This window comes from Anoplophora glabripennis, unplaced genomic scaffold, assembly GCF_000390285.2.
Source record: "Anoplophora glabripennis isolate ALB-LARVAE unplaced genomic scaffold, Agla_2.0 scaffold282, whole genome shotgun sequence".
Classification (NCBI taxonomy): domain Eukaryota; kingdom Metazoa; phylum Arthropoda; class Insecta; order Coleoptera; family Cerambycidae; genus Anoplophora; species Anoplophora glabripennis.
The window spans coordinates 39,393-143,450 of record NW_019417443.1 but is presented as its reverse complement, the minus strand read 5'-3'; the positions used below and the strand labels follow the sequence as shown (position 1 = coordinate 143,450).

General features: G+C 32.8%; 2 protein-coding genes across 10 annotated transcripts; one reads left to right on the top strand and one right to left on the bottom strand.

Moving 5' to 3' along the window:
* The first annotated feature begins 39,177 nt into the window (after window positions 1–39,177).
* On the top strand, window positions 39,178–86,915 carry LOC108907127 (broad-complex core protein). 6 transcript variants are annotated; one of them, XM_018710665.1, is made up of 8 exons: window positions 39,178–39,457; window positions 40,267–40,468; window positions 57,873–58,061; window positions 58,145–58,565; window positions 63,030–63,383; window positions 66,980–67,030; window positions 84,388–84,654; window positions 84,814–84,882. In XM_018710665.1, exons 2-7 carry the CDS (start codon window positions 40,283–40,285, stop codon window positions 84,606–84,608), a joined length of 1,422 nt encoding a protein of 473 aa, XP_018566181.1. In that variant the 5' UTR covers window positions 39,178–39,457; window positions 40,267–40,282; the 3' UTR covers window positions 84,609–84,654; window positions 84,814–84,882. The 6 variants fall into 6 exon arrangements, with proteins under 6 accessions (XP_018566181.1, XP_018566175.1, XP_018566180.1 ...); XM_018710659.1 differs by lacking the exon at window positions 84,388–84,654 and having other exon boundaries at window positions 84,814–86,915; XM_018710664.2 differs by lacking the exon at window positions 84,814–84,882 and having other exon boundaries at window positions 84,388–84,711.
* A 6,400-nt stretch (window positions 86,916–93,315) lies between these two features.
* LOC108907130 (serine/threonine-protein kinase pakA-like) lies at window positions 93,316–103,161 on the bottom strand. Of its 4 annotated transcripts, none has more exons than XM_018710669.1 (15): window positions 102,930–103,161; window positions 102,742–102,875; window positions 102,535–102,691; window positions 102,222–102,481; window positions 102,087–102,171; window positions 101,961–102,030; window positions 101,475–101,589; window positions 101,076–101,420; window positions 100,921–101,021; window positions 100,775–100,810; window positions 98,156–98,287; window positions 97,804–98,076; window positions 97,637–97,675; window positions 97,520–97,582; window positions 93,316–93,689 (listed from the first exon to the last, which is right to left on the bottom strand). In XM_018710669.1, exons 1-15 carry the CDS (start codon window positions 102,991–102,993, stop codon window positions 93,668–93,670), a joined length of 1,896 nt encoding a protein of 631 aa, XP_018566185.1. In that variant the 5' UTR covers window positions 102,994–103,161; the 3' UTR covers window positions 93,316–93,667. The 4 variants fall into 4 exon arrangements, with proteins under 4 accessions (XP_018566185.1, XP_018566186.1, XP_018566187.1 ...); XM_018710670.1 differs by having other exon boundaries at window positions 101,475–101,586; XM_018710671.1 differs by having other exon boundaries at window positions 101,475–101,580.
* Between the last annotated feature and the right edge of the window lie 897 nt (window positions 103,162–104,058).

Genomic DNA, 104,058 nt, shown 5'->3' with positions numbered 1-104,058 from the left:
TTGTATTATATTTTGAACTAAAAAATATTTTTAACTATAATTGTTCGATTTTTTTTGCAAGGGGTGGTTTTTATAAGGGTTGAAACTTATAAATAAATAATAAAAAAATAAAACAGTAAAGAAATCTTAATTTAATATTAGTATATGATTAAATTATTCCAAGTTGCTGAATAATATTTTTCAACATTATTTTTTAATGATTACTGTCATAGGGTTTTTTTTCAGAGATTGAAAATTTTCAATTACACGCTTCAATCTACAATTCTATAATTATTTTCGAATAGGGGTAGTTTTCACCCCTAAAAAATAAAAAACAACCCCCGGCACAGGGTCAACTTTGAAGTAGAGGGCAAGTAGAACCTAAATCCAAATTTTGGTGCAAATCGGTGCTGTTTGGGAAAATTATACAGTACCTAACGCCGTATTTTACCTTCAATGACTGGACTACAGTACAAATTTCCGTTTACTCCATATAATTTTATCAAATTCTGAATGTAAAATTGTACACGATGATTCTCCTCATGTTCTTAAGGACTCACATCATCAATGTCCAAAGATCGATTTCTTACAATCCACAAAAATGTTGGTCTTTTATTCTTTCAAATAAATGAAAAGCAAAAAAAATATTTTAAAAACAAGTTTTTATTAAAATGCACTAAAAAGAAATAAATAAACTAAAGAGTTCATAAAACTCACAATGTTGTGTAAACCCCAAACCCACAAAAAGGTTGAATATGACTGCTCAATAGAGCAGCAAAAGTATGATAAATAGACACGTACTATCTATAACCAGTGTGTTTATATTCTTATACAATATAAAAGCTTGTCACTGGGTTTATTCCTAATGGGAATTTTTATTTTAAGGGGTAAGTTAAGGAAATTACGAAAAATCAGCTCAATTTGGTTAAGGGGAGTAAATTTGAAGTCCCTAGGATGTTGCTATTTTCGCTACTTTTTGGAAAGTGGGAATAAAAATTTTGACGATCCTTGCACTCGTCGGAGACATCGGGCAAATAGTGGCATACGTGGTCGTCGTCAACCGAGATAATGGAAATCTCTTGGCAGCAATCGTCTCAGCTGGGTGGCTTAGCGAGTAAAATTTTAGAAACATCGGTGAAATTTTTCAAAACATCGGTGAATTTTAACGCAGCGCCCGGTCGCGCAGTTGTCCGCTTCTTCGTGGATGTCCCTGAAATTATTCTGGCGGCAATCGCTAGGTTTGCGGAGCCTCGCGAGAAATATTAGAAAGATCGGTAAAAAAAAATAATTAGTAAAAAAATTATGGACAAACAGAAAAATTATACAAATATTGTTGTAGAATGAGTGGTTAAAATTTTGGCGATGATTTCTGGGTTACCCTTCAACAAATAAAGACTGATGCATAAGTAGATCCTAATCGGTACGATCTCCAAATACTACTAATAGTATCACATATACGGATCGTGCTCATCTTAGATTGCAAGATATTCTAATATTAGTAAAAACCATCCTCCTTATCTAGTTACCTCTGGAAAACAAAAACCTTATCTCGTCTAGATCGGCCTTATCAGATGCACTTTCGTTAATTTTAACTTTAATTGATATAACAATAGTAATTATAAAATTCGAGTTCCTTGTTTTGCCAAAACAATAACAAAATTCCTGGAAAAATCGAGCACCAAAATCTCAGATAAGGACGAGAAATACGCACACTTTCGAATCTCGGACAGTTAGGAATTTGTTTAAATCATAACGCGATTAAGACTTGGTTCAAGCAACAGAGATTTTGACAGGTCTGTCATTACTCTAAGTAGGCTTTGATTTCGAATCAGCAGCTGTTTTATTTCAGGGCTACAGCTGATCTTAAGGCACAAAAACGAAATATCAAGTTCAAACTTGAAATATATATTTTTTTCACTAAGAAACCGATACAATACAGGATGTTCTTAATGTACAATCACAAATGTGGATGCATAATAAAGAAATGACAGTTTAAATTCAAAACTTCAAATGATTTCGTGCTATGCAAATTGAGATTTGAAATTTTTTGTTTTTATTATCAACATAAAATGATGAATACAAAACACATCATGGCCTGCCTACGCATTCGTTTGTTCGTCTGACATTTTAAACGATTTCGTGTATTTTCGAGTACAGGAGGAGCCCCTGGGTGAAGTGCTACATCCAGGCAATACTAGCAATAATTCAAATACTTGCGATTTTCTAGTGTATTCTCTTATTCCTGTTTCCAAGCGACAACTCTGTGCTAGAGAGCATATTAATTAAGGTTCCCGAATTAAAATGGGGCAAATAAATTAGTAATAAACGATTCTATAGAGAAAAAATTATAATGGATACGAAAATTGTATTCTTTCGCCAATAAAATTGAATACGGATCAAAAGTGTAGCGTTAAAAATTATGCTAAATTATTGTCTACCAAATGCATCTGTAAATAAGGTAGAACTTGAGATTTTCGAAATTATATACAGGGTGATTTTGCTACTATAAAAGATATACTTAATTTTTATTTTAAAACCTTTTCTGTCTAAAATAAACTATATTGTAAGTTCCTAGAAATGATTCACAAGATAATAAAACAAAACCTACTTTCACACAATTTGATGTACAGAGGAGTCTTTATTTGATTTAAAATTCCATATTGGTGAATTATTCTCAATTTCATAAATATTTTTTCATAGGTCCTATTTTTTCTCATCAACTTTTATTAAAAAAGTGTTTCAAAATCTCTTTCTGCTCAAAATGATAAGTATAGAGAAAAATATTGGTTTGATCAAGTCTGTTACTGATTTTGTCAGCGTTGAGGAAAACAAAATATATTCATATTCATCACTGACCTGTTCTAATTGTTTATGTGCAAATTTACTATATTTATTTAAAAAAAAATTGTTCCAAGAAAAAATAGACATAATTCTGATTTTTGGGAAGTTCCGAAAGATTCGCAATTGGCAGTAGGCTTTGCGGAAACAAATGAACATGTATATTATCTCGTTTTCCACGGTAACGCTGATAAAATCAGTAACAGACTTGATCAAACCAGTATATACATATATATCACCATATATTTGTTGAATGGAGAGAGATATTGTAAAACTTTGTTAATAAAAGTTATTGAGAAAAATGAGGACATGACAAAAAATAAAAATAATAATTTCGATGACGTCACCACCTGTAAGGCAAGAAACTTGTCAAGATCTAATTTTAATTGAAATATACTATAGGTATATCATTACGCTATCGGCTTGCAGTTTCCTGTTTGCTCTTTCCGTTTGCCTATAACAGCGATCAACCACTTGTTCTGGGTCACCCTGTACGTAGAATTAAAAAATTATTCTCTTTCAATAAACGTCGATCAACGACTTTTATATCTGACACTTACTAAGGCATGTAGTTATACGAAACAGACCTAGATTTAATTGGGAACTATACCGACTAGAAGGTGCAAACATTTGGTCCTTAATGACCCGTACATCCCGGCCTACTACTGCATTACTATTACATATAAACAGCTGAATTCATTTCGTTGTTTTGTTTATAATTTTGGTGTAAAAATTCACGCTTCGCTTGTTCCAACCTCCAGAATATCCAAGTATTAACCAGACAGACAAACAACAACAAGCGAGGTGAAAATATCCGCAATTGGACTTTTTTTGTCTCGTTTCGGTAGTTTAGGACCGCCGCATTCACCAAAAACAAAATAATAGTTCGCTAGACAGATCTTGCGATCTAGTTGGACTGGGTGATCGCTTGTTTTTGCAGTCAAGCTTACTGAAGTGGCTATGAATTACTAACAAAAATTAACAAAATAACAAAAGAAGTTTCTATTGGCATATGTCCGGAGACGCTGCGTTTTCAATATACGGGGTGTTCAATTTTTGTTTCTAGTTTCATATTTTTAACGAATGTTTTGAATCTGTTTTTTAGGTTTTTGACTTTTTGATACGTTTGATGACAAATTTGAAAAATTTTGTGTTTTTTTTTTAAATTAATGTGCTCCTGTGTATTATCGCTATGACGCACCCTTTTTGGACTAAAAATCCAAACTTTTCGTGCGCTTTTTGCACATTACTAAATTCATTTCGAAAATTAAAAATTGGCTTTGTATAAGTATAAATTCCAATTAAACAGACACAAGGTCAGTTTATATCTACAAATTCCGTCATAAATTTTTTTATATTTTTCAAAGAGATCTTTACAAAATTTCTTAAAATTTCAGTCCTCTTCAATTTATTGCAATTTAAAAAAATATAATATATCTTTTTTCGTTCAGTTGTGACTTAGAATCCATCATTAAAGTTTGAACAAGTATTTTCTTTACACCCTGTATAAAAGTATTAAAAATGTGACAAAATAAAAACAAAAAATAGACATTTTCTTAAGTATTCTGTTACTCTTTTATTAAAATCTAGCAATTTTTTTATTTTTGCACCAGTGGCGTATTACTCAACAAACAGGTTGTATAATAACAACATATTAAGCTAATATAAGTGCATTATACAGGGTGTTCCAATATTCCTGCTATCAAAATAAGCAGACTAAACTTATTTCTATCCTAAGTTGTTTTATTTATCAAGTTGCCAAAGAAATTGTTTTTTTAATAAAATTTGGTCCAGTGATACATCCATATAAATGTTACTTTATGACAAAGTAAACGAAATAATTGATTTAACAGAACTTGTTCATAATTCTGTGGATTCTATGCTGCAGCTTCAATTTTTTTGTTTTAAAGATGAATGATTTGTTAAAAATTTTTTCCTCTTATAAAATATTTGTATTTATAATTCTTTTGGGGCATCTATTATTATTATTTTTGTTCTACAGCGTTTCAAAAGTAATGTATTTGATAACAAAAACAAAATAACTTAAATTGAACAGTTCCTATAAGAGAATCGCCTATTGCCAATTTCTATATATTTCTATAAGTAAAATGCATTAATAATAATCTAATAAAAAAACATAATTGACCCCAAACTACTACAAATACAAAAATGTTTACAACAGAGGAACTTTTCTAACGCACTTTTCATTTTTAAGACAAAAAAAATAGAAGCAAACTCATGAAAAAATTACTAGTAAGTTAGTTCAATGGAGGGGATATTTTTCGATTACTATGTCATAAACTAACATCAATATGAAAGTATTAGTCCACGAATTTCAATAAAATCTTTTATTTACAGTTTTTCAAAGTTATTAAAAAAAAAACAGTTTTTTTGTCACCAACTTCGATTCCCTCTAGTAGCTAAATGAATGGACTTAAGGTAGAAGGTAAGTTTAGTTAAATCTGCTGATTTTGGTAGTAGGAAGTTGTGGTAGGCCAATGGCCACGGAATACTAGGACACCATGTATATGTAATAAAAGCTAATTTCTCTTGCCGCCTCTGTCACCACAGAGACACCTATGACGGAAAGAGGGCAACTATTCCATGAATTGTATCCGTACAAGGTTTTGATTTAAATTCGTCATTTCGATAATAGTTTATTAGTTTTAGTAAATTAACATAGAAACGTTCAAGTTTTGACGATTGAGATGAAACAAACTAGAACTAGGATAAAAGATGACGTTTTATGAACACTACATTTCAGTCCAGTTCTACCTTGCTCGAAAGATTTTTTGGTGCTGTTTTAACGAACGGTTTCAACTGAGTGGTTGGTGAAAAAAAAATGTAAGGTGAGGCTTTCAGGGGGTTCCATGACATAAATTCCGATCGTCAGTATCGGCCGATTTCTTATACACTGAAAAATTCGTGTACGCACGCAAAATAGAAGAAGGCCTGTCCCCCTTTTTCAAGTAAACCTGTTGCTCGACAAAGACAGCCGCTCCGCACACCGTATCGGCCGACGTGGGGTGACTCGAGCCGTGGTCCACACACTGAAATTTGGGATGTGCACTAACCTCAAGTTGCAAATCTCGATTTTCGCATAACTGTACAGTGTGCTTTCGGAGGCTATGAAGGGGGGTATGACCGCCTCGCGCCCCTCCTTCCCCTCCCCCCCGAGGTGTTCATGCAGGTACCTATGAATTTGCAACCAAATAAAAAGTGGTCCTGCAACTTTAGGGGTTTTGGGAGTATTGCCATCATTGTGCGGTGTTAGAGTATTACTAGACCCGGCAGCGACTTAGACGCTAGTGCGGAGTGCTCCTCTTGTGACGGACCCGGTGCACCCTTGGCGACGATGTCCGACGGATGCCAGTTTGCGATCTGATTTTCTCGTTTTGCGCTTTCACCAGTTTTACGTGAGTTTTGTTTTTTTTTTATTTTTCTCCGATCCCATTTCAACCCCGCCGACGACGCTCGCCTCCACGTCACTGGTCGGTTTTTCCGCCGCGCCCGACTCGGCTTTTTCGGAAAAATCCGCGCTCGCGCGGATTTTCGCCCGAAAACCGCGCAAATCGTTAGTTTAAATAGTTTTTGGATGTGCGAAAAAACAATTTCGCGATTTATTCCTTTTTAATTTAAAAAGTATCGTAAATATAGTCATTTACACCAGCTGTTTTTTTTTTCAAGTCAAGCAAAGTTTAGCTTTGTCTGTTTAGCGATCAATGCTTATCACAATTTTCAAAAAATTATCTGAAATTCAGTACATAATTCATAAAAATAACGGATAACCTTTAAACTAAAGCAAAACTGTTTATCATTTTTCTAAAATAGTGATGTTTAATACCAAAAATCTATGTAAGCAAAAGATGGCTCATTGGCAAGTTCGATGATATTGCGGGAAACAACTACTTTGCTGACTACAAGCACCGACTAGCATTAAATTAGGTCAGTTAACAGGTACTATTTATTAATTATCTAATAAACATGATACATCTAAATATTATTAATTAAAAAATTTATACCTGACGTATCGAAATCATTAAATAATATAATTTTCAAAGGAATCTTGTTCTTTGTCCAACATCCAAAAAACAGCCACGATAGACAACATTTAAACAATTTCTGCATTTCGAGGAAAGCTTTTTCAAGTGCTCAGAACAAAATTATATGTAAAAACGATGCTGACAATAAATCTGTGTCTACAAAAATGCCTTTCTCTGTGCGATTTCACAACAAACCATATTGTTGCAATAAATTTCGTGTACTTTTTTGTTAAATACTTCACCCAAAAAACGGTCACGATAGACGAGATTTTAACCATTTTTAGCTGGTTTCCTTGTAAATAGAATAAAATAGAACAAAGTTATATGTTAACAATATGACTAAGTTAACGTTTATCCGGTCAAAATTTGTCCTTTTTTGCTAAATTTCTCTTTTCCCGCATCATCATTTAAGAATCTTGTCTATAAGGTTAGGTATTTTTTGTACAGCTAGATTTTTGGTATCGAAAAACATTGTTTGACTTGCTTTGATAGATTTTTTTGTAAAATATGTTGAATTTATTTGAATTAGTATCAACAAACCATACTGTTGCATCAAATTTCGTGTACTTTTCCGCCAAACGCTTCAAATTTCCGTGAGGCGCTCTCGAGTTTGATTTAGTGAAAAAAAGGCCGAAAGTGAGTTATAGACCGACTCCCCTTGAGAGACTGCAAAAAAAATATATGTAAAACTAACAGTGACCTTGCCTGAGCACGGTGTGTAAATTTCCAACAACTTAATAGGTAGACATGTTTTCATTTCTCGATCGGTTCCAAGGCCTTTAATGGCATACCACGACCGTAATTCTTGAGACTTCTGGAAAAGGTGCAATTATTACACTTTAGAGTCGAGGTGGTGATTCTGCGAGAATCACGCCATCGTGAACATCTGGATGATAATCCTGGTTGGGACGGTTACGTCACTGTAGGACCGTTGACTCTGACAGTGCGGTTTTTGAGACGATCCCGCGGTTTTTGATTTTTTTTTTGTTCTGTTACCGCACGGGAAAAGCTCCGTCGTTGTAGCACGAAGAGAAAACGGTAATCATTTTTTTTATAATAATTTCTTTGTCTAAAGACAAAAGGACTACTCGCAAAGAAGTCCATAATTCAGTTTTATTTGACAGAAATGTACTATGACATGTAAAAAAATTAACCGAAGTTATTTACAAAAGCATATAAAGGGCAAATGAAAATAATAAAAAAAGTCTGAGACTGAACATAAAAGAGAATTTTACAATGAAATTATTTTTTATCTAAAAGTATCATATTTTATTGTATCATAGTATCTTTTTAATATCTAGTGAGAATTTAATCTTAATCTTAATGATCTTTTTATAAGACGACCCATTAGTGACGTTAACTCAAAAATATTAAATGAACATTTCCCTATTTCTCTATATTTCCCTATTTTTTTTTATTGTGAGTCGATCTTCTCAAAATAACTGTTTTTAATACTAAATAAGACCCTAAATATTTATCGTTACTTCTTGTTGTAACCATTGTAAAAGTATTGACTGCTAAAAGGGAGAGGTAACCGGAGAAAACTATCACCCAGTAATCGATTTGACTAAAGGTTTAAGAAATAATACGCGTAAAAAAGAAGTTATTAATTAAATTAGATTTGTTTTTGACATGTTGTAACTCAAAAACCAAAAACTTCTTATATAACTTTTTTTTCATAGATCGGATTTATTTATCGTCGTGAATATTCAAACGTTGTCTGTGAAATTTGCGAACACCCTGTATATTTTATCATGTGATTCAGTATATTTTGACACCCCATTAACTTTTTTATTTTAAGAGTTATAAAAAAATGTAACATTAAAAAGTTGCACGTTTTTTTATGAAGTTTTCGAAAAAACAAATGAAGTGCCAACAAAATGACCACGGATGTTAATGCCCACAAAAATGTATCTGAGGGTGTTAAATCGTGACTGTTTGGTGGCCATGGAATTGGTCCATTTTTAACGATCCTTCTTCCAGCTTTTACATTTTTATTATTTTTTATCTCGGTTATTGTTAGAGACGGACCCAACAAACCCTTTATGGCTATACTCGACAGGTAACGTTCTGTCCAAATATGTAAAAATATACAGGGTGTTCCATTTAAACTAACAAAGTTAACATCCGCGGCCATTTGGTTTGCACTTCATTTGTTTTTCTACTATTAATTTCGAAAACCATAAAAAATCGTGCAACTTTTGTATGTCACATTTTTTATAACTGTAAAAATAAAAGTTAATAGGGGTCAAAATATAGTTAATCACCCTGTACTTAACTCTGAAATATTAAATGAAAATTTCTCTGTACTTATTTGCATCTACATTCCCAAAGGGTACATTTGAATAACATTTTGAAGTTTATCGCAGTGAAAAACAAAATATTTGTCTTTTTCTCATATAACTCTTGATTCCAAAAAAGTTGTTGTTTTTAACGCACTTCAGATTAAAATCACAAAAAAAAATATTTCCTGTGTACCATGAATGGAAAACATATTTTTCGTTACATAATTTCATATCATAATATTAATTGAAAGTAGATCGTAATAAATGGGTATAAACGAAAAAATGTACAATTTATCTTGAAAGTATGTAGACATTATATTAATATTTCTACGAAAACTTAATCTTTAAAGTATATTTTTTAACGTAATCAAAAGTTTAATCACCTAAATCATGCCAACAATAAACAGCTATTTGGTTCCTCGTTCTAAAACAATCAGTCATTGTTTGCTTTGCATTTTTTTTGTAGGTTTTTTTACAAATAAACTATCTGTTATTGTCAGCACGACTAAATACGTTTTCATTATTATTTTTACGATAGAGATACCCAGATATAACCTTTGTCCACTGCTGTCTGCGTTCTCACTTGCAGTTTATTTTTTCCTACTACCAAAACGGGTAGTTCATAGCTGTTTGTTGTTTAGAAGTATTTTTAGAAACGACACACGACACACGTATTTTAAACATAATATTTTAATCCCGGTGAGAAAATTTAATGGTAATTTAATGATTTAATGAATTTAATTCTTATGGTATTTTGAACTGTTCAGAAGCAATTGCTTTGACGTTTAATCAAACAACGCGTCAGTTAACTATTCATGCTGTTACTGAAACTGTATGAACTGACAAAGAATGCGTAAGGCTAATTCTAGACGAGAATTTGGACATGCAAAAAATGTATGTGAAAATTCTCACAGTCGAACAAAAAGAAGCTCCTCCGGAAAATATTTGTAATGACACTTTTAAATGCCACTGAAAATGACTCAAACTTCTTGGAAAGTGTGATAACATGTAATGGATCTTGGTTTTTCACTTATTATCCAGAAAATAAGCGTCAATTGGAAAAGACCAAATTCACCAAGAGCTCACATGATCAAATCAAAATTCAAAGATGACTATTTTTTTAATATCCATGGGATTGTGTACCGTCATTGGGTTCCTGAAGGCCAAACTGTTGATCAACATTACTACCTCGAGGTTCTTGCTACATCCCGTGAAAAAAATCAGAAAAAAGACACCGAAATTGTGGAAAAAAGTCATGGGTTCTTCATCAAGACAACGCAGCAACTCATACTGCATTGTCTGTCAATACGTTTCTAGCCCAGTAACATCCCAGTGTTAGACCATCCACCTTATTCGCCTGATCTGGCACCATGTGACTTTTATCTGTTCCCCAAGGTCTAATCTGCATTAACAGGAACAAGATTTCAGACCGCTGGAGCTGTGTAAATTTAAAATAAAAAGTTTCACAGCACCAGTAGATTTGGGGTATCGAAGAACATTGGTTGACTTCTACATTGTACCTAGTTTTGTTGGACACATCCTGTAGAGACACAATTTTAACTTGTCACCGGTTATCAGCGAATGTAAGCAAATACTATGTGTATTTATATAGAAAAAAAATTGGATAAATCAATATAGTTCGGTAAACGTTAGTTGAGCACTTTTTTATCAGCTCTTGTCAACGATAGATACCTAAAATATTATGCTTAATTTTTTTCGATTGCAAGATAGTGTCAATTCTAGTCCCTAGAAGATTGCTATCCAAATAGATATCGGTTTATTTAATTTTTTTCAAGTTGTCTTGTTATTCTTACATATTTTCGGCCATTGGATCAGAATCTGATCCTTATTTCGACCTCAGTAGTGCATTTCAAGATCCCACATCCATTCAACGTCAAACCACTTGACTACAACTAGTAGAACTAAGAATCTCATTGGTCTTTCCTACAAATTCTACAACCTTGAATCCCATAACAGCATAAGCTACAACTACATAATACCAAAGACCTGAGGAGGCTCGTACCAAATGACAATCTTAATGGGTTCCAAAAACCTCGCAATATGGAACTCAGTAACTCTTTATCAAAAACTACCATAAACTCTGTGAAATGGGGATTTGGTGAACAGATCATGATATTTATGGTTGACTGACCTTGAAACCAAGACATAAATCACCATAACCTCATAAACCCAAGAACCAAAAAGCCTGAAAATCCTATGAGATTGGGAACAGGACAAAGGAACAAAAGTTATTGTAATATACAGGGTATTTTACGCGTTAGGAAACTTTTTGAGGATGCCCTATCTTTGATTTCCAATGAAAAACATTTACAAACTGTTGAACAGTCATTTCAAGCTAAAACTGGCACATTTTCCAGTTTCGCTACAAGCTTTCTTGCGTTGTCATTAACGTAAACGCACCCAACGACAAATAATGCTAAACTCCAAGCGATAAAAACGTAATCCGTATGATGACGGAGGCACCTTGCGTGACTAGGATCCTGTAATAGTCGATAGTTAGGCTAAACAGGAGCCTAAACGTCATTTAAGCGTGTTCTCCTGTAATTACCGCTATTATATTCTAACCTGTGGATTAATAGACGCGTATGCATACGTAGATTAATGCAGCGGACGGGCCACGGGAGCTTAATTGAGTTGTTACGGGTAGGTGTCGATAGCAGGCCGCTTTAATAGAAGGGTTAATTTATACGGGTCTCGGTTTGTTTTGCGAACGTATCGCGTGGACTGCGGAATAATAATACGCCGACCCCTCCCCGCACAAGTCTTCGGTCTCCGTACAATTTATTTTAATATTTGCTTCTACGTTTTTACTTTATTTTAAAGGTGTTAGGATAATTCATATTAATTCAAAACATTTTCGGTAGTTTCCATGTAGATTCAATGAACAAAAAAAATTGACCTCTTTTTTTGAAACTTTGGGAAGTCAATCTACTTTGAATTTTATGAGACCCGTGTGATTTATTTTTCCGAAAAAAATTTTTGGAGCTTTGTGACCCCATGTTTTTTTTTTCAAGTGGCCGTTATTTTGACCAAATCATCCCATCGAAACGGTTTTTTTTTCAAAATGTGCAGAATTTCATCAGCTTTTAACTGTTTTTTTTTCAGAATTCAAATTGCTTTAAAACTTTCCGAGATAAATGAGAAAAATGGAAAATTATTTTTTTTTCAAAATTGATTTTTTCAAAAACCCCAAATTTTATTTTCACCAAATTTGGATACGTTTTTCAAGGTCAAATAAGCTATCTTATAGCCGAGTGGAGTCGAAAATGCTTTTTTTTTAAAGGGCCGTGATTTTGACCCAAATCATCCTATAGAAACGTTTTTTTTTCTGTCAAAATGTGAACAATGTTATCAGCTTCTACCTGTTTTTTTTGTAGAATGTAATTTAAGTTTTTAGAAAAACGTTCCAATTTATCTCAAATAAACTAATACTTTTACAATAAAAAAGAAGTACAAGAGCTAGAACTAAACTATATTTTTAGAAAAGAAATTTAGTAAAAAATGCACAAATATTGGTTGGTTAAAAAAACAATTCATGCTATTCCAGTCATATTGCCATAACTTTGACATTTTTTTTGAGGTTTTCTCACATTTTTACCACAAATAACGTTTAAATTGATGAAAAAAATATATTTGATATTTTTCGAAGATTTTTTTTGTTTTTTGAAAAACCTTCCGGACATTGTAGAAAACAAAATCCAATTGTTTCCAGCACGATTCGGCTTTTTCGTCCTATGCTTCTGACCCAACCTGAAGTTGATGACCTAAACCAGATTTCGACGCCGATTCATACCGTTTTTTAAGATTAAGTTTTAAGTTTTTTTTTTCAAAACTGAAAAAAATTTCAATTTTTTTTTCCTTAATTTAAACGTTATTTGCGGTAAAAATGTGAGGAAACCTCAAACACTTTTTTTCCATTTTAATCTTGATTATGAAGTGTTTAAGCTCAAAAAACATGACACTTTAATTTTCTTCAAAAGTTTGACTGTTTGAAACAAAGAAACGGTTCGCTAGATCGAGATGAAACTTCATAGGGTTTTTCTGGGTATATCAAACTGTAAAAGTCATGCTTAACATTAGTCATTTCTTGAATATTTCGAATTTAGCCGTCAATTTTCTAAAAAATCATAAATTATCCTTTTTTCCTGGTTTTTTAAATTCATGTCAAAGATGAAAAAAAACTTTTTTCCGAAAAGTTGAGGCAGCATGTTATAGGAAATTTATTCCAGTTTTCAAAACTGCCCTCCAATTGTCTTTACATCCATTTGTCGCCCAGATATCGATGATTGAAGACAAAAGGACCCTTTTCCATTAAAAATCCGATATTTCGATGAAAAATGGTCGTATCGAAATTAAAAAAAAAGGAAATTGAAGCTGAATAAACAAGCTATCTAGTCCATGCAATGGCTTAGTTGAAAAAAATTTTTCCAAGTCCGTGGACTCAGAAAAAAAAAAGAAAATTTGCAAAATTTTTTTGTCGCACTATTTCTTAGAATTGCGTGATAATCGTAACTTCTAAAAAAAATTTGACCGAAAGATCTAAAAACTAGAATCATAGAGCTTTAAAATAAAATTTTTAATTCCAAATACGACCATTTTTCACCTAAATACAGTCTGTCAAAAATCACGGAAAAATTTCGGAAAGCAAATTCTGCGGAAAAAAATTGTTTTAGTTTTTATTCTCTCTACTTTAATCGGTAATTGCTCTTATCTAATAAGAACTTATTGTCCTTATTATTAGACCTCTTCTAGCCAAGTATCATTAGTTTGAGTTTGTGTAAGTCTCTGCGTAATTTTGACTACTACTGTCGAGCGGTGCGCAAAAAAAATGCAGGTGAAACTATAAGCACTTATGTTTGCTGATCGTTTTTATTTTCTGATAAAAATGATAATTTACGATGAAAGATAACTAGATAATAGGCATAGTTTGATGCACGTACGAAAAAAATGGGGGTTTTTTGTATACGGGGTGATCACGGTGTTGGTTAAATTGGATTAGGTTAAATCAAGTCATTTTAATTAATGATACTGTGGAAGCAACTACTCTGTGGACTACAGCAATGAATTACATAAAAAGATAATTCAAAATAACAGAAAACTCTATTACTTGTATATTTCAGAAAAAAAAGTAAAGTAATTTTGTAATTATAACTCTTGAGGTGCTACAAAACCATTAACTGATGTTATTGGAACGTGCAGTCTAATATCCTGAACTATATCCAAGTAATTAGTATTTTTACTGTTATGTATTTTACTATTCCTTGTGTAGATAGTTCTCACTTAGTACAACTGACTAACAGAGAGGAACTATCTTCAATAAGCCTTGAAATTTAAAAATCAAGTGGGTTTGACTCTGGTACACGAAGAGGCCAACTATTGGTCATTCTCATATATTCTAGAATTATTTGACACCCTGTATCACTTTGTAAAGTACCAGTTTCTTGCCCGTTCAGTCGCATTAATCCATCACCTTGGCTATTACTTAAATTCCAATAATAACTTGTTATCTATTCAAATTTAACTGTACGAAATTCTATCTTATCCACTTAGTATCGTTACTACTAGCCTTATCTAAAAATAAATATTTGGTTATATATATTTTTTTTATCTACAATGTTATAATAAATAAAAATGCATGTAGGAAAAATTGCGAAATTTATCAAGTCTATATACAAAGTGAACCCTATAAGCGTGCTTTATCTAGGACGATTTTTACCGGTTATTTTTTTTTTCTCTCGGAATTCAAATACAAGAAATATAGTTGCGGTTTTGATTGTACTGATGTTCAAACATTGTAAGATGTAGGTACGTGACTGTGCCCTAAAAAAACTTGTTATCGTAATTGATGTTCAAATTGAAATTAAAAAAATATAGAATTGGTATATGAATACCAAACACTTCTGTAGCTTCCTGTAAGTGAAATAAATCAACAAAAATGACGACGAAGTCCTAATTTCTCATAGTATTTTGGAGTTGTATCTAATATTTTGCTATACCTACCTACTGTTCTTGTTGGTTTTTTTGCTCACTCTGTACTAGCATTAAATATAAATGAAGGAATTAATGCGCGTGCCTAATTTTTTAGTGGTAAATACTAGATCAAAAGCAAATGAAAAAATTGTTATAAATATTATTCGTTTTACGGGTTGCAGGATATCACAATTAATGTGGTTTAGCTCAAGTTGGGATAATAGTCCAGTCAATTACCGTTTTCCCGTATAATTTTGCCAAACAGCACCGATTTTCATAAACATTTGGATTTAGCTTCTACTTAACCTCTACTTCAAAGCTGACCTTGTACCGGGGGTTGGTTTTACCCTGGGGGTTTATGCCACCCCTTCTCGGGGGTGAAAAATGTTTAATTGAAAATAGATATATTGACTAATTCTAAGTAACTTTTGTTCAATAAAGTTTTTTCTGAAAGTCAATAATTCTCGACTTATTCGCGAGTTAAAGTGTACATTTTTTAACCAAAAAAAAACTACTTTTTCAGGCGGTTTTTCGCGAATAACTCAAAAAGTAAGTATTTTACCAAAAAAATTATTCTTATAAAAAATGTAGCTTATAAAAAAACAAAATGAATGGTTTACCTATGGTGTCTGTAGACCCAATACAAGCGGAATAATAGCTTGTTGAAAGTTGGATCTTATTCGTCAAAGGCCAAAATTGAAAGTTTGACGTGAAATAACCAAAAACCAATGCATTTTTCACTCAAAGAACCTTTTTCAAAGTACTTGAAAAAACATTTATTTTTATTATTTATAAAAATCCCTAGCATCAAACCTAAGCGAGTTATGACGAAAAGAAAGTTGTTCCGTATTCTTTTCGGCTACAAAAAACGTGAAAATCACCCCCTAATTACTACCCCAATTGAAAATAATCGTTACCACTTTACAATTTACTTTATTTATGTACTTGTAATATGCTATAGAAGTTTAGGTTTAAAGTGCTTAGTTTTGAAAAAAGTTGAGCTTGAAGTGAAAAGAGAATTTTTGTATTTTTGGAAAAATTGTCTTTTCTTCGAAATAACTCAAACACTATTTATGATACGCAAAATTTTGTAGAGTACAAAATTCTAGGTTTTGCTTTTTTCAAAATTTTGTTTTTTTTTTTCTGTAGGATAAAAATTAAGTAATATGGCCATTTAAAGTTTGCATATGTTCGTAAATAGCAACTTGTTCAAGCCTTTTCAGCTCAAACCCTTACAAAAATAAGGGCTGAAAGAAAATTTAACTTATTTGATTTTATAGCCTTTGCAAAAACCTACAAAATGGTTTTCTGAAGGGCTTGATAGCATAAAAACTAAGCGAGTTATGGGTAAAAAAACAATCACATATTTTTGCAGATATCAGAACACGTATATTGAAGCATTATAGCTATATTTTTGGAATAGAAATAGGAATTTTAGGAATATAATAGAATGACGAGAGTGAAGAGGATTTTTGATTATTTATGTTATTTGCAATAAAAAAAAATTGTTATAAAAATTAAAAAATTAAAATCCATATAAAAATAAAATTCCCTGTTTTTGATTGCAAATTTAATCAGTAGGTTTTTTTTAAGGTTTGATAAAATAAATACATTACATTTTAAATAATAAAAAGATTGTATTATATTTTCAACTAAAAATTTTTTGTAACTATAATTGTTCGATTTTTTTTGCAAGGGGTTGTTTTTATAAGGGTTGAAACTTATAAATAAATAATAAAAAATTAAAGCAGTAAAGAAATCTTAATTTAATATCAATAAGTATATGATTAAATTATTCCAAGTTGCTGAATAATATTTTTCTACTTTATTTTTTAATGATTACTGTCATAGGGGGTGGGGTTATTATTTATTAGCTTAATATTTTTAAAATAGTGTAAGAAATACAATATATCATTTATATCTGACGTATTCACCCAAACAATAACTATTTTAATTAAAAAATAATAATGTTTCCATAGATTATATAGACATAGTCTAACATTTTATCTATTAACTCGAAAATATCCATTATAGCAACAGAGCAGCAAGAATACATTTTTGTAGAGCCTTTTATACTCTATCGTAGCAGTGAATCGAAAATAACTTGGAAGAAAAGAAATTCATGCCCATATGCAATCACTTTTTGCAATTTTTTTCAAACTGTACCCTATATCTCGAAAACAAAGCGTTTTTGGAGAAACGTTTATAACATTTTCGTTTATTTATGACGTGCAATTTGCCATTAAAGTCTCTAAAGCGCTTTAATCACACCGTTTATAACATGTTGTACGGGAATAGTGAAAAATTCAAATATTTGACCACTCTGTCATCTCTGTTGCTTTTGTAATCCCCATACATGCCTGTTGACCCAATAAACACTGAAGTTCACTATTCATAAATGCCTGGATTTCCATATTGTCTTTATTGTTATTTAAATAAAACACAAGGTCAGTGATAATAGTCTACTATGTGCATAGCAGCTCATGAATCTCATGATTTGCTCCAGTTTATGTGTTAGATTCACCGGCAGAGATTCACCAGTGGTTCGTTCTTATTATTTTTAAATCACTGAGATCGTGACCGGAACTTTTTTATTTCTTATCTTTTTCTTCTTCTCTCTTATTTTTTTTATTTTTTCTGAATTTTTTCAAATTTTTATTTCAACCCCTCAGGAAGTTATGAACATTTGAATATTTTGGACAAAAATATGTAACTGTAACTTCGGAAAAACTAAATATATTATAATTTTTTTTCGTTTTGTTCGTTTCGAGATGTAATTTTATAAAAATATACAAAAATAATACATTTTTAGTTTTTTGAGGTGTTTTTTTGATTTTTAAACCAAAACAGTGCTTTCTGAAAAGGTGTGGCGTTTTTTTTCTTCAGAAATTCTCACATAATCGTCTTTCCATATACGCAAATTTATAAGACTAAACTTGACTTTTTGTTCTATTTTTTTCGAATTTTTTTTTTTTGTATTTTCATTTTTTACAGATAATTAAACCAAATTTTATTAAAGAATAAATAGCGATGAATAATTACTAAAAATACCATATTTTTGAAACTACTTCTACTAATAATGTCACTATTAAATATCTAAATTTCTATTAACTATATATTTTTTTAATGTTAAAAAGTTTGTTTTAAATTTTGTTTTTAAATTTATTTATTATAATTTTTGTAATAATGCCCATAATATATTTTTAATCATTTCTATTTAGTAAAAACATTTATATACAGAATGTTCTGAACGTCCGTCAGGAATCTCCAAGAGCTGATTCTACGTATTAAAATAATAGCAGCATATAATGAAAAAAAATTTTGAATTGTTAACCATTTTCAATTTACAGCTTGCCAAAGTTCAATAATTTTTATTTTTCTCTTTAGTCCGGTCAAATTAGCCATAAAAATAGTGGTCAAATAACGAAAATTCCGACAGAGCTAAATTTTGGTGGAGACCTTGGTATGGGTACACCATTAGAAATAAAGTGTCAAAAGTCCATCGATCCCATGTGTGCTAAAAAAGTTATTCGGGGTCAAAGGTCAAAATTTGAGGTTTTTTGGATTTTTTTCGAAAACTTATACTTTTTTTCTAAAAGAATCACTACTCCTGAGATATCGTGATTCTAAAACAACTATCTTGTCTTCCTCCAACATCGGCTTCTGCTAATCAACACTTGTATCGAGTATACTATCAAGTTCAGACATGGCTAGGCAATCAACTGAACCCAGAAGACTGGGGTTGGAAATTAACAGATAATACTTTGGAACCGATTCAAACTTTACTCCCACCTGCTCCGGAAAGACTCCTAAACACTATTTTTTGCAATTGCAAAAAAGGTGGTAGTGCTGTAGAAGAGTAGGGTATTCTCCTGCGTGTACTAATTGCCAAAGCCAGTCTTGCTCAAATGTCCAATTGAATACAACAGACGAAGATTCATGTGATTTCGATAAAGAGACAGCTGATTCATCTTCATTTGAACAATTTATGAACATCCAGCAAGAAGAAGAGAAAGAAGAAGAAAAAATCGAAGAAGACATGACTGTTGAAGTCGAATTTGAAGAGTATGAATCAGATTAAAATATCAAAAGAAATCAGAACTACAGTTAAAGTCAATAACTAATATCAATATCAATAATCATCATTCAGTTAAAAGAGTATTGTCCCTGGAAATTCCGTCATAACAGTTCGTGGAGTAGGCCTACCGGGTAAACCACGTTAAAAAAACGCGCCAAAGTACACTACCTCACAGATGGTATGGAAATGTGTGCATATCATGTAGAACGTAACTATTAGAATCGCGATATCTCAGGAATGGTGATTCTTAGAAAAAAAAGGATAAGGATCATTTTTGTAGATAATTTTAAGATCTATTTTTGTCTGAACTACTTTTTTGATAAAACTTACCGTTTTCGAAAAAAATCCAAAAAACTTCAAATTTTGACATTTGACCCCGAATAACTTTTTTAACACACATGGTATCGATGGGGACTTTTGACACTTTATTTCTAATGGTATACCCAAGGTCTCCACCAAAATTTAGCTCTGTCGGAATTTTCGTCGGAAATTTTTGATAATTGTTTCTGGAATTAATCAAGTTGCCATGCTTCAAATAAATGTCATTTTGGTGTTACGAATTGTAACGAAAATTGTTTGGTATTAAAGAACATTATATGACATTATTGGACAGGATTTTAGATGTTTTGAATTTTTTTGAGTTAATAAATGCCTTGAATATAGAGCATCCTGCATCACGATTTCTGTTGTCCTTAAAAATCTCCCTCTTCCCCACTCGTCAAAAATTAACAGACCCCGAGAAGTACTTAATATTTACCAGCACATCCTCAGATTTCGCATATCCCCGTCTGAATCAATAGGTGAATTATTAATTTTATTTGACTACGTCGAAGACTTGTTTGTCAAGCATTGGCATTAAATTAAAATATTTTTAATTAGCGGAACTTCTTTGAGAAAATACGGAGCAGGGAGAGAGTGAGTAATTATTAATTTCGCTTTGATTTCCGTAAATAAACATGGGCGCCACCAGGTGGGCGTCGCGGCCTTAATCCCCCTAAGAAAACGTGAAATATACTAGCGCCGTTTTCGGGATAATGAGCGGGGAAGGTTTTAATTATGAGAATTATTTTGTATGGAGGAAGTCGAAGCCATATACCTGGTGAGCTAGTTGGCTTTTGACCGGTAACATGCGTTAGCACCGACAGTTCTTACCTTTGCTGGATGCCAAGATAGGCGAGCGGTTCACCCCTAAAAAAAAGGCATAAACCGACTAAATTTTTAAAACAAAAACCTACAGCATGAAACTTTTTTATTTTATAGTGTATTTTTCTGATAATTTACATATTTTTTTCATATTTTTCGACGTGGTCAGTCAACTGTTATAAATACAAAACGTGTAAAAAAATTACTCACCGAATGGCTTTGAAAAAATTGTCAAATGGACCAAAATAAACACTATTTATTCTGTCACAAAAATTTGAAAAATGCTTTGTTTCCGAGATATTTACAATTTAATATGAAAAAAGTGACGACAAACTTTCGGAATTTTTTTCTCAAAAACTACTGAACAGATTTTAATTCTAAAAAAAGCATAATAATCGGCAGATTTTCTACTTTAAGATATATTTTTTTGGTATAGGTCAATCATTTTATTGAAGGTCTAAAGCGAGTAAAAAAACAGTCTACAAATAGTGAAATTGTAACTCTAGATCCATTGACACATGGATGAAAAATCTAAAATGGTTGTTTGGATTTTAATTATTTTGAAGGAGAAACAAAATGTATCTTAAAGTAGAAGATCTGCCGATTATTACGCTTTTTTTAAATTAAACTCTATTCAGTAGTTTTTGAGAAAAAAATTCCGAAAGTTTGTCGATTTCGTCACATTTCTTCACTTATTTAAAATCAAAATAAACATAGACTTTTAAATGTTGTAGCGAATTATATGATGATGACGATTAAGAATTAAGATACACAATATACTGTTAAAAAATCGTAACACTTCCTCTATGTTTGTTACAAATTTGTTATACATGTAGAATGTATCAGTCTGTTGTTAAATGAATTTATTTGTCAATTAAATCTACGTCGATTACGCATTTATATTTATAATTTCTATGAGATAGATACAGGTTTAGCTGGCAAATAATTTATTGAGATGGAAAAGCCGTCTTTATTATTATTTATCTCAATTTTAAAAAGCAATCGAGTTTGTTACCAAGGATCCAATAATTTTCATTGTAAATGATCCAGCATCGTAGAAGTTCGTTTTCTTACAATGTTTTTCAATCTATTAAACGATATATTTTTCTGACAATATTTTGTATTTAATGTAATTCCTATTCATAAGAAAGAATATAGGAATAATATTAAAAACCTCAGGCCAATTACAATTATTAATAATGTTATAAAAGTAATTGAATTTTCGCTATACGAACCCATATTTCCCTCCATAGCAAATCATTTTTATACAGTCAAACAATCATATTTGATACTGGTACAGTTGTTGCTATTTTATTTAAACAACCGATATAAAAATAGCACTAAGGAATTTATATTATCATCGGGTGTACCCCTAAGTTCTGTACTGGGTCCGCTGTTTCTTAATCATTGTATTAACGATATTTCGGCTGAAATTGATGATAATTGTCTTTTATATACTGATGAAGATTTTTGGCATAATTATAGTATTAGTTTAAACTGCGTATGGGCGTTTTAAAAATCTATTTAAAAGCAAATACATATTTGAGTTGAGCAGTCAAGTTACTAGCATTAGAATTAATATATTGCACTCCATATTCCCGAGTTCTACGATTACTGTTCTTCGGGCGGGAGGGGTTAAATACAAAACCAGTGTTGCCAGATTTGTGAATTTTTCCCTAGTTCTAGGGAATAATAAACTTTTCATAGGTATATACAGCTATGATAAATTAATGCAATAAATTGTTTTTTTGCAAATTGTTTTGATAGTCGGTTTTTATTATTTTTTAGAAAACAGGTCACTCTACTAAATTCCACAATTTCTTCCCTTCCCTACGAATTTACATCGTAAAATAGGTGTAATAGGGAGTTCTGAGGAATTTTTTTTAATATCTAGGTAATTTTCAAATCTATCTATATGGTATCATTACACCCAACATTTACAGTTCGACGTATTTGTCTAAATTTGTTATTTTCACGAACGGTGGTTTCCTTTGAAGTGCCTTTTAGTTTATCTAATATTTTCAGTGAACTATGATATATTCAAAAGATTATAGTTGAGTTATATGAGGTTTGACAGGTATATCTCTAATAATAAAAGAGATATGGCCAAAAAAGTTGTAAAGAAATTATTGTTGGCATGCTTTTTTCGCCATATCTTCCTTATTATTAGAGATATATTCATCAAACCTGATATCTTTGTAGTGTTAAAGCTTTATACAAATATGTAAAAATATACAGCATGCTCTATCACAAAAATAGATAATAAACATAAATTGTTTTTCATGAATTTCTTTGGGTTCGCTAGAAAATCCTACAACTTTGACACTTTTTTTTCTAATTTTTTTTGGGAGGATAGAATGTTAAGTATACATAGAAATAGTTTATTTATGAAAATAGGAAAGGAATGGCACGGGGAAATATTTTTGTATAGATATTATTAGAATTATTTCACATAAAAAAGTTTAAAAGTCCTACGTAACAGCGGCAACACTGCATATTGCTAACCACTGTTGCCAGATTTTATGGTTTTTTGCCAGATCTGATATTTTTTATATAATTCTATCAATAAATACAAAATTTTAAAAGATCTAGTTTTATCTTTTTACAGTTGACACTGTTGATGTAAGCGTCTACTTTTCACTAACTTTTGTATATTTTTGTTTGTTTTAGAAACATTTTTATTAATTTTTATATCTACCACTCAGTTTAATTTTATTAGCCAGCAACTGTCAGCTCTACTTAATATTATTTTTCCACTGTTTCACACTAGAAAAAAAATAGTAACAGTGCTTTTTTATCTGTCTGTTAATTCAAACGAAAATATTTATAAATTTTTCAACGTTTCTGGTGCTAAATTCGCTTAAATTTGTTTTTTTTTAAATTTTTTAATGCATCTGGCAACGCTGATGGTAGTCGTAAGTGTCACAGTAAAGTCAGCGGTCCCCAACAAGTTTTCTATTAAAGAATCTGGCATATTTAAGGCAAATTTGACTTTGTCATTCCAAATTCTTTCGTAAGAAACTATTAATTAAATTTTCTACTCAATAAATTGTACTGTTGCTTAAACTATATACAGGGTGTTTCAGAAAGGCCTCTCGTAAATTCAGGGGGTGATAAGATAAAAATAAGAATTTTTTGTCTAATGAACTATATGTCTATCTCCTCTTGTTTTCGAGATACAGATCGACAAAATAACATTTTTTAAATAGAATTTTTACGAAAATGTTCGAACGGTGCGAAATATTTTTATGAAATTTGGTATTCCGGGGTTTTTAAGGGCGCCAAATACTCTGGTCTAATTATTTTTTGTATATTTTATAGAGGGCGCTAGTTATACTACATTCGTGTTACATTTTAAGTGCTAATTTTTTTGAGGTTAGGTTTTTTGGTATTCGGGCTCCAATTTCTAATGTGCAATTTTATTTCCTAAAAATAATGGACTCTTGTTAGAACTTCCTAATGTGGACGGTTTTCGAGAAAATAGACTTTGAATTGAACTCTTACAATATTATGGTGAAGAAAATAAGCGACTTTTCTCAAAGTAGGCTTATGTCAAAACTTATTGATGGATGTCTCATAAACAACGAATACATTCTCAATAATATTTTAAACTCTAATTAACTTTATATCAAAATTTTAGTGACTAATTAGTCATTACTAACTACAGTCACTAACAATAACTAAAATTTTTATATAAAGTTAATTAGAGTTTAAAATAATCCATCAATAAGTTTTGACATAAGCCTACTTTGAGAAAAGTCACTTATTTTCTACACCGTAATATTCTAAGAGTTCAATTAAAAGCCTTTTTCTCGAAAACCGTCCACATTAGGAAGTTCTAACAAGTGTACATTATTTTTAGAAAATAAAATTGTACATTAGAAATTGGAGCCCGAATGGTAAAATACCTAACCTTAAAAAAATTAGAACCTAAAATGTAATAGGAATGAAGCGTAACTAGCGTCCGCTATGAAATATCCAAAAAATAATTAGACCAGCGTATTCGGAATCTTTAAAAATCTGTGAATACCAAATTTCATAAAAATATTTCGCACCGTTTGGAAATTTTCGTAAAAATTCTATTTAAAAAATTTTATTTTGTCGCTCTGTATCTCGAAAACAAGAGGAGATAGACATATAGTTCATAAGACAAAAAATTCTTATTTTTTGTTGCACTATTACCTCCTGAATTTACGGGTGGTCTTTCTGAAACACGCAGTATACGCATATTAGTATCGCCCTGTATATTTAATTTTATAAAGCCTTTCTTTGTGTTCTATCCCATAGTTCGATTATTATGAGGGATAGCGCATTTCTAGTAAATAAAAAGGAGCGAAAATGTTCTTTCCGCGCGGATTTTTTACAAAAGCCGTCCTACGACTCGTAGCAGGAGTCGCCCGTGAATAGTGTGCGGAATTTCTGCGAGAATAATCCAGCATCGAGCCCCGCATTAGCAGCGAGCGTCTAAAATTACTATAAAAGTACGGGAACCCCTCCGAGGCGACTTTTTCCTAGCAACCACCGTAGAAAAGTCGGCCGAAACCAGGTAGAACGGCCCCCGAACAGAAACAGACAGAAGTAGCGGGTAATGCCGGGAGGAGATACGCGGATACGAGAGATGCTGGGAATAAAGATGAAAACATTGCAGGTTTTATTGCGGTATTGATTATATAATCAATAAAATATGGCCAGGCAAACGAAACGGGAAAAATATAGCTGATTCACACAACTGTATATTTATTCTATGAGAATTAAAATGTTCATGCGCAGCTGTATGGGGCCGTATCTCTGCCCGCGAAGAATGTAATGATTTTTTGGGGGCAAATTGGCGAGGAAGGGCGGCGAGGGGGAGCCCTCATTAGCATAGGCGGCGGCAATTAAAAATAGCCAGCCCTCCGCTAGGAAGAGGCGCGGGGCTGCCGTGGAGCTCGCGAAAAAATATTCAAATTGCCCTGATCGATAGCCGGACCGCGGGCATTAAAAATTTAAATTTTCATCCCCGTTCGATGCGTTCCGTCAAATAAACTAACCGGCGCGCTAATCCCGCGGAAACGTACGCGATTTTTACCGGCCGCCATTTCGTACGCGTCCTATTTTATTCGTTTGTTTCATTTTATAGTGCCGATTCGTACAAGCAGTGACCTCGAACTATCGTCCACGTTTGCAGAAAAAGTATCTCATGAATACTGTACATACTTGAAAAGAATATCCATACAATATTCAAAAGGTACTTGATTCCAGAATACTTGTATTCAAGTATTCAGAATATACTATTGTAGCGTTCAATTCAAAAAGTATCCACGATTTCTTACATCCTGAATACACCATTCAAAGGGTACTAGAATCCAGAATACTATTTGTATTCATATATTCAGACTATACGAATACAATGTTCAATTCAAAAATCCTGACTATCTATAACTTCAAAGAGTACACGAATCCTTAATATTTATATTCAGGTTTTCAGATTATACTAATACAATGTTCAATTCAAAAATCCTGAATACTTATAGTATTCAATGAGCACACGAATCCTTAATCCTTGTATTCAGGTTTTCAGATTATACGAATACAATGTTCAATGCAAAAATGCTGAATACCTACAACATTCAAAGAGTACTCTAAATCTGAATACTTGTATTCAGGTTTTCAGATTTTACTAATACAATGTTCATTTAAAAAAATATCAATTATTATTTAATCCTTGAAAGAGTACTCGAACCCAGAATACCCGTATTTAAGTATTCAAATTATACGAATACAATGTTCAATTCTGAAAGTATCTACGATTTCTAAAATCCCAAATACAACATTCAAAGATTACTCAAATCCTGACTACCTCTATTCAAGTTTTCAGATTATACGAATACAATGTTCAATGCAAAAATCCTGAATACCTACAACATTCAAAGAGTACTCTAATCCTGAATACTTGTATTCGGGTTTTCAGATTATACTAATACAATGTTCAATTCAAAAAATATCAACTACTATTTAATCCTTGAAAGGGTACTCGAACCCAGAATACCCGTATTTAAGTATTCAGATTATACGAATACAATGTTCAATTCAAAAAGTATCTACGATTTCTTGAATCCCAAATACAACATTCAAAGAATACTCGAATCCTGAATACTTGTATTCAGGTTTCCAGATTATACGAATACAATGTTCAATTAATAAAATATCCATAATTACTTGAATACTGAATACAACATTCAAATGTTACTCGAACCTAGAATAATGTATTCAAGTATTCAGAACATACTATCACAATATTCAATTCAAAAAGTATCATCCATGAATCTTGAACACAACATTCAAAGAGTACATACTCGAAACCAGAACACCCGTATTTGAGTATTCAGATTATACGAATACAATGTTCAATTCAAAAAGTATCCACGAATTATGTAAACCTGATTACAACATTTAAAGAGTACTCGAATCCAGAATACTTATATATTCAGGTAGTTACATTATACAATCTTCAATTCAAAATGTATCCATAATTTCTTGACCTCTGAATACATTCAAAGAGTATTCAAATCCAGAATACTTGTATTCAAGTATCCGTATTATAAGAATACAATGGCCATTTCAAATAGTATCCATGATTTCTTGGATCTTAAATAAAACATTCTAAGAGTACTTGATTCCAGAATACCCGTATTCAAGTATTCAGATTAGACAAATACAAAGTTCAATTCAAAAAGTGTCCATAATTTCTGTAAACCTGAATACAATATTTAAGGAGTACTCGAATCCAGAATACTTGTATTCAGGTAGCTCCATTATACGAATACAATGTTCAGTTCAAAAAGTATCCATAATTTCTTGAACACTGAATATAGGTATTCAAAGAGTACTCAAATCCAGAATACTTGTATTCATGCATCCATATTATACGAATACAATGTTTAATTCAAGAAGTATCCACGATTTCTTGAATCCTATATACAACAATCAATGAATACTTGAATCCAGAATACCCGTATTCAAAGTATTCAGATTAGACAAATTAGTTCAATTCAAAAAGTATCCGCAATTACTACTAGTGTTGATAATTTGGAACAGTAACTTTTTTAGGCATCGAGAGTATTTCGTTTTCCTTGACACTTTTTTTATTGGTAAAATGCAGGTATTTTGTGTAACTATTTTATGTACCTTAAAAAAGGCATATTTGTTGCAAGCCACTAAATTAAATTTTGGCCTAATTTTTTATATAATTCATATTTAAATTTTCTTCACAAAATACCAAAACAAGGAGAAAAAACATAGAAAATGCTTTATACAGTGTGTTTTTTATGACACACCCCTTATAACAGTCATATGGATTTTCTGATCGTTGTCAACTTCAAGAGTTAAAGGAACTGATCTTATAAGAGCAAATGCATTGTTGCCGGATCTGCACCTTTTCAGACATAACAGGAAATTTAATTCTTTTAACGAAACACCCTGTATATTTTAAGTTGTTCTATATGTGATGGTTATCGCATTTTCTCCTTGCTTATTATCGTTGATCAGAAGAATATCCTTCAAATTTTACAAATTTGAGAAGTGCGTACTTCGGATACAAGCGCTCATACAATTTTTTCGACTAATTTTGGTCATGCAACACATGCAAGCGGTGAATTTTTTCCGTCGCGTGCTCAGCGGTCGCTCCGACAATTTGTCCTTTTGCGGCACTCGATAATGATTTCCTCATTAAGATAGCAGGGGTTATCGTGGTCTCCCAAAAGTCCAAAATGGTTCCTCTCCCCTCCGACGGCGTCCGCATTCTGCATTTCGTGTCTTTTATTACGTCACCGGGCCCGTAAAAAATTACGGTGAGTAACGCGCGGACACCACACGGGTGCATAGGTCGCGGAAAATGCGACAGAATTTAAATTTTTAATTGTCGCGACCTCCGTATCGATCTGAGAATTTGAATAATTTTTTGAGGGGCACCAGAGTTCGGCGTGAGGAAGTGCAGGGGGTGGTATCGCGGTGGTAGGGTGTTTTTTTGGGGTAGGTGTTTTATGAGGGCTAGGGTGGCTGATAATCTTTTTGTCGCATTTTTTTTAGTAAAGACATCGTAAAAAAATTTTGCATATGCAATTTTCTACAATTTCTTAAAATCTAGTGGTTATACAGGGTCGGAAAGTCCCTATGGTTCATCGGCCGTTACTGAGAGCGATAAAGTAAGTCACAGAAATCCGTGCGATAGAGAAGGATGGCTATAATGAAGGCGTCTCATAGTCACCGCCCGTTTCACCCTTCCACAAATAAGATCCACTTCCACTTGTAATTCAGCGACTGGTGGTCATCTTTGTTTTCGTCGTTTGGCTTTTCTTTAATAGATGTCACTACTTATACAATTTCGACTTCGGTATTCCGATATGTTAGTACCATCCGTTAACAGAGGGCAGTACAACGCGTAACAAAGAAAACTTTTTACAGTAGCTAGTAGATACCTCTGTTTGTAAATCTAGTGACCTTGTTTCCCCTACTGAGAAATTATCCAAATGGAGTATAGTGCTCAGCTGCATTTAAAGTTCATTTAGTTGTTATATAAGTATACTTTTTAAAATGACTTAAAAATCCCAAGAAATAAAGCAAAATTCCCTATTTCCCCAATTCCAAAAAAAATCTGTAGATCTGGCATCACTCTTTCTAGAGCTGCTTCCTGCAGTCATTAGCAACATTCGTGTCACACATTTTAAATAACAAATTGTATTAAATTTCTTTTTTTAATTAATTTGGAAAACATTTAAATCCTTTTTATATCTTCACGTAAGTGCCAAGGAATTGAAAATCATAACACCCTGTTGACATCTTTCAGTTTTTCAAGCAAATTCATTTATTGTAGTTTGTTTTAAAGAATTATTCACAGCCAAATATCAAAAACAGCACTTACCACGTCTGGATATGTGACAAAGCTAAAGCTTACTAGAGCAGATAGACCTGATAGACCATCATAGACACAGGAAGTGAAATTCTATAAGATATTCGATTAGAAAAATAAAATTCCCTATTCCCCTGAAAATCGTTCAATCTAGCAACAACGCAATGGCGCTGATAAAATAAGATGTGTCCTTTAACTCCTAAAATTCACAATAATCAAACAATCTGTGTGAAATTTATAGATGTCACATTTAAAAAAAAATACTCTGTATACAGGCTGTTACAAATTCGTTTCTCGAATATAGAGATTTCGGAAACGGTAAGAGATACGAAGCAGCTTAAATAGGGGCAAAGTTGCATAATCAAGGGACCAACATTATGCCTCTGAAAAATCAAGGCTAAGATGATTAGTTTTGGAAATATTTGAAAAAAAAACAAAATTTTGGAAATCCGTTTGGGGAGATATTGATAAAAAAAAGAACACTTTCTAATGGCAATTTTTTGCCCTCTATTGAATGGCACAATCAATTTTTATATGTAACGTTTCGTCTCTCCAGGACTATCAACCTCATTTTTTTAAATACGACCCTGGAAATTTTATTATATTTTTTACAAGCCTTCATGACTCCCAATATTGTTCTGCCTTAGCCCGAACAAGATTCAGACGTTTTGTCTCGAAAAATTCATCTTTTTATTATTATCATTATTATTAAAATGTGTTATTATTACCCATTTTTTACCAGCATATACAGGATGCCCAGAAGCGAATAGGCCATCCTTGCTTGAATTAAAATAAATCTATTTAGATAAGTTAAATGTTTTAACTTAAAACATGGGCATAGTAATACCTTAAATAGTGTTTTATGTTTTGCCAAGTTTTATTTTATTTTATTTTTTGGTACTATACTTTGATGAATTTGTATATTAAATGCAATGTAAAACATTGAGGGATATAATCTCAATATGCCTTGACTTATGAATAGAAAAAAAAATAATTTAAGAAAAATAGTAAGAATTTTTCTCTATCAAAAAAAAACCTCCAGCGATACTGATTCGGAAATAATTAACAATATTAAATTATATTCATTTCAATCAAGTATTTCTTTTGTACTTGTGGATACTTTTCCTATTTCGCTACTTCTTTAAATATTTTCCATGAAAAACTTTTAATAAATTTTCATGCATTATCTCAGTACCATGTTAGTCAAAGACGATAAAATTTATTCACCTGATGACATACGAGATCTGTTCAAAAAATAATGGAATGGAAAAATCAGGATACTGCTCTCCCTCGCCCTCCTGACTCGCCAGACCTGGCCCCTCGCGATTTTTTTCTTATTTCCGAAATTAAAATCAGTGCAGAAAGGACACCGTTTTCAAACTATTGATAACATCAAAGCAAATTACTCACAGACTTTAAAGGCCATTTCAAATTGAGATATCCAGGACTACTTCGTGAAATGTAAAGACCTCTGGTAAAGGTATGGGAGGGGAGTACTTTAAAGGATCAATAATGTATATGTATAATTAATAAAGTTTAAAAAATAAAGTTCGGTTATTTTCTGTACATACCTCGTACGACAATATTGGAAGTAATACGTTTTTATTTTTTTCTAACAATTTAAATATCGAATATCTCTACAATCGATGAGTTTGAATTACCTACCATACAAGTTAATGTCTAAATATTTATCTTCTTATATAATAAAATGCAAAAATATTCCAGCATAAACAAATTTTATAAATAATTTTTATCAACAACATTTGCGACAAAACCCATGTTTCTACATTTTTGGTATCTAATTGACTATTACAAAAACTGTATACAATTTATTAATTAAAATTAATTTTATATTTCATTTAGCACATTTATACGAGTGATGATTTTAGACCAAGAAATAAAAAAATGTGAAATATCTTGTGCATTACATTATCTCAGACATTGAAATTGTACAAATAATCTACTTTAGTTTTTATTACTATAGTAATTACAACACAATTTAACACAAAGTTCATGAACAATAAAGCAAATAAAAAATATTTTTTATTTGTCCTATTATCATTGTTTCCCTTATTTTTCTAATGTCGTTGCAAAACATATTTGCAAAGGAAATGCAACAGATATCTCCAACGATATAAGAATACGTTTCACCACGAGAAACCGTAGTAAATATCGAAATAATAATTTCTTCTGGTTATGTGTACTTTACCGAATATAACTTGGTAATTTTTGGGAAAAATAGATGTTTGATGATGCAAGACTGGACACTTCCATACTAAGGTTAATATTTCTGAATTAATAGCACACAAAAAAAAGTTGTGTGTAGTTTTTATTTGGCGAAAAATCGCAAGAAATAGCGAAAAATCGCCAAAAATCGAGTTAAAAAAATTCGAAAAAAATTTTTCAGGCCTTGATCAAGTGTGTTTCTTATTCAAGATTTTTTGGGATTCACGATTTCAATTTTTTGCGATATTTTGCGATTTTTGCAAAATTTTTGGGTAGTGAGGCTTAACAGACTAGATTCAAATTCGACTCGACCAAATTTATGAGAAAAACACTTGATGCAATCTACAAAACCTTTTTTTTAAATTTTCTCACTCTCATTAATATGATTTTTTGTATTTTCAGCTATTTTTTCGCGTTTTTTGTAACATCTGTGGGGGATGCCAGCTAATAGACTTCAGACTCAAATACAATGTATCAAAATATATAATAAACACACTTGATCAACGACAGGAATTTTTTTTTAATTTTTTGCGGTCAATAACGTGATTTTTGGCGATTTTTTGCTATTTGCGATTTTTGCAAAATTTGGGGGGACGCAGCTTAAAAGACGTCAGATTTGGATTCATCACATCAAAATACACAAGAAACCCACTTGATCAAGTTCAGAACAAATTTTTTCGTTTTTTTTTTTGGCTCACTAACATGATTTTTGGCGATTTTTGACTATTTTTTTGCCAATAACTCAAAATTTTGAGGGTGTTCGAGCTAAACGGAATTCAGATTCAGATCTAGCATGTCAAAATACATAACGCCTATCGGGTCAAATCAAAAGTTTTTTTATTTTGTGTGCTGTTGCAATTAGTACGCTGTGTTTGTGTGTCTTCATTGTTAAATTTCTGTATAATGGAAAAACGCGTACACGATTCAATAGAGTTAAAATTTGACAACAGTGTATGCCGTAGCTTCCAATTGAACACAAGCCCGTCCAAAGGCGGGGTATGAAAATTACGAAAAAAGGTTAAAAAAATCGGTTTTCAAAACGGTATTTTTTTTTCGATAAACATAAGAGAGTAGTAATTTGTAGAAAATTGAAGGACGAATTCGAAAATATCATGATTGTTACCGTAAAGCATGAAACTTAATTTACCTACATATTTTTTTATATTTTTCGGCGTGGTCAGTCAATCAACATAAAATGGACCAAAATAAACACTTTTTGTCCTTTGACAAACATTCGAAAAATGCTTTTTTTCCGAGATATTTACAATTCAATGTGAAAAAAGTGACGAAATCGACAAACTTTCGGAACTTTTTTCTCAAAAACTACTGATCAGATTTTAATTCAATAATTAAATTAATTCAATAATCAAATTAATATTTTTTTGGTATGGGTCAATCATTTTATTGAAGGTCTAAAGCGAGTAAAAAAGTTTTTTAAAGAAAATTATGATAACACTTCAAATTTAAATTTTCTTTTTACAATATCTTGGATTAGATTATATTTACAATAAACATTGTTATGATTTTTAATATTAAGAGCAATAAAAGTATATTAATTTTTTTTATTTAATTTAATAACATTCTGACATTCATCTGAGCGCGCACAGACTGCACAACATTCCAGTTTTTTACTCGCTTTAGACCTTCAATAAAATAATTGACCTATACCAAAAAAATATATCTTAAAGTAGAAGATCTGCCGATTATTATGTTTTTTTTAGAATTAAACTCTGTTCAGTAGTTTTTGTGAAAAAAAAAACCGAAAGTTTGTCGATTTCGTCACTTTTTTCACATTAAATTGTAAATATCTCGGAAACGAAGCATTTTTAGAATTTTTGTAAAAGTACTAAAAGTGTTTACTTTGGTCCATTTTACAATAAAAAAGTACTCGGTGAGTATTTTTTTTACAACTTTTTTGTTTGACCACGCCGAAAAATATAAAAAAATATATGTAAATTATCAGAAAAATACACTATAAAATGAAAAAGTTTCATGCTGTAGGATTTTATTTTAAAAATTTAGTCGGTTACTTTCATTTAGAAGCATCTTTTTAGGGGTGAACCGCTCGCCTATTCTAAATTATAACGAAACTAGGATTACTATTAAAAAAAATATGATTGACTGAAATTTCTGCTTTAACAAATTTGAATTTGTCTCGAATATAGTTTGGTAAATGCACGCAATCTATATGTTTTATTTTTTTATCTCTAATTCTCCTGAACCCGATTACAACACATTTTAACCTACGACAATGCAAGGACTCCAAGTCTTCACCTAGTTAAGGATTATTCTAAGCAAATACATACGTGTTCACACACATACTGTCATTAATTAAGCAACATATTATATCACGAAGTAGACCACTTGATCTCGAATACATTCTCTAAAGGTTCCCTCCTCTTTTTTGAGGAATAGATGATTTAGTGGCGATCACTTCGGTGATAATATCCTAAGGACGTCATCGTCACTACTAATCATGCAGATAAGTATTAAAGATTACGATCTGGCTGGGTGTCGAGGTACATTTTTTTTTAGTAGAGTAGTGGTGGTGCTGTGTTTTTTGTCAGATAGTGTTGCTGCCCGGATAGCATCGGGAAATCGCAGAGCTTTCCACACACCTCCAAGGTCGAAACGGACACGAGACACACGCTTGCTTATATGGGCCACGGATTGGTATGTCTTTAGAGTAGCCTTTGGGCTTTTCTAAGTCCGTCAACGACTTGTAGCGGTTGACAACAGAGCGTACTTAGAAAACGTCAAATTGAAAATAAATATATTTAATAGTTCCTCAAAAATCCAAACGGCATAATGTGTTCAGTAAACTGTTTTTTTAAGCTGGTGCATCATAAATACTGTTCATAACTTTATAAGTTATTCTAGTCTACTTTGTTTATTACAAGAGATAACTTGCACTAATCAGCCAATTAAGAGAATTAATTTTGGCAATTTTTTTATCTAAAGCGTGTTTAAGAGAAGTGATAATAATGTGAATTGTACATTTTCCACAGCCCACTATTGAAACAATTGGTACTCGACGTTAAAGAGATTCTGTATTGTTTCCAAAGCAACTATGATTTGTACAAAGTTCAAAATTAACCGTCAATTTGTTCTAACAACCGTTTACATTGGTATTAGATTTCTGTGGAAGCAAATTAAAAATACAAATACTGATGTAGGAATTTTCACTTTTATCTTTGGCAAGAACTGAGTATGTGGCACATTTTTCGTATTTGTAGCAATCTGTTTACTTGGATAGTGGTCAGTATCGTTTTTAAATAAAACTGCATAATAGTGAGAAATGTTTATGCTTAGAGCAATTCAAGCTAGTTTATGATACGAGACTTGGATCCACTCCAATATTTATGCAAACACATGTATCTATTTAAAAAAAATCTAGCTGGGTATCACAGAAAAAATGCAGACAATGTTGGAGCGGACGCGAAAATCATATCTATAATTGAACGTGGCCACTTTCCTACGCCTGATCTCAATCTAATCGATTCCATAACAGACTACTTTAAACTTTAATACGATAACAGTATTCTTAGTAACATTTTTGTTATTTATGTAAAATTTGCGACGAAATTAAGTCCTCATTTTTATAATCATAGCTACTGTTGTTAATTGTGCATTGTAGATATTATTTTACATGCTAGTACTTGTGTGGAGGCGGGGATAGTATACTATTATTAATTAAAACTTTTTTTATTTCTGAAGCAGATATTTAGAAGTGTAGTCTCCAGTTCCCACCCGCCAATCTAAATACGTCTTTGACTGCCCTTGTACATAATTATTCCGCATAAAAACATACAGAGCCCATTCGGAGTGGGTAAAGCAGGCTATGACTCACGATCTGATGATCGTAGACCCCAGGTCCTAACGACTTTTGCTGTGTTATATCCCGGATGAAATCTCAGAAGAGTAGAACCTCGGAAAAACCCCTATACAGGGTGTAGACTTTTTCAAAACGTGTAATTGTTCAAATCGCGCGCGGGTTTTTGTTAAATGTACAATCAAAATTATAGGTATTACATTTTTTTATTATGGTATCAGTGTTGCTTAACCAAATTTCTATTTCTTCAATCGAAAAACCGCATTAGAGTTTAATAAACTGTGTTTCCAGTGTGTAATAAATACATTTATTATCAACGTGGACATTCTCCAAAGAAGAGCAAGTATATGCGGTGTAGAAATGTTGCCAATCAAGAAAATAACGGCTTTCGTCTAAATTTCATTGTTTTTATTCAAGAAAAGAACCGCAACTAGTGAACGGTAGTCGATATCAAGTAAATTTAGGTGACACATGTGCTTTTTATAAATTTTATCTAAAATACTGTGGCTAAAAACGATAGAAATAGCAGGAATTAAAAAAATAAACGTAGGTAGCTATTTTGTTGTATGGTGCAACAGTGGTATCTACTTCCTTTCCCAAAATCTAACAAACTGATAGCATCTATCTAATCTAAAAAAACCGCGCAATTTTTTGCGGTCAAGATTTTATCCGACGAATTTTTTTAGAACTTTTAAAAGTACCACCAAGTACCAGGAGCGTCTGCAAAATTTTTCTGAAAGGGTACTTCGAAAAAGATATCTAAGTAGAAGCATCTGTCTTTGGATATTAGCATTTTTTTTGCAGAAACTAAATCAGAATGGATAAGAACGTATTCAGTATAACTTTTTGCCCGTTTTCAGGGTAGAATTAAAAAAATATAAAACAGAACGACAGATGCAGATCTGGTGGCTTTACTTTAAAGCTTCGCAATTTTTTTGTGTGGTTCTTGTATCTCTGAAAATCGATTTTTTGAAGACACTTTTTAGGCAGGACTTTTTTGAAGGCATTTTTTTAGAAAGAGACGGAAAGAATGCAAATTTAACCCGTATATTTTTCTGTACGGATGTGATAAAAATCATATTAAACAAAAATAGTTTTTTCTCGAAAACAGCTCACTTTATCGATACCAACCAAGAGTGCCTTTTTTAGTTTAAGGTTCAAGCTATCTAAAAATATAATTTTTGTATCTTTATCGTAGAGGGTGTAAAAAAAATTGACATTATTGTGCTACAGCTGGTCCGTCCCTGGCAAACCAAACAAGTCAAATTGTTTTCATGGGTCAATTTTTTAGTCTTATCTGTTGTCCATCGTATTAAAAAATAATTAAATTACACAAATTATTTTAAATGTTATTTAAAAAAATCGATTCTTCAGGGGCGTCCTTTAGGGGTCTGTAGGGGGGCCATCTAGGGAAAAAATTTATAGGAACTTGTCATGTATTTTAAGGTCCTCTATATAAATCCGAAAGATAGCCCACATATTCTGGGACACCCTGTATATGAAATGATAATTAGTAACCTATCTGAATGAAATCTCTTAAGTCATCATAAGATAACTGCCTCCTCATTCTAACTTTTGTTCTATTAATTTCATTAACTAAAGTAATTAAACTTATGACAGAAAAACTGTTATTAATGCTATAAAATTATTCTTTTTACTTCCATGAAGAATAAATTGCTATGCAAATTTTTAGATCACAAGACATCGTTAAAATTTCAAACTGATTTTTAAAATTCCTGAGATTCATTCTTATCTCATATATTACTTGACATATAAAATAATAATAGAATGAACATAATATATCTCTGTTATAGCAGATAGTAAAACAAAATTTAAACTAAACTAAAAAATTAAGGTGTATTTTGAAAATGAAAGTAAACTAAATACAGATTTTTTATTTGCTAGTTTCTTCTTCTCAATATTTTTGATTAGGTAAAAATAGTTTCATAAAAACAACACTTCACTAATATTTTTAGCACATTGACTGTTCTGATTAATTTTTAAATTATTTACGCAGATGGGAAAATACCCAAATAGGGTTATCAGCAACATTTTGATAGGAAGACTTCGTCATTTGACATTATTCCATAGTTTCCCTGTCTCAAATAAAATTATTTGGATTTGCCAAAAACTATACTCATTCCCTTTGAACTATATTGTAATACACAAGGACAAAAAAGCCAAAGTGATGGACATGGATAATTTACCCACTATTTAAAAACCCCAGAACAAAAATCTTTAATAAGTAGATACAGCAAAATAGGAAACAGGAAAAATTATAATATTCAAATACAATAGAATTTATTGGTTGATTTTTTTGTATAAAAAAAGTATGTTATGTTGTGTACAAATACGCTTTAACAATTTTTTTAAGTATATTTCTAAATTTTATTTTCCTTCAACACTCTATTCTTTAATTTTTTCATACAAGTACATACAAGCATCTTTTTTTTACTACAGTTTTTTGGCGTTTTTATCCGTCTAATGTCGTTAGTGAAAAATACTAATATTGGACTATAATTGGTTATTTTTCCGTGCTGGTCTTTATCAAGGGTGATATTAGGGTAATAATAATACAATATATCTTTTTGAAAGACTACGTTATTAATAATTTTAATGCCCTAGGTATGTGTTTTTGTACTAGTAACATTAAGACATATTACTTTTAACTTTCATTTACATAATTATTATTACTAGTTAGACACTGCTGGTACGATTCAATGCTAGCATGTACCCTATAAAGTAGTTGTTTTCTGTAATATCACAAATTCTTGTTCATGAAGTTAGATGTATTGTGTAGGATCTAGATATTTGGTACCATAGAATATTGTTTGAAAAATGTTTAAATTTATCTGAATTAGTTTGGAAATAAAGTAAAAATATTAGAGCTAATAATCAAATAAATATTAAAAAAAACATTACATGTAGTTTTGAAAATATTAACAGATTGACGTATGAATCGTTACGCAGAATTTTTATTTTTTTGCTTGTCAGATTTTTGGTTAAATAAAAAAATTACTTTGATCACTTTTTGAAATAGTAATGGTAACAAATAAACAGAGGAAAAAGCTAAACCTATGCTACAGATGAATACTATAATTTGAATTTAAAAAAACCGCAATGAAACGCCGATTTTTTGCATGTCTTCATTTCAAATTGTTGGTTAAATAAAACTAGTAACTTCGACTAATTATTAAAATACTAATACTAATTTAAAATACCCAAATAAACTAAAATTATGCCACAAACGAATACTATATCTCGAATTTTATAACAAAGTGGCAATGAAATAACATGTACCATTAAAAAAACTTCACGTGTAGTTTTGAAAATGTTAACAGATCGACGTCCGAAACGTTACATTATTTGCTTGTCAAATTTTTAGTCAAATGAAAATGGTTACTTTGATCAATTTTTAAAATAAATAATAACAAATAAACAGAGGAAAAACCTAAACATATGCCACAAATGCATGCTACAACTTGAATTTTCCGGAAAGCGTTTTCCCGGCTCCGGAAACCCCGAGCCGCGGGTTGCGACGAGTCGCCCCTGTGCGCGTTTTTTTCGCAGGCCGCCCAAAACGTGCACCCACCGACCTACCACCGGTAAAAAATCGGAAACGGCTTCCAAAGGTGAGGCGACCGTCGACGACGGCAAAAAAAAAGTAAAAGCGCTTTCCCCAGAAGCCAGCAGCCCGGCGAGTACTCGCACACAACACACAGATTTAGTGTTCGATTTTTTTATTTTGATATTTTTAATTGCGGGCCTGTACCGACACTCGTTATTCTGCGCATTTTCATTCGATGATGCGGGAGGGGTAGGCGGCACGCACTATTTTTTAGTGCTAGCTTATTACAGCAGATGTCTCATAGCCATGTCCCAATAAAGAATAAGCGGGCCTTCGTCATTTTTTGCGCGCTTGAATTTTTAATATTCGCCCGAATGTCGTGATGTACTGACGGTCGGTGTGCCATAGTTTGCGGAGTGACTCTCAACTGTTCAAACAGTTCGTATTTGGCGGGTTTTTTTTCTAAGTGTGCCTTCCCGGAAAGCTGACATCTGTGCATCGCGACGACAAAAATGTTCCTCTAACAAAAAAAATGGATCCATCGAAAAAAACAAAAACATTTCAATGACTGCTACCGATTCTCTCAGGTAATTCTACCCGCTCTCTACCGCTTTCAGCAACACCCCCCTTTAGATACTTTACCACTAACTAAATTAAAATAAAACAAATTAAGAAGCAAGCTTAGACTTATTTATATTATGTGTGTGGAATCTTACTGAAATCTTAAAGCAACCCCTGAGTGTCCTCGCCGGTCTCGGCTGGCTGTGCGAAATCATGCATAGAGATGCGATAGTAACTTGTTTTAAACAAAACAAATTCGTCCCTGACCGGTTGCGGCGTCTCGAGCGCCGTGCCGAGTCCTTTCGCTTTCGTTCCGTCGTTCCGCTTTTTTTTGCCGTTAGCCATGTTCCTGCTCGCCCCACTCCGCTGCCAGTCGTCCAATCAAATTTTTTATGTAATTTGCTTTTTAATGATCGAGCCCGGACGCGAACCTTCCGCGAGGGAACTGTGCCGCGTCCATCTATGATTTTTTCGCGGAGTTTTTTTCCCAGCTCGCGAGATTTGTAAATAAGCTTATCTCCTGACGGCTTATTATTACTACAAACTACATATTTCGCACTTCTGCCGATTCCAGTGCTAACTAGCATGGGTCACGTAAGTTGTTTTTCTTCCGAACGATAAATTATTGCCTTAATTCGCTTAAATAAGCGTTAATTTCGCGAAAATACGCCTGACATAACCTCACTTTCCTTCGATATTTTATTTCTGAATGGGTTTTCACGCAGTACGCCGTGGAATCACGAGAGTAACCGCAAAAAAATTCCCATTTTGAGACTTTTAATTATGCTTCTATCCATATACACTTCTGATCAACCGTTCCTCTATTTCCTTGCAGGTGAATATTTTTTACGATGGTAGATACACAACATTTCTGTCTGCGTTGGAACAATTATCAAAGCAGTATCACATCGGCTTTCGAGAACCTCCGTGATGATGAGGACTTTGTTGATGTGACGTTAGCATGTGACGGGAAGAGTTTGAAGGCACACCGAGTGGTCCTGTCTGCTTGCAGCCCTTACTTTCGAGAGTTACTTAAGGTAAGAGGTTTTTTGTATCTCACATTGCGTAGCCAGCTCCAAAAAACAGTTGAAGTCGCTAAGACAACTGAAGCGACAAAGTAAACTAAAAGACACCCATGAAATTCCTCATTTTTTAGTAAAACAATTGCAAATTTAACGTAGTTTAGGTAACTAGATGACGGAACTATAAATTAAATCTGTTGAAAAATATTACAACTAATCTGCTACATAAAAATACCACAGTACACTTATCTTTGTATTTTTTATTGATATGTTTAAAATTAAAACCCAACAGTTCATTTTTCTATGTAAACTATTGTGTGACATATAATGCCAATTCCAATTACTGATATGATTTTATGTTAGCAATAATTATAGTTTGTGTGTGGTTTTATTTTCTGATTTCATAACTGTTTCCTCGAGAACCGTTAAAAATAGAAAGATATATTTTTTTATCTATGTTCTCTTTACAGTCCAGTGCAGATAAGATACTTTATTCTGCACATTAAATTTAAAACAACATTTTTCTATATAATTTAGGTACTCAATTAATTTCTTTGGAAATAGATAGTAAAATATGTTTTAAAATATTTAATCTAGTTGATCGTGTACTATTTTTTTTTTATAAATAAAAGGTTTTGATTTATAAAAAAATATTATAATGTTGAATATTTATTTAGTTAAGAACTTGAGAAATTGTTTTAATTTTGAGATAGTAAATGAATAAACATTTTATAATATTTTAGGTTTTTTTATCTAAAAATGTGAACTTAAGACTTAACGATAGTGTAGGTACAAACCCATTGTCTTTGAAATTTATTTTTTTAGATATATATTTCAACTCAAACATGAGTCTACATAATCTTTATAGTTGCTAGTTGGATATTTATTGTTAGACACCATTCGTCCTTTTTAAGCTTTCTATTGTTAGATAGGATATTTATTATTTTTTTTATCGCTAGATTTACAACAAAGGTATAAAAATGCACTTAAAATTCGGCAAAACCTAGGCGCGAGCTATAAATCAAGATCAACTAGGCTCACCTTGACATATCTAATTTTTAATAAATTTACGATGCGCTAAGTTTTGCCACATATTTTGAATCGCGATCTCGCTGGCCATTCCCGACACCGTCGCGCCATCTAAGCGCGAGTAGAGCAACTATGTTTTGGGCGCCGTCTGCCCTTGTGGCCATTTTGGATCATTTCCTGTATCGGAATGGGATTTCCACGAAGCTTCCGCTGAAGAGAAGGGGAGAATCCAGGAAACTACTGAAATACGTACTCTGAAATAGTGTTTATTTGAATTTTCATTTTTGATTTGCGGAAAATATGGCGGAGCTTAAATATGCGCTAAGATTTTAAAATTTATTTTGGAAATTAACGCTCTTTATGTAGTCCAAGGTCAAAGGTGTCAAATTATACAGAGTGTTTAACGAATCATGTTTAGATCTAACGTAGCAGGAAATTTAATTTTTTTCTTAACTTTAAAGTATTAGTTTTAATTTCATTTCGATTAAAACAATAATTCAAATTCGTTACACGAAATTTAGAAATTTTAATAAGTGATTTTGACACCAAATATACACATGATTACTTACTATCGCAAAAATTTATGTTTTTTCTAAATAAATTAGTTTTTCGCCACATCATTTATTGAAATTACCGCTCAATTCTTTCTATAATTGTATATTCTAATTCTGCAGTACTTTTTATATACAGGGTATCCCAAAAATAACAGCTGATATTTTAAGTATCGAAGACGGTGACTTTTGACTAATACTTTTTTCAAAAATTCACACTTTTGTTCGGCATTTTGTACCTACTTGTATTAACTATCAACAGTTACAAAACATAACAGATAAAAATATGATTTTTCTCTTGTTCTGAAAGGTGAAGACTTGTAGAACTGATACAATGAAAAGACATTTCCTGAGTGTATCAAGTTGTTCATTTATGCACCCTAATAAATTAGCAGGAATTCTAGTGTTGTTTTTTTTTTGCTTTAAATATGTGACCAACATTGTTTCGAGTCGCTTACTATTTTTCACTTAATGCCAGCAGATTTTATGGAAGTTCTTATTGTTTTGAGATATAGACATATTATAGAGGGTGTTCTGAATAACACTAGCATAAATTCAGGGGCTGATAGAATTTCTAAAAATATTACAATTTGTCCCTATGAACCATGTGCGATGTACGTATCTTTTTCCGTCTTCAAGATACAGGGCGTTGAACATATTTTTTTAGAATCTAGTTTCGGTCCTATCTTCCACAAAATTCGACCGAATGAACTGAAATTTTGTTATGTGGGCTTTCTAGGATGCTAAATGCTCTGGAGTTATTAATTTTTGGCTATGTCATACAGGGCGTTCAGTGCAGTACTCCGCGGGAACATTTTAGGTCCTAACTTTTTTGAGGTTAATCTTTTTGCCCTTTTTGTTGCTTGTTGTTATGGCAAATTTTATTCTACATAAAAAAGGTGCTCTTGAAAAAAGTGCTAAAATTTGCACGTTTTCGAGAAAAACCAGGCATAGTGCTCCAAAGTCAAGCAGCTGGTATTATAAGATTTTCCAAGAATTTTTCACAATTTTCTTTTCCCTAATTCACTTTTGTTATTTAAAAAGCAATTAGCAATTATTTGGCCTCAAAACATGAATTTTCACATAATCTGTCTTCATTTAAAAAAAATACGAGAAAACTATTGGTAAAATCAAAATTTTTCGTAGGAGCAATTTTGTAGGAAATTTAATTTTGAACAACTTTCATATGAAACTTTTTTCGAAAAAATTCATCTTCATTGAGATATTACCAGTTTTTGGTTAAAAAACGCCAAAAATCATATACAGGGTGGTCCAGATTTTAATAGACAAACTTCGGGAATGTACTAAACAACAAAAATTAACATCACCTTGCTCTATGAACATAGGCGCAAAAAGCCACCGTTTATGAGTCAAAATTAACAAAAATAAAACAATGCTAGAGTTTCCTGAAATTTGCACATACCGAAAATTGCGTACTGTACTATAAACATAATCACACCCCGTAGGTTGTTTTTCGGAAACTATTAACACATGCATTAATCACAATTACTGAGTATCTTTACAAATTTGCTGGACAAAACAGGAAAGATACATTTTCTGATGTTCACATGTTCTCCGTGATCTTTCAGTGCGAAATATTAAAGGAAGTTGCTCTAGTTTAGTGTTAGGCTTCGTCACTTCCCGGGTGGATATACTTGTTCTATCATTGTCTTACTAAAACTGCGATTTCTTGTCTATAAAACAACAGTCGTAAGTTTTTTTGACGTTCAAAAATCAGTGTTTCTTATATTTTTGAGAATAGCTGATGTTTTTATGTAATATAGTTAATAATATGTAGGGTATACCATTGAAATTATATGATATTAAACTTTGCTTTATTATTTTAATTAATTTTGTATTTTTAAACCATATAAATAAAATAAAATTGATGTTCACGTGAATATGTTTAATCTAAAAATTGCGTTTTGCTTTTTCTACGCCCAAAAATTGTTATTTGAACAAGTTTTTGAATTCTATTAGTAAGTAAATCTTTAGTAATAAATTTTGTCTTGACTGCAACTATTGCAGGTGTCACTATTTCGTTTAAAAATTGACACATCGTTGCCATATAACCATTTTACTCGAACAATTGCGTAGAAGACGGATTTTCGCAGAAAAACATACGAAACATCAGAGGTTAATAGGTGAATCATTGCCGGGGTCAACAATTTCTAAACGCACGCACTTCCGGTTGTATCACCCCCGTATTTTACAATGTTAGAAATGCCTCTGCGGTGCGTTGGCAACATTGCGGCGATCTGGAAAGGAACTTCGGGGAAGCGGTACCTCTATTTTCCAAGTAGCTCGACTGATAGTATTCGCACATAAATACATATACGTGATAATTTTTTTGCGGTTAATGTAAATTTGACTCGGACTATGTCAGTCTGTAAGAATTTAGAAAAAGAGCTGTCGGCCGTCGTGTGATGTATAAGGGAGTGGCCAAACCACCGTTTCTACATATCAGAATGTTTGCGACATTCGATCATGAATTAATGTTGGTTAAAATAATCGGGAAATATGGAAAGGTAATAAATAAAAATATATTTCAAGGTGACTGGCCTGCGCAACTGTTGAATATACAGTGTGTTTGTAAATAAGAGCGAAATATTTAAGTTCCTTACATCGAAATATGCTTCGTTTCCGAGATAGCCAGTGTTTAAATTTAATTTTTTTTTTATTTTTATTAATTATTTCAGAGTTTTAAAGATATTGACTCGAAATTTGAAAAACGCTTTGGAAGGACAAATTTGCATTTTTTGGGGTGATCCGAATATTTCTACTTCCACCAGTGGCGTTCGTGCGGCAATGCCACAACCTTTTTTAATAAAAAAATGGTACGCCACTGACTTTTTCCCGTTTTGATATTTTTTTAGAAATTTGCCATCAATTCTGAATGAAATTGGTGTCTTCAATTTTTTTCGTAGGATGCACCGTTTTTTAGGGAAAAAATAAAACATATTTTATTACAAGTTGTGTATTTTTAATTTCTATTGACACATTATCTAGTAGGCTGCTGTCAATATTTCTAAATAAAATACAACCGTAAAATTTCGAGTCAATTTCTTTAAAACTCTGAAATAATTAATATAAATAAATAAATAATTAAAATTTAAACACTCTGTATCTCGGAAACGAAGCATATTTCGACCTACATTTGTATAAACTTTTTTTCACAAAATAACTTCGGCAACCACCCAACTTGTGTGCAAAAAGTAGGCGCTGTCGGACCATTAGTTTTGCTCAATTGCAATTTCAAATTTTTATGCATTTTTTGCCGGGAGTTTGCTTGCGTTAAAAATGGTCCGATTTTAATTCTAATACCGGTTTTCAAAACTAGAAATAAAATACTATAAAACGTATACTTCAAGTTGATATAATTATCTACTTCTGTGCCATATTTCAGCTCTAATCTTCATAAATGACAAAGTTATGAATTTTTGAAAAAAATGCCGAATTTTTCACTTTTTCCGGATTTTCTCCGGTTCTAATCAACCGATCGAATCGCTCGACGTCTCATTTTCTTCGAAATTTATTTTCCTACAACTTTTCCATTTACGGAATTGAGATTGCTCTAGTAATTTTGGTTTAATAAGCAAAAAACTAAAAAAAAATGCGTTTTTCTGCACTAAAATGTTAATAACAAATTAATTAATGAGAGTATATCTACGGACTGTCTTTTAAATGACGGCACAGGTGGTATGCTGTTAGTATTTTTGTCAAGATATGATTTTTTTTTCTCTATTGACACCTATTAGTTTCATGCTAAAATTTTAGTCTTTAGTCTAACAAATCATGTTTTTGACCACAGCTCCCTTACTACTACAGATAGACCCACCAAACATTATGTCACCGTAATCGCAAAAAGTTTCTATAGAATTATATTAAATATACAAGGTGTTACATGAAAAAAACCCATGTTAAATTATATCTCGGCAATATGACTTTAATTTGTTTCTAAGACATGATATTTAAAAAGTTTTTTACAACTTTTATCCTGCAATTTGTTTCTTCTACAATCGAAACATAATAGAAAAAATAATATAGTACCCTGTATACTTTCACCAATGCATCACTACAAAAACTAAATCATTTTGTAATAAAACTCAAGCTTTCAATACATTTATTAAAAATGTGTCCAGCAGGAAAAACAAATTTCGGTACAAACGCGTTATCTATCAGGAGAAACGTTTGATCTCGCATCGAAATAACCTAAAATAGTGTTGTTGCTATAAAATGTTTTTGAACTTTCAGCTTCGATAATAATAAACGACAATAATAATAATGACGTAGACGGTCATAATTTTTAAATATGTAAATAATAATCGAAATGTACTAGATTTCGTTGATGTTTTTGTGGCTATTCTGAATAATTTAAAATTATTTTATGGGGTTATTGCTAATATGAGTTCTTTGTATGTTGTTGAATGTCTTGTCACACAAAATGGCCAATACATGTTTTTATGACCAACTTGTTCGTTTTTGCATACTGCTTACATATTTCAATCTATATTGAATTAAAATTTACATCTTTTTGAATAAAACTAAAATAGGAGATTTGTAAACTTAAATTAATCTTCAAATTAAACAAAAATCAACATTGTTTGGTAATAATAAAAACATTTGTGTGTGTAGAAAATCAAACATTTTTTATCGGATTAACACAGATTTTTAACGTAACTTTTGAGAAAAGCAAAATGGATTGAGCATCGATTTAGGCGACAATAATATTTAAAAAGTAGGGGGAACATTTAATCTAACATTTAATTTAAAATAATCGCGACAGTTCTTTTTAAAAACCGACCGTTTGTCGTCTAATTCAACGCGATATTTCCTGCTAGCGATAGCCCAATAATGCATGGCCTACTTCTCGACGTTGGTCGGTCATAGAAATAATTCTTGCTATGACCTATATCTTCGCTGTAAGCTTAAGGCTTTTATCGATTGCCTCTATAAAAGAAGGTTGTTCTTTTGTACCACGATCTCCATCTACCGGGCGATGAAAGTCGACTGAACGACAGTAATTAAATTATTTTCTTTCTGATCATCACACACGTGAAGTTGAAACTGTATCGTCACAGGAATAGGTGGAAAATGTGATAATATCAATGAAATCTCGAAGATATATTGTAATTGTTTCATTACTGTCACGAATTCATGCTGTAGGGCTAAAGCTTGCTTTTTCCAAGAGGCAGAATGTTCCACTTTTTTATCTAGATAATTATCAATTTTTATTTTCGTAAACCTACTTTTTGTGGCTATAAATGTGAGTCATCAATAGCCAAAAAACAATTTTTAATAATATAATTTCTGCGAAGAAGTCAAAAAGGGCTCCTTTAGCATATATTTTTTAAATATATATTCAGAAAGTACACATCGTAATTATTTGATGTAGAAAAAATGAGGATTTTTTCAACAATTTCTCTCACAATAATTAATGAAAGCTGAGCGCGGTAAAACGCACGGAAAACACGGTGTGACGTCATACCACTCGTTAGCAGCTAGCTCTTATAGTCAAGTTTCTATTAACTCCTTTATATTTGCACCTGAAGGGTGCATTTTTTTAAGCCATATCTGCAGAAATATCATTTTTCGAAAAAATTTTTTAATAAATATACCTAACCTTTAATTAATCTTTTTGCCGCAAATATTTCTTTGAATATTTTTTTATTTCACAGCTGGAAAAGAATCAATCAAGACAGCAAAAACTGAACTATAACACAAAAATGTCAAAAAACAAATAAATAACTTTAGCTAATAGCCAATAGAGCTGTCGGGTCGAGTGGTGTGACGTCATAAAAGCTCTACGAACTATTTGAACCGTTTCAAATTCATTTGTAACGAAGACTGACATTTTTTAGTGTTTTTTTATGTACTTCAACATCACAAATATCAAATACTGTTTTTTATTTTTTTTACGGTAAAAGTCCTAAAATTATTTAGTAACGAAACACTTTCTTTGCGCACCACGTACGTACCAGCAAATTTAGAGCACATTAGGCGATTTCGATACGGAGATAAGGAAAATATTTCGCAACATTCCCAAGACACAAATAGTATCCGAATTATCGGGAGATGTTTGCCCAAATCACGTCTGTCCTTAGTTTTATTTGTAAATAATTAATATTAGCATGCCTTAGGTTAGTGCTATAGTTTGTTATTCCAGCAATTTTGCAAAGTTGTAAATAATAAAGCATTTAAAAATACCAGATAACGTCCGAGACGTGAACCATATTGAATAAGAATTATCAGACTTGTGTTATCGGGATAGGCTTAATTAAATTATATTTATAGGCGATTATCCGTGGTCTAATATGTTGCACTGATACCGGACCTACATATGCCAGCTTCTGATGTGTTATTTGGGCGGTGGAAATTGTGAAAGATAATCTGACAGAGAAATTAACGATTATGATATGTGAAAGATGTATTTAGTGACACACAACTGATTTTGGCCATCATTATTAGAAAACGGAAAGAGAAACCGCAAGAGGGGATCTCTATGACGTATTGATCTAAGTATTTGACTTGAAATTCAGCAAAAAAATATCTTTCCATGTAACATAACCACAAAGATGTAAAAAAAATCGCGGTTTTGATAAATTCAGTTTGCCGAAACAAAAAGTCGCATTCAACTCTATATTTCCTACGGTAATGAATATAAATATTGAAAATATCATCTTTTCTACGACAATGCAAATAAATTAGCAGCAGACTTGATCAAACCAGTGCTTTTCTCGTTACATATCATTTTATATCTTTTCAACTGGAACAGATACCGAAAAACTTTTTTAATAAAAGTTGTGAAAAATTAGAATTTGCATATGATGTAAAAAAAATATGTGTGAAATTGGGAGAAACAATTTCTATGACGCCACACTTTTTAGGAGGTAAACCTGTCCCAGATAGAATTTTAAGTCAAATATTTATATCATCATGCCATATATCAATACTGAGTCACTCTGTATACTACTGTTAAAATTACATGTACAATTGGAAACAAAAACATTGTGTTAAAAAAAAGGGTGAAATGAATAACAAATACAACAATAGTGACAAGCTAGGATAATAATATATTAGAAATAAACATTTTTCGATATCTACAAGCATTGTTGATAAGTTGCCCATGCACTAGTAAATTTATGTAAAATTTGACTATTATATCTTTTTTGGTTTTCAAATTACATATTATTTTGGAAAGTTTGAGCGGCAAAACGTGTTCTCTTTAGCTGTAGATTCACCGCTACCATTTGTGCTACTACTTTTGAAATCATCCTGTATATACATTATAGTAAACTTTTGAAAATTATTTTTTTGTGCTTTGACACTTCTTATGGCTCAAAATCACCTCATCGCCCAGTATGTTAGACGTTAGTAACATGTAAATACTTAGAAACGTCCACATTCCTTTTTATCGAAGGTTATTATTAGTAAGGTTTATCATAATATAAAAAATGTCAGGATTAGACTGTAAAACCTAGTTGATGCAGAATAATACAACTAAAATTTGCGCTTGGAGCCCAACAGCTTATAATAAGAATTATCACGCGTTCTGTTACTGGGTCTGTAACAAATCGTGAGATAAGTTTTATTTTAACAATGTATAAATAGAAAATGATAGTTTTGCGGCAACATACAAATACATGTAAATATTGCAAGCGTTTTTAAATTAGAAAAATACTAGCGGAAGATAAACTTGTCTGTTGCTAAGCTGTCTGGATAGAATGTGTTTGAATACAAGTCCTTTAGATCTAAAAATACGATACAAATTTTTGGTGTATTTGAAACTGCAAATTTTCTATGAAAAATATAATGGTTATGCTTTTTAGAGATTAAAGATTATTAAATCTGGATCTAAAGAAGTCGAGACAGATGGCATACGTTATATTAACAGACATTATATGGTTTCTTAGTGCTATAAATTGGAAATACATGGACTATTAATAAATTAACAATCTCTCATACTGAACAATGTACCTAAAATATGTACAACATCTTCTAGAAATGAGTGTCAAATTTTTTGCTGTTTTAGCAATTTTCGGACATCCGGTCAGTTGCTATAAAAAATTCCCACCAAATATTACAATACATGCATGTATCTACAAATGACATACTTTGTACCAGCCTCAACAGCATACTAACCTTTGCGTACTTTTGTTAATCCAATTCCTTGCACAACATACTATTAAAGAAATAAAATGTCGAAATTTTTCTCCTGAAGACCCAGTAAAATTGTTGTATTAAATATAAAAGTGCGTTATTATTTTCAAACTGTATTTTAGTTGACATTCATATTTACTTTATTTCAAAGGTAAATTCAATTAAATTTAAAAAACTTCTTAAAATTCTACATATATTTTGTTACAAAAAATCTAAAGTAAAAATAAGGGCTGCTTCAATATTACGAGTACCTGATATTAAAAGACCGTACATATCTCTAATATTTTAGTAAAAAAAGGGGTAAACATTGGTCAGGTATAAAAACAATTCGCATTAATGTAGACTTATTGTCAACACTTCTTTTCAAATTTTCATTTTTTCTAAGAGATTTTCTTAAGGTGTAGAAGTATTTGAAATCTATCTAAAGTGGTTATAATTGCGTGATAGTCTTTGTAAATGGTAATGTTAGAACAAAAATAACAGATTTTTCTTTAAAATATTACATTATTTAGTGGTTTCAATATGTTAGGTATGTGTTTTCCCATTAATCATATTTAGATATATCATTTTTAATTTTTATGTTAATTACGAATTACTAACTTGTTTATGACGTTAGATAACATTTGCACACCTAGATGGGTGATTCAAATAACACTGTTCTTTTTTTCTATAGTAGGATCATATTCGATGCAAAGTAATAAATCATTGTTTGTCAAGGGAACCAATGAAGTACGCTTTTAAGGGTTTTACAAATGGAATAATTTCTTTATACATTATGAAGGGACGAGGGGATCAGTTCAGGTCTGGCACCCTTGTTGCTACAAAAATTCCTTTATTCTCATAAACAATTTATTTTAAATGTAATTTATTATAAATCCAATTTGTTTCCTAAATTCCACATATGTACTACATTTTACCTCTGTACGCGGCACTGTTGTTTACTTGTTTTTTGGAAGCGCTCTCTAATTCACAACAAAGCTCACCAGGTTAGTATTTGACGTATAACCGACAGTGCGTATGCAGCGGTATTTCAGATTTTACATTGAATTTCAATTTAAATTTGAAATGATTTATCTTACGCCTCCTAAAAATAATGACACGATTTTCCTTTGATAAAAGGCCGACAATTTTTTGCTCTACGAGTACTTTGCATCGAATACGATCCTACTATAGATATTTAGGGAAATTTTTAGAATTCATTTAAGTTAGCTTAATAGGTATGTACTTTAAAATAAAGTAAAACACTCTCTCCAATATTATTGTGCTGCAAAGAGGGTTGCGACAACTATCACGTTGGTACTATGTCTATTACTATTTAAGGTTTTCTAGTACGCTAGTACGTCGCTTGCAAAATTAATTAGGTTTTGCATTCCTAGCATGTTTCCTTTATTATTTAATTGTTTCAGAAAAAATCTTGTTTACTAAGCAATAAAATAGCTAGAAAGGTATGTTAGTAATCACTTAAGTTCTCTAAATTGGTCTTGAGTACAACGTAACACAAATCAGTAGTCATAGAACGGTGGTTGTCGAAAAAAAAATTGCGCACGCCCCCAATTTACTTCTTTGAAAAATGGCGATGTCTGTTTAAATCTGTATAATCTGTGTTTTCTATTTCTATTTCTATTTCTAGATTGAATTTTATATTTTACGTCCAGGTCTAGATAGCTTCCAGTAATCCAAAGAGCTTCCATCTATATCCAAAACTTTTTATAGTTATTGGTTACCAATTACCAAAATTACGTACATAATAACTGAAATTTAATTGTTTTGTAGCAATAAATCGTTACGAAATTTTGAAATCTGTTACGGAAGTTGTAAGATCTAGTATGTAATCAAAAGGTATGTTCACAAAACTGGTTGGACGGTACATGGTGTCCCAATATTCCATGTACATGGAGTTACCACAGCTTCCTGCGATGAAAATAAGCAGATTTATCTAAACTTATCTCTATTCTAACTTGCTCCGTTTTGTTTTTTTTTAACTTTGAAATTTTTAACAAACCCTTCATCTTTAAAGCAAAAAGAGAAGCTACAGCTTGACCCCCCTCATAAAATTATGAGCAGATTAGTTCAATGGAGAAGATAATTTTAACAGTTACTTCTGTTAATTCAATAATTTCGTTTACAATATGATAAACTGACATCTTTATGGAAGTATTAGTGTAACAAATTTTAGCAAAATTTTACGTGTTTCAAAATTTATTTGAAAAAAAAACAATTATTTTCTCATCCAATTTCATGCCTTGTGGTGGTTAAACGAAGCAACTTATAGTCTAGGAAAGTTAGACATAAGACGGAATAAGCGAACTTTTTTGCTCTGAGATTTTTTTATACTTAGAAAAGTGTAGGTTTTGAGAAAACATATGTCACACGTAGGTCTTAGAACGCTTCGTTTGTGAGATATAGGGTGTTGAAAACAAACTTTTTTTAAGCATTTTTCTTAATATCTCTAAAATACCAACATATATTGAAATTTAGTATTAATGACACATTAGTTATGGTGAATAAAACAAATATATCTGTTATCCATTTCACACACCAGTGACGTGCCTGAGGTGGGTTACTGCCCTCTTTAAAAAAATAATTCGTACGCCCGTGGATTTTTCTGGAAAATAACATCATTTCTAAATTTTTTAATTAATTCTAAACAAAACAGCTCTCTTTCAATTTTTTATAAAATGAACGGTTTTTGGTTAAATTCATTTGGCATGAAACTGTTCCAACGATATTGGTAATACATTTGTAATAAGAAAAATATGATGTACCCTGAAAATCAACAAAAACGATTAAATGTCATAACGTTGACATAAGAACGCAAACATTGTGTAACGTGTGTGTCAATTAGTTCTTTTTTTAAGTTCTGTGTTTGTTTTTTCATGCCAAATTTCAGTTTAATATCTGTTGGTCTTTTAGAGATATTAAGAAAAATTCTTAAAAATGTTTGTTTTCTACACCCTATATCTCACAAACGAAGCGTTTTAAGACCTATGTTTATAGGAACTTTTCTTATTAAAAAATGATTCTCTATCAACTGTTATTATTCATTCAATCGTTTTTGTTGATTTTCAGTGCACATCATATTTTTCTTATTAATTCACAAATGTATTAGGTACCAATATCGTTGGAACAGTTTCATGCCAAATGAATTTAACCAAAAACCGTTAATTTTATAAAAAATTGAAAGAGATCTGTTTTGTTCAGAATTGATTAAAAAATTTAGAAATGATGTTATTTTCCAGAAAAATTCACGGGCGTACGAATTATTTTTTTAAAGGGGGCAGTAACCCACCTCAGGCACGTCACTGGTGGGTGAAATGGATAACAGATATCTTTATTTTATTCACCATAACTAATGTGTTATTAATACCAAATTTCAGTTCAATATATGTTGGTCTTTTAGAGATATTAAGAAAAATTCTTTAAAAAAGTTTGTTTTCAACACCCTATATCTCACAAACGAAGCGTTCTAAGACCTACGTTTATAGGAACTTTTCTTATTAAAAAATGATTCTCTATCTACTATTACACCCTACTACAAAAAACTGACTCACCCTGTACAGCGTTTTAGAGCAGATTCTACATTCAAAAATGCGAAAAAAATTCCTATCAACGTAGCAAACGAAGCACATTTCGAAAACGAAGCATTTGCTTCGAGGGTGTCAAAAAAAATAAAAATATATGTTTTTTATTGATAATTTCTAAATTTTTCATTAGAAATCGTTTAAATTTGGGCCATTTCTTTCAGTGACAGTCACCAACTATGTTTTTTAGTAGGTTATGGTTTCATAGATAGATAGATTAGCATGATTTTTAAAAATCTTCAATAGCTCGAAAGCCACTCGCTAAATGAACAATGTGCAAGGGGGCCTTTTTGCTCTAAAATAAATGAGGTTCCTAAAAATAAAGTAAAAACCAGTAGAAAACCCAGTGGCGTAGATTTTCTGGTCAAAAATCAATAGGTACTACGCCCCTGATGGGTCTGAAATGCAATCGATTATACCAAATTATAACCTATGTATCATAAATATATTGTTTCAAATTTAAACGATTTCCAATGAAAAATTTAAAAATTATCAATAAAAAAATATTTTTTTTTCACACCGTCTATTTCGAAAACGAAGCATTTGCGGACCTACATTTATAGAATTTTTTTCGTATTTTTGGATGTAGAATTTGCTCTAGAATTCTCTGAACAACATTTTGTAACACCCTGTATACAGGGTGTTTCAGAAAAACCTTCCGTAAATACAGGGGGTAATAGTACGACAAAAAATAAGAATTTTTTTGTCATATGAACTATATGTCTATCTCCTCTTGTTTTCGAGATACAAAGCAATAAAATAAAATATTTTAAANTGAAAATTTAAATTTGATGAAAATAGGAAAGGAATTTTCTGGAGCTGCACAGGTATAATAAAAATATTATATCAATATATTTTTTTTTAATTTATTTATAATTAAAAAAAACTTTTTTTCTGGAAAATATTCAAAAGCGCATAATTAATTCGTAATGTACACCCTAGAGAAGATAATATAAAACGATACGTTTGATGCTCATAAATATTTAAACCTCGGAAAACTGTATAAGAAATTCCAAGAATTGTCCCCAATTTTGTTTTTTCTAATTCACTTTTGTTATTTAACAAATAAATTGACCATAATTTGGCTCTATAACGTTAATTTTAACATAATCTTCATTTAAAAAATAAACGGGAAAACTACTGGGAAAATCGAAATTTTTCATAGGAGCAATTTTGTAGAAAATTTAATTTTGAACAACTTTTATTTGAAACTTTTTTTCGAAAAAATTCATCTTCATTGAGATACTGGCAATTTTTGGTCAAAACACGCGAAAAATCATATATGTATTTATGTTTGAGTAAATACAGTGTGTCCAATATAAGGATCTAGGAAACGGTAAAAGATACGGGGTGGCACAAATGATAAAAAAGTTGTTTTTTATACCTAACAATATGCCCTTTAAAATGTTTTAAAATTCCAGGTAGTCCCAGAGATACCTATCCGGAAAACCCGAAATTTTGCAAAATCGTTTTATTTTTTTCTGACTATTTGAAAACGAATTTTAAAATAAATTGCATATTTACACTGCCACTTTTTACGCTCTATCCAATGGTGTCAACATTTTTGGTTAATTTTGTTAATTTTAATGACAAAATCTAATGTCATTTTTAATTTTGAATTGGATGATATTACTATCGTAATATATAATAATAATATATACTATTGTAATATACAGAGTGCCTCGAAATTCATGTAGCAAAATTCGGTCACAGATTCTTAAAATAAATTTAGGGGACCCGTATTTTTTATTTTTGCCAAGTAGCCCCCTCTTTAGGAGTTACAAACCCCCTGAAGTCCGCCCCTAAGAATAATCTTTTGTTTTATATCTCAGAACCCCGTTGTACGAGAATTACTAAATTTGGTACACAGGGGTTTTATGACATGTGGAATCTGATGTAGCACCATCATCGTTTTTTGGCGGGGAACCCCCTTAAGACAATTTTTCGTGGTCCCCCTTGTCTTTGGAGCCAAAAAAATTTTTCTTTATACTTTCTTCATAAAACGCAATGTTTTCGATAAAAATATCAAAATGTGATCGAGTGCATAATCGTGATTCGCCAATTTTCTCAAAAACATTGCGTTTTACGAAACAAAAATGTCAAGAGACAAAAAAGTTTAAAGTAATTTAAAGTTTAAATTTTTTAAATTTATAAATTATTATTCAATGGCTTTCTAACTAATAATTTTAAAAAAAATCAAATTTGCGACCAAATTTTTCTGGTTCCAAAGACAAGAGGGTCCACAAAAAAGTGATTTAAGGGGGTTTCTCGCCAAAAAGCATAGCACTGTGACATTCCACATGTCATAAAACCCCTGTGTAGCAAATTTAGTGATTCTGGTTCAACAGGGTTCTGAGATATAAAAAAAGATTATTCTTAGGGGCGGACTTCGGGGGGCTGTAACTCCGAAAGAGGGGGCCAGATGGCAAAAAGAAAAAATACGGGTCCCCTTTAAGAATCTATAATCAATAATTTAAAAAAGTTGTACTTAATANATTTGTTAAGGTTAGGTTTTTTACCATTCGAGCTCCAATTTCTAATGTACAATTTTATTTTCTAAAAATAATGTACTCTTGTTAGAACTTCCTAATGTGGACGGTTTTCGAGAAAAAAAGCTTTTAATTGAACTCTTACAATATTACGGTGAAGAAAATAAGTGACTTTTCTCAAAATAGGCTTATGTCAAAACTTATTGATGGATGTCTCATAAACAACGCATGCATTCTTAGCAATTTTAAACTCTAATTAAAATTATATCAACATTTTAGTGACTGTAATTAGTCATTACTAACTACAGTCACTAAAAATCACCGTAATATTGTAGGAGTTCAATTAAAAGCCTTTTTTCTCGAAAACCGTCCACATTAGGAAGTTCTAAAAAGAGGACATTATTTTTAGAAAACAAAATGGTACATTAGAAATTGGAGCCCGAATGGTATTTCATAAAAATATTTCGCACCGTTTGGATATTTTCGTAAAAATTCTATTAAAAAATTTTGTTTTATCGTTCGAAAACGAGAGGAGACAGACATATAGCTCATATGTAAAAAAATCTTAGTTCTTTGCCTTTCTGAAACACCCTGTGTATGATTTTTCGCGTTTTTTGACTTAAAACTACCTTTAAATTTTCAATTTCATCAGAAGTATTACAAATTTCAAAGAAACAGATTTTTATAGAAGTTTGATGCTATAAATATTCAAACTGGAAAATTTTCCAAGAATTTTCGGCAATTTTCTTTTCTGTTTTTCACTTTTGTTATTTAACAAATAAATTGACCATTATTTGGCTCCAAAACGTTAATTTTTCATTTTTTAATCTTCATTTAAAAAAATAAATGGGAAAACTTAAATTTTGTAGAAAATTTAATTTTGAAAATCTTTTATTTGAAACTTTTTTTCATTGAGATATTGGCAGTTTTTGGTCAAAACACGCGAAGTCATACATATGTATGTACGAGTAGTTATACAGGGTGTTTCTAAATAAGTGTCGCAACGGAAAACTGCAAATTCCTCTTGAAAAGAGAAAAATTATTTTCCTCTTCCATTTTTCTCTCCGGGCTTTCGTTTTCGAGATACACGGTGTCAAAACTTTTTTTCATATTTTTGCCAATAACTTAGGAACCGTTTGAACTACAGGACTGAGCTTTTGTACACACATTACCACTATTAATAGCTACTTGTTGCAAATGTTAAATTTAGTTAAAATTGTTAATTATTACTATCTATCTTTTGAATAACAAAAGATTATTGAAACATTAGCAAAATGTTTACAATTTACAGTGTCCTGTTGCGACACTTATTTAGGAACACCCTGTATACCACATGTCTATATCTCACAACGCTGTATGTTGCTGATGGTTGTGTGTGTGACATATATTTTCTGACGTCAAAACCTACACTTTTTCTCAGTAAAAAAGTTCGCTAATTTTTTCCTTATTTTGCAGGATTATTAGGATACAGGTAAAATACGTTTATTTTCATCTCAGCAAACTGTGGTAGCTCCATGTAAGCGAGATATTGGGACACTATATATTTACTTTTGTATACTAGGCAATATATTCACTTATATGTCCTATGCATCCGAATGTTCTGTTCCAGTCTACGCCCTGCAAACACCCTGTGATAGTGCTACAAGATGTCGCGTGGACGGACCTCCACGCCCTGGTGGAGTTCATCTACCACGGCGAAGTTAACGTACACCAGCGCTCCCTATCCTCGTTCCTCAAGACGGCGGAAGTTCTCAGAGTCAGCGGACTCACACAACAGCACGGCGACGGCCGTGATCAGGTACGAAACTTTTTTCCTACTCTAAAAAAAATATATATGTCCACAAATCCAAACTAATTCCGTTTGGCGATGTTCCCTTACAGTTGGCCCAAGTACAAAGTATGGTTAGATCTCAGCAGCAGCAGCAGCAGCAGCAGCAGCAGCAGCAGCAGCAACAACAGCAATCAACGCCTTTGTCGAACCACCACCCCAGCTTCACCGAAAAGTTAGTAGAGGACGCCCTGTTCACGTCGCCGTCGTCGCCGCCGCACGGCGCGACGGTCAACCAGCTGCTGAGGCGGGCGGCCATGCAGTACAGGCGGGAGCGGAGGATATCCTCGGACCCGGACAGCGAACACAAGAGGGCCAGATCGGAACACATCATAGGAAACAACAACAATAACGAATTGAACTTGTCGCACACGCAGCCCCCGCAGACGCAGCCGGCGGACTTCTCTCCCAGCGCCATGAAGAATAGTGCACTTAATCTTAATCTGAATTCCACGATGAAGAGTGACCCAGAAGGTGAGTACCCGCTGGTGCTTTAACCAACTTTAGCGCAGAGCGAAAACTCTGTTCCGTCGTCGAAATGTTAGGCGGTTGGAAAATTGCAAATCAGAAGTGGGATATTTCCTGAAGTTACTTATTTGTGGCATAGTTTTTTTCTCTTATTTATTGGGTGTTTTACAACCTGTGAAAATTGATTAAATAAACCCTTGGACTAAAAAGATCGAGCAAGGGTTATTTTTGTGAAAATGGCTTTGCCTAATCAAAAAATCTCGCACCGAAAGAAACTAACTTTCGCGGTCTTTAATAACTTGTAACCAATAAAGGTCCAAGGTCACGGAATAATTTGAAAGACACGCCCATTTAAACTGTCAAAATAATTTAAAATACGTTTATAAGACGAAAACAGATTGATTTTTTAAACGTTAGTAACTTTTTGTAGCGCATAATATACAGGTGCTACTGATAATTTTTTGCCAGTCTTTACTGGCGTATTCTACAGATGAAAATAATCAACTTTTGCCCTATAAAAATTTTTGATAGGACGTGTCCCTACCGAGATACAGCATTTCAAATATTTATATGATTTTTCCTGTAACTTAACTGGCAAAAAATATGTAGTGATAAAATTTGGAGGATGAAATTTTTTTGGAAGGGACTATTTTTTCATGGATAACTTATTCCAAAATACACTCCAGTGGCGTAGTTATTGGGGGAGTAGGGGGCCTTTTTTGAAAAAAAAAAAAACGTACGCCACTGGTTTTTTAAATAATTTTAAATGTTTTTAGAATGTACAATCAATTTGTGGCAATAAAGTATTCTTGTAAAGTATTCGTAAAATCTATCAAATCGTTGCTATTTACCATTTTCTGTTGATTGCTAAATGTGTAATAATAAATTCTATACCTACCTAATATTTTTGACAGGTTTCAAATCACTGTACAACGCCACTGTTTTGTGTGTTGCAAAAAGTTTTGTTATTTTTCATACAACCAAAAACAGATTTTAATTAAAAAAAAATGGTATTCAATTCATTTCAACTATAAAATACCAGTACCGTAGGTGGCAAGTTGTTGCTAGGAAACAGTCATAATTGTGAAACTGCCAAACATTTTTGTCACCTTTCTCTGGTCCATTATACAGTTATTAAATTAGCAGATATACAGGGTGTCCCTGAAAAGGATGGACAACGCTTGACCACAGGTTCCTTGGATGAAAACTAGATTATTTAGCCTAACTTACCTATATACAAAAGTGCACGCCTACCGAGAGCCTTCTAAGCATAGAACAGATAACCTAGTTTTTTTCAAATAATTTGAAAACTGTTTTTCTTAGAAACTCCAAATTTGGTACACATATTTTTTTATATAAGGGCAATGTAAATATAGAATTTGGTGAGAATACATATACAGGATGTTCCCTTTCTAGTGCCTGTGCGCCACTGGCTATCCCGTAACTTTTTTGTATGTACGCCAATGACGACAGAATTTATATTTTTAAAAATAAGCACTATTTTAGAAGATTTTTTGCCTCTTACAAAATTTTGATATCGTTTATGGATTTCGAGTAAAATTGGCATTTTTTACACATTAAATAATATAAAATCAGTTTAAGATAAATAGAACATTCTAGTACGAGGTGCCATATAACAGAGAAACAAATTCATAACAATAATTAAAAGGTTCTGTGTCAAGCTAGCTGTGATTTAATTTTAGCTTACTTTGTTTTTTATTGCAATTTATACTTTTGCTGAACAAACTGATATGTTAGTAGTTTTGGGTTATTGTGAAGGAAATTGTTGTGCTACTGTTCGAACATATGCTGAAAGATTTCCTAATCGAAGAACTCCAAATCACAAAACATTTGCTAATGCGGAGAGACGCCTTCGGGAAACAGGACGTTTTTTACCTGTAACATTAAATCGTGGATAATGTACGGCCGGAATTATTCAGCTGGAGGAACAAATTTTGGAAAGGGTCGAAGAAATTCCTCAAGTAAATAAAAGGCGTTTAGCGGCAGAGGTTGGCTTTCAAAAAGTTCCTTTAATAGAGTATTAAAAGACCAGTTATTACAGGTTACAGGTATTACAGGGTACAGGTAGGTATTACAGGTTATTAAAGGTCTAACAGGTGGATAGGTAGAGGAAATAATGCCCCTTTAAAATGGCCACCTCGATCCCCGGACCTAAACCCATGTAATTATTTCATTTGGGGAGCGTTGAGGACCACAGTTTAAAATAACTTTTCAGTAAATACAGAAAACGAATATGGGAAAGAATACAACATGAAATTAATGTTATGAGAGGTAATGCACAATTATTGGATAATTTCTAATTTTCGAAGAACTAATGTTTGCGTTTAAGAACAAGAAAGTAACTTTGAGCATTTACTGTAATATTATTTTAATGTGATTACAAATATCAGTTTATTTAAAATGTTAATGTTGACTTTCTTACATTATTAGTTGATATTGTTTATTTAAAATATTAGTGTTGATTTTTATTTTATTGATTGATAATACTAATACCAAAAATGTGTAGTTATTTTTTTTAATGTGACATTTTTTCATTATTATTCCCTGTTTTGAGGCTGCAGTTATAAATTATTTTTTATAAATCGGAATTTTTGCCTATATTTAATGTATAAAAAATGCGAATTTTACTCGAAATCCATAAACGATATCGAAATTTTGTAAGGGCAAAAAATCTTCTAAAATAGTGCTTATCTTTAAAAATATAAATTCTGTCGTCATTGGCGTACATAAAAAAAAGTTACGGGATAGCCAGTGGCGCACAGGCACTAGAAATAGGACATCCTGTATATGTATTCTCTCCAAATTCTATATTTACCTTGCCCTTGTGTAAAAAAATAAGTGTACCAAATTTGAAGTTTCTAAGAAAAATAGTTTTCAAATTATTTGAAAAAATAGGTTATCTTTTCTATATTTAGAAGGCTATATCTCAGTAGGCGTGCACTTTTGCATATAGGTAAGTTAGGCTAAATAGTCTTATATTCATCCAAGGAACCTGTGGTCAAGAGTTGTCCATCCTTTTCAGGGACACCCTGTATACAGGGTGTTTTCACTTTAAATTTGGAAAATGCAGGAATGTATTCCCTATCAAAAATTAAGTGTAGTTTGCTCTATAAAAATGTTTTATGAAAGCCTTTGTTTTGGAGATACAGGGTGTTGAAGCTTAAAAAAAATAAACACTTTTTGACATCTCGGCTATCCACGAGTAGATTTGATTTAAACTTGGTACACATTATGCGTATTGGGGGTTCTCATAATTGACAGAATATTTGTCCTATCGCATTAGCCAGTGGCGTGCAAAGGGGGGATGCGTGGCCCCTTTTTCAAAAAAAAGGTACGCCATTGAGTTTTTCGAAGAATGTAAAGTAAATTTAAATACTACCATACAAAAGCAATCGAAAAGGTCTCTTGGTATTTTTTCGATAATACGCAGCGTTCATGAGATTCTTGGACTATTAAGATTTCAATGCATGAAAAAAAAATTACGACATTGAGTAGAAGAAAGTAGTGAAAATATTTACAAGTTATTGGCTTGCTGCGAAACAAAAAAGTTGCTATAAATTTTAATGCAACATTTGAATTCAAAGAAAAATATATCTTTTTCTCATTCAGCACTACCGTGCCATGTTATCATACACTGGAATCTTAATAGTCCAAGAATCTCATGAACGCTGCGTATTATCGAAAAATACCAAGAGACCTTTTAGATTGCTTTTGTATGGTAGTATTTAAATTTACTTTACATACTTCGAAAAACTCAATGTCGTATTTTTTTCCATGCATTGAAATCTTAATAGTCCAAGAATCTCATGAACGCTGCGTATTATCGAAAAATACCAAGTGACCTTTTAGATTGCTTTTGTATGGTAGTATTTAAATTTACTTTACATTCTTCGAAAAACTCAATGGCGTACTTTTTTTTTGAAAAAGGGGCCACGCATCCCCCCTTTGCACGCCACTGGCTAATGCGATAGGACAAATATTCTGTCAATTATGAGAACCCCCAATACGCATAATGTGTACCAAGTTTAAATCAAATCTACTCGTGGATAACCGAGATGTCAAAAAGTGTTTATTTTATTTTAAGCTTCAACGCCCTGTATCTCCAAATCAAAGGCTTTTATAAAAAATTTTTATAGAGCAAACTACACTTAATTTTTGATAGGTAATACATTCCTGCATCCTGTATAGTGATGTGTTTTTTGTATATTGTATCACAAATTAGACTATTTTTCTTTTGCAAAACGAACTTCTAACGGTATCTGCCAAAATAACTTTTTTAATTCATAAACCAGTACCAACATCTGTAATTTCCAGTCATAATTTTATGCGTTATTATAAAATAATAAGTATGGGTCCCCTATTGTTTAACCCATTTCCATTTCGTGACGTACTTAAAACGTTGGAAAACACCCCATTATCGATGGTAACACATCGGCGTTCCTTTTCCAGGTAACGGCATCAGCAGTACAGAAAGGGAGAACTCGCCCTGCTCGCCATCCCCCACGCTGCACTCTCGGTGTAACGAAAACAACGAGAGCAACGTTAAAAACGAACCAATGGAGCTTATATGTAGTACAAATCCAGAAGAGAACAGTAACGAGTCCACGGACGCAACAAATGATAACGGGCCTAACAACCTACCTCAGGGACCGCACTCGGGCAGTTCGGGGGGAGACCACGAGGACCACGACAGCACCATAGGGCCGTACCTGACACCCTCGGAGAGCAAACTGTTCGCGACGGCCGCCGGCAGCTTCAATTTCAGTATGGCGGCCCTCGCCGCCGATCCGACTGGTCTTGGAGGTTAGTACCGTCACTTTGAAACTACATTTGTATTGTTTAAGTCTTTGAGTGGATATTTTAGAGCCACTCGCTGTAATCTCCTGATTTTCCTCAATTAAAGTCGCAATGACCAAAACGCTTTGTGATTTGTATGGTAACAATATGGCACCATGACAGTTTTGGCCCAAAAACCATCTCCTGCACTGGTAAAAGGTTGTTAGGGCTCTGTACACCTCATAGACGTATTAACTTCAATCAATATGTAGATAATGTACTTGGTTTAACTTTCAATCTCATCGTTTTTTATTCGTATACATGTTTTTTCATATCACCCAGAAATTTAACAATGAAGACACGCAAACACACCGCACTTTCGTTAAAAATTGAAATGCTTAACTTTATAAGTTTATACACTAAACACTATTTTAAATTTTACTATAAAATTACGCCGTTAGTAGAGCATTTATGTCGTCACACCGTTCGATTGGATCGACCCGACTGCGACTGCCCAATACGCTATTAGCTATTGTCTTGTGTTTAGGTTTGTTGTATTATTTGTTGTATAGTTTAATTTTTTCCTGTTTAATGATACTTAATGAAATAAAAATTAGTCGAAGAAATCTTTGTGCCAAAAGCATCACTTAAAGGTGGTTATTTTTATTATAGTCTGTTTAGAAATGAAAGAGAGTAATAAAAGCTTATAATGTATGCAAATCGTAAATAAATGTAGTACTGGTGCTTATATTCAATATTTTTATATTATGTATTATCGGTATAGGATGAGGTGTACTTTTAAAAAAACTTTGTGCGATCGGACTGTACTAAATTGTAGCAGGTAGCTAAAATTTAATCCCCGACAATCCGTCTTTGTCTATGCCGCTTCAATTTCTCGGTCCATTTCTCTTATAAGTAAACAATATAAAAACAGCATTTCAAAACATGAGGCTACTTTAAGCATCATAACCGGGTTAAGAGGGTTTTTAGTAATTCAAATAAAATTATTCAATATTATTATCAAAATATTTATTTAAATTTAATGAATAGACTTTTATTCCACACAAAAATATATGTATTTTGAAAATTCAAATTATGGTGAGTAAATGTAGTGTTGTATAAATGTACAATAAAGAAAATAAAAAAGTAGGTATATTAAAATTCATCCTCTGAATATTCTGATGAATTATCTTCGTCTCCTAGATTGATAACGATAGGTTCCACAGTAACGTCAATTAAATTATCGAGTTCCCACATTTTCTCCTCTTCTTTTTGTACATGATGTATACATCTTTGCCAGTTATCTGCAGTTACTCGTTCCAAGGAATTTTTTAACAAAATTTTCACGTCACTTAATTTAAACGTCGTATTATTTCGCGCTACATCTCCTTTTACCTGCGCCCAGACTAATTCGATTGGGTTAAGTTCACAGTGATAAGGTGGTAACCGTAGTACCGTTATTTGGCGATTTGTTGCCATTTCATCGATAACATATTTTTTCTGATCTTTATTAAGATTGACAAGTGTCAAAAGTTCCTTTTTCACCATATTTGTTTCAAAAGAAATGTTTTTTCCGGATAACCATTGAATTATATCGGCTTTCCTCCAAGCAGTCGTAGGCGTCCGCTCGGTCTGCCGTGAATGGTAACTGGCATTATCCATGACAATTACAGACCCCGGAGGAATAAGATCCAACATCTGTGTAAAATACTCTTCGAAAACATCTGCGTTCATGTCTTCGTGATAGTCACCTGTATTTTTAGATTCAAATAAAAGTAAACCGCCATCTACAAAACCACTGGCACTACCTATATGTGTCACTATTAATCTTCGCCCTTTACCTGAAGGTGCCTTGAACCCTGTTGAAAGTCCATCCAAAAATGCTTGTCGAAAACTTTTTACATTTTTATCTTGCCATACTTTTGTTACAGTATATCCCTCGTTGACCCAAGTTTCGTCTAGATAATAAATATTCCTCCCTTCGTCACGGAATTTTCTAATTGATCTTAAGTAGGATCTTCGCCAACAAATAATTTCATCTTTATCGATAAGAACTGACTTCCTGTTCTGCTTTTCCCAGCAAAAATTCAACTCTCGTAAGACGGCCCATAATTTGCTTCTACTGATTTTTGGCAAATCGTTGTCCTCTGAAAGTTCACTTAAAATTTTGTTTAGCGTTGGTATTTCTTTTTTAAAATAAAATAAGTGTACTTTTCTGCGAATGACATTTTTGAAGAAATCATCTATAACGACTTTTGACCTCCCTGTAGATGATTTTGGGGGATTTACATTATCTTGTTAATTTTTTGTTTCCCTTAAAAAAAGTCTGTAGATGGTCGATTTTCCAATCCCTGTCATTTTTGTTAGCATTAGTGTTACCCGATAATTACCTGAAACGAAATATTACCAAGCCCATGGCCGGTCCTTATCTCGGGGTTTTATTACTCTTTTTCATTTCCAAACAGACTATAAAATATTTTTGCTAACCAAAAATCACACGCTAAAAATAGCAGATAAGTAAAAAATGCGCGGCACTATATCACGTTGAAGACTTTGATGCAAGAAGGATATAAGTCCATTTTTTTTTAATTATAGGTATTTCTGCAGATATAGGTTTAAAAATGTACTCTTCTGCTGCAAACAGAATTTATGTTGTTAATAGGAACTGAAATATAACAAGAGTATTGATCCCGTGCTATACACTAGCTTCTGTGGGTTTTACTCGCTCTGTTTGGATTAATTGTTTTTAGAGAGAATTTGTTGAAAAAAAATTCAGATCTTTACTACGATATGTACTTTTTGAATATAAATTTAAAAAAATACGCTAAATGAGCCCATAACATGGGCTGACTGTGCTCTGTTGTCGTATCACATTAGGTGGATTGATATTATGTATTAGTTCACTTAAACTAGATCAGCATCAGAGGTCAATGACACTAAGATTCATAAACTAAACACAGTGCTTATAAAAACAGTGACAAATATCTTTTATTAAAAATTTGAAATGATTTTAAAAATTATTTAAAACTATCGTATTACTAAGTATTTAATTTACTTCTTATGTACACTAATGCAAAAAATTAAAGGGTCAAAATAATTTCAGAAATTTTTCGGTGATTTTTGACAGACTGTATTTAGGTGAAAAACGGTCGTATCGGGAATTAAAAAAAAGCATTTTGAAGCTCTAAGATTCTAGTTTTTAGATCTTTAGGCAGAAATTTTTTGGAAGCTACGGTTATCATGCAATTCTAAGAAATTTAATTCCCGATACGACCATTTTTTACTTAAATACAGTCTATCAAAAATCACGGAAAAATTTCGGAAATTCTTTTGACCCTTTCATTGTTTGCATTAGTTTATATTTTGTAAAACAAAAATATTTTTTAAAACAATCATGTTACTTATAATCAACAGCGCAATTCTGTCTATATACCAACAATTCAACAAAAAACATTCATTTTTTAAAAACACTCGACTGTTTTAATATTCAACGCTTTGTCCGAATTGGCATTAAAATATGGTGATCTTAAAATTGCCGGTGTGATGGTATGTGAGCCAATTTTGTCACGGCGCCATTTTGTTGGCGATCAAAGTGCACCTAAACATAACCTCATTTGTTCCAGGTCTGAATCAATCTCTGCAGGGAAGTGACAGCTTGGCAGGCACGTCGCAAGGTAAGAGAACTCCTTACTTGAACGTTCCCCTAATATCCCCTGGTTGTCTTAACTGGTTGTCTTTAATGTTGTGTGGCAGTTAAGGTGACTTTCAGTGTGGTTAAATACTGTCGGATTTTAGCGATAGCCTTGGTAGGATCCGACAGTATTTATTTGTCTTACTAAATCCGGACTTGTTCGAAAAAAGCCAGGCATCTTTTTCGAAGCAAGTCCCACTTTAAAGAAATCTTCCGAAGATGTTTAATGACTTGAGAAATTGCTTTTGGTAGTGCTCGCAGAAGATTTCTTTAAGTTTGTCCAATAAGTGTTTTCGGAATGTGTTTTAACATGTGTGTTTCGTTTATTTTGTCCCTTGTGTTCTTTTATTTTTTTATACATATAATTTTTACATTAATTTGGGGAAGCCATCTAAACAATGAGGAAACATAGCTTTTGTACACCATCTTTTAACTATTATCATTTGTCATTTAAATCTGAACTATTTTAACAAACCTTTATGTATTGTTTTATAAGCTGGTGGTTTGAAACTTTGTAAACGGAATTTTAAATGTAAGGTAGACATTTCCCGGCCTTTCATCATTTTTGTCTGTTACCTGCCACGTTTTGGTTGTGTGAATTGGCTGCCTTATGTTCTAAATTTCCCCAAACCTGCCTTATACAACGCCTAACCTTACTGTAAGTGTTGCGCCGTGTAATAAGCCCGATCTGAGTCCCCTCTAACGGTTAGTTGCAGAATCGTCAGAGGGGATCAGGCCAGGCAAAGCCCATTGTATCATTTGCAATAAGTCCTTCTCTCGGTTTTGGTCGTTGCAACGCCACCTTGCTGACACGCACTATTACACGCCCAAGGACCACGAATGCGACGTTTGCGGACGTTCGTACCGATCACGGAATAGCTTGATCAGTCACCGGAGTCAGTATCACGGAACTAGTAGAGCTTACAGGCCCCATGAAACGCCCACGAGGGCCGAAACTCGATGAAAACGACAAAGTTTGTTGTAAATTTAAAATCAGAAGTGGGACTATGAAATCAGGAGTGGGATAACAAAAATCAGGAGTGGGATTATAGTTAGTAGCTTTGTTTTATTTTTTTATATATATATATTATTAAACAGTTGGTTTGAGTTTGACGATAGAAATTTTGCTGGTTTTCTCCCTAATGGCTTATAGAGAAAATAAATCATTTTAGTTGACTGTATTTCCAAAGAGCTTCTTTTATTGATTTGTTATGATTTCTGTGAGGATAAGTGGGTGTCGTACACAGTCAACTAACAATTTATTTTCTCTATATCCAGGTGGCGAGGCGTCGGGGGAGGAGTATCGCAGTGTCGGCGAGGAGTGTAAAATTTGCGGGAAAATTCTGAGGAACAGAATAACGCTTAGAAGGCACGTGAAAGACCTGCATTACGCACAGACTCAGGAGTTCTGGTGCAAAATATGCAACCGCTCGTACAGGACCAAAAACAGTCTGGTAGTGCACACTTGCAACTATCACCAGAAAAAAGCGAGGAACAAAAAGAATTTGGTTCTAGAATGATCCGAGATTGTTAGTGGCGTTAATAGTAAGTTTAGCCTTTTAGCAGGGTTGTTCTTGTCTGATTAACTGGAATTTTTGGACAAAATAAACCAAAATTTTTCGTTTTTTAAATGAAACATCTTCAGAGCATTAGAATCAATTTTCTGCTCTATAAAAAAATGTAATTCGTCGAAGTAATAAATAAAAGCATTTAATATTGCTTTTCAAAACTTTTTCAATATGAAATTGAATGTATTTCACTGAAATTCGTGAAGAAAATGGAAATGTTCCTAAAAATAAATGTTTTATAAATACTCTTGATCATAGAATTAGTTAATTTAAATCAATAGTTTTTTTCTTATTTTAATTTGCAATTTGTACCTGTATGACGTCACTAAGCGGAAAATTAGGAAAATCAGCAAATGTCTGTTAGTGCACTGACAGGATGGCATAACTGTTAAAGATTTCTGTACTAGTTTTTTATGTAGGATCCTATAAATCTAGTGATTTCTGCGTCCTCTGCTAGAGACCGCTACAGTTTCTCCGATAATGGAAGGAAATTATTGAAATTCATCATTGCCAGATTGGACGATTTGTCAGAAATTCGTTTGCAAAACGTACTTATAAAAGAAATTCATATGCCAGGAAAAAGAGCTGGGAAATTATCATTTCGCGACTTTTTCTTTCGGCAAATTGAGTTTATTACTATGATGCCAAATATTATGTACAATAACATATTAACAGTCATAAAAATGACGGAAGATTATTTACAGGGTGGTTAATTGTATAATTTTTACGGAAATTCACGTTTTTCGCTTATAACTTTTCTGTTCATTTCCACGAGAAAACAGTAAAGTACTTTTTTTTCGTCTTCAAAAGACCTACAAAACTAGTCTGTAACTCCGTTGTTTTTCAACGAATCCTGACGATTTTTTTTTTTAACTTAATGCTCTTTTCATAAGCTTTCCGAATATGTTATAATATATAACTATATCACGCGCGTGCGTCGTATATTTCATTTTGCAACTAAGGCTAAAAAATAAAATAAAATTCCAATCTAAAAATCAAATCAATTCAAATCTACCATGAAAAAAATCAGTGCGATTGTGGAAGATGCTCGGGATCGTCCAGATTAGTTAATTTGTTTATAAGGCCATAACTTGTAAACTTATCGATTCCAGATTTCGTGTGAGTTATTAGACAGTGATAAGGAATGAGAGGATGCGATGCCAAAACGTTCTGGTAATAATAACGCAGTTTATAAATGTTTAATTCAAGTCATAAATAAACTTCTTATATTTATAACTTTTGATCTAATCAATATTTTTTGACGCTCGAGGGCTAGTATTGTAGGTCTTTTGAAGACGAAAAAAAATATATTTTCCTGTTTTCTCGTGGAAATTAACGGAAAAAAGTTATAAGCGAAAAACGTGAATTTACGTAAAAATTATACAATTAACCACCCTGTAAACAATCTTCCCCCATTTTTATGACTGTTGAAACTAATATGGTATTGTACATAATATTTAGCATCTATAGTGATAAATTCAGCTTGCCGAAACAAAAAGTCGCGTCCAACTCTATATCTCCTGGCCTATTATACCCTAAAATACTATTTACGACTATATTATTTGAAAATTTAATTAACATTTTATGAGCCTGAAGACATTTGCCAAAATTATTTTAAAACATAAATTAGTAAATACAAATATCTCGAATTTCTAATAATAATTTTTGGGATATATTTAATTTAGCAGCATTCGAAATTTTCGCTTAATGAAGTCACAACACATTATTTTTTAAACTTAAATAAAGTCAAAACAAGTGAAGAAAACGTACGTATGTGATATTTTTTATTCATTTTCATTTTTTATTGAAGTTGCAAAGTTGAGGACACCCTATTTATGTATTTATTAGAATATGAATAATTCTGAAGATGTTTCGATTTAATTTAATAAATGGGTTATTATAAAAGCTTTAAAATTATATAAAAAATGTGATATAAAGTTCCAAAATAGAAATTTTTCACGCTACAATAACGCCATCCGGAGATCTTTCTTTTTTTTGAATTTATAAAAAATATCTCACTAGATCGAAGCAAAATTAAAAATGTTTTCGAAATTTCGACGGTTTGTTCAGATACCTACTGAAATTTGAATTTCAAGCTGTAAAAAAATGATATATGTAAAATCAAAACCTTCTTGGATCATTTGGCCCATTTTTTTACAAATTATTTATATCCTTAAAAAAAAATTTCTGAATAAGTTAACTCAATTTAAAAAGAAATAGGAATAGTAACTACTTAAACAAGGTTTATATTATAAACAAATTTGTTAGTTAATTGGACATTTTTCAAAAAAAAAAAACTATGCATTTGCCATTAAACAATTTTATATCATTTATTTATTTACTAAAGATGATTTTTTCTTTTTTATTTCATTTATAATAAAAACATTAGAAATTCATAAAAATAAGAATTTAACAATAACAAAATTTGTCGGTTATCGGCATACATCTTCACTAGTTTTAATTAAATAACGGTGTCGAATGGAAAAGTTAAAATAAAACATAAAAAGAGAAGTTTATTTGGTTTGATCCGATGGTGATTTATAATAAAAGAAAAATCTGGTAGTCCCTGCAGTGTTTTAAATCAATTGCGACAGATACTATTGATGTTATAGTACATTCATCCCGATTCTATTTAATTAATTATATTTTAACGACACAAAAAAAATCGCGGACGGAAATAACTTTAATACGGGTTTTATCTTTTTGTTCGGTGTTGATTTATTTGGTTTTAAGCAAATGCTTTAAAATAGTTTTCCTATAAAACCGCTTGATTAAGAATTATCAGCATATAACAGTGTGTCCCGGTTATTTTTTTACATTATTTTAAAGGTGCTCAGCTAATTCAAAAAATATTCTATAAATAAATAATAATTATGTAAAATGTAAATTAAAAATGGTAGATCTAATATTATTAATTGAAAAATATATACCTTACATATTGGAATTATAAAATAATGTAATTTTTGAAATTATTATTTTTTTATTCTATCACCTTTGAGGAAGATCAACAAATAAATACAGCCATGATGAATTGGTATTAACTATTTCTGTATTACTTTTGGAACTGATAAATAGAACAAACTTATAAAGCACAAAGCATAAAAAAAATTAGAGAGTTACAAAAAGGAATAATAAAAAAAGTTGTTTCTGGCAATATTATCAGTTTAGTTTGTGAGGTTAGATAGATTTTGCAAAGTCGAACAACGTTGTTCAATACTAGGAGTCTAGGTATGCGAAATATGATGCTAATATTGCGGAAAACAACTACTTTATGGGCTATATGCATGTGAGTAAATAAATAAGAGGATTTGAATGGATAGGACGGACGGAGCATGCATTCACTGAGGCCATCTCGTGTTGGTGCGGCAAAACATTGTCCATTATAGAAATTATTAAGAAATGTGCCACCACAGACCGAATCTGTATTTCCATTTCCAATCTTTAAATCAATAGAAACAGAAAGTTTGAGGTTATAGTTTTTAGTTTATGTTCAGGTGGGTTGCTGAGCTTTGTGCATCAATAAATTTGTTTGGTTTTAGATTAATGTAATCAAGAGATTTATTGAATCAATCATCTGAACTGCCTTTCTGTTTTTTTATTCGTTTTTTATCCAAAATGAGTACCTGGTAGAACTGAACGCCAGTGTTATGCTCCAAATTCCAAAAGCACTTACTAAGCGAACGTCTGTAATGCGTCCTATAGAAACAACAGTTTTTTCAGAATTACAATATACAGACAATTACTGCGGATAGAATCAGTTCGAAAATGATATAAATCAGACTTTACTTATCATTATTTTTGTGAAGACCATTTTGAGTTAAAATGTTTTAAAAATAATAATAGGAATACTCTCAACAGAAGTGCTGTGCCGACATAATTTTTAAAATCGACTATATGCTCGCCTATTAGTTGTAATATCACCTCCGATAGTATCCAGTATTCAGCAAAACAGTTTGTTAACGTAACATTACAGAATTTTCAGAGTATGAACTGTCAAAATTCAATTTCCGATGATTTTTTACCTCCACCAATTAAAAAACCGAAATACAGGTATTCAAAATTGTCATTTGATATAAGTGTACTATGTACGAGTACTTCAATTCCCACATTTAAAAGAAATCAGCGGTACGTCATACTGATGAAAACCAATTAGTTCGAAACAAATGTACCTAACCATAATTTTTGGCAAGTAACTGTACAATGCACTTTACATAAAGGCAGGTAAATAATTCTTTAAAATTTGCAGTTTTTAATGGTTTATTTAAAATAATAATAACAAAAGTATCCCTGTACGTTTTTTTGATTCTTAAATATTTTCGAATTCATAACAAAATGAATCTACATATTTGTCACACATTTAAAAATCACTGCTTTACCTTTTAAAGTGTCATGGAACAGCTGATAATGGTTCACCTTAATTTTAATTATCAACTTGAACCATTAGCAGTTGTTTTGTGCTCTATTACTTACTTACTTAAATACTTTTACTCTTCTTAGTGTACTTTATTACATTTAAATTTACCGCCATTATGGTACAGCGACATCTATTAGACAGTAGAATTAGAGGTTACTCTAATTGTGTTTCATGCAGTTTCCTTAATTATTTTATGGTATGTGGTTTTCGTGTGTCGTTTGCCGCACCAGCTATAGATGGCGCACTCTGCCGCTGCTACTGACAGAAGGTACAGAATAAAATCCTCTTATTTATTTACTCATATGCCCCTACAAGTATTGAACAACAATACCTGCCAAATTGTTATCCAAAATAAAAACTAAAAAGGAGACATCTAAATATAATTAACACATATATATGATATATTGACTAAATTGTTAATCAGGATTGTTTCACCAGGTAGCTTCCATTCTCATATGAAATTAATAAATATTAACGGTAAAAAATTATATAACATCAAACTTTTAAAGAAAATTACATTGAAACAATAGCTTTGAACATGACACGTTAGTTCTTATTTTGGAGAATTATTTCCTGCTAGCTATTTATTAGGTATTGCTGTGGTAGTAGTAGTTATATACCTGTAGGGTCAAAATAATAAATTTGTTTGAATTACCTTAACACCTTTAAAATAGAGTTTAAAAAATATTAATTTCTCTTTTCTACACCCCTCAGAATGCCTCTGTCTGTACAGGAATACAGACAGGAGCAGTCTATAAAGGTCTATTCATTTGTAAATCTTATAAAGCGTACATATACATTTACAAAACGCAAGTGTGTATATAATTTTATTAAATTCAATTACTTAATTTATGTTTTAAATTTTTTCTGACGTCCGAAAAATTGACGATTTGCACTTTTGCGAGAACTGTTTACATTTTTCCTTGAATTTTAATCTTCAATAATGTAATAATTTTAACAAAAAAGTTGCGGTAGTCGTAGGGGTGTAGAGTAGCGTCGTGTTATTAGATTTCAGATCATAGAATTGATAATTCAAAAATTGACACCTAAAAAATCGTAACAGACTTATAATTTGTAATTTTAATGAGGTTATAGTTTCCGAAAACATTGTTATGAAAATAATAACACGAAAATTATTTGATTCGACTGAGGGAGTGAATTAATAAAATTCCGTTCTTAAAAATGGCTTGGCGCCCGACGTGGGGCGTGCCGAAAGAGTCGCTTTGCCGCGGACAAAGGGATGATTATATAGCATGAGTAGTGTCGCGTCGCTTGAGACCGTCTCGAAAGAAATGGCAAGGCGTGCCAGACACCTAGAACATTGACAGGCGCGCGTGTACATAGCTTTTGCCGAGCACCACACACACGGCTGAGGGAGGCTAATGTGGCTTCTTCTGCCGTCAGGTCTGGACGACTTTCGATGCCAACCCTGCAACAAAAGCCTGAGTTCCCTAACTAGGCTCAAGAGGCACATACAGAACGTACATATGAGACCCTCCCGTGAACCCGTGTGCAACATCTGCAAGAGGGTCTACAGCAGCCTAAATTCCTTAAGGAACCACAAGAGCATTTACCACCGGAACGTTAAGAACCTCAAAGCGGAGGACATGATTTCGCCCCACTCGTTCTATCTCTGAGGGTCCGGACCAGAGCGATAGTTACTCGATAAGTTTAGGGGGGTGATGGATATTGACTACATATACATATAAAATTTTTAAAAAAACCGCCAAACTACTAATAATGTCCTTAATATATGTGTTTAAAGAAGAGCGTACAAAATATTATATATCCTTCAACTTTTAATTTATTTATATGATAAGTTGTTATTGTTTGAAATGTGTTTATTTCTTGAGACGGAAGACGGGCAGGACCTCACACCAAACATTTTTTTTCTCTTATTAAATCATATTTCGGTACGTATACAGTCCAAAGTTATTATCATTTGTTTCAATTCTGGAAGAATATAAATTTGAAACGACGTCATGTTACTTTACTTACAAATTTACCGTTTTTCTGCCTGTTTTCCAAAATCGAACTAAAGGCCACATATTGTGGAGCTTAGAAAAACAGATGCTTTATTGTATAAATGCTTAAATTTCCATATAACAATAGTAGAACGTTACATAGCATAAGGTATGAGGTGTTGGACAAAATGGAAGGGAACCACATTATAAAATACTGAGGTTGCACAAAAAACAAACTAATAAAAAATTAAAATCAGCAAAGAACTAAAAAATATTTGAAGAATCTTAAGTTTTAAGTGTTAACGACATTTAGAATAGTAGGAATATTATAGATTAAAGTTTTTACAAAAACCAAAAACCTAAAAAATTGGATCAGGACACAGTTAAAAAGATTGAAAAGAAATTTCACTTTTAATTCTATATATATTTGTTGTTCCTTAAAAAGTCAACAAGTGAAGCTTTGTCATTTTTAATCAGTTTTATTGACAATTATTGATTGTGTCATTAATTTTCATTAATTTCACTGCAACTGCAAGAAAAAATATCGCATGTGCCATATTAATTAAAACCGATAGTTATTCTATTTAGTGAGGTTATTTTTTTTGACATTTGATTACAAATTGAGGTTAGATATTTGACAGTTTGAACCATGACATTTTAAGACACGGGTTCGTAAACAAAATTTAAAAAGTTCAATCGTTTAGTTTTATACATCAAAATTTAGACCTTCCAACTTTTTTTTTAATAAGAGTCAAAAAAAAATACATCAATTGTAGGAAATATATACCACTTCCTGGCTATTTAGCAGTATTTAAAGATCAGTTTAGAAGATCCAATACTGAATCAGCTTAAAGTAAACGAAAAATCCGTACGTATAACAGATAGGTAGTTCTAATTTTTTTGGATTTGAAATGTTTTTCGACTTCTCAGGTAACAATGACTAAATTTTTTCTAGGTTTGTGATAGAAACGATTTTTATTTCAAGATATATGTAACTTCATTCTTACACATTGAAGAGTGCCTTGTTGACTAAATTATTCACTTGTTTTGTTTAGTGAGGTTATATTTTTGAAAGCGATATTTAATTATAAATAAATCGAGATTATATGAGAAACATTAAACGGTTACAAATTTGATTTTACGTTCTTTTAAGATGGATTAGTTAATGAAATTTAAAGTCTTATAACTCAAAGTTAAAGTTAAAAGGAAACACGCAAACCTTTAAAAATATAGACACTTGCTGCTTGCTTACTGATAGCCTTTGAGACAAAGTTACATTTATCATATTTTTAATTTCACAATATGAAAGCTAATTTTGATGTCAAATTATTTTGATCAAACAAATTTGACGGAAATTTGAAAGTCTGACAAGAACCTAATTATGGCGACCTAAAACCCATGCCCAATTAAACGGCTTTAGCAGCAGTCAGTCTAGGTTTTTCTAGGTTTTTGATTTCAAAATAAACGTAACGTTATTCTTAAATATTCATGTGTGCCATATTGATTAAAATGGATATTCACTTGTTTAACGAAGTTACCTTTTTGACAGTGACATTTAGTTTCAAATTGAGGTTATGTGTAAAATACTACATTTAAAAGCATGCTTTTACGTTATTTTAGAACGGGTTGATTCGCAAAATTTACAAGTACCTCACCAATAGTTGTTGTAGTGTTATATCTCAAAATTTCGCCCTTTCACATTTTTTTTTTTTCAGAAAAGGAATAAGTTCCCTTAAAGTAAACACACAGACCTATAAAAATATAGACTGCTTGTGCTGCTGTTTAAGTCTGTATAAAATCATGACCAAGGCTTTTATAGCAGCAGGCAGTCTAGATTTTTCTACGTTTGTTGAAATAACCGCTTTTAATTTCAAAATATACAAGGCGTTATCGCGGAATACCTAACAGTTAGAAGTTATTTTGAAATTTTCGTGCGCCATTATCGATTTAAATCGATATTAATTTGTTTAATGAGGTTTTCTTTTTGACAGCATTTAAAAACAAATTGAGGTTAGGCGCGATGTATTTATAAAAGCATGCTTTGACGACATGTACGACGGGTTCATTAACGAAATTTGAGATTTGTTTCGACTTTTAGGTTTACATCTGTCAGTATCAGAATTTAGACCTTCCAGAAATTGTATTTTTTGTAACTAACCAACTAACCAAGAATATATGAGCACAAAGCATAAACTATATGTGGTGAAATTACTAGTTTGTATGAAAGTTTCAGCTCATCTGGTGGATGAACTACTTTTTTACTTAGCTTTTGCATTTTTAGAATGTTCATTACGTTCAAGATGTTCAATTCAACCGCATACATATGTGCAAGTGCTTGAATGGAATATTATGACAGCATCACCTCATTTTTCGCCCAAATTCTTAATTCCAAATTATGTATTTTCTAACCACATTGAATGTAATGATAGTTTAAAATTGAATAGACTTAAGAAACGACAACAATCGCAGTTCAATTCATAATCAAATCGTTGCTTAGTTATAGTTAAGTTCAACCTCATTGAGTATCATACAGTGGCTCCGCCGTAGTCAATACTATAATTACAAAAAAAAACTAGCAACGCCATGCAGTGGACTTAACCCTAAACAATTTCCATACCCCCATACTTTATACTAATATGGTTAAATATAGTTTATGCTTTGTGGACACGAGTCGACTAACCTGAGAGGGAAACATAACCTCATTGTCCTTTGACATTTGACAGACGCCAAGTTAACTTTGTTTTACCGATTGACATTTACGAATGGCGGGCCCCTTCCGCTTGTCCACACCCCGATGCCAGAGGCTATGCGTTGGGTATGACCGCGCCATCCCTTTTTATAACAGTAATATCTCTCAATTCCAAACAACCAAGACCCACACCCTAGTTTAAGACTTGCTTGACTGATAATGAGCGGGGGCCTAATAGGGGATGTTTGTTCTCGGTGTGTCGGACAGCGCGCCGCCTCAGTATCCCCCTGCCGCTGAGTGCCAGCCACCGGTGCGACGTGTGTGGGAAGCTGCTTAGCACCAAGCTAACTCTGAAGCGCCACAAGGAACAGCAGCACCTCCAGCCGCTCAACAACGCTGTCTGTAGCCTGTGCCAGAAAGTGTTCCGGACTCTAAATTCACTTAACAATCACCGGAGTATTTACCACAGGAGGCAGAAATGAGACGGGAGACGTTGCCTTAAGCACCGCTCTTGCGTAGTAGTTCGGTGAACCACCACCACCCTGTTACGCCCCCGCTAACGATGTGTCCGAGTTTCGTCAAGCAGTCGAATCATAATGTTTATATTTAGACAGATATATTGTAATGTTTATGGTACGTTGCAAAAATAATGGAGGCACGGCCGTCGGGGACTTTTACCTGGTTTTGGTGCTGACGCGAGTCGCGGGAGATGTTGTGATCGGGGAGGGGAAGCACAGCTTTTTATCGATGTCGTCAAATAATCGTGAATGACACAGTTATACTGTTGGTTGAATTAGCCTTAAATTTCAGGCGTACCAACAGCTCAAAGTGAGGTTACAACTAATGCCTAGAGACATTGAGTCCACTTTCCTTCGAGACAAGTTAATCAAATCTGATCTATCTCTATGTCGACAGACAGGCGTTTACATTGCGTTAGGTTAGGTTTCTTATAAACACACGAGAAAATCGTAAAATTGATTCCATTCAAGTTACGTCTGGCCTGAGTCACATAAGAAAGGCGCATGCGGGAGCCTCGAAGCAAAGTGGATCCAGTACCTCTAGACACTAGTGAGGTTATGTTATTTGTTTGTATTCGATCAGGTTCAGGGTGTAGTTTTGTGGAAGATACATGCACACTTACCTTCTCAACAGCAAAATATTATGAAACAGATGACAAAAGCTCCCTTTTCTTTTTGTTGCTGAACACTACACACTACACAATGGGGTGGTTTCGTTCAACTGCAAAGGAAAGAGATTAGTTATTTTAAATCGGTAACTTATTTTAATTTGAAATTTTATTTGAAGAATATGACGTCATTTTGCGAAAAATTTGGAAAATCACTAAATATCTGTTGGGGTGGCATAACTTAGCGATAAGATTCTATATAGTCAGTGGTTCCGCGTCCATCGCTAGAGATCGAGATGCTATCTCTCTCTCGCCGAACATGATTGACTCACAACTGGTTCCCTCTACATATACGTGACAGAGACAGCCAATCACATTCAGCAAGAGAGGGATAGCAACCTATATAGCAGCTATATCTGCCTTGTAGCGTCCCAACCGTTGGTAGACTACCTCCAGTAGTATATGCTCGAAGCCTCCACTGGTACAGAAGCTTATGATAAATTGAACCTTTTTGGCTAATATCCTTTATTTTAAGAAAATTCAATTAAAATCAAAACATCAAAGAATCGTCAAATGTCAAATTAATATGCTAAATCGCCATTTAACGACAAAAGGGTGGGAGTTACGCCTCTGTTGACGTCACTTTACTTTATATAGCCAGTTAAATCCATATTATTTTAACTAGTTGAATTAACATTTGATAGGTGTGGCGATATTTGCCCAAATAACAAATTAACTAGCTGTTAGCTTTGTTAATCTTTTAGTTTTCGCTCGATAACGTCACGATGCATATTTTAATTTTTTCATGTCTTAAAGGAGGTTAAAATAATAAACAAACTACGGTTCTCATCTCTTTTAACCTGTTTTCATTTTGTGATATACATAATGTAGTTAAAAAATTTTAAATACCCCATTTTTATTTGATTATTTAAAGTAAATTATAACTAGTCTCTTGTGCCAAATGGATCTAGTTAGGTTTTTCAGAAATTAAATAAAAAATGTAAAGTAAAAAGCTTTTCAAAATTTGAATATTCATTATATTTAGTCGAACATTTTGTCAAATTAATTGCGAACAATTGGATTTATCTCAGATAACAGATTGGTCGCTTCTTTGCTATGTTATGCCTGAAATTGGTGTAAACATTAGATATACCAGACTAAAGATTTCGTGTAGGGGGCAGCACAATCTACGCCGCCAGATCGAGTGCCACAAAAAGAGGCAAACTGTAACGTAAACTATTATAATGGGGTAATAAAAATAACAAAGTAACAAAAATCAGATTTGTATACGTCGATTTTAACCGAAGTTCAATATTTGAATATAAAATTATTAGGTTCTGCTTGTTTTGAAGACTAGGAGAAAGAAATCCATTTTGCAAACGAGAAAAGTTGTGGTTTCCCCGAGAAAATTTTTAAAATTTAAACAGTATTTGTAAGTATTAACGTAACTTTTAGCACGAACGAATAACTGAGGATTGAAAGATGAGAGAATTAACAAACGAAAAAAATATCGCTGAAGTTATTTTATCGAATTGGCTGTGATTGGACTGGAACAAAATTAAAAAAAAACGTACTGAAATATTTTTGTAACGCTGACTTTTTGTGGATAGTTGTTGTACGGACACGATATAGGATAAGCAAAGCGCGAACGTCGTTGAAATAACCAGCCTCTCCATTATTTTTGTAGTTAGTTCATATTTTAACCTTTCAGGCATGTCCCGATACTAAAACTTGTCGCTGGCTCCCGGCCGTTACATTCTTTCTGTAATTTTTGGCTCTGTGATATGTTTCTGTTGACGTACTTCTAAAGATTTTATGAGTTCCCGCAATGTAACGCCGTCGCAGTGACGAGCGGACGTAAAACGGCCTGCACTTATAGGATTCGAAGCCTTTTTATATTATAATCGGTGAAAGGGATTTTTATATTATACATATACATATTTGAACATAGAATAATATATCTTTATTTATCTTTTATTATTTAAATGCTTAAGCCATAGATAAAACGACGTTCCGTAGCACGTAAAGCGGGGTGGGGGTCGCGGCGGTGTGTCGAAAAAAAAATGTGCAATAAATTCGCTCTTGGGGGGAGGCTAGCCTCAGTTCGGCCAAATCTAGTCGAGCGGTTGCAATATTTAAAACTTGGAGAGAATACCGTTTATTCGAAACGCGGCGGGTTTGAATTTTAACTTTATTCCATTGCACTTGACATTTGACAGACGTTTGTCGCGCGAGTTTTAGGTTATGATGTTTCGAACTGGAGATGGACGTTTGATTGGTTCTAAAGGCTCTTATTAAAATACTTTTAAAAAAACAGTAATAACGAGCGTTCAAATAAAAACGTGGTCAAGTTGGTTCTGAAAATTTGGACGTAGGGCGTAGCGTATAGCAAATGAACTTAAACGTCATCTGTCAAAGCGCTATATCGCCGCTTTGTTATTGAAACTGACAGCTGCCTTACAGCTCGTTGAGAAATGAGGTTAAGTTGGTCGCTATAAGCTACGCCCTGCGTCCAATGTGTCAGAGCCAACTTCGACCACGTTTTTATTTGAACGCTCGTTATAAAACTACCAAGCTTTTGTATTTAATTTCTAAGCTGTTGCCGAAAATATCTTCGGATTCATTTCTTTTGTGGAAAATTCAGAACAAATAAGTATAAATAATTCATATTATCTGGCAACGCATCACAGTGCTGATAGTGCATATTGTACTGCAATTATACATTATTAACGACTTCTTTTAGCTGTCATTTCCTGATCACGATTTAGAACTAGAACTGCAGTGCAATTTTAAAAATTTGATCAGGCGATTAGCCATTATTTGATCGTGATTCGGAATCATAGTGCCAAAGGAATTATTAATATACAAATATCGTTCGCTTTACATATTCCAACGAAGTAAACAATGATAAAGCATGATACAAGCGTGATAGGCCGCAAAACTATTGGTTGGAACGGATGATCTTCGATTCCTTTCGACCAATAGTTTTACAGCCACGTGCTTACCGCCTTGATCGTTGTTAACTTTGTTGGAATATGTATTATTAACATCATAACAAAAGTACGTATTTGAACTTATCGGCACATCTCTAGTTCGAACTAAAAGATTAAAAAACAGAACGTAAATAAGAAAAACTTGCGATTGAGCAGCCCTAGTATGAGATTCTTAAGACGTTGTGTCGTTGAAATTTCACTGAGGTCGCCCCCCCTAGGTGCTATATAATTTTGTTGATGATAGTCGATATTTTATTGGTTGTTATGTGAATTTGTTTTAGATTATCACTCTGCTTTACGTGCTACATGTTTTGTACTGATACATTTTGGAGGCTTTATAATATATGTTGTTTTTTCTTTTTTGATAAGTACCTAGTTTTTATCTGTGCTGAGCATCTTATTTTTCGTATTTTATAAATTATTAAATTGTTGTACGAGAGACAGGACTTAGTTTTTTGAAGACTGAAATTAGAATACTTATTTCGCGGTATTTTTTTAAGACTGATGATATTTTTGACTGATTTTGTTATTTTTGTGTTTTTCGGTAAGGGAGAAAAAGATTGGCAACCCCGATTTTATTTTAATGAATATTTAAATTTTTTGGTCCTGTGTAGTAACTTATTAGTTTTTTGCATTATAAGCATGTTTTATGTTGTTTGATGCAATATTTATCATATTTTATATACTGTTGTATAACCTTTATTTATGTTTAAATATATTTTTACATTTGCAAAAGCAGCTTGGGTTTTATTTTGCTTGAATAGTAATGCCTACATCCCCATTATATGTATGTCTGTTTTACCAATACCCTCTCAACACTGCAGTGTTGCCACCAGGAGAGAACAGAAACTTTTTCTTGACACTGAAACTGATACCGACGCCACCTATGCCGTGCCGCACACTCAGAGTCTTTTCTAAAGGTGAAGCATCTTCGGAAGCCCCCGCTTCATGGTTACTACTCTCTAGGTTACGCATAGTACCCACACGTGGAACACCTTCTTTGGCAGCTCACTAGCGCTCCTAATTCAAACACTCTCGCCTGTAACTCTTACCACCGCCTGTTTTCTTCCCGATTATTACATTTTTGAAATCATCAATGGATTTCGAATGATTGGAAACTAGTTATAATTAGAGTTCAAGGACGCTCGGCTCGTAACGGAACCAGAATCGGTGACTAATGTACAGTGGGTATTTACATAACATTCCACCCCATCATACTGTCTAGAAAAGAACCGGTGAAGATATATAAACAAAGTTTTGGTTTTCTTTCATGGAATATTCCATATTTATCGTTTTTAGATTCCTCTTCTTTTCCAAATTACAGTGATTTATACATGTCAAATATTTACTATGGTACCAAATATCTTAGTATAAAATCATTAAAGACAAAGGCCATATATTCCAAGTAATTATTAAAGAAGAGGGGAATGCAATAAACGACAAGCGTACAAAGTTTTCCATTAAAAAAAAACTTCCTAAAAATTTGGTCTTTACCATTTTCTTCTAGAGGGAAGGTCAAGAAAGATAATGGGAGTAGAATGTTTTGTTGAATATCCATGTACATGTAAACACGTTAAATTTAAGAGAAAAAACACTTTCTCGGCAAAGTTTATAATTAAAGCATACTTTGGATTTCATAGAGTTTATAATTTGTACACAAACATAATAAAACATTACATCTCCTGGAATACCTATGTCCTTACAACTTTTGCCTCCGGTGTTAGATCAAGCCACATTTGAAATAATTTCTGTTTGCTTCATTTCAATTAATTTGTGTCCTCGACAAATAGTTAACATTATTTGAATATAGATGGCGACTTGGCATATAACAGTCTCGACCGCTATGAACTGGGAAAGTGAACCGAGTGCGTCTCTGTTACGAGCCGAGCATCCCGAGCTCTAAATTATGTTCCGGAAGCTAGCGACAGATTTGGTTGACCCATTTCATTGAATTAGTGAACACTCTTTTTCATTAGCGATATTAGGCATCATAAAATGCCTAAAAAAGTTTGTCCGTCACTCTACAAACAGGTCAAAGTATATCTGCCACCTTAGCAGGTACGCCGAGAAAATTCAGCGTTTTAAGTAAAATCGAATGTTTCAGACAAACCTTTTTGGGAGTGATATCCATGTTTCATAAAAAATAAAATCAGCTTCCATTATTTTAGTCGCTTTTTTACTTAATTGATCCCATCCTGTCAAATGTTGGTTCGCGCGTACCTTGCCAGAAAGCGGTTTTAAAGTCAATTTGGCATTAAAAAATTTTCTGTCGCTAGTTCCTGGACATATATCGCAGATCATTTCGGTGGCGGCCTAGAAAAGACGCTCTGAGAGGCAGCGGCGGCGGCAGTGGGGCGCGCCGTCGGTTTCTAGGTTCGGTGTGCGATGTCTGTGTGCTGTACCTAACTGCGAGCAGTAATACTGAGTTCGCGTGGGCAGATCGCGAGTGTGCGGTCAGTAAGATGGCGCGGGTAAATGATTCAAAAAAAAAAAAGTAGTAGATGATTGAAAAAAGAGAGAAAGACGTGTCTGCTGGTGGCAACACGCGCGGACTAGACCAGAGCGAGCTTGGTTTTGCTGTTGCAGGGGCGTCGCCCAAGAAGGTGTTCACGTGCCAGCTGTGCGGTAAGGTGCTGTGCTCAAAAGCGTCCCTGAAGCGACACATCGCCGACAAGCACGCAGAGCGGCAGGAGGAGTACCGGTGCGTCATCTGTGAGCGCGTGTACTGCTCCCGGAACTCGCTCATGACGCACATCTACACGTACCACAAGTCGCGCCCCGGGGACATCGACATAAAGTTCTTTTAGCCAGAGCACCTGCCCCAGCCTACGCCGCCTACGACCACGCTCCCAGGTACCATCCATTGCCCCCGTCTTACCCCGCTTGCCGCTACCGCCGCTGTCTGTGTAGTTATGAGTTGTGCCGCTTGCTGCCATCAGCCTGCATGCTCGCCCCAGTTGTTGTCCCCACCGACTACGCCACCTCCACCACAGCCCTGTGCTGCTGTTGCAGGACCGGTGCGAATGCCGCCACCCACCTCCGGGGGCATCAACGAGCCGCAGGAGTGCCCCTACTGCCGCCGCACCTTCAGCTGCTACTACTCGCTCAAGAGGCACTTCCAGGACAAGCACGAGCAGTCCGACACGCTGTACGTGTGCGAGTTCTGCCACCGGCGCTACCGCACCAAGAACTCGCTCACCACGCATAAGAGCCTCCAGCACCGGGGCTCCAGCGGTATGCTCAAGCGTCTGCTCAAGACCACGGCCATCAAGAGCGTGCTCAGCGCCTCCCCCACCCAGCAGCAGCAGCCGCCGCCGCGCCTCCAGTGAGCCACCGCCCCGCTGATGGCCTAAAGCTACTCGAACCGAAAGTACAAATCCCCACAGAGCCCATACGTAGTTTTTATACGCCTATATTTACTACTTGTCTTGGCAGGCATGTACCTACCCTCTCCGATGACATATCTTCATCGTCATATCACCCACCATCACTTATTCTTCGGTCTCTTCAGTCACCACTCAGTTCTACTGCTACTACTATGATCGTGATCTGCCCGAATGCGAGACATTTCCAGTGTTACTGTGATTCAGTTAGATTTTATCCCTCTTCTCTGACGGACATACGGCCCGTCCCTAACACCTCGGATATTTATCACATTCTACAATTGTTGTACTAGTATCTAATACTTTGTTGTCTCGTTGGGGCCCGCGCTTTCCTTACGCCCCCCGAGCGCGACGACCCTAGAACTGTCTCCTCGAAGCCTTACATATCCCAAACCACCACTCGGAAACACATCACTAAAGTCAATCTACGAATTTTGCGAAAAACTGAAGGTCCCGTACTGTTCACAAATTTTGTCAAGAGTAGTCGCATCATCAAACTGCAAAAATTGAGCCATATTTAAGGACCTTAGAGTATGTGATAGTACTACCTTTGAAAATAAGGGCAAATTCAAACTAAATCTAGTACATATCATACGCCTGTAACAATGATTAGCATTTTTTCAAAAACTTTAATTTTGTCCAAGAAACTATTTTTTGATGTCACAATTTGATGTTAAATTCGGTTTTTTACGTCGCATTAAAACATGAAGTACAAATCGAGACAAATAAGTTTGCGTCTGCCAAAATCCTGTGTTATTACGTAAAAAAACGTTAAAAATATGAATAAATTAAATTGCGTAAAAATATTGAATATTCAAATTTACATTTCAATGTGACAGTAGCGATTTTGCTCCAGAACCGCCATAAATTGCTATATTTATCAATCTCTAGGAATTTTAGGGATTTTTTGGACCAATCAATATTCTTGTTTGCCCCAAAATGGCGGTTTGACATATATCAATTTGTGCTATTTATGTCAAAAAAAGTATATCTATCAAAACTTAATTGTTATGATATTAAAGAGAAATATTGAAAAACACTGTTTGATTCCATAAAAATGTATTGAAAATTCAGGCTTATATTTCACATTTGGAAATAGGGACTTTGCCCAAAGTGGCAGTTGATTACGATACTTTATCGATATATAGAGACCTCAGGGATTAAGTTTGCTAATTAGTTGCTAATTGTCTAAGTATAATGTATAAGGAAAATATAAAAAATAGTACATACGTATATTTTTTTATAAATTAGTATCACGTACTATCACTTACTACCTCAAATATGTGACTCACCCTGTATTACATTAATATTTATCGCATAATAACATTGATTCCTCTTATCAAAAATTTTGAATAACATTACAATCATTTTGTGCCACAAACTAGTTTTAAATGGTTTTAATTTTGATAAAACACAGATAATAAGCGCAGTACTAACAACACTACTTGCTCAGTATGTCCATGATCTGTCAAAAGATTGTTTTATTTCTTTAAATATAAAAAAATATGCTATTACATACCTACCTCACACTTTATTAACTTTCCTAATCTGTACAAAGTTTTCTTGCTTCCACGTTTTCCAAGATCATAGAACCCAACATCAACATCAGAAATATCATTTTAAACAATATTTGCACGATTAAGTCAAGAGCGTTAGATACTGTATATTAATAATTTTATAGGTATCGTGATAAAAAAAATTCTTTTTGTAAGGACGGTAAAATTTATAAAAAAAATCATTTTATAAATTACAATATTTATAAAACAATCAGTGGAATTCTGTTTATTTGAAAAATATTACTTTTCTAGTTTTCGGAATTTGTACTTTCGATCGCCCTGTACATTTATTAAATATGTTTGATCTGGAATTTTTAAATAGTACATATACAGGGTGGTCCAGATTTTAATAGACAAACTTCGGGATACTACTAAACAACAAAAATTAACATCACTTTGCTCTATCAACATAGGCGTAGAAAGCCACCGTTTATGAGATACAGGGCGTTGAAATTAACAAAAATAAAACAATTTTTTTAAATGTCTGGAAAACGGCTTTATCAAATTTATCCAAATTTGGTACACATTTTTTTTTTCAAATATTTCCCCTAGTTTTGTATGCACATAGTCCAAATTCAAAGACCAGTGGCAGAGAAACAAGGATGTCGTTTTCTTATTTAAAGTAAAACTTCTACGCCACTGAATTAATTGGTAATATGAATACATTTTATAATGGTCTGAAACATTCCGGATGAAAAAACATTCTTTTATTTTTATCGAAAAGTGAATGGTTTACGACCACCCAAATTCGTTTTATTTTTCCCCATTTCAACGCTTTATTTACTTGGATAATATGTCTCATAACTCGTAAATCATTCACTTTTCGACAAAAATAAAAGAATGTTTTTTCATCCGGAATGTTTCAGACCATTATAAAATGTATTCATATTACCAATTAATTCAGTAGCGTAGAAGTTTTACTCTAAATAAGGAAACAATTTCATTGTTTCTCCGCCACTGGTTTTTGAATTTGGACTGTGTGCGTACAGAACTAGGAGTAATATTCGAAAAAAAAATATGTACCAAATTTGGATAAATTTGATGAAGCAGTTTTCCAGATATTTAAAATAAAATGTTTTATTCTTGATAATTTCAACGCCCTGTATCTCATAAACTGTGGCTTTCTGCGCCTATGTTTATAGAACAAAGTGATGTTAAATTTTGTTGATTAGTACTTTCCCGAAGTTTGTCTATTAAAATCTGGACCAGCCTGCATATGTTATTTAATCGCTTTGACTTTGTTGTTATGAACTGCAAATGAAATTTGGTTCTACAAACTTTCGCCCATAAGTACAATTTTTAACGAACCCGATTAATATTTTTTGAAAATGGCCCTATTTAAAGAAAATTAGCATAAATTAAATAGTAGTAATGGAATACGGCTACGATGTGAACATTAAATCGCTTGGAAGCAGTAAGAGTTTCAGTTTTTAACCAAACCTAACGGCCCCAGTAAGGATCCTCGAGGTGCCACCGACATATCAACCGAGGGACAGTTTTGCGGGGCGGCTCGGTGGGAGCAAGGACCAGAGCCTTGCTAATCTTAATGTCTCGTATTAAATGTGATAAATATATCGAGAGAATTTGCTCATGTGATTTTTTTATTGAAAAGAATTATTTGTAGGTGTAGAGAGCCTACGGAAAAAATGAACTTTAGATGTTATGTATGTATTTATGTTGCGATGATTTAAACTTGGCTAGGTTACAAAAACAGCTAGGCGGGTTTCGCTGTGAAGTTTTGAAAATTCACATTTACATATCTCTCCAGGGTTCAATTTTGTAAATAATCATGTGCCAATCTTTATGCATTTGTTTTATTATGTAATTGTAATTGTAAAATTAGATTGGTTAGTTTGTATGCTAGATCCGGGCCGGTTGGGTTTCTCACGGACGCCTGTGTGTCGGGCGTCTGAGGATATTTTTTAAAAAGAGGGCGCCCGGTGTTTTGTGATTTATTTTTCTTGTTAAAATTTTATTTTTTGGTAGTTGTAAGATTTATTTATTGTTATTCGTTGACAAAATTTGTGTTTTCTGTGATGTTTAGGTTTAATTTTGGCGCCCGTGGGAAACCGAGTCGGTCCGGAGTTCTTAAGTAATTTCTTTTGATCTGAGGGCACGGTTTTGACCTTTTGGCAACCGTTAGCATACATTTTGACTGTATATTTAGTGCTGTGACTACTAAAAAAATTGTCTGATTAGGTTAAAATTATTTATTTGTTTAGTTTTTGTGATACGGTCCAACCAAAGACGTTTCAGTAAAAAATTAGTTTCTAAAAGATTCAAAAATATTTTTTTAAACGTGCCATTGAAAATTTTAATAATCATCGACATCAAAGTGTCTGGTTGTTGATGGTGGTAAGCGCAAGCTCAGTAATCTCCCTCCGTTCCCACCTCTTGTAGAAACTTTAACCCTTCACTTTTCAATATAAATGGCGGTAGAAATGTGTGTTTTTCTCTCTCCTAATCTAGCATCGGAACGATCGAGATTACTGGGCCGGTCGCTGCCGCCATTGTACATAATTTTTTGTTATATACATGTAGTGACTAGGTGTAAGTTTTAATCAATATTATTTGTTAGAAAAAAAGAATTGCATATCTATATTCATGCCAACAAATTATTTGTAATAGTGCGATGATGAAAATTATATATATGAGAAATTTAACAGTATTAAAATTTGTACCTAAAGGTAGCAATTTAGATATTTTATAAAAAAAATTATATACATATTTAAAGTTTATCTTTCTAAAAAAAAAAGGATATTTGGTCTGTACAAGAGAAAAAATTAACAGTAGATTTTGTTACTGATCGAAATTGGCGTGAACTAGAATATAGTGTATGTGGTGTTATAATGTACAATTAAATCTTGGAAAAACCAGCCCGCCCCCACCCCGACCCGCCACCTGAGCACGGAAACCTTACTGCTCGTACCCAAGTCACTTATAGCAATTTCGAAGATGGACTGGGCCTAGAACCAAACCTCAGGGAACTCCTCTATAGCAGTATCAATCAAACACTTCTGGGCTTGGATTGGAACGGCGCTGGCTCACATTTGCAAGGGTCGGACGGTCTGAGGGCGGGCTGGTTTTACTTAAAAGTGGTTAGAAATAAATCTGCACTGCCCCCGGTTGAATTTGTTTGATGTTCCGTTCCCTCAATAAAAATGGCGAAAGCACGCCGGCAACCGATTCGCAACCCGCGGTACCTCCCCGGTTCTTTCCGGAAATAAATCTAGGGTGGTGCCGGTAGGACCGGGAGGGTCATCAGGGGATGTGGGAGTTGTTCAGGTTGCGAAATCGTCTCGAGCAACAAGATGCCTTGAACCAGTACAACACATACTGTTTATTACATAAATTATACTGTATTACCTCAATACTCAGACAAAAATTCCACAGATGTACTTATATTGTATCGTATTTAGGCTATAAGAAACATTTGAGACGTTAGCTTTAGATCATATGCTTAATATCATATTTTTCCCGCATTCTATTACGCGTAAGGATCGAGAGATGTTGACAAATTGTTCCGGCTCAAAAATGGGGCGATTGTAGAAATTTCCCGTTGCTTTCGAACGGAGGTCTTTTGCAATTTTTTGTACGATTCCATTATTTTGAAAGGAAATATATTTTTTATAGTTTACATTCGCGGTAAAAAAATTGTAAGAGATTGCTGGGCATATCCAAGGGCCGAAAGGGCCAGATAATAGAATGCGGAGCACAGAGACAGTGTATATTTTTCATTTTCTTTTTTTATACGCAATTGGTTATATGGGTACTTTTTTAATCTTCCTGTAAATAAAATATTTTCATATTATGCTTGTGGGATTTTTTTTATTTTAGCCGCTACAATCCATAAAAATGCTTCCATGTTATTTTAGGATTCTATTATTTTTTATTTAAATTTTATGAATAAGAGTAAGTTTTGTTATTTAAAACTTATGAATATATGATATGATTGTTGGTGTAATAAAATCATTAAACAGAAACTTTGTCTTCCTCTTAAGTCCCCCCTCCCCTTTTCCTGCATATGATAGTCACAGTTAAACAAATTTGAATTAAAAAAATGTAGAGAAAAATTGTTGAAATATTGAAAAAATTAAAAAAATCAAACATACATTTTTTAAATCATATACAATTTCTCATAAAGTTCTGTAATTTCTTGGAGGCGCATTAATATACGAACAAGGACATTTCTATAAAAACCACCCCAAAGAGGTACTTTTGGTAGGTATAATATATATCTTTATCAATAGTAGCATCAAAAACCAACAGAGATTATCTAAAATCTGTAAAAAAATTGGACTATACCATAAATGTACATTCAAAACTGAAATATTTGTGAGCATTACACATCATTTTTACAGAATCCTTTAGTTTTCAAGATGAGAAAACTGTCTGACAAGTTTTATAATACAGAACGTTAATTTAGATTGAGAATTATACGGAAGTGAATCGGTCATACTTCTAGCATCAAACTAATATGTATCAAGTTATCATGGTACAATTTTACATTCTTAAAGCCTTATTAAAGAAATATTTCATTTCTAAAATAAATGTATCACTTTCGAAAATTATTTCAATGAAATTTAACATCAAGAGCTATCTGTAGTAACCGAATATGAGCATGAACTTATTTTTTATCCAAAACTTTGTTTTTTTGTCATATTCTTGTTGTTGATAGAGATTTTGACAAATTGCAGATGTTTTTTAAGATGCTTACTGCATGATATAAAATGCACCGTTCTTAAGGCCAATAGATATCAATTTTTTTACTACAATCATCAGTAAAGAACAGCCGAGTATTTGGAATTCACTTTTCTCTAGAACGTTGCAATTTAACGACATGCAACAACAAGTAGGTGTAGATTTTTTTAAATAAAAGGCTTGCACATAAAATTCGTCGTATTAGTAGTTAGATATATTATTTCAGTTTCAATATAGATTATTAATAAAAATATACCTCCATGTTTTTTTTTTAATTGACATTGTTTCGTTTATTATACCTTAATGAATTAATAGATTCTATGTGTAATAATTTTTCCTGCCAAAACAAGATATTCTCTGACAAAAGACTGGTGTTTATATGTATTTGGCTACCACAAAAACCAAATTCTTATTTACTGCAATAACATTACTTTTAAGCATACATGGTAAGTATTATTTGGTGTTGTAAAGAAATTCGAAAAATAAAAAACAAACTTTCCATCACACTTGGAGTTGGAGTCACAAATTACAAGCCTAAATTAAAAAATATACTAAAGTTTATAAGCATACAAAACAAACGACAAACTTAGTTTGATTCAAAATGTACGTCAGTGTAGCCAACAACTTTTGATATTACCATGGGGGAAAACTAACAAGAGAAATGTCAATATGAATTTTAAGAAAATATTACAGCGCCATCTAGCGGCCTTCTACAGTTTTTTAGCATTGTGTACAGAAACGACATCTATATTGAAATAAGATCTGTTCTTAACAAAACAGTGTACACCTTCTAGTATAATATACATGCATATATTTATAAATAAATTTGCTTCTTTATCCTCTGTCAAATCTAGTTTTATGGTTTTCAATTATTATATTTTCGTTTTTATCATTTAGTGGAATTATTTAATTTTAAATTAGAGGAATAAAATTAGCGAAATATGACAAACTGCAATAGATCCGTCTTAAAAATAATTATATTCGAAATTACTTATTTTACCTGGTTTGATACCTTCTGACATCTAAACAGTAGTAGTAAATTTGACCCTGATTGACAGTTTTTAAATAGAATAACTATTTAAATACACAATTACTGCATAATACACCCTGATTTAACTCTCGTAAATACAGATAACGCATCAATTAATTGGAAACAGAAGATAGCGAATTTTGTAGCCATTCATTTGTCAGGTTAGTCTAATACAACTATGTAAGTATTTATCATAAATTTAAGAAAGTAATGCATAATATATGTCATATAGACAAATATATAAATATAACCGTTTATATTTTTATTTAAAAAGTGTCAATTTGCACAATCAATATTTGATGTAAAAAGTTTGTGGCTCATTTGCTGTCCTAATTCTCAATCTGTGGTCAGCGACCGCAATGTCCCCCTAGACGTCAAAATTTGTGGGCAAATGTCAGCCCTTATTTTGACTTATCTGATAAAGTAGCTTATCAAATTTAATTGAGATTTGTTGAGGTCTAAGGTTAATGAAACTACTAAGTAAATTCGTTATTAGTAATTTTAAATTTATTCCATAAATACATTACAAACAGAACGCCATCTATTAAGAGTTTCCTGAGCTTAAATAAATAGTTCTACTCCAGAACAGTAGATGGCGCTGCCAGTTGCATTTAGGTGCTGACGGTAACTTACAAAACCTCTTGGTTTTACGCTTTTACCTATTTTTAAATACCTGTGCATCTTTATAGTGTTTAAAAAACTATAAAAACTTACATTTCTATTTAAATTTTCCAAAATAAGAATTAAAGAATACTTACGTTTACGTAACTTTCGAATGTGTTCCATTCATATCGACAATTTTAGTTTTTGTTTTCAACTCAAGTTTAATTAAATAATACACAAGTTCCAATTTTTAAAAACTTATTTATTTGTCAAACAGATTCCATATTAAATTTACAGTTGAGTTCAAACGGTACAAAATATATGCCTACAACCTTATGGAAAATACCGAATCGCAATAAAACCCAAGCAAATAACTGTTTTTAAAACATATCTTAACTCCTGCGACAGCTTCCTAGTCAAAAATTCAAGCTGCAATGTGTGAAAAGAAACCAAATATTTTAAACTATGCTTGATAAATACTCTAAAAATGCAGCTCCGTAACAAAGTGGAATTCACATTCCATTTCGATTTACAACTTAAGTAACTAAACTTATTTCGTAAAAGCCTCCGAAGCAGTCCTTAACATCTTTGGATCATTTACTTCTTCTCAGTTTCCTGTAAAAACGAAAAACAATGTTGCAAATCCTAGTCGATTATTAAATGTTATCTCTAGTTTATGGTAGCAAAAGGAGATAAGTCATTCTGAATCTAAGCTATTGACTATGTCAAAAAAAAGAGGATACAAAGGAACTACAACGTAACAGAAATTTTATTGTTTGATATGTTCGATTGACCCTAAAAAATGATAAAACCGCGGAGTGCTACCTTTTAAAGGGGTGTGTTTTTGAGAATGAAGTAAAAAGGTGGTATTTTCAGTTTTTTGAGTTTTACTCGAAAACTATGAATTTTTTCTAAATAATTGTCATCAGAAAAGTTGTAGCAAATTGAATTTCCAATCGAAATGAGACCTTTTAAGGTCAAAAAAATTATTTTTAACTAAAATATGCCCAAAAAACGAGTAAAAAAAAACGAAAAAATACGTTTTCTTTTCCTTTTTGGTTTTTGGCCCACAACTTTTTTCTGAGAGGAGTTAGGTATAGGCATTGCTTCACAGAAAAAAAAGTTAATGTTTTTTCCTTTAAAATAAGCCTTTATAGAAGTACCTACGACTAATAGAAACCGAGATATATTGGATCAAAGTTGGCTACTTTTGGATTTTTTGACAATTTTTGCCCTTTTTTAACGATTTTCGTCTTATAACTTATTTCTGAGTTAATTTAGGTATATGAAATGCCATATTCAAATGAAAGCTGGTTCAAGACCTTTAAAATGGTGCCTGCTAGAAGTTTGTACAATTAAAATCATCCGAGATATGTCAATTTAACCAACTTTTTTCTTTTTATAAAATTTTTATTACTTTCGGTATTATTTTGTCTAATAAATTTATTTTTGTGAATGTGAAAGTTAAAATAAGTTTCTAGGTGATTGAATATTATTATTTATTTATTTAAACAACAATTAATCATATTTATCTTGTAAAATTTTGAATTCTTTTAATTATTTTTGTACTTTTAATTAAAAAATTATAATTACAAAAAAATGTTTCAATTGTGTAAATAAGAATTTTTCAAAATTAAAAAATTACCTCGATGTATTTTTACTTGAAAATGCTAGTGTTGAGGATAGCACTGCTGCATCCGAATGCATTGTAACTATAATGTATAGTTAAAAAATTGACAGCCTAAAAACTTATCGATATAGATTATTTCAAAAGTATTCATCAAGTGCAAAATTTACTTTATCTCGATTGCCTTCAACAACTGATGCTCTCAAACATCATGAGTTCAGAGTATATTTTCAGATGCAACAGTGGAATGGTTGTACTTTAAATCCTCTTGATTGGGGTTGGAAAAATTCCATAAATGGGCTAGTTCCCATTTTTAATAATAAATCTCCTGCACCTGAAAATTTACTTGAAAAAATAGCCTGTAAATGTATTGATAAATTGTGAGAATGCTTACGAGCCTGATTTTTCTGAAGAGGACATTGATGAAAATGATGACGACGAAACTGATATTAATATTGAAAAATATACTAAATGAAACTGAAAATTTATAAGATATATATGATTAACTGTTGTTTAAATAAATAAATAATAATATCCAATCACCTAGAAACTTATAACTTTCACATTCACAAAAATAAATTTATTAGGCAAAATAATAAAAATTTTATAAAAAGAAAAAAGTATCGTTGGTTAAATTGACATACCTCGGTTAATTTTAATTGTACAAACTTCTAGCAGGCACCATTTTAAAGGTCTTGAAACCAGCTTTCATTCGAATATGGCATTACATATACCTAAGTTAACTCAGAAAAAAGTTATAAGACGAAAATCGTCAAAAAAGGGCAAAAATTGGCCAAAAATCCAAAAAGTAGCCAACTTGGATCCAATGTATCTCGGATTCTATTAGTATATAAGGGCTTATTTTAAAAGAAAACACATTAACTTTTTTTTCTGTCAAGCAATACCTAACTCCTCTCAGAAAAAAGTTGTGGGCCAAAAACCAAAAAGAAAAATAAAACGCATTTTTTCAGGTTTTTTTACTCGTTTTTTGGACATATTTTTGTTGTAATAAAAATTTTTTTTTGACTTCAAAAGGTCTCATTTCGATTGGAAATTCAATTTGCTACAACTTTTCTGATGACAATTATTTAGAAAAAATTCATAGTTTTCGAGTAAAACTCAAAAAACTGAAAATACCACCTTTTTACTTCATTCTCAAAAACACACCTCTTCAAAAGGTAGCACTCCGCGGTTATATCATTTTTTAGGGTCGATTGAACATATCAAACATTAAAATTTATGTTGTAGTTCCTATCTAAAGTACATGGTCAATAGCCTAATCCCCCCGTTTGAACTTTCGACTGGATCTAGGTTAGTAGGTTCGTTAAAAAGACGTGGACCGTCAACTAAACCAATGTTGTTGATGATAACAGAGCTTTGAAAGCGAAAAACAGTACCTTGACTCAAGCTGTTACGAAGCTCCAAAAGGACAATGCCGAGTTGGTCAAACAGTTAACCCTCCTTCAAAGGGAGAGCTTTGAAACCAATTCGAAATATAATGTAAGTTTTATTAGTAGAAAACGATTCGTATTAGTTTATATCATATCTGTTTTAGAATTTAAAAAATGTTATCTCTATCATCGATTTTACGACGAAAACGTGCCTTCCCAAAATTAACAAAGTTGTAGTGACTTTTACAGGAATAATACAGCTGTGTTCTGAGCCGCTAATATGAGCAATTTTACTGCGATTACTAGTACTGTGAATAAAGGTAAGCATTTACCGTTTGATGGTACCTGTGTCTTATTGTTTTATCTACTACATATGCGAGAACTCGAGCCGTCAAGCCGCAGATTGTAAACGGTCATATCTTGCACAATCCTACTATAACATTATCTAGGTTATCAAACGACAACCCCTCGGAAACACCTCCAGGATCCAGCCGATCTTCTAATGACACGACCGGACCGAGTACCAGTAATAGTTCTTCAGGAAGCGACGAAAATATAAATAGATTCTCACAAAGGAACCAGGACTCTGGTAGCGATAGCGATAGCGATGAAGACGTTCCGAATAGCAACAAGGCTCTAGTTCTCTTCTATAGATCTTTCGGGAATTCGATGGACTTTGAAGGGAACGAGTAGTACTTTCAAGGTTCAAATTAACTTGTGATGCAACATAACCTCAAACGTGTTTTTTACAGTTTTAGGTTAGGATATCCCTGAAACTTAACCCACACAGGAATTCTGGGATCGGATTTGGATTAAAAAAAATATTGGATAAAAAACCTTTGGAAAATTTAGTCTGGTTTAAAATTTTTGTTTCCGAAATTGAAATTGGTAGACTCATGTTAGAAATCCGTTTTATTTCTCAACTTTTGGTGGTAATGCACTGGTATTTAATTAAAAAAAAACACACAAACAAGCATCACGTTCCAAGTTTTGGCTAAGCAGTAAAACTTTAAGAGTAATTTGTTATTTGTGCTACTTACGGCAGCAATAAGGTGTATGTAGCAGCACTAGCGCCATCTAAACGATACTAGAGCTAGTTCTTTAGTAAAACATCATAAAACATTTAATTAATTTTAAATTTTTTTGCAATTATTTAAACAAATTTTGAATGGATTTTAATTTAGCAGGTTCTTTGTTTATTTTAATGTATTTTATGGTCTGTTAAAATTGAGGAAGTAAAACTTCCAACACCCTGTATATTCATAGCAAAATTAAAACGACCAGAAAAATAAAGAAGTTAGTTCAAAAAACATCCTTTTTTAAACACAGCACCGAGTCAAATAAATTATAGTGGTCTACCGAAATTTAGCGGCAAAATTGATTTATTCACTAGGGCGGAAACGTTAACCGAAAAATAAAACACCTACTTGGTTAAATTGGGTTCCTTCAAGGTTTTAGGCCGAGCCGCCCTTTTCGGCCTAGTAGAAGCCCTAAGGAATATAAACGGTAAACATCAAGGAAAAAAAATCACAGGTCAGACTTACTTTGGAGGAGAACTTTTCGTCTTTGGCTTGGCTTGGTCGCTGAAAGATAAAATTCGAGTAAAAAAAAATGAGATTCAATTTAATGAAGCATTTTTGAACTTTTTAATTAAGCTGCGAGTAAAAATTAAAAAAAAAAACGAACATTTCTATTTTGTTTCGAGACTCACCCAGCTTTCGGAATAGGGGAATCCCTCTTCTTCCGCTTGCCCTTCCCCTTGGTAGTGGTTTGCTTTTTGACGTTCTCCTCTTCCGAATGCGTACCGCTAACATTTTTACCATTGGAATCGGCGTCATTTTTGAGAGACTTCCTCATTTCAGAGGACTTCCGAATCAACGGTACATCAACCATACCCTCGATCACCTTCGCGGGACTGTTTGAGAGCCTCTTCTCCAGACTGAGGCGGTTCAGGAGGACCTGAGCCACTTTGCGCTTCTCTTTACTGTAAAGAAAAAGTTGCAACGCTTGAAAATCTCCAAGAACTAAGGAGATTTCATATAAAATCTTGAAAGTTTACTAACTTCGCAACCTTCCTTTTCGTAATGTTCGATCTGAAGAACAGGCTGTCGCTCTTCGATCGATTGGGGCTGTCGTACGCCCTAGAGCTGTTAGCCATGATGCTGTCGCTCATTCTGGGCGTTATGGGCGTAGACCTGCAGAAATATTGTACAGAGTGGACCAATTTCGACACTTTCAAGGAGTTTTTCCTATTTTCCGGAGAGACGTACAAAAAGTAGTAAAGATGTGACAGGTCCGATTTTTGAGAAAAATTAACGTCTGTGCGCTGCATTTTTTTATGTTTTTTGTAAAGCCGAATAATATTTTTGTGATTATTTTCCCTATCTACAAGGTACGAAGTTTTGTTACACACTAAATTTGCTGGTCATATTTCTTAGTAAAAAATTTTGAAAACATCGAAAGTTTTTATTTATTACAGTTGAAAATTTTATATTTTATTTATAGTAGAGTAGTTTTTTTATAGAGGGTTTATTTCTCTTTTTCTTTCAGTTTTTAGGTATACCCATTTGAAACCGGAACACCTTCATAAAATTTTTATTTACAGGACGATTTTAACCAACTTTTTTTTTATTGTAAAGGGGCAAAAAGCGTACTTAAGAACCAAGTGTCATCCTTTTTATACAAAAACCAAGGACTACCAGATCATTTTTGGAGGGTCAAAATGGAAGAAACCATATTAGCGATTGTTTTAGAAAAAACCTAACTATGCCAATGAATTAATCGCCCCTTAAAATGGGCCTGTACAAAATTTCATAAAAAACTTAATGCATATTAATAATTCTGTGGCAAAATTAAAAATCACATTATGAATTTTTTTGTCTGACGAAGCAAGCCATGAAATAAAACGTCTTCTTATTGAATGGCCGCCAAAATCACCTGACTTGATGCCACTCGACTTTTTCCTTTGGGGCATCCTTAAGCAAAAAGTGTGTAAGTCAAGACCACAGTAGAAGAATTACGTGCTAGAATAACTGAAGCATGTGCAAATGTTACCCTAAAATGACTGAGAAAAGTAATCATGAACATAGGAACAAGGTATAAGTGCCTTGAAATAAACGGCGCATTGGTGGAGGTAACAAGAATTTAATTAATATTTCTTCTTTTCTTCAATAATTTCAATAATTTTGTTGAATATTGTTATGAATAAAAACAGTTATTGTCATTTATTTTTGACGATTTATTCCATGGTTTGCTTCGTCAGATGAAAAAAATTCATAATAATGTGATTTTTAATTTTGCCACAGTATTATTATGTAATATTTTTTCATGAAATTTGGTATAGGCCCATTTTAAGGGGCGCTTAATCCAGTGGCATACTCCAATTTTTTCTAAAAAAAAATCGCTAATATGGTTTCTTCAATTTTTACCATCCAAAAATGATCTGGTATGGCTTGGTTTTTGTATAAGGAGGATGACACATGGCCCTAAAGTACGCTTTTCTCCCCTCTACCTTAAGTGGGGTCACTTTTTTTAGGGTACATTTGCCGTAGAATACTCACCTCAAATTAATTTTTAAAACAATTAAGCCCTCGAATGAACTTTTGTCTACGCCGTTACTGGGCATCTCTCGAACTCGGTTGTATGTGCACATTTACCAGTGTTGCCTGTCATAACTCTTTTAAACTAATTATTTGAAACTGACAGTGGCAGAAAGTGAAATAATTTCATGAATACAAATTGCTTTTGTATGACTTTATGTTGTTTTTTTTTTCAGTGTGGATGAATGTAGAAAATTAAACAAATTTTAAGATTTTAAAAAAAAATGTATACAGGGTGTTACTCTCGAAAAACAGCACAGCAATCACTACAACAATATATTACAAACTGACTTTCGAATACAATCCGGCTCCATAAGAAACTCATAAAAAGTGTTACAGAATTTTTTGTAAGCACTCGCCGCGATAAAATACATGTATTTCAGTAGTTCCAAAACAGGATTCAATACATTTTTAATTAGCTTAAGCTTCCGATATAAGATTGCAACATCATTAACTCAATTTTTGCTCCTCTTTCACCCCCTTTAAATTTTTGACATAAGTTCATTAACACCCTGTATTTTTCTTTATTACAAATTAACTAATATTGGTGTCGCTAGGCATTTTATAATAAATATTTCTGTAGTTTTTTAAAAGTATATAAAAATAAATAAAAATATTCATGAATCGATGTTTTTGAAACAATTTTTAAAATCATGTCAAGTTTTTAATAAATAGTATACATTCCAAATTTTCTGAAGCACCGTGTTTAGTTCGTGAATCTGTGCGAACCACATCAATTCGCCTGATGTGATATGACAACACGTTTTCGTGACGGATAGTTCTATTAAAAAAATACATGAGAATCAAAAATCTCTATAAAAATAAAGAAGGTTTGCATATAAAATAAAATTTCGCCGTCACAAACCCATTCAAACCGGGAAAACGCTCTGGATCTCTTACATGAATAATTATATCAAGAAATGGAATTTCCAGCCCGATTTTTCTCAAAAATCAGTCCCATGATGCTTTAACTAATTTTTATTCATCTAATTCAGAGATTTATGAAAAACCCGAGAAAAGTATCGAAAATAATGTAAAAACGAGTTCGAAGAATGTAATTAATATGAAAACGAGATTAGTTACGTTTTATGCTGCAGTTGAATGTGGAGCGTGTCCAATCTGCAATAAAAGAGATAAACGGTTCATTTCTGTGGAAGCTAAAAAATTGTGCAAGCTTTCAACTAAAAAAAATTTCACAAACTGAAAATCGTAAAGGAAAAGTGCCTTACTCTTGTAAAGTCTGCGTCTGCATAGAGTTGGTATCGCTATGAATAACCGCCGACGTCGACGGCGTTTCCAGACCATGAATCGTCGATATATTACCAGAGAACTAAAAATTTACAGCCGTAAAGCAAAATTTCGCATATAAAATAACAAACATCACCTGCTCCGACAAACTACTACACAAATTCGTATTTCTGTTGTAGTAATCGGGGGACTTCATTCCCAAAGAGTTGTTCAACGTCACGTTCAGCTTGGCCTTGCCCTGATTCTGCCTCGAGCTGTCGTTAAAACTCGTCTCGCCCTGCGACATCCTCGAACAGTTCACTTCATCCAGATACAGTCGTCCGTTATCCCTGACCGACTCATCCACCTCGTTCACGAGCGAGGACGGCCTGTGTTTGAAGGATGACCGGCGTTCGGGCGGTGAAACGGAAATGCTGATGTTGCCCGAACCTCGGAACTGCTCGATGTACGTGTTGGGCAGCTGGTTCAGATAGATCCTCACCTAGAATATTGTGAATGCTGTCGAAATGTTTTTTTATACGACAAACGGATGTACCTCTTGAAGTCTGCCTTGGACGAACCTTCGTTGCCTGGATCTCGGCGACACAGAGTTGAGCATCTGTTGTTCCTCCTCTTCTTCCATTTCGTGTATGGTCGTCAGCCTGTGGCCGCTTAAAGTCTATAGTTAATCCACAGTGGTGGTTCCTCTTTTTTTTATAATATATTACCGTAAAAATAAGCTGTATTTAATGCAAAAAGAGCAAATTCCCGAGCGGCTTTTGCCTGACAGGGTGACAATAATTCAAATGTTTGTCCAATTAACGACTATTAGTCAGTTTGAAATATAAAAAAACGCTTTCTAGAGAATTGTCTTGATGTTAGGATCAAAACATAATTCAGTCCAAACACATTTTTTTATTTGTCAGTGTGATGTTTCTTTTTTTTTTTCATGAGCACATTTTATACAGTTTACCACAAATTTAAACGAGTTTAAGCGTGTAGGGAATAAATAAATAAGAAATTTATGAAAAACATGTCCTACCTTTCGCATCCATCGCTCTCCTCTTCCTCCTCGACGGGTTCTTCATTTTCCTCGTCACTGTTACTGAAATCTGTAAAACGCCGTCCAATTACGAGGACAAAAAACACCGAAACGACAAAATCATACCTTCTTGATGCGCCAGCATGTCTATGTCAGACGTTTTCCTACACGAAAGCCTTGTTGCGTTGCATACAAACGAAGAATTCTGATCCTACAAAGTTACATTCCTTAAAAAACATACAACATTCTTACCATACCTACCTTGTTACCATGCGGAACGTCTTCATCGCTATCACTATCGCTACCAGGGTCCTGGTTCCTATGTGAGAATCTATTTATATTTTCGTCGCTTCCTAAAGAACTATTACTGGTACTTGGTCCGGCCATGTTGTTAGAAGATCGGCTGGATCCTGGAGGTGTTTCCGAGTGGTTGTTGTTTGATAACCTAGATAATGTTATAGTAGGATTGTGCAAGATATGACCGTTTACAATCTGTGGCTTGACGGCTTGAGTTCTCGCATCTGTATAAGTTAAAATAATAAGGCACAGGTACTATCAAACGGTAAATGCTTACCTCTATTCACAGTACTAGTAATCGCAGTGAAATTACTTATATTAGCGGCAACAGAACACAGCTGTATTATTCCTGTAAAAGTCTCTACAACTTCATTAATTTTGGGAAGGCACGTTTTCGTCGTAGAATCAATGATGGAGATAACATTTTTTAAATTCTAAAACACATGATATAAACATATGAATCGCTTTCTACAACTAAACTTACATTATATTTCGAATTGGTTTCAAAGCTCTCCTTTTGAAGGAGGGTTAACTGTTTGACCAACTCGGCATTGTCCTTTTGAAGCTTCGTAATAGCTTGAGTCAAGGTACTGTTTTTCGCTTTCAAAGCTCTGTTATCTGCAACAACATTGTTTAGTTGACACTCCATGTCTTTTTAAGGAACCTACTAACCTAGTTCCAGTCGAAAGTTCAAACGGGGGGATGCAGAACGACTTTTATCTCCTTTTGCTACCATAATAAAATATATTTATAACGTATGTATAACATAAATAGTTGTACAAAATGAATAATATTGACACAGGCACTTCCTGTCAATCACAATTTTCACTCTACGTGCATGTTTTCTACTTTGTATTGGGATAGCAATCCAGCATATACCAAATGACGATAACCGAAACCGACATTACTGTCACAACAAATGAAAAGAAAATTAAAGAAATCTATCATTTATCTCTTTGTTTTTTCTACCCTTGACCATATAGAACATAGATATGCAAGACAAATTTCTGTCGTTTTTGATATCGTCCACAGTTGAAGAAGTTAGACCATCCCCCGCCAGGAGGCAGTATGGTCAACGTCTTCAGATCAAAGAAAACATGCCTCACAAAGGGACAATTTGTTTCTTAAACTATTATAGTACGGTAATAAAAGTAATGTGTATAATAAATACCACTGATAAATGCTTAATTTGTCACATCTGAAGAAGTCGATCGCAATGCCCTCTGGAACCTAACGATACAAACGACACATTTTCTAGGCAGGAGTCAGTTCTCACTTCGATATATCTGACAGCAAAGCTTATAAAACCAATAATATAGAACAAAGATTGTACAGGCATTAAGTGCAGATGTAAGACGGTTTATGATATTTGATATAGATGTCGCCACAATGCTGTTACATATTGATCTGTGCATTTCATCATTCTCGAGTGAGCGGCCGAACTGAGCGGACGTGTTATTGTGAAGTGAAGTGCATTGCAACGAGCTAGATCTACCTGCCTTTATTAAGGCTACCTGGAAAGAATCCCTTTCTTTCCTCTTAACCACCGACCTAATCCCCGGCTTAAGCATAGAGGCCGTCGGCATCTTTGTTACAGGTACCTGTGCCGGGGTTATGCCCAGGTAAGTTTTTACTTTATTTATCAGTTATTTGCATTATTTTAGAATACATTTCTTTAAAATTGCGACCCCCGACAAACAATATACCAGACAGACTAATACACCAAAAGACACGTACGCCCCCGTAAGGGGGCATCCCCACACGACTAACACTTACACACCCACCCACCCACACACACACA

Bases quoted from the DNA above. Each gene is read 5' to 3' on its own strand.
- LOC108907127 (XM_018710659.1), top strand. From the start codon at position 40,283: ATGGTAGATACACAACATTTCTGTCTGCGTTGGAACAATTATCAAAGC. The intron at 58,062-58,144 runs GTACGAAACTTT...GTTCCCTTACAG, and splicing joins ACGGCGACGGCCGTGATCAG to TTGGCCCAAGTACAAAGTAT. The intron at 63,384-66,979 runs GTTAGTACCGTC...CATTTGTTCCAG, and splicing joins CGATCCGACTGGTCTTGGAG to GTCTGAATCAATCTCTGCAG.
- LOC108907130 (XM_018710669.1), bottom strand. From the start codon at position 102,993: ATGGTAGCAAAAGGAGATAAAAGTCGTTCTGCATCCCCCCGTTTGAAC. The intron at 102,031-102,086 runs GTATGATTTTGT...GGCGTTTTACAG, and splicing joins CATGCTGGCGCATCAAGAAG to ATTTCAGTAACAGTGACGAG. The intron at 98,077-98,155 runs GTTAGTAAACTT...TTTTCTTTACAG, and splicing joins ACGAAAAGGAAGGTTGCGAA to TAAAGAGAAGCGCAAAGTGG.